The sequence below is a fragment of the Cupressus sempervirens genome, chromosome 7 (assembly GCF_028749045.1).
Source record: "Cupressus sempervirens isolate cs-2001-9-10 chromosome 7, ASM2874904v1, whole genome shotgun sequence".
Classification (NCBI taxonomy): domain Eukaryota; kingdom Viridiplantae; phylum Streptophyta; class Pinopsida; order Cupressales; family Cupressaceae; genus Cupressus; species Cupressus sempervirens.
In genome coordinates this window covers 380,052,585-380,185,603 of record NC_143124.1, presented here as the reverse complement: position 1 = coordinate 380,185,603, position 133,019 = coordinate 380,052,585, and the positions used below count along the sequence as shown (strand labels likewise).

General features: G+C 35.3%; 1 pseudogene; it reads right to left on the bottom strand.

Moving 5' to 3' along the window:
* Window positions 1–43,969: 43,969 nt before the first annotated feature.
* Window positions 43,970–123,873, bottom strand: LOC149547059 (uncharacterized; annotated as a pseudogene).
* Between the last annotated feature and the right edge of the window lie 9,146 nt (window positions 123,874–133,019).

The following is a 133,019-nucleotide window of genomic DNA, read 5'->3' as shown; positions in this document are numbered from 1 at the left end:
GTTATAGATAACATATGTGATTAGAACAATCAAAAATAAAAATTGGCTTTAGACCTATATTTTCTCTTTTATAACGATTCAAATTCCAACTTATTCAAATTAATAGTTTTCATCTCCCACCACATTTTTCAAAATAAATCTATTCCAACCAAAAGAAAAATTATAGATTCTAGAAGAGGACTCTCTCCTCTAGAACGTCATATAAATTTTAATTTTTTTAAATATGATTTAGTATTTTTTTCTTCCTCAAAATTGACATCTTCTCAAGTGTTAAAATGCATACTTGTAGAATTTTTTAATTATAATATAGTATATCTAATTAAAACACTATGAACTCTATATGAGAATATTCTTGAGTTTGAGCTCTATAAAATGGTGTTTATATGTTATTAAAAAAATATCATAACAAATAGTAAGAGTTATTAAAATGCCAATTTTCTGAAATAATTGTATTTCTTTAGTAATTAGATACTAACTAGTATAAAACATGGATTTAATAGACATTTCCAATTGGAAAAGTGTGAGACCATATATATCTTAGCTAGAAATTTTTTATCGAGATCATATGCTTGAATAATATTTTTTTAAGATAGAAAACCTCAAATTCAGTCATTTTGATAAGTCAACCTAAAAGGTGACACAACATTGTACTTTTATTCCATAGTGTATGCCAAGTGAGCTCGGTCAGTATTGCAAGGTGGAGGTCAACACAAAGGATGTTGAGTGAGCTTGGTTAACAAGAGAACCAAGTGAACTCAGTAAGGACTGTAGAGATAAACTTGGTGGACTTAGTAAAGACAACATGTCTTACACAAACCAAGTGATCTTTTAACAAACTTCTTGTCTGAACATTTCCACCATTTAAACATAGAGAGCATAGTTCAATGAAGCTTCCAAGTATGAACTTCTCAAATACAAAATACCATACAATAAGAAATAGAGAGGAGACAACAATGATTTCTATGCCTACTTTCTTGCTTACTTTCTATTCAACTAGGTTAAACTATTACAAAATTTGGGAGCATTTGGCTTCAACCAAAAAACACTAGAAACTTCAAACTGATAAAACTAAACTCAAACTTAAACCTACAACACTAAAGGCTACATACAATGAGCTTGGAGCAATCACTACTTTATAAGACAAAATAATACAAACTCAAAGAGAACAAGGTAGTCAAGATCTGTGCTGTTACAAACACTGTCTTCTTCCTAAACCTTCCTTCTATTCTCTGGCTTTTGACTTGATCTGTTGATCATCTTCCTTCTTGGCTCTATGCTCTACTCTGCATTTTTATTCTGATCTATGGTCTCTCCAACTCATCAAATGAATCAAACTCATTTCTTTTGTCTTCCAACAAAAATTGTTCCCTCTCATTTTCAGATTTGAACTCACCTACTGAGTTGAATGTTGTCAAGCAGGTAGGTGGGTGTTTGTCTCTAGGGGTAACCAACCAACCACATTAACTTTTTGACACTCCCTCTTTGTCTCGCGCCAAATAAAAAGGATCACTCCTGATCCAAATCAACTACACCAAGACTTCTTCTTAGTTGCACAAAAGTTTCAATGCCCAAAGTCTTTGTAAAAATGTCTGCTAGCTACTACTCAGACTTACAAAATTCCATTTTGATATATCCATTCTCTGCCAACTCTCTGATCAAGTGATATCTAATCTCAATGTACTTGCTTCTCTCATGGAAGATTGAATTCTTAGACAATGCAGTTGAGGAGATGTTATCACAGAAGATTATGGTTCCATCCTGTTGCCTTTCATTCAAATCTGTCAAGATCCTTCTTAACCAAATAGCTTGACATGATGTCGCATTCATTGCTATGTATTCAACCTCTGCTATAGATTCAGAAACAACAGGTTACTTTTTGGATGCCCATGAAATTGTACCCAATCCCATATGAAACATGTAGATCTGGAAGTGTTATTCCTATCATCTAAACTTCCAACCCAATAACTATTAGTGTAACCAACCAATTTAAAATCATTATCTATAGTATGTACAAAATCTCAAATCCTTTGGTACCATTCACATACCTTAGGATCCTCTTTCCTGCTTGGCAACTGGAATCCTTTTGGTGTTTCCATAAATCTGGAAATTAGACTTAGTGCGTGCATCATTTTAGGTTGAGTTTTTGTCAAATACATCAAGCTTCCAACCATACTCTTGTTTAATATTGGATTCACCCCTTTGTTGCAATCTTCCTTGCTCAACTTCAAACCTATTTCTATTGGTGTTGGGGTTGCCTTACTGTTTTGCATTTTGAATCTCTCCAAGATCTGCCTTGCATATTTTTCTTGAGAGATGAAGATTTCATCAAGCATTTTTTTTACTTCTATGCCTAGAAAGTACTTCAAGAGACCTAGATATTTCATTTCAAATTCATTCTTCATGGCCTATTTGGACTCACCAATTAAGAAATTGTAATTTTTAGTGAAGATTAAGTCATCAACATACAAGACAATAATCAACACTTTACCATTTGCTGCGTTGATGTAGAGAGTGGGCTCACAATCACTTTTTCTAAATCCATTGCTCATCAAATATGAGTGAATCCTATTGTACCATGTTTGTGGAGCTTGCTTGAGTCCATATAAGGCTCTCTTTAATCTATATAATTTTGTGTTCTTCACTTGAAACTTCATAACTAGGTGGCTGCTCCACATAAACTTCTTCCTTCAATACACCATTCAAGAAGGTAGACTTCACATCCATTTGATATACCTTCCATTTGTGTTGGGTTGCAATTGCTATGACAATACACATAGTTTTCATTCTTGCAACCGAGGCATATGTCTCATCATAATCTCTGCCATACTACTACTTGTACCCCTTGACCACTAAATGTGCCTTATGCCCATCTATTTTTCCTTTATCATTGCACTTGATCTTATAAAACCATTTCACTCCAATTACTTTCTTCTTGGGAGGAAAAGTAGTTAACTCTCATGTCTCATTTCTTTCAATGGCATCTATTTCCTCATCCATGACATTACACCATTTCTCTTCCTTCATAGCTTCTTCAAAGTAAATTAGATCACTATGAGAAAATAATACAAAATTAACACTCTCATCATAATCTTCCTCATACCTTTCTTCTTGGTATATCTCCCTTAGACTTTTAGTCTTTCTTGGCAATAGGGAGGCGAGAGTGGGATCTAAATTCTGAGTATTGTTGTTGCTGTTGTTTTGCATACTAGCTCAAAAATGTGTAGAAGGACTTCCAGCTATCACTCGACATGTAAGGGGTTGCTTGCCTTCTTGCCTTTGTTTGCAATCCATGTTTGTTGCTCCATCTTCTTGATCATCACCAATGTCTTCCTCTTCCTCATCAATACTCAGAATATTTCTTGTTTAATGCTTGAAGATTCATCAACTGAGCCATCCTGCGATCGATTTTCAAGAAACTCTTCATCTCTTTCAAAATGATGATCTTCTCGATGATTGAATCATACAATCTATAAGCCTTTGATTATGAGCTATAGCCTATGAAGATACCCTTCACAACTTTTTCATATAACTTCTACCGTTGTTCCTTATGCACATGTGCATATACTACACATCCAAACACTCTCAAGTATTCAACTGTCCATCTGTTCCTTGACCAAGCCTCAAGAGGAATCTTGTCATGAACTAACTTTTTAGGACACTTATTGATCAAGTACATTAATGTTGCTACAACCTCTCCCCAATATTTAGTTGGGAGCCCTTTTTCTTTCATCATGCTTCTAGCCATTTCAAAAGTGGTCATGTTCTTCCTCTCAGCCACTCCATTTTTCTGTGGAGTGTAATTGGTTGTAAGCTCTTTCTTTATGTCATTTTGCCTAGAAAAATTTATTAAAAAATTGGAGGTATACTCCTCTCCTCTATCTGATCTAAGGACCTTTACATAGTTTCAACATTCCTTTTTAGCCAGGGCTTTAAATTCAGCAAATTTGTCAAACGCCTAAGATTTGTTCTTCAAAAAATACACCCATGTCCTACAACTGAAATCATCTATGAATTTCATGAAATAAGTACTCCCCCCAATAGACGTAGTTTGCATAGGGCCTACTAAATCATAATGCACCAATTCTAATGGTGCTTTAGCCCTTCTAGAATTTCCAAAATTAAAACGAAGCCTATGTTGCTTACCCAAAATGCAAGTCTCACACTTGTCATATGAATCTACTATGCTTGGAAAACCATCTACCATTATTTTCTTGGAAAAAAAATTTAAACCAGCAAGGGCAAGATGTCCATAATTGAGATGCCAAATCTTGGAGGGGTCTTCAATCACTGGGTATGTGCAGGATCATGGTGTACCAAACTATGGCCTTAAGTGGTAGTGAAAAATCAGCAAATCAGGGTTATGTAAACTTGACACATAATTTTAAAGTAGTTATGGACTTTATATCAAAAAGTTGTAAGAAAATAATTTTTAGGAAATTGAATTTAGTTTCTAAATAACTAGGCCTTATCAGGAGAAAAATAATAATTGATTGGTCAAAAGTTTGGATTTTAATGCAGTATTACGAAAATTTCAGGGCAAAAATAAAAAGTAGGTGTATGTCTGACCACCTTAATCAAAATCAAATGATATATATTTTTAATATAATTATAGATATAAAACGTAGACTCATGCCCAGATGTGACACATGTTTTTCGTATTTTTATTCCAAATAAATAATTAAATATGAATTTTCTACCAAAACTTTTTCGAAAAAAAAAAACTTCCAACTGTGACCACCTTAACTAATAGAAAATTTTACCAAATTTATTTCATTTTATTTTTTCTTATACTAGGCGAAGCATGGAATGTGACGCAACTTTTAGAATTAAAAAATGTTATATCGTTTGAAAGTTATAGCTATTTTTCAATCAATATGTCAATCAACACTTTACAATAATCTTCATTGATAATTAACTAATAAATACTTATCGAACTCAAAATTTGATAGCAATTATATCGATGGAATCTCGAGACTGATATTAAAAAACCCTTTTCGTTTCATTCAATTTTGATCAAAATAACATTGTCAGATGGCTACTCGAAGTCTGAGTGTCACTAAAACCCTCCTCAAACATGTTTTTCAAGTTGACCAAGCAAGCTTGGTAAATACCAGGCCTAATCGAATATTTGATCCCAAATCAAATATCCAATTTGAAATTGGATATCCGATCTCAAATCGGCTATCCGATATGGCTCGGTGAGCCTCCATCCGCTTTTGGAGGGAAATTTCAAATCCCAAGACATTTTAGAGGGAAAACCGAGTTTGTGATTTATAGTTTATAACTTATCAATTATTTGAGTTATATTACTATGTAAAAATATATTATAATATATTATATATATATATATATATATATATATATATATATATATATAATAACGTAACGCAAAGATATAACATATAATCTATTAATATATAATAATATATTATATTATTCTTATTATAATCTATAAATATAATATATATTATTATTATTTTATCTATATTTTTATTTAATATAATAAAATTATATATATATATATATATATATATGTCCATGGGGGTCTTAGGAACCCTACCAAAATATTAGAATTATTCTTATGGGTTGAAGGGGGTCATAAAGTGTCCTATGACCCCCTTCGACCCATTACATGATGACATATGTTCCTAGGACCCCTACGAGCATATTAGAATCATTTAGAATCATTCTTATTGATCCAAGGGGGTCATATGGTGACCTATGACCCTCTTCCACCCATTAAATGACGACATATGTCCCTAGGGGTCCTTGACCTATGACTGCCTTCGACCCATTACATGACAACATATGTCCCTAGGGGTCCTAGGACCCCAAGGGACATATTAGAATCATTCTTATGGGTCAAAGGGGGTCATAGGTCACTAAATGATGACATTTATTCCTAGGGGTCCTACGACCCCTAGGGACATATTAGAATCATTCTTATGGGTCGAAGGGGGTCATAGGTTGACCTATCACCCCCTTCGACACATTACATGATGAAATTTGTCCCTAGGGGTCCTAGGACCCCTAGGGAAATATTAGAATGCTTCATATGCGTCAAAGGGGGTAATAGGTTGACCTATGACCCCCTTCAACCCATTAAATGATGACATATGTCCCTAGGGGTCCTAGGACACCTAGGGACATATTAGAATCATTCTAATGGGTCAAACGAGGTGATAGGTTGACCTATGACCTCCTTCGACCCATTACATGACAACATATGTCCTTAGGGGTCCTCGAACACCTAGGGACATATTAGAATCGTTCATATATGTCAAAGGGGGTCATAGGTTGACCTATGACCCCCTTCAAACCATTACATGACGACATATGTCCCTAGGACCCCTAGGGACATATTAGAATTGTTCTTATGGGTCAAAGAAGGTCATAGGTCTTCGACTCATTATATGCTGACATATATCCCTAAGGGTACTAGGACCCCTAGGGACATATTAGAATACTTCATATGGGTCCAAGGGGGTCATAGGTTGACCAATGACTCCCTTCGACCAATTAAATGATGATATATGACCCTAGGGGTCTTAGGACCCCTCGGGAAATATTAGAATGCTTCATATGGGTCAAAGCCTATGACCCCCTTCAACCCATTAATTGGCGACATATGTCCCTAGGGGTCCTAAGACTCCTAGGGACATATTAGAATCGTTCATATGGGTCAAAGGGGGCCATAGGTTGACCAATGACACCCTTCAACCCATTAAATGATGACATGTCCCTAAGGCTCCTAGGAACCCTAGGGACATAATATAATCAATCTTATGGGTCAAAAGAGGTCAAAGGTTGATCTGTGACCCCCTTCGACCCATTACATGATGACATATGTCCGTAGGGGTCCTAGGACACCTAGGGATATATTAAAATCGTTCAAATACATCAAAGGGGATCATAGGTTGACCTATGACCCCCTTCGACCCATTACATGACGACATATGTCCCTAGGCGTTCTAGGATGCTTAGGAACACATTAGAATGCTTCATATGGGTCAAAGGGGGTCATAGGGTGACCTATGACCCCATTCAACCCATTAAATGACGACATATGTCCCTAGGAGTCCTAAGACCCCTAAGGACATATAAGAATGCTTCATATAGGTCAAAGGGGGTCATAGGTTGACCTATGACCCGCTTCGACCCATTAAATGATGACATATGTCCCTAGGGGTCCTAGAACGTTGAGGGACATATTATAATGCTTCATATGGGCCAAAGGGGGTAATAGTTGACCTATGACCCCGTTCAAATCATTAAATGATGGCATATGTCCCTAGGGGTCCTAGGACCCCTAGGGACATATTAGAATCGTTCATATGTGTCAAAGGGGGTCATAGGTTAACCTATGACCACCTTCGACCCATTACATGACGACATATGTCCCTAGGACCCCTAGGGACATATTAGAATCGTTCATATGTGTCAAAGGGGGTCATAGGTTGACCTATGACCACCTTCAACCCATTACATGACGACATATGTCCCTAGGACCCCTAGGGACATATTCCCCTAGGGACATATTAAAATCATTCTTATGGGTCAAAGTGGGTCATAGGGTGACCTATGATCCCCTTTGACCCATTACATGACATATTAGAATGCTTCATATGTATCAAAGTGGGTCATAGGTTGACCTATGACCCCCTTCGACCCATTACATGATAACATATGTTCCTAGGGGTCCTAGGACCCTTAGGGACATATTAGAATCATTCATATGTGTCAAAGGGGGTCATAGGTTCACCTATCACCCCCTTCGACCCATTACCTGATGACATATGTCCCTAGGGGTCCTAGGACCCCTAGGGACATGTTAGAATTGTTCTTATTGGTCTAAGGATGTCACAGGGTGACCTATGACCTCCTTCGACCCATTACATGACGACATATGTCCCTAGGGGTCTTAGGACCCCTCTAGGGACATATTAGAATGATTCATATGGGTCAAAGGAGGTCATAGGTTGACCTATGAACCCCTTCGACCCAATACATGATGACATATGTCCCTAGGGGTCCTAGGACCCCTAAGGACATATTAGAATGCTTCATATGGCTCAAAGGGGGTCATACGTTGACCTATGACCCCATTCGACCCATTACATGACAACATATGTCCCTAGGGGTTCTAGAACCCCTAGGTACATATTAAAATGATTTATATGGGTCAAAGGCGGTCATAGGTTGACCTATGATACCGTTCGACCCATTACATGATGACATATGTCCCTAGAGGTTTTAGGACCGCTAGGGACATATTAGAATGCTTCATATGGGTCAAAGGGGGTCATAGGTTGACCTATGACCTCCTTCCAGCCATTAAATGATGACATTTGTCCCTAGGGGCCCTATGACCCCTAGGGACATATCAGAATTGTTCTTATGGGTCGAAAGGGGTCATAGGTTGACCTATGACCCCCTTCAATCCATTAAATGATGACATATGTCCCTAGGGGTCCTAGGACCCCTAGGCACATATTAAAATCTTTCTTATGGGTCGAAAGGGGTCATAGGTCAACCTATGATCCCCTTCAATGCATTAAATGACAACATATGTCCCTACGGGTCCTAGAACCCCTACGGACATATTAGAATCGTTCTTATGGGTCGAAGGGGGTCATAGGGTGACCTATGACCCCCATCAACAAATTACATGAAGACATATGTCCATAGGGGTCCTAGAACCCCTAGGGAGATATTGGAATCGTTCATATGTGTCAAAGGGGGTTATAGGTTGACCTATGACCCCCTTCAACCGATTACATGATGACATATGTCCCTAGGGGTCCTAGGATCCCTAGTGACATATTAAAATTGTTCTTAAGGGTTAAAGGGGATCATAGGTCACCTTATGACCCCCTTCGACCCATTACATGATGACATATGTCCTTAGGGGTCCTAGGACCCCTAGGGACATATTAGAATCGTTCTTATGGGTAGAAGGGGGTCATAGGTCACCTCGACCCATTACATGACGACATATAGAATGCTTCATATGGGTCAAAAAGGGTCATAGGTTGATGTATGACACCCTTCGACCTATTACATGACGAAAAATATCCTTAGGAGTCCTAAGACCGCTAGGACCCCTAGAGACATATTAGAATGCTTCATAGGGGTCAAAGGGGGTCATAGGATGACCTATAACCCCCTTCGATTGATTAAATGATGACATATGTCCCTAGGGCTCGTAGGACCCCAAGGGACATATTAGAATCGTTCATATGTGTCAAAGGGAGTCATAGGTTGACCTATGACCCCTTTTGACTTATTACATGACGACAAATGTCCCTAGGGTCCTAGGACACCTAGGGACATATTAGAATCATTCTTTAGGGTCAAAGGGGTTCATAGGGTGACCTATGACCTCCTTCGACCAATTACATGATGACATATGTCTCTAGGGGTCCTAGGACCCCTAAGAACATATGTCATGATGTAATAGGTCAAAAGGGGTCATAGGTTGACCTATGACCCCCTTCGACACATTAAATGATGACATATATCCCTATGAGTCCTAGGACCCCTAGGGACATATTAGAATGCTTCATATGGGTCAAAGGGGGTCATAGGTTGAGCTATGACCCCCTTCGACCCATTACATGATGACATATGTCCTTAGGGGTCCAAGCACCCCTACGAAGACATTAGAATCATTCATATGGATCAAAGGGGATCATAGGTTGACCTATGACCCCCTTCGACCCATTAAATGATGATATATATCCCTAGGGGTCCTAGGACCCTTAGGGACATAATAGAATCATTCTTACGGGTCAAACGGGGTCATAGGTTGACCTATGACCCCCTTCAACCCATTACATGATGACATATGTCCCGAGGGGTCCTAGGACCCCTAGAGACATATTAGAATTGTTCAAATGGGTCAAAGGGGATCAAAAGTTGACCTATGACCCCCTTCGACCCATTACATGATGACATATGTCCCTAGGGGTCCTATGACCCCTAGGGACATATTAGAATGCTTCATATGGGTGAAAGGGGGTCATAAGGTGACCTATGACCCCCTTTGCCCCATTGAATAATGACATATGTCCCTAGGGGTCGTAGGACCTCTAGGGATATATTAGAATGCTTCATATGTGTCAAAGGTGGTCATAGGTCACTTCAACCCATTAAATGATGACATATGTCCTAAGTGGTCATAAGACCCCTAGGGACATATTAGAAAGCTTCATATAGGTCAAAGGGGGTCATAGGTTGACCTATGACCCTCTTCAACCCATTACACAATGACATATGTCCGTAGGTGTCCTAGGACGCCTAAGGACATATTAGAATCGTTCATATATGTCAAAGGAGGTCATAGGTTGACCTATGACCCCCTTCGACCCATTACATGACGACATATGTCCCTAGAGGTCCTAGGACCCCTAAGGAAATATTAGAATGCTTTATATGGGTCAAAGGGGGTCATACGGTGACCTATGACCCCCTTCAACCCATTAAATGATGACATATGTCCCTAGGGGTCCTAAGACCCCTAGGGACATTTTAGAATGCTTCATATGGGTCAAAGGGGGTCATAGGTTGACCTATGACCTCCTTCGACCCATTAAATGACGATATAAGTCCCTAGGGGTCCTAGGACCCTTAGGGACATATTCAAATGCTTCATATGTGTCAAAGGGGGTCATAGGTTAACCTATGACCCCCTTCGACCCATTACATGACGACATATGTCCCTAGGGTTCCTAGGACCCCTAGGGACATATTAGAATGCTTCATATGGGTCAAAGGGGGTCATATGTTGACCTATGACACCGTTCAACCCATTACATGATGACATATGTCCCTAGGGATCCTAGGACCCCTAGGGACATATTAGAATGCTTCATATGGGTCAAAGGGGTTCATAGGTTGACTTATGACCCCCTTTGACCCATTAAATCACGACATCTGTCCCTAGCGGTGCTAGGACCCCTAGGGACATATTAGAATGCTTCATATGGATCAAAGGGGGTCATAGGTTGACCTGTGACCCCCTTTGACCCATTAAATAATGACATTCTTATGGGTCAAAGGGGGTCATAGGGTGACTTATGACCCCGTTCGACCCATTAAAAGATGACATATGTCCCTAGGGGTCCTAGGATCCCTAGGGACATATTAGAATCATTCATATGTGTCAAACGACCTATGACCCCCTTCGACCCATTACATGATGACATATATCCTTATGGGTCCTTGGATCCCTAGGGACATATTAGAATCATTCTTAAGGGTCAAAGGGGGTCATACGGTGACTTATGACCCTCTTTGACCCATTACATGAGGAGATATGTCCCTAGGGGTCCTAGGACCCCTAGGGACATATTAGAATGCTTCATATGGGTCAAAGGTGGTCATAGGTTAACCTATGACCCGCTTTGATGCATTAAATGACAAGAACATATTAGAATGATTCATATGGGTGAAAGGGGTTCATATGTTGACATATGACCCCCTCAGACCCATTATATGATGACATATGTCCTTAGGGGTCCTAGGATCCCTAGGGACATATTAGAATCATTTATATAGGTCCAAGGGGGTCATAGGTCAACCTATGACCCTCTTCGACTAATTAAATGATGATGTATGTCCCTAGGGGTCCTAGGAGCCCTAGGGACATAATAGAATCATTCTTATGGGTCAATTGATGGCCTCACTCAACCCATTACATGACGATATATGTCGCTAGGGGTCCTAGGACCCCTAGGGACATATTAGAATTATTCATATGGGTGAATGTGGGACATAGTTTTACCTATGACCCCCTTCTTGAAACCCATTAAATGATGACATATGTTCCTAGGGGTCCTAGGACCCCTAGGGACATAATAGAATCATTCTTATGGTTCAAAGGGTGTCATAGGGTGACCTATGACCCCCTTCGACCCATTACATGATGACATATGTCCCTAGGGGTCTTAGGACCCCTAGGGACATATTAGAATCATTCATATGTGTGAAAAGGGGTCCTAGGTTGACCTATGACCGCCCTTGACCCATTACATGATGACATATGTCCTGAGGGGTCTCTAAGACCCCTAGGGACATATTAGAATCGTTCATAAGGGTCAAAGGGGGTCATAGGGTGACCTATGACCCCCCTCGACCCATTACATGACGACATATGTCCCTAGGGGTCCTAGGACCCCTAGGGACATATTAAAATGTTTCATATGGGTCAAAGGGGGTGATAAGTAAACCTATGACCCCCTGCAACCCATTAAATGATGACATATGTCCTTAGGGGTCCTAAGACCCCTAGGGACATTTTTGAATACTTCATATGGGTCAAAGGGGGTCATAGGTTGACCTATGACCCCCTTCGACCCATTACATGATGACATATGTCCTTAAGGTTCCTAAGATGCCTAGGGACATATTAGAATCATTCATATGGGTCAAAAGGGGTCATAGGTTGACCTATGACCCCCTTCGATCCATTAAATGATGACATATGTCCCTAAGGGTCCTAGGACCCCTAGGGACATAATATAATCGTTCTTATGGGTGAAAGTGGGTCATAGGTCTTTCGACCCATTACATGACGACATAAGTCCCTAGGGGTCCTAGGACCCCTAGGGACATATTAGAATGCTTTATATAGGCCAAAGGGGGTCATAGGTTGACCTATGACTGCCTTCGACCTATTACATGATGACATATGTCGCTAGGGGTCTTAGGACCCCTAGGGACATATTAGAATCATTCATATGTGTCAAAGGGGGTCATAGGTCAACCTATGACCCCCTATGACCCATTACATGATGACATATGTTCCTAGGGGTCCTAGGACCCCTAGGGATATATTAGAATCGTTCTTAAGGTTCAAAGGGGCCTTCGACCCATTACATGATGACATATGTACCTAGGGGTCCTAGGACCCCTAGCGACATATTAGAATGCTTCATATGGGTTAAAGGGGGTGATAGGTTGACCTATGACCCTCTTTGACCCATTAAATGACTACATATGTCCCTAGGGGTCTTAGGATCCTTAGGGACATATATATTAATATATATATATATATTATATTTATAGATTATAATACTAATAAAATAATATATTATTATATATTAGTAACATAGCTCATAATAATATATGTGTGTGTGTGTGTGTGTGTGTGTGTAAAATATATATTACGTTATTATATTTAATAAAAATATATGAAAAATAATAATAATATAAATTATATTTATAGATTATAATAAGAATAACATAATATATTATTATATATTAATAGATTATATGTTATATCTTGACATTAAGTTATTATATATATATATATGAGAATACATCTTTACATAGTAATATAGCTGAAATAATTTATAAATCATAAACTATAACTCCCAAAATCAGTTTTCTCTCCAAAAGTCTTTATGGAGCATATTGGATATCCAACTTGAAATCGAATATCCAATATTACTGGCATCAATTTCCAACATATTCCTTGTCCCTGTAGACCCGACAACATCACTTTTTGAGTTTTTTTTTCATGGGTTTTAGAAAAAGTTGCATTTTGGGGCCCAACCAATCGAAAAAAGTTTGATAATATAACATTAGGTTTTTAATAGTGTCAAGTGAATGGGGAGCAGCAGTCGTCAAAAGGTTAAATACAAAAGGAAGATATCCAATGAAGACATTGTGGCATATAGGGAAAGGGACAAAATGAAACACCCAAGAAAAAGACAAGTTGTGCTAAATATCAGTCAAGTTGACGATGAATTAGTCGAAGGTGAAATCATAGATTCAGATAATGAATATGTCTAGTTGGGCAATGAAAATGTACCTATTGAAAACGATAATGTCGAAATTGAAAATTTAGATAATGAAAATTTTGAAGACGTAATGCTACCAAGTCATAATCCAAATTGCATAATTGACCATGTCAAACATGACAATGCACATCAACCTAATGCATAAGAACCTGACATATCTCCTAATTATAATCGACACAAAGGTTCTAAATCACCAAAATTGATAATTGAAATTGATGAAATGATTATTACTAGTTTGGAAGGGAAAAAATTTGAAGAACCATTTGGTTATGGGCTTTAAGACTATATCAGATGTTTTTCGACAACAAGACAGTGGTAAAGCAATGTCAGCTTTTCATGCACTTATTAAAGATGCAAAAGATGAGACCTATGATTTCCAAATTGAAGATTCATGTCAATAAAAAGTTGGAAAGAAATGCCATTATTGTGAAGAATCTTTTCAGTGCTCTCAATAGCATTGGAAAAAATAGTAGGGAGAAGGATAACAGAGCTTCTCGAAGGGTTATTAAAACCTCTTTGGTAAGTCATCATTTGAGAAAGGGTAGATATATGAGACAAACTTGTATTGATTTGAATCTAAATCACACTACTTTGAGAAGAGCACTTAGTCGATGAGAGAAAATTGATGATCCTCTTCAAAATGAAACATGGGCATTTGGTGGGAGACTTCCACATTTTGATAAGAAGCTATCTGATGATGTGAAGGAAGAAATTACACAATTTTGACACTCTAACTCACGAGTATCACCCAATGCTAAAGACGTGTTAAAGTTGAGAATTGGCATCAGAGACTGCACGCCACATCCTAAACACTATTTGGAGGAAAGTCAAACTATGTTGTTCAAACAATTTAGAGAGAGTCATCCATGTCTTCATATATCACAAAGGGCTTTTGAATCTTTGAAGCCATTTTATTGTGTGCCACTCAAAATTCAAAATACATGTTGTTGCAAATATCATGTTGAGTTTTCTATGCACCATGAACTACTACGCTCCATCCGTTCTACTTTGCATAGTAAAGAAATGTTGGAGGATTGTGAAGATAGTGGCCTTCCAAAATCATCAAGAGACTTGCTAGATCAACTTTTATGTCGTAGAGTTGATGGTTGTTTCTTTTATAGAAATGCTTGCTTAAATGAGAAGTGTTCAGAATGTGGTGGCTTATCCAAGTTTGACACATGTTTCCATGAGGGGTGCGAACAAGATCTTGGAAAGACAATAGTGAAAAAAAAAGTATATGAAAGGGTGAAATACACATTGAAGAGTGGGGGTGAGAGCTCCATATGTGAATTGGTTGGAAAAGATATCAGTGTGGCTAGTTTTATTTTAGATTTCAAGGAAAATCTTTTTTACAAGTATGCAAGACATAGTCACAGGTCTCAGTGGTTGGATCAACAATTTAGAATGTGTAAGGAGACTTTTTCCATTGGCACTATTATATCAGTTGTTGATTTTGCTGATAACTACACATTGCAACTTCAAAATGAGACACAATCTTAGTATTACAACTCCATTTAGATTGCTATTTTTGTTCACATAACATATAGACATGCCCCTGATAGTGTAGAAGATAATCGAAAGATTATTAGAGAGTATCATTTTTATATGAGTGATGATAGATCTCACTCTCACGAGTTTGTGCAACATTGTTTCGAGAATTATTTTGATTTCTTACATGAGCATGCAATTGCTATAGATAGACATATCATTTGGTCAGATAACTATACAGGTCAATTCAAGCATGCTCGCATGTTTTATTGGTTGTGTAGGATGCACGTAGAGAGAAGGGTGCCTCATATTTGAAGTTTTTTTGAGTCCAGTCATGGAAAAGAGGAACATGATGGAGCAGGGGCATGTGTGAAGAGAGCTCTAGTTAAGGAGAAATTGAAGATTTCAGCAATAGAGCTTCTTGATGCTCGTAGCATTATTGATTGGTGTGGTTTAGCATTATCACAGGGGGGGACTCTTGATTCAATGGTATGCAGGTTCTTTTGGTTGGTTGAGGAAGAGTCCATAGCTGATAGATTAGATTGTGCTACAGTGAGAGACTCATAAAAAATGCATTCATTTCAGAGCTCTGATTCTAGTACATGGACCATTTGGACATGACAACTAGCTTGCTTTTGTCCTAGTTGTTTTCAGTGTGATTGGGTCACTGTGAGTCAAGTGAGTGGGTGGACACATGGGCTCCACATTATCTTACTCCATTGTCTATCATACTCTCTATCAGAAATGATGACATGAAAAGTTCACTTGAGCATAACCATCTACCAGATCTACTTCAGCTAGGACATGTCTTTGCATTGGTTGCACCACAGGGGAATGATGAGAAATCTGAATATTGGTTAGCACATTGTGTAAGAGGTAAACAAAAACTTGCACAACCAATCATAGATGATGATGGATTCACATATCCTACTAGTTCAGTGGTTGTTGTTGGAACATGGCTGCAGACATACATGCTTAGAAGGAACAAAATTCTCGCATTCGAAGACTATCAGAAGCACAAAATAATTCTCATATATTCACATCTTATTATAGCAACAAATGTAAAGTTGTTGAAGCATCAAGGAAGACCAAAAGTAAAATAACTTTTTTACTATTGCTAATGTTGATCATGAAGCCCTTTTGGAGACCCTAAAATAGAGAGAGGACTCTATTGGAACACTCAACTAGGTATATTTACTTCTTATGTTATTTTCTTCATAATGATTCAACGAACTGATGATTATCTTGTTTAATACAATAAGTTACTAATTTTTTAATGATATTGGAATGTAGGTACATCATGAAGAGTTGGAGGGGGGTGGTATTGGGGAGAATTCCTAAGATTTATGATGTAAAATGTGAACTTTTTTTGTAATAATGAAAAAGACAGGTTAAATTAGTTGCACATTCTAATTTGTATTTTGGTAGGTTCTTTGTAAGAAATTATAAGAGAAAGATATTGAACAAGTTCTTGCAAATCATATTTGCATGTGATACAAGGCTATAAGGACAATTTTAAGAGCATTTATAACTATATGAAAGATAATTGCTTGTGGATATCTTATTACAAGTTTGGCTTTTTCCTTATTTGACATAAAGCTGACATTATGATTATTAAAACTATTTTTATCAAACTAATCAAATAAGAAAAATCTAGAAAGTACGGATGAACAATTAGAATACTTGATTTCTTCCATTTTGCAACCAATCATGGCATTTGAAAGCATAAAGAGTCATAATATTGTATAATGTCTTGAAAGACTTTTATATTGAAAAGTTGTAAAGGAACATGAGATTTGAATTTTAGTAATGGCTAGGTTTGCATAGGGTAAGTGAGTCATTAGATAGGTCCTAATAAGGTCTCATAATAATCTCAAGTCAATTCATAAGTTGAAAAATTCAATAAGTCACTTAAAATTTAGCTTATTGCTTTAGAAAATTCAAATCTTGAATGTAACAACTACATGAGCATTTTGGAGGGAAAATCCATAGTTTAAATTTTATGAAGGAATAGGAAGTGAAACCGATTGGAGGTAGTTGAGGGAGTTATTAACCATCCCTTGAAACTTATAAATAGTGTTTGTACGGACTGTAAGGGTAGTATGTATGGATTGATTCAGAATTTTGAATAATAAAGCTTGGATTTTAATAGCAATTTGAAGGTTCTTTGGAGTTTCTGAGTTCTTTATGATATTCTAATCCATTGAGGCATCTTCTAAGATCTGTAGGAAGTTTAGGACCAAGTTTTGATTTCATTTTTGAAGGGTTATTCATCTAACTTGCTGATTATTAGCTGTAGCAGTCCTTTTCATAAGCATTTTGACAGTTTTTTCATCTAATCATGGTTATTCCATGAAATGCTTACCTGATTCTTCATGGAATTCCATTGTCCTAACATGTATAATGCCTTCTAACCCGAAATGATCAACTAACCAGAATAATTGGTGGCCACTAAACATAAAATGGTGAAAACAAAGGTTGAAAGTGAGGGGACAGTCCTATAGGAAGAGATTTTTCTTAAAGAGGGAAATGACTGTGAGTCAATTCATGTTTATGGTGATAAAACATAGATGTCTAAATTTTGAATTAGTCCAAGAAGGCTTGGCACCTATGAGATTGGTGATGCCCCAAGAACAAGGGTTTTGAGAAGGTGAATTGGGGCTTTTGGGGTTAGGGAACCCATAGACTAAAATTGAGAGTGGCTTTGTCTAATTGAAGCCATTTAGGAGCCTATGCAAAGTTTGGAGTCTAGATCTTAAGTCCTAGTGGTTGCTTTCTAAATGCATTTTTTCTACATTGTTAAAAAATAGAAGTGTGAGAGTTCATTGATATGTTCCAAAGGAAGGGTATCTAAGTCTTATATATGTTTTGTGAAAGGATAAAGGGTATCCATAACATCCATTTATTCAAGGATTCTTGTGGAAAAAACAAAATTTATCCACCTATTTGTCTTGCTGCTGTCATGAAATTGTAAAGTTGCATAGACAACATTTTGGCATGTTGTGGATTTTGGCTTGAAAAGTATTGAAACTCAAGGGTAAGTGTTGGAACATGGTGAATATGTCAAAAAAAACTCATTAAAGCCTTAAAACCTCCTAGAGTTGACCATTTGTGAGATTTGACCATCAAGACCTAGAAGGGTCACTTGGCACATTGTTACAAATTTGCTCATTTTAGGTTGTTACTTGGGTCCATCACCCTATCCTCTTCATCACTTGTATATTTTCAACATTTGGGATTGAAGCAACATGTTGCATTTGATCCTCTCCATAATCATCTTTATGTTCAAGTGCATCACGGTTCATAGTGTTTCTCCTTTTTGTTGGTTCATCATGGTTACCATGCATTATTACAACCATGCCAACTCTTCCTCCATTGGTTACCATGCTTAGAATCATTGGAAAAATTGCATATACTCTAAATTTTTAGTAGCAAGGTTCTCACAAAATACTTTTACAATACTATAAAAATAATCTTCTAAGCTTTGGTTAACTACCATCTCCAAATGAGCTATTCATTAATATGGTGATTTGACATCATTCTAATATATTGAGCTCTTAGGCCCACCCCTTGAAACAAGAGTAAAATCGATAAGAATTTCTTTGCATGTAGTCTCAAGCCTCCCCAAATGAACTAGTCATTACCAAGGTGGTTCAACATCACCCATTAGTGTTGAACCCTTAGGCCCACCATTCCAACTGAGATGAAAATTGGTTCTTAGTCCAATAACATTAATGAAATACAGGGAATACTAGTGCAAATCACCTAATCATTTTTCTTTTCTTGATGTAATAAGGTCTAGGGATAGATCTAATGATCTCCCTGTGACCATCCACATTTTTAATAGACACAAGACCCCATGGTGCAACTATAAGCCTTGGCCATCAATTGGTCCAATAAAATGGATTTTTGGTAAATTTCATATTTTTTAGGTAAGTCTAGATGTTTAGAACATTATTAGGGTCCCTAGGAGTTTGTAGAGTCCATTTGCAATAAAACTTGTCTTAGCACAAAAATTGCAAAAATTGCAAAAAGTTGCTTAGCAACTTTTGCAATTTTCTTAACTTTTCAAAATCTAACTCCTAATGGCTAGAACTGATCAAATCATTAGTGCCATTAGCTCTGGGTGGATGGGTGAACCCTAGTGACACCCTTGTTTTGGCCACGGAGACCATCCATTGTCTGCGGCCACCCCGTACTGAGGAGTCCCCAAGGTTCTCTAAGTGTGTTTTGAGGTCGATCTTCTGAGGGTCATAACTCAGAGCTCATGAGGGCTATCAATGAACTATCAAATGCTACAAGAAGGTGATGTTGAGGCCTAAAATAATCTATCTCATTGATGTTGAGGCCTAAAATAATCTATCTCATTTTTGAGAGATCACATTCCGTTTGGATTTGGCACAACGATCTCGCTCGATGCCAAAACTCACAATGTACCTTAGTTCATAGGTGCACCACATCGTAACTTTGAAACCGTTGATCTTGGCATCAAATCATTAGTGCCATTAGCTCTGTGTGGGTGGGTGAACCTTAGTCACACCCTTGTTCCAACCACAGAGACCATCCATAATCCGTTGCCACTCCATACTGAGGAGTCTCCAAGGTGCTCTAAGTGCATTTTGAGGTCAATCTTCTGAGGGTCATAACTTGGAGCTCATGAAGACTATCGATGAATTGTTGAATGCTATAGGACGGTGATGTTGAGACCTAAAATGACCTATCTCATTTTTGAGAGATCACATTTTGTTTAGATTTGGCACAATGATCTCGCTCGATGCCAAAACTCGCAGTGTGCCTCAATTCATAGGTGCACCACAACACAACTTTGAAACCGTTGATCTTGGCATCGAATCGTTAGTGCCATTAGCTCTGGGTGGGTGGGTGACCCCTAGGGACACCCTTATTCCGGCCATGAAGACCATCCATCATCCGCAGCCACCCCGTACTGAGGAGTCCCCAAGGTTCTTTAAGTGCGTTTTGAGGTCGATCTTCTGAGGGTCATAACTTGGAGCTCGTGAGGACTATTGATGAATTATAGAATGCTATAGGATGGTGATGTTGAGGCCTAAAATAATCTATCTCATTTTTGAGAGCTCGCATTTCATTTGGATTCGGCACAATGATCTCGCTTGATGCAAAAACTCGCAGTGTGCCTTAGTTCATAGGTGAACCATAGTGCAACTTTGAAACCGCTGATCTTGGCATCGAATCATCAGTGCCATTAACTCCAAGTGGGTGGATGAACCCTAGTAACACCCTTGTTTTGGCCATGGAGACCATCCATCGTCCGCGACCATCCCATACCAAGGAGTCTCCAAGGTTCTCTAAGTGTGTTTTGAGGTTAATCTTTCGAGGGTCATAACTTGGAACTCATGAGGGCTATCAATGAACTATAGAATGCTATAGGATGGTGATGTTGAGGCCTAAAATAACCTATCTCATTTTCAAGAGATCACATTCTATTTGGATTAGGCACAACGATCTTGCTCAATGCCAAAACTCGCAGTGTGCCTCAGTTCATAGGTGCACCATAGCGTAACTTTCAAACTGTTGATCTTGGCATCGAATCGTCAGCGTCATTAGCTTTGAGTGGGTGGGTGAACTCTAGTGAAACCCTTGTTTTAGCCACGAAGACCATCCATTGTCTGCAGCCACCTCGTATTGAGGAGTCCCCAAGGTTCTCTAAGTGCATTTTGAGGTCGATCTTCTAAGGGTCATAACTCAGAGCTTGTGAGGGCTATCGATGAACTATCAAATGCTACAGGATGGTGATGTTGAGGCCTAAAATAAACTATCTCATTTTTGAGAAATCACATTCCATTTGGATTTAGCACAGTGATCTCGCTTGATGCCAAAACTCGCAGTGTGCCTCAATTCATAGGTGCACCACAACGTATCTTTGAAATAGCTGATCTTGGCATCGAAGCGTTAGCGCCATTAGCTCCGAGTGGGTGGGTGAACCCTAGTCACACCCTTGTTCCAGCCATGAAGACCATCCATCATCTACGGCCACCTCGTACCGAGGAGTCCCCAAGGTGCTCTAAGTGCATTTTGAGGTCGATCTTCTGAGGGTCATAACTTGGAGCTCGTGAGGACTATCGATGAACTATCAAATGTTACTGGACAATGATGCTGAGACCTAAAATGACCTATCTCATTTTTGAGAGATCACATTCTGTTTGTATTTGGCACAATGATCTCGCTCGATGACAAAACTTGTAGTGTGCCTCAGTTCATAGGTGCACCATAGCACAACTTTGAAACCGCTGATCTTTGCATCAAATTGTCAGTTCCATTAGCTCCGGGTGGGCGGGTGTACCCTAGTGACACCCTTGTTCCGGCCATGGAGACCATCCATTGTCCGCAGCCACCCAGTACCGAGGAGTTCCCAAGGTTCTCTAAGTGCATTTTGAGGTCAATCTTCTAAGGGTCATAACTCAGAGCTCGTGAGAGCTATTGATGAACTGTTGAATGCTATAGGACGGTGATGCTAAGGCCTAAAATAATCTATCTCATTTTCAAGAGATCACATTTCATTTGGATTCGACACAGCGATCTAGAACACTAAAGGAGGAGGCATACTTAATCGACAAATATGAGCTATCTGCTTTGCCAAACGTAAAGAAATCTTCTCGATGCCATCTAAATATCAATAGTTGATACCATCTATATGAATGTAACTATTAGGAATAAGGGAAACTTCATGATCTCGAACATTTAATATTTACCTCGAAGAGTTAGATGGTTGCCTCATTTTCGTGGCATGTATGGCTGAATCATTTTTATAGTGGAAATCTCCCATCCATTTTTTGATGGACTCGACAGTAACTTCATCATTTTAAGAAAACATCTAGACTAGATTTTCCCTCAACTGATTGGCCAAGAAGCCAAGGAATTCAAATCTTTTGTTGCCTATTGTAATGCCTTCCTTCAAAATTGGCAATATTGTATCATATACATGTGATCTTTGTGGTCTTGCATTAAAACCATATTCAGTTTTTGTAGTCAAAGCAATTGAATGAAGCTTATTAAAGTCCTCCACAAAAGAGACTTTGAGGAAATCATCAACATACTTTGAAAAATGCCTTATCACTCGACTTGAAATATTCAAGTCAAGGCCCAAAAAGTAAACCCTAGTCAGAGTAACTAGGGCCCTATGGAATTTCAATGTGCCATTATGTCTAGAAATTGTCAGAGAATTCAACTGATTTTGACTAGTTTGCAACTTCTTTACTTGATTTTGAAGCCGTGTTTCTGGGTTGAAACATGTCAACTTCAATTTATGCAGTTCTATTAAGGCTAGACATATGTGCAAAGCTGATTTCTTCTCATTATTTAGCAAATTAAAAAAGTGACAATTCAGTGTTGGGCCATTGAGTATCCCATGATGAATAAGAGTGTTGATTTCAAATAGTATCTCATAAGGTAGATTAACACCCTCTAGAACATTAATAGTTGGAAACATATGTTGAAAGGGAGAAAATGAATTGCCATTTTCTCGAATAAGTTGCTCTATCATTACTCTATGCAGAGGCAAACTTTAAATGATTTTAGTAAGCTCGATACCATCAAGAAGTTTGTCAACTATCAAACATGATCTCTGCATTGCAACCTTCTTAAAAATTCTTGGACCAAACTACCACTGTGACAAAAAAAAATAACATCACATGTTAACTTTATTAGCATTCTACTCCAAGTCTGCAAGCACCATAATATTTGTAATAAAAAGACAATTGCGTGTGAAATAGGAGGTGAATTTAAAACCTTGCCTGAGTAGCAAAATTTGATGTCCCTCAGAAATTGTTTACCTTTTTTATAGTTTGTGATAACAATTGCCTTTTCCTCATTTAACAAATGCTTAGTTATCAAAGGTGGGTGTGATAGAAAGTCAGCATGTAAGTATGCTTAGAAAAGGGTTAAGCAACAAACAATAAGTAAGAAGGCTAAGGCGCTTCTTCGAGAATCGAGCATCATCTGTTAGTATTTAATGTTACAAAAATTACTTATATGTCTTCTGTTCTTATTATTATCTATATAAGTCACACATCTTTTTTATGTTATTATAGTTTGCGTTTAAAAGACAAAATATATGTTAAAAGCATTTGGTTAGCTCAACCACTCAGAATAAGACTTTTCTAGTGAGGGATGTTGAGAATAAATATTGAATTCATATGATATTAATTTTTAAATGGGCTAGTGAAATGACTGATTTTGATCTTGAAAATTTTATGGTTAAATAGGTTTTGAGTTAGAGTAGTGCAAGGATGGAGATTTTTAAGAAGTTTTGTCATCTATATCAGCATTGCTAGAATGCAATAAGTGCTAAATAGACCATACATTCTTATAAGTCATAAATCTGTACAAACCACTACTCATATAATATGAATCAACAATAAAAAATTGAATAGTAATATACCATTTATTAATAATGAACAGATCAAAATAGACCAGTGTATCCATAGACAAAGTTCTCAAATGTATATCAAAATACATAGATCCATATACAAAATGTGGCTGATCATGCCATTAGAATGTGTATAATATCAATGTTTCTGTATACAATGTGGCATATGCCATCTCAAAATGTCTCATGAAGCATCCTACAACAACTATATTATCCTAGGGTGCTGGTGGATGATCAAAATGCAGCCTCTTCACTGCACTAGGTGGATCAGATGCATCTACACAAGCAAAAATGGAAAACCCAAAGTTAGACTACTAAATTTATATGATTCTTTGTATCTAACATTGAATTACTCAAATGCATAATGATTTTTTTTGTAATGAAGATTTATACTATCAAAATTTCATAATAAATACCTCTCTTGTCGACCTCCTACACCGGTTAGGAGTCCTCTCATATGCCCTTAGCAATGCTTCTACCTCTCTGATTGTGGGCTATATATGTTCAAATATGTTTGTCAGATGAATCTACAATTTAAAATATAACATTATAATTCATAGCATGCTAAATTTATAACATATTTAATCATGAATTCAAACTACAACTTACTATTGTAGGCTCCTCCTCAAGAAAGAGTGGCTGCATCATCAAATCTACATAACTCTCCCGTCGGACCTCATGTGCACTAGGAGTCTCCTATGAGATACAAAACAGTAGTTGTTAATATCATGGAAATCAGTTTTGAATTTATTTATGAAGATAAGGATAATAAAAAATAAATAATACTTATACATACAATGGGGCTCTCAGTGTGAATGGAAATCCCTTATGGTCTACAACGTGAAATCTGTACATGCTCATCGCCAGTAGCCACGCCATATATAAAATAAAGAATGTAATTAAATGGGATTACCACAAACATGTTACAAGAATGCATCAATGTTTAATCAAATAGAAAGCACCTAATTACCTTTCCTTTGTCAATGTGTGCTGGCTCACCCCCCGCACTTTATCCCCTTGGGATAGGTGGTACTTGCAAGATAAAAGAAAGTTTAGCAACCATATATGCTACAATATCAAATAGAAAAAAAAATGCGAACACAACATAATGTACCATAGATGTCTCAAGGCCAAATGAAATGGCCAAGAGCCTGGCATCATCAATCTGTCTGAGCTCCTCCTTAGTCATCAACTAAACATGAATGAAGATCACATACATATAAAAGTCAATATGGCTTAAAAATTAAAATTACTCTATTATAAAAATTAACTTTAAATCACATATGTCATAACAAAAAAATGTATACACATACCGACACTGAAGGAGTCCATGCCTCTACACTCCCCTCCTCTCTTGCATCAGGGTCTGTAGCCTCTGTGTTTGTGTTTGGTGTATCCTCGTCTAATACAAAATGATACTCAAGAAGATCACCTATGGGACCCAAGAAAATATTCTTGCATGTAATGCAAGTGTGAGGCACACAAACATGTGATGAGCTAGCCGATGATGAACTGGCACCAACATCATCAACACGAGGAGGCAAGATTGACCTAGCCTGAGATATCATTAGGCTACTCAGCCTATGAATGGCTCTGATGGTTTGAGAGCTAGCCTCTGTCATAATATTTGGTTGCTACACTCGAGGAGGAGGGGAGATATCAATGGGGGGGACAAAAGTGCCAGCTTTCTTTTGCTAGGAAGAGGGTCTATCCTAAGGAGCTCCTAGTCCTAAGCCCATGTTGGACTTCATGCTCCAATAGTTCACTTTAAGTTTCAACACAAATTCTACATATAATTTTCTAAGGAAATAAAATGGTATGTCTAAATTGCCATGTGGAGGGATATCAAAGACCATCCACCAATGATCCCAAAAGCTTGCACGTGGCATCATTTGTGCACCATTTAATCGATAGTTTGGATTTTTTTGGGTCGACTGTAAACTCGTTTTTGGGTTCACAAAAAGGCTAGCCAAATCATCTTTGGTTATGTTGAGGGCTGCAACCTCATCATAGTCCAAACCATCATCAAACATCTTGTGCATTTCATCACGCCAATGAAGAGTGACATTTTGTTGGTTTGTAAGGGTTTCAATGTTATCCACTATGGTGTTTAATGTGGATAACATAGGAGCCAATGCGAGTACATTATTATATGTTCTATGCAAACCTCTCAACTCGATGAGATTTTCATTTATCAAATCCTCGATTCGAGGAGGGTTTTGAGGGGGTAGAGGATCATTTGGTGGATGATTTTGTGGGGGTACTGGATCGTTTGGTGGGGGGTTACAAGGAATATTATTCCCTTGCTCAGTGTCATTATTCTGATTAGCCATTCCTATTGAATTGTAAAACGTAATATATATTAAAAAAAAAACTTTAATTTTAACCATTTTTTTCAAAAAAATCCTAGATTCAACTAAAACAAACAAAATCATGCTAAAATCTATTGAATTTGGGTTTAAAATGAGTTAAAAACACAAAAGAAAAAACTTTGATATCCGATATCTGATCGTATATCTGATATCCGATCGCCGTGCAAATACTGGCCCCCAAATATGCGAAATAAGGGCCCGCAGGTCTTCCTTTTTTTAATGTAATGTCACAGATATCAGATATCCGATATTATATCGGATATCAGATATCTAATACGAATGACATATTATATTTTATATAAGATATAAGATATAAGATATATCTTATATTTTATATATAAGATATAACATATATCTTATATTTTATATATAATATATTACATTATATTATATTTTATATTATATTATATTAGTATAATATAATATTATTATTATATTATATTATTATAATTTATAATATATTATACTTTTTCATTATATATTATATTATAATATATTACTTTTTATTATATTATAGTATATTATATATATTTTTATATTATATTATATTATTATATTATTATAATATAATATTATTATAATGTATTATATTATATTATATTATTATAATTTATAATATATTATACTTTTTTATTATATATTATATTATAATATATTACTTTATTATTATTATATTATATTATATTATTATAATATAATACATTATAATATAATATTATTATAATATAATAATATTATAATATAATATTATTATTATAGTATAATATTATATGATTATAATATAATAATAATAATAATATCATATTATAGTATAATAATTATATAATTATAATATTATATTATATAATATTAAATAATATACTATACTATTATAATATAATATTTTTATATTATTATAATTTAATAATAATAATGTTATAAGTCGTTGATTATCGGATATTCGATATGTGATCAAATATCTGATAATATCGGATATCTGATGTCAAATCGGATATTCGATAAGGCTCGGCCTTTCCTTCTAGGGTTGGTACCTAGATAGGTGGAAAAAAGTTAGAGCGGATTTTGAAGCGCTTTTAGATGTCTTCAAGCTCTATTTTTTTTCACATCGCTACTTTTTGGCACACCATGATCCTACACATACCCCACACTCGTAAGAGTTGATTGTTGATGTACTAATGTACATGCATGCTTGGGAGGTGTAACAGTGACTTAAGAAGAGAATCATATCTCTATCCTCAAAGGGAACATCTAGTTTTTTGTCATTTGGACTACTGTAAATAATCTATTACTCCCATCCTTCTCATTAATGACACACTTGTCATTTTCCATCAGCACCTTGTATCCATTTTCAATGAGTTGTCCAATGCTCATCAAATTGTGCTTCATACAGGGGAAAAAATATACATTCAGTATCTCCTTCTTCTCACCTTGCTTGGTGCAGACCATGATAGATATAAGAACTTTTCCCACTATGGGAATGGTTCAATTATTTCCCATCTTAATTTTAGACTTGAAAGTCTTATCAATGAAAGAAAATAAACTTTCATCACCACTCATGTGGTTGCTACAACCGTTGTCTCGATAGCATACATCAAGGCTATATTCTTCACCAATGTTACACATGATGAAGGTTGTGCATTTCTCATGTTCACATCAACCACATTTGCACTGTACTTTGATTGATCACCTTGCTTCTTCTAGCATCCACTAGCATAATGCCCATACTTATGACAATAGTAGCATTCATCATTTGATCCAAATTATAAAGAAGATCTAATCTTTTTAAAAGTATTTTCCATTTTTTTTATAGTTTTATATGTCTTTTTGTTTGGCTTTTTCGGAGGTCTTCTGCTTAAAATTTCAAGCCAAAACTATAATCTATCAGCTGTAGGCTCCTTGTTCTAGGGAATGCACTAGATTTTTAGTTCTTCTTTTCAACAACATAAGGGGTTTCAAATTCTGAGTCAAAAGTTATGACCCCGACAAGTTGGGGTAATTAGAAAATTCCAAGCTACGAGTCAAAAGTTATGACCTCGACAAGTTGGGGTAATTAGATACCTAGTTTTGAATTGTTTAATTTAATTTGTTTTTTATTTTATTTTAGCCACATAAACATTTCAAATTCATTATTATGGTGGTTGTTGATATTCCATCATTGTATATATTCTTTCAATCTCAATGAATAAGGTGGCTTTCAGTTTGCATACAACTCTTTCGAGTTTTGCAAGATTTTTCTAGAACTTGAACATTAGTATTGCAGGTAATTGATTCACAAAATATTGTGTTTACAGCCCACTTCATAATTTCAGATCAATGGTATCAGAGTAGGAACACTCCTAGATGTCAACTAATACAAGAACCTCATATCAAAGTCTAGGATTGGCTACAAGAAATCCGTTGGAATACCTTCCTTTGCAGTGCACAAAACCAAAGATTTCAGATACTTCGGTAGACTATGTGAAGAAGATGGTGGAAGAGGCTTTGGCCAAGCAGCAAGAAGATATGATGAGTAAGTTTTAGAAATTTTGAAGACCCAACAAGTGCTGAATTCAATAGCACCATTTCATGGGAACACCCCTTTTAAAGTACAAGTGAACTTTGATATCCCAAATTTTGAAGGAAAAGTCAATGTTGATGATATTGATAATTGGTTATCCAAGTTACAATGATATTTCTTTATAAATAAATTTTCTAATGCACAAAAAAAACATTTTCCCTGTCGAAAGCTAAAATTCATGTCAAACTAGCATGGGAAACTAGAATATCGAATAAAGAAAGTGAGGTAGGAGAAGAGTTGGAAATATTCTCTGATAACAAACCCACTTGGGGGAATTTTTGGAATACATAAATGAATCATACTTTCCTGAAGATGTATATGAATAGAAATATATAGAATGGCAGTTGCTTCGACAAAAGAGGGACCAATTTGTGCAAGACTACACCAATACGGGTAAAAGCACAAACCTGTGTCACCTTTTATAAAGAAATGTGATATCAGAATGTGACGGTTCAACATTAATGACAAAAAAAATGGTATTTGTGTTTAAAATACAAAGATGATGTAAATTGATGAAATGTGTAGAATTGCACGAATTTTATGCCTATAATTTTTATAATTTTTTTGACTAAGAATTTATTCATTTTATTTTATTTTGAAGTCCCTTTTTTAACTGTAAAAAAATATAGGATGTAGTTCCCATCAAACAAGTATGTGCAAATTATGTTTTTTTGTTTAGATTTGAAAATATTTTATAGATGACATGTATAGCTAGTGAACAAAAAAAGAAATAATTATTTTTAATGTATATTTTCTTTTTTATAAGTACTAAAGTTTGACCTTGTTAGAATCCAACAGTTTTTTCCTCCCGTCAAAACTTCCCTATCAAATCTATACCTTCTTGAAAAAAAAATTACATATTCGTGAAGTGTAATGCCCCGCCAAGGGATCCAAAGAATTTCACTAGAAGTTTGCCAAACAAATTTTTTTTTAAACATGAAAGATAAACCATTCATAACATTCGCGGAAGCAATAGTAACATCCAACTGAAAGTACACATAACATAACATTATAGATTACATTCTTTAAGGATCCCTTAATGTTGAATCACATCTAATCTTAACCATTCATCTAACATCACATCCTTACGAAATAAAAATGATACATCCAACATTCTTAAACCATATACAAGTGTCCTTTTAGTAATTACATTTTAGAATTGCTCAATCATCCACTGTACATGTTACAAGGTATGAAAGAATAAACATTCATGTAAATATAGTACATCATCATCCAATATTAATCCATGATGCAATTAAAGTAAATGAAACCACATATCATACATGATATAGCATCACCATAAAGATATAAACATCCATCTTAAAAGATAACCATGAATTACAAACATAAATAACTAAGTGCACAGTTCCTCCCAATCGTAAATAGCATCATTAGATCATTGTGGATCCTAGCCATCCCTCTATGCGTAACATTCTAAAGCACCGAAGAGATCATCGGTATTATCATAGTAGGAATGTCACTCCTAAAACATCCTACTAACATGCAAAGTAAAGCATAGGAAACCATCATCTAACATATGCAAATCATCAATATAAGAAGCATACAAATAAATACATACATCATAAGGTATATCATCTATCATAATGATCCAAGAACATAATGAAGATAAATACCAACCAAGAATACTCCAGCCACAGTGTCTTGGACAGATCTCAAATGATAAGAATGGAAAAACACTACCACCCAACCGTGTGGAACCTAAGTGGTCCACTCCCACCGTGCCGAGGAGATAATCTCAAGTCCCAAACAAGCTATCCAAAATGCATAGCATAATTAATCTCTAAGTCCAATAATCCTAAAAGTATACTAACTCAAAGGTTCCATTCACACAAAACCGACATCTAATTCCTAGAGGCACACAATGATATGTAGGAAACCTACTCTGCAAGCAGAAAAGTGTCATCACATTTATCACGTACAAGTTACCATGACAGTTAGCTAAACTCCACAGGTCCATACTGATCTCATGCGGCCACTAGTATCCTCTCATACTGACGAGGCATACTATGGAATGCAAAGTCGCAACCATGCATTCTCACTACTCCCATCCTAGTCTGTACAAGCACTCAAGGCATGGGCGAGAACCAAAACAATTATCTTTTTAGGTTCATTTAATCCCCATTTAGTGTGTAAATGTTATCACTTATTAACCAAAATTACAATGAGTTACCCTGGCAGCCACTTAGGGCCCCAACCCCCATTGCAAGCCACTTTTCGACAATACAAGTAGATTACCTACCCTAAGCTCATGGAATCATAAAATCACCCCAGTCCTATACAAGCGACTGGAAAGATAATCCAAAAAGATAATCCATAAAAGAAACATCAAATATCCACAATATAAGCATCAAATATTCATAATAAGAATCATCAAATCTCCAAGATAAGAATCATCAAATCTCCATGAGCATCTGAAAAGCATCCATAGAAAATCATGACCACAACAGTTCTCTATTGGCAACTGAAGGCATCACTGATAATCATAAGTATCCATTGGTTCTCAATATCCAAAATATATCTCAAATAAATCACCATATCCATTGGTTCTCAACAAGCAACCAAGAATATCTCAAATTCATACTGATCGAAGACTCCAATATGGTTGAGTCAAACATGTCACAACATGAAATCATCAAGAATAAATCCACATTTTAGTCCCATCATGGAAACTAGAAAATAATCCAAGGATAACTGATCGATGACTCAAAAATGATCAGCTCAAGTGTCTCATACACATACATCTCAGCTTCACACATGAAGACTGATGAACAATAACAATTAGTAAATACAAACATTTCATAGAGCACACGATCACATAACCATGGTTGGGCTTATAAAGATCGAAACCAAATAAGATCAACATGCCATCATATCTCATAACGCCTGAGCCTCTGGTAACAACCTAAGAGTAGTCAGCACTAGTCAACCCAAAAATTTAAAACAAGAAGCATAGAGAATACACGATGCAAACACATGTTTTGGTTTACTAAATTCACATAGTTGAATAATGTGTAGGGTTTTTCAGTTTTCTGTTTGCAAGTATACTTCAAGTGTATAGGATTTATCATTTGACCTATACGTCAACCCATTTGTTTTCCGATAGCATTATCCTTAAAATAGTATTCTAAGAATAACTTAAGGATAAATATTCACTAAACTGATCATCATTGGCCTTTAATTAAATTGCTCTCTTTATTTAACTATGATCCATATTCTAATTGATTAACTCTTCTTTAATGTTACTACAATTTTTTCACATAATCAAAGGATCATTATAATATAAGAAAGCCAATTATCAATCTTCGAATAAGGAGATTATAACTTTATTAAAGTGATCAATCAAATCAATCAATTAACCTAGATACACATTCCATGACCTTTTAACATTCTGATAGTTCTCAATTAGAAACTTAATTAAGTATTACTACAGTTTGAGTCTTTTAATTTAATCATTATCATCGTTGACAACCATATAATATCTAAAGTCATAATTCAAGTCATAAGACTTATCAACTTCAATATAGATAATCTACAATCTCGTTAATAGAATTATATCGATTAAATCTCTATTACATAACTTAATTATTAATTAAATTTAATTAACTCTCATTAATTGATTTAATTAATAATTGCATAACCATAGCAACATTCCAATTAATATCAGTTGACTAATAACTAACTAGAATTCTATAAGATAAAACTCAACTATAATTCAATACTCAAATGATCATATTAATAATTTAATAATAATAATTTGTTAATATTTAATAACAAACTATATTGAAAATCTTATTAATAAATCTATAATGACCACATTCATCATACTTTCAATGAATACTAATATTCCCTTGATAAAACAATTAAAACTCTATTATCAATTAAATTTAATTAATTTTACGATTAAATTAACTAGTAGCTATGTCAATAACTACATGATTATCAACTGATAATAGTTTCGTTCATTAAGAGTCAACTATGTATCATTCCATCAATGTTCAAATTATTACTTTACTAATAAAAATTATAATAAATATTCAATATTAATATCTCAACTAAATACCTCCTATGTTGGTTGATAAATAGATTAATTATACTTCTTCTACTATTAACTAATCTTAATTAAATTAGATTAGTTAATAAATCATATAAAACTAATGCATAAAAATAAGATTCTACTAAGGGAAGATTGCAATAATATCTTTAATTCATTCCATACTTTGATATATTATTTTTGTGAAGTTTAAGCATAAAGAACTCTTGGTTATGGAAAATGGAGAAATATCTGTCCTTGAATAAAATAATCCTAGTACGAGGGCCATATCTCCCTAATGAACCGTTGGATTGGGCTGAAATTGAAATATGTTGGCGAGGGCCAAGTTGAGCCACTTCTGACTGGAGCGATCGAATAAATTTGATCACGATAAAAAGTAATGAATGACTGAGTTCGGGTCTATCCAAGGGGCAACGACAAGGCAATTTGTGATGAATTAAGAATTTTTCCAAAAAGGTAATTGTTCTCTAAATTTACCCATTCATTCATCTAATAGGTTTGTCTATATGCATCTGAAAATATAATTTGATAGAAAGATTACATCTAACCATTCAAATTTTCAACTTAGAATTTCTATTTTAATTTCAAATCTTGTCTATCTAATTTCACAATATAAATTCGAACCCAAACCCGATTAAGATCTAATTTCTTTCTCATTTGGAACTAGGGTTTTTCTATTATTTTCTTCTCAACCAAATAAAATATCTAGATTCCAATTTCAAATTATAGATTCAATCACAGAGAGTATTCAGACACATATAACAAACACGATGAAGATAGGAAGAGAAATAGTGCAAAGAGAGTATGCGAATATCATGAGTGCACCTAGCCACTGATGCTAAATTTGCCATGCCTCAGAAGTCCATAGAAAATCCCTTCCTTCTCAATCATTTGTAATTCCTCCAAGATCCAAGCCAATTGAATCCTCCAAGTGACTAGAAGTGCTAGAGGAAGCATAGTAGCATGTAGAAACATATGAGCATATGAGCTTCTCCAATGTATGTAAGCTTTGAAGCTTCCATTAAGCTTGTAGCTTGTAGCTTGTCCAAACACACTAGGAGAGCCTCTATTTAAAGGCCTCTAAGATGCATCTAGAGTGTCTCTAGAAACAACTAGAAGATAAGCATGACAACCAAGCATGAGTCTTCCCCAATCTTCTAGATGAGTCTTAAGGTTGTAGACACCATGTGCTCAAATAAAATACTAACTTCTAAGTGTAAACAACTAGTGCATTCTTAGAGTGCAATCTCCTCTGTTGTCTACATGACAACTCCCGACAATTTGCAAACTCTCAAATATTAAAAATAATGCACATTAATTAATATAATATTTACTTTACTCTTTCCAATTAAATTTATTTATTTATTAAATCTCATGCACTAACTTTAATATCTCCACTTTTCAATCTTAATATATTTATATTTTAATCACATGAAATCTAGAATCTTTTAATAATTTTAAATATATTTTCCATTTTTAAATTTCATTTTCAAAACTTAATTGCTAAAATATTTATTAGCTTTAATAATATTATTATTTAGTCATTTATTTAAAAAAATGAACTCCAAATATATTATTATTAAAATAAATATTGTCACATTTCAAATTTAAACTTTTAACTTTTATTTTCAAATTTAATTATTTTATTTAATTAATTTCTCAATTAATTAAATAAAATAAATATTAAAATACCATATTAATTTTCTATTAAATTAAACCATTAATTAAATCTTTTAATTAGGCTTAATTAATAGAAAATATACCAAAGACTCACAAAGGTAAAAATATGAAAACCCATCATTGCCAAAATACATACAAAATCAAACCAAAAGTTTATATCACGAATTACATTATCCAAAGTATTCGGAGGGTACTCAACTCAGATACTTGTCCTAATTTTCAATTAAGACAAATGGCTTAAAGGGTTGGGATTTGGACTTGAGAATTTATCTCCCCTCTCTTATTATTGAGATGATGTGATAGAGTACGCTCATCTTGGCAATTCAGAGAAGTCGATACTCGGTACCTGCAACCTGCATAAAAATCACGAATGTACAAGCACAATATATACTAAACTAAACAAGCAATGGTAGGAAGTGGTGCATCGTGTAGATCCTGACTAGCAGGTGACTACGACTCCCTTCCTTAACCACATCAGACATGCCATACAAAAGCAAACACGCAAAGCAAACATGCACACCATACACATGCAAGTATGGGGTAAGTATCCATAATAAAACACAAATGATAATAAATCATCTTACTAATCATTATTAATAACTGCAAACACTAAAAATAATCATCATGCATACATGAAATGCAAAATCTAAGTAATCTCATCACATAATAAACTGAATCCATAGCACAATATCTGATAATCTCAAAAGAATGTTGCTAACCAACAACATAAAACTAGCTCTAAAAGAGTTGACAATGATAACAAAAATGCGACCTAGGGGCAGGCACTACATGGAGAGGATTCTCTCCTCTAATGATAAATATACTTTTTAAAATTTTTTGATATGATTTACTATTTTTTTTCCTTTTTTGAGGGAGCATCTTCTGAAATGTTAAAATATTAGCTTATAATAGTTTGAGATTATAACATATTATAACTAATCAAAAGACTCAAAAATTTATATAATGATGATATTGAATTTGAGATCTATAAAAGGGTATTTTTAGATCTTGAAAAAAATTGAGTTTTGATAGAGAAATGAGATTTGAAAAAAATAGGTTTTTGTATCACAAACGGTGACATAGATCTATGCTTTTACCCATACATTCAAATCAAAATGGAATTCTTGAATATTGAAACATTGGCAACTGCTTACAAATATGCGACAAAAAATTGAGTTAAAATAGAAAGGAAAAATGGATTACTTTTCAAATAATAAGCCAACAGATGAAGGCCATAATAAATTCAAGGGAAAACTAGTAGGGAAGGACCCTCCCTCAAATCCACCCAAGAATACATGGTGGGCTACCAAAAAGACACAACTAGATACAGGCATGTGGTGTGAGATACATAAGAGTCCAACTCATAACACAAAGGACTATTGAAGAACTAAGAATTTGATGATAGAAATACGAGGAGAGGAAGTTGAGCTTGAATCCACACCAATGGAAACTTCTAAAAATGATTCAGTAATAGAAGTAGACCCGTATGCCATTGTTGCAACAACTAAAGTAGCTCCACAAGAAGATGAGGAGAGATTGTTTCATTCATAGATGGGGGTTGATGGGAAGCCTCTACATTTTATTGTTGATAGTGGGAGCCAAAAGAAATTAATTTCTATGGAGATAGTCAAGAGATTAAGTTTTAAAATGACAAGACACCCACAACCATACTTTATGGGATGGGTTAGTGAAGGAAAATACATTCAGGTAAGTTAGTAGTGTCACCTATCATACTCAATCAAACCATTCAAGGATGAAATAATTTGTGATGTAGCACCTTTATATGTATGTGATGTTTTGCTAGAACAACCATACATGTATCAAAGACATGGGGTGTATGAATCTAGACCATGCAGTGTCACAATCAAGCTTGGTGAAAAGAGATATCAAATACTAGAGGTGTGCCTAATCAAGTTGTTTCTTTAATTACTACTAAATTTCTCAAAAAATTTATTGATGGGCATGCATCAAAGTGTTTATTTTGGTGATCATAGTTTATTAAGGGAGTAGCCCTAGTACTTGCATGTGCAGGTCAGTCTCCCATGTTGATGGGATGTGTGTGTTACTCCTAAGGTAAACGTTATAGTGTACTAACCTCAACAGATTGAAAGCTTAACATTTGAAACTTAGGTGTGCTCACCCATCGTTAGCCCTTGTAAGTGCTTATATCTTCAGCCTCACAATTTTTCCAAAGTGCCAAATCAACTCCTTGGAATTTACCCATTTTTGTGGAATGTGTTAGTTATTTTTGGGCCATACTGGTGTCTCTTCAGCCACTTGATTGTTATTGATCAACAATTTTTTTAGTGTATTGGATTTTTTTTTGGATTAAATGGGCAGATTTCTCATTAAGACCCACCATTTTTTTAGCACATGCAAGCACGTTTTCCAAACCTCTATGGTGGTTTTTAGGCAAATGAGAGGTATTGTTTGGATTTTAGTGGTTTTTGCATAAAATCCTAAGGTTTTTTTTGGGTTGACAATCATTTATGACCACTAGACATTATTTTTAGTATTGGCCTCACATTTATTTTCTAGTGACAATAATTTTTTGGCAAGTTGGATTTTTTTTTTTCTAGCATCAATAAACCTTTTTCAGGCATTTTCTTGCTTCGATAGTCAAATTTGGGCTCTCCACTTGCTAACATCAACACTTCAACATCAAAATGTTTTTCATCCTAGCTATTTTTGGACCTAACTTCACATTTTTGTTTATATCTTGATCATATGATCTTTGTTTTCCATAAAAAATATATTGCTAGAAAGTTGGTTCTGAGTCTATTGTAATGGTATAGGTAGTTTTTAGTTTTGATAGTTTTTTCTACTATCAAAGTTAGCAGTTATTTTTGCACTCTAGGAGATATATCATGAGCATTTGATCTTGGATTTGGAAATTATTTATATCATTGCAAAGGTCTTTTAGAGCTCTTTCTAGTGATCCTAATTATTTTTCCAAATTCTACTTTAGGCACATTCTACTCAGTTTTTGGTATTTTTGTATACTAGCATATTGATTGTTTTAGGTCTAGGGAAGATTTTTTTTGCTTCAAATGATTCATCATGGGTTATAGTATCTATTGTACCAGCCTTATGTCTTTTTTGGTCTTTGTAGACACCTATTGTATGCATTCTTGCATTTCACACTGAGATTAAAGTGTGATATTCCATCTATATTTTTGTTTTAATTTTTTTCCCTTGTTTTCCCTTCTAATTCAAGTAGTATAATCTTAGGACACTCATAAAGATTTATGTATTCTTAGGATTCACCATATTTTGTGTCTTATTGTACATGTACTACTATGATTAAAGTGCTATGGGGGTTGATGTTTTGTCTTTGATTTCCATCATCCTTTGTCTAGTAAGTGTCTCTTCCATGACATTAGCCTCATGATGTGTATGATATTGATCACCTTAGTGTATAAATATGTATTCTTTTGTGTATCTTGATGATGGTTCCTTGACATGCTATTTTATTGGCTCAATTTTCTAGTTGCCTATCACCTCACCTTTTCCTGCATTAGGGGATGTTCTTCTATTGTTTCTTGTTCTTCTTTGGTTTGATGGAGTGAGCTATGTATCTAGTATTTGTTCCTATGTACTTGTTGAACCCACAATAGTGGGTTACACATTTTCTAAGGAAGGATATCCTCCAAAAAATGAAATGCTGAAAATTTTCCTTATGGAGTTTCAATAGAACTCCTTAGAGACTTCAGTTAGAAAGTTCTTTACTTTCTATTGAAAGTACCTTTTTGGGTACTTTCAATTGAAAGTAAAGTACTTTTGATCCAAATTATTTGGTTGAAATCAAATAATTTTTTAAAAATAATTTCGATATAAACTAGCTAGAATAGTTTCAAAAGAAATTACTTTCTATAGAAAGTCCCAATCATATTTTGCAAAGGCTAAATAATTTCCAGAGAATTCTTGGCTTTAGGACTCAATTAGAGGGCACAAATGGAAAATTAATACTTTCTCATTTGCATGGATCGAATACTCAAAACAAGCTTTCTAATAATTATAGATTTGATATATTTTGATTTCATTATGTACATGTGTTTTGGTGTGAATCAAACATTGGTTTATTGCCCAAAATAAAATTTTGTATTGGACACTCATGGAAAAATAGTAAACAAGAGAATAATTTTTTTCAAAAATAACCAAAATCTTTGTATATGAGTCCTCTTTCTATCTACTTTTTTTTTTTCAAAATCAGACAATTACAAAATAAATTACATGTATGAAAAAAAACATATTCAAAATTAGAGTTAGGTCAACTTTAAACATTAATTTAAAATATGTAATACTAAGGATAATGACATCAAACAACCTCCATGAGCTTTGTATGGATGTTAAAAAAATTAAATTTGAAAGAATTACATTAATATCTATTATATATTTGATGAGCTACTTTATACTAGGAGATTTTATGTGTTCATGGTTATTTCTTTCTTATAATGATGCCTTGCATACTTCATATAGTGATTTTAAGTGCTTTCATGATGATAATTATATGGATGATTTATATGTGGTTTTATAGTTACTTACCCCATACTTACATATGTATGGTGTACATGTATGTTTTATTTTAGGTTTGACATATCTGATGTGGTTAAGAGAGGGTGTCATAGGCACCATCTAATCAGGATCTACACAATGTTCCAATCCCCACCATTGCCTTCTTAGTTTAGATATATGTGCATACATGAACATGTTCATTTCTTATGTAGATTGTAGGTATTGGGTATCAACTTTCTTGAATTGCTAGGATGAGTGTGCCCTATCATAATATCTCAATGGTAAAATAGGGGAGATAGTTATCAAGTCCAAATCCTAAACCTGAGCCAATTGTCCTAAGATAAAGGACAAGTATATGACTTATTTACGTTTTTCAATTCATCAAAGTGACATGAATTCAAGATTTTTACCTTTGAGTTTGATTTCTACTTTGCCTTTTTTGTCAAGCTTTATCTTATTGAGTTTGTTGGTTTGTTGTAATTTTCAAGAATAATTAAATCAACCAAAGAGATTATTAAATGATTTAATTAATCAAAAAAGTTATAAAGAAAAATCAATTTTATTATATTTAATTAATTTAAAAATAATAAATCTAGTAATTGTATTTAAGTAATAGACTTTAAATATTATTATTAGTTAAGTTAATAAATATGTTTTCTAAAAATGTCTTATTAAAAAAAATGAAGTGAGAATAATTTAAATAAATTGTATTCTACTTAAAGGCCTAAAGCGTGCACAAGGGAATTAAATAAATTAAATTAATAAAAGTTTATTTAAGGAGAGGCCTTTGCATGTTCATAAACCAAAAACCCTATGTAGCATTAGACTCTTTATTCAGAGATCCGAGCTCATTTCTACACACACATGTTTTGGAGAAGCAAATTTTTAGATTGGAAGATGAGAAATTTATGAAAGATCTGGGAGACATGAATTTTTGCAACCATTGGGCTATTATCAGATTGTAGCATCAGATTGAAGTGGGAATCGTATAGAATTCATTGTTAGAAATCTCTTGAAAAACATGTCTTCTTTGTACCTGTTAAATCAATTTTGTTTATGGAAAACATATCTTGAATTGAACCCTTGTTTGAAAATTGATTATTCTTAAGTGATGAAACATCTATGAAAATGAAATTGAAAACCCTTAATCAAAAGCTCGATTTTAGAAATTGGATTTGTTGGTAGGGTTTTGAATTAAGAAATGATAATTGTTTGTAATAAAAAAAATGATTGGTTGAGCATAATTTTCCTATCAAAATAGTATTTGTAAAGTTTAGAACACACACACACACACACACACACACACACACACACATATATATATTATATATATGTATATACATATATATATATATCTATATACATGTATATATGTATATATATGTATATATATTATATATATGTATATACATATATATATATATATATATCTATATACATGTATATATATATTATCTATATATATATGTATATATATACATGTATATGTACATATATATATGTATATATATATGTACATATACATATATATGTATATATATACATGTATATGTACATATATATACATGTATATATGTATATATAATATATATATATATATATACATATACATGTATATGTATATATATGTATATATACATATATATATATATATATGTATATATACATATATATATATATATATGTATATATACATATATATATGTATTATACATACATACATATATGTATGTATACACACACACACACACACACACACACACACACATATAATCATGGTAATCTTTAAATTCAATCTGTATTGGGAAATTTCATTTCAAATAAAATAATTAAAAGATAATAATAGATTAAATATATATATTTTAATAGTGGGCGGAGGTGACCACCTCTACCTCCCTTGTTATCTCCTGTCCACCCTTTATGGGTTGCACATGATAGGTTTTCTATCATCGCAATAGGTACTATTGATGCAATACTGTACTGCTACGACAATAAGATTGTCACGGCAACACGAACACCAAATGGGGTTTAAAAATAAAATAAAAGTTATATTTTTTAGTTTTTTAAAATTTAAATTAAATTTATTTAATATTTTTTAATTTGATAAAATATATTAAATGTTATTTCATTTATATATGTTATTTTTAATAATATTTGATTTATTTTAGTATTAAATTAAATTTTAATTTGTTAAAAGAAGTTTAGTAAATTTTTATAATATCTTTTTTTAAATATTAATTTTAAAAATGAGATTTCACTTTAACATCACATTTCAATATCATTATTATCATTTTAAAAAAATGAAGTAATGACTATTATTGTGACTAAATAAAAAAGTAGGTTTACTATAGATGGGTTCTTTTCAACTATGAAAATAGGGAATTATATATGGTGATCTAAACTTGGAAGAGGATGCATGTACTGGGAAGACTTTTACAAATGAAACTTGAGCTCTTACTCAAATCAAGTTTTCTGAAATTATATCAAAAACCAAAATGACTAAATAATTATACTTTTTTTAAATGCATGTCGAGATTTCATTTTCTATTTTATGATGGGTTTTGGGGAAACCTAGTCATTATACCATATAGGCATGTTTACTAGAGGCTTGGGAAGTGATTGTTTTTATGATGTTGTCATGTGATATTGTTTAGTCATGATTTTTTCATTCCCAACCATTGTGATGTATTCATGTACTTTTGTGGTGAGAACCAATTTTGTTATGTAAGCTCATGTGTTGTAATTTTCATAATATAACCTTTGAGGTTTGATCAATTATCTATTGGTGCTTTCTAGTTGCCTGTATAGGATTGATGTGATTATTGTGATTTTATGAAATATGCTTTTATGAGTTTAGGGAAGGTTATCTATATGTACATTGGGAAGTGGTTTACAATGGAGGTCAGAGCCCTAAAGAGGCTACTTGGTTAACCCATTGTAAGTTGTATTAATAAGTAACAATATTTTATTAATGCGGTCACTGTGTTACCTAACCCATGCCTTGAGTGCTAGTATAGGCTAGGATAGGAGTAGAGAGGATGTTTGGTTGCAACCTTGCCTTATCTATAAGAAAGGATGTTGATATCACATAAAGTTACTAAGGGCTAGAGTCTAGAGAAATTGCCAGGGTAACCTTAGAGTTGACTCATATGATGACACTTTCTCACATGCATATCTTCTGATTATGTTCTTTGATCATAATTTGGTATTTTGGACGTTGGTTATTTGAGATCCCACTAGAACCCTTGAGAGATTTAACTATTATTGTATTTCTTATGTATGCATGTGAGTTATTACTTCTTCTATGTTATCTTTTGATTGTTTTAAATCTCAATAAAAATGTTTAGCAAACTAAGTAACATTATAGGTTAATTTCTCTTGGGTCCAATAGCAGGGTATTATAGGGTACATTACCATCAAAGCTTAGGAACCTAGAGATGAATTTGACATCACTTTTAGAGAGCTTCTGGAGAAAATCAAAGAGAATAAACATACAGAAAAATAAGTTGAACTTAAGCAATAGCCTACAAAACAATGGTAAATTGTGAGTCTCTTATCTAGGAGGTATTGGGTTTGAGTCTACTTGAGCATAATAAATAATAATAATAAAATACAATAGATAATAATAGTTAATCTTGGCTTCAACCTCTTACTGATCCAAAAAAAAGAACAAGAAAAATAAGTTGAACAGATTCCATATGTAACTACTAGCTCCAAGTCTCAAGAATTTGAAAGGGATCCACCTTCCTCCTCCTCCACAGTTCCTCCATATGTAATCAGTCGGTCTAGGATTAGCACTTCCTTCATTGCTTCTCTTGTAGCCATAAGTAGACTTGGTCACAGTACTTTAGACCTTGTTACCTCAAGTGGAGCTTCCCCTATTACAACCAGTACTCAATTTGATGACCACCTTTTTAGAGAGGACCCAGTGGCATCTATAATCAATGCTCTAGTTTTGGGAAAACCCCCTACCAATAATAAAGGGGTTGTATTTCAGTTTTTGAGTTATCGTGTGTACCTTTCATATTTCTATTTGGTTACTAATAACTCTATTCAATATTATGACCAATTTATGCTCTTAAGTTATAATCAATAGAAAAATAATATAAGTACTTGTTTATCTTTATTGTTATAATTTTCAAAGAATTGTGATAGGTTAGAATTTTCAAAATTTGTAGAAATCAAACATAAAGAAAAGTAAAACATAAAATATTTTGTGTTAGATAAATGAAGAGAAATATAATATCTTGAAGAATTATTAACTTGAATAGTCAAACATATTAAATGGAAAAAAAATAGAAATATGTCATTGTGTAATTAGATTTTTTCACTAACACTTTTTAAATACAAGTGACTTTTACAATTAAATTTACTAAAGTAAAGTTAAAAATATATAGTCTTTTTAATGATGACAATTTCGATATTTTAAAATGATGTGAAATTATTTTTAATAAATTATCATAAATATGTATTTAAGAATATTTATAATAAATTATATATATCTGATTTTCTTTTTTTAAAGAATAATCACTTAAAAATTTATTTTATATAAAAGATATCGATTTCTAATTATTAAAAAATATATGTATTTGTAAAATATAATTCCTACACTAATATAATTATATTAATTTTTATAATAATTTTAACTTTTGAAATATGTTTATTTTATTCTCAGTTTTATAATTTAATTCCATACCCCTAAAAAATTAACTATATACGTTTGACTCAAATAAAACATTTACCTTAAAAATAGATTCCATAAATAAGAAAACACGAGCATTAATCTTCTAAATTGTTGAAAACAATTCCTTAATACGTAGCTATTATAATATTTAATCTTGTCCCAAATCCTTAAGAAGAGTCTCTGAAAAGATCTCTACTGAACAAGAATAGTTCAACGACATACACCAAATACCACACATACTGTGTTTACGTAAATACATATACGCACTGTTTTAGTCTTAAACCAATTCTTACATCACTATCTTCCCTAGATATCAACTGGGCCTTATTTATATGCTACCCACCTATGGTAATGTAGCTATTCCCACTCTACGTATAGAAACCCCCTCCCCTTCAAACCAGATTCCAAAGAACTGAAACTAGGCTACGAACGGTGTGCGCTCTGCCTTGGATGCATTTCGACGTTATGTGACCGTATTCACTCTCCTCTCTCCCTTCCACTTTGCTTTCGAACGTCACATTGTAAATCAATGTTCTTGGCTCCACGCTCACTTTCACGTTTGGACTGCTTTTCACCCACACTTTGTACACCGCATTGTCACTGCCCACGTTGGTCACCGTCCTCTTCACCTGAACATGCTCTCCATAATTCAATATGATAGAGAAAGAAAGGTAGTTAAGATCCGCACCTGATTCCACCGATTTGGGGCAAGGGGGCCATTTGTGAGCAATCGCTCCCATCGTCGATGCATTTTCTTCAAGGGGTCTGAGTGCTTCCTATCCAAACGTTCTTAAGCTGGATCTGGTAGCGCTAGGTGTCAACATCCTGGGTGCGTGGAAGGAAGGCAGGTTCAAGATAGCGTCCGGGACCTCGATGTCGTGTCCTCATGTCAGCGGCATCACAGCAATCGTACAAGCGGCCCATCCGATGTGGAGTCCTGCGGCAATCAGATCGGCTCTCATGACTACGGCCTCCACGCTCGACAACTCAAAGCATCCCATTAAAGATGAGCAAATGTTGCGAGCCGCGGACCCGTTTGCGATGGGAGCAAGTGAGGTAAATCCAACAGCTGCCTTGGAGCCCGGGTTGGTCTATGATTTGCACCCTCGAGACTATGTCAAATATCTGTGCGGTCGAAACGTATACACCAAAAAGCAAATAGCACTACTCACCCACAAATGGGGCAACAACTACCCAGCTAGTTATTTCGACTGGCTGGCTATGTCGTCCGTCTTCCTTCTGTCTCTCCATTTTGACATTCCTACTTCTTGACGTATCACAATGATCAACGCACAAACCTCGTGGCAGAGTACAGTCTGACGCAAATCACTTGAGACTGGCATTCATTGCACTTTGTAACTCTCTCCCTTTAGTATATTATGTCAATCTATTCTTCTTGTTTAAGGTTATTGCAACACCACTTTTTTTTTTCCTCATCATTTCTTGATTCTGTAGATGCAATGTAAAGTTCTAATATAGTTGCGACTCTATATGAATGAGTTTTAAATATAATCTACAAAGCAAAAATATTCATAACTCTTGATCCTTTTCACTGATATATAAGACGATCAAATTATGATTCTAGTGATGGCTTGATTTGATTAGTGTTTCTTTTGATACTTATTTCTCTAGCTTATGCAATGAATATGGTAAATTTGTGATCCTTAATGTAATCACTGACAAAATCAATCACTATAATGATCTTCCCTAAGCACAAATTTTGTAAATTTTTTTTAATTCAAAACCCAATATGAAGTCAAGATTATAGTAAGAATTCACTATTATTATTCCTAATGAAGCTTTTTGTTGGGTGCACATCACGACTTTATCCTTGAAAATGTGTGGGTCCACACCGAGGTCACTGCAGTAATCGTAGACCAGAGGCAGATTTTGAGTCCCGGCTCCTCTGTAAAGCGACGAGCCTTTCAATTGCTGACCGTTGCCAAGTTTAACGATAAAGAGAAACTCTCGGTCCATACTGCTGGCGCCCACTGTGGTCATCCACGGTGCCGTATTTGTAAGAGAAGATGGGAATGGCCCCTCGTTTCCAGCAGAGGCGGAAACGAATACACCCTTCTCTATGGCCCCTAACGCTGCCAGCGCAGTGTGATCCGTGTAAAACGCATACTCCAACACAGTGCCGAGTGACAGAGAAATTATATCGACGCCATCTTGGATGGCTTTTCCATGGCAGCAGCTATGTCGCTCTCATTGCAGGTGACTTCCACCACTCCCCAACAAGCCTTGTATACTGCCACTCTCGCCACAGGGGCCATCCCCACAGCCGTCCCATTACCAAAGCCGTTGTAGCTGGCCCCCTTTACAGCGGAACCCACAGCAATAGTAGCAGTATGTGTGCCGTGGCCATAGCTGTCTCTTGCTGATATGAAACCCTTGCCCAAGTGCGACTTCCAGCCCACAGAAAAATTGAATCTTGCTCCGATGAATTTTCTGTTGCACATGGATGAATCGAATCGGTCTCCGCTTTCACACTCGCCCTTCCATCTGGAGGGAACGGGACCGAGACCCTCGTCGTGGAAGTTCTCACTCTCGGGCCATATTCCCGTGTTGACCACGTCCACTATCACCTCTTCCCCCCGATTCAAATGCTTCGCCCACAGTCCTCTGTCATCGGCAAGGTCAAGAAAGTGAGGTGAGTGCGTGGTATGAGATTTAATCAGAGCCGATGGAATCACAGCGAGACAGCCATTAACACTCTCCAAAGCTGCAGCCTCTGCGCTGGTCAGTTTGGCTGCAAAGCCATGGAGGAGTGTGTCATAGGTGTACAAGAGGACAACTGGCCGGTCTGATTTGGAGGCATTGGAAGTCGCCTGATTAAGGGTTGAATGGTACCAGTGCTCGTGTTCACCCACTCTCTAAGTTATAGAGACAATTAGTGTTTGGAGAGGAAGGTAAGGAGATAGGGAGCTCTTCAACAACTTTCATTGCCATTAGCTTGGGTAAAGGTTGTGCTCATTCTATGATCCTCATTGCACTTGTTCATATTGTGAATGGAAATATGTAATGTATTTGGTGTTGTATTTGTTGTTATGTGTAAATATTGTGATGAATTTCTCTTGCATTTTCTCTTGATTTTGTGGATGAAATGTTTATGGGTGTAAAGGCTTCACTCACCCTAGGGAGGGAAGAGATGCCTTGGGTGAAGGGGTTAGTTGGGCTTGTTGACCATGATGACCTTTTTGAAATATGGCAAAATGCGTAAATAAAAGATGGCCAAATAAATATGTTGTTTGACAAAAAGAATAGGTCATAAGTAAGCCGTAATATATCACATGATATATTTATCACATGGCAATATTTCATCTGCAGTGTTGGCATAGAATAAAGTATCATCGTAGCACTTGCACAATAATTAATGTCTGGATGTACGCAGATATTTACAATGCATGTCACAGTTTTTGTGACATTTGTCAGATTTGTATGGCGGACTTCAAAAATGTTTGCAAAAACCTTAAGGTGGTGGGCAGTTTGAAAATTATAGTAACTTCTCTATTCTTCCGTCAGTTTGTATTTTCACAGACGCAGAGGATGCTTTGTCAAGTTTAAAACAAGGTTTAGTTGACTTGCTTCTGGGTTTTTACTATGTGGTTATACATTCACTAAGGTTTATATTGATACCAGTTTTGTCATTTTTTGACCTCTCTTCTGTTGATCTTTTGATGAATTTTGTCGCTGCGAGCTATGTTGCTGTATACAGAGCTTGGCCATTGTACAGATGCCTGAGAAATAAGCAAAGAACAAGAAGGCATGTTATGAAACAATATGCAAGATTAGGCAAAAACATAAAAGGAATATCACAGGTATTTTCATGAGCATGTCAGGTATGTTGTTTCCCAGACATAATCATTTTCTTGAAGAACAATTGAATTCTTCATTTGAAAAGAATGCACAAAGTTCTTCATTTGAAACTCCAGCAGTAAGGGTTTTTGAAAGAAATTCTTTGACTCAGTTTGATGCACAAATATTTGTCCTAAAACAAATACATAGTCAGTTCAGGTTTAAAATGAAATGGCAATTTTTTTAAGGAACGGTTTTTTTTTTTTTTTTTTTTAAAAGATAGAAAAGTTTCATGAAATATTGAATGAAGTTTTCTCCAAAGTTTGTAACAGCAATGAAGGAATTTGGTCTGAGATAATGGAAACTATTTTTGAGTATCTAAAAAATAAAAATGAAACACTATTGATTAGTTTGGAAGTTTATAATGATTACCAGATTTGAGACAGGAACAAATCCGAAAACTAAAACTGTTTTGTTAGTCTCTCAAACAACATTTTTAAAAGGAAGTTTGTGTAACAACCCAAACTGGTTCATTTGGGCTGATGTAACTGATTACATTCAAATTTTATCTCTATAAATATAGAGATCATTTGTAATTTAAATGGGACGAGTTAAAAAAAAGAAGAAGAAAGAAAGAAGACTTATATTTCAGAACAGTTTGTAAAGACTAAAAGTCTTATTATAGACTTGTATGCATGTATAAATGTCTTACATACACATTTATATGTGTGTATAAGCTTGTAATTACAACACTGATAAAAGGGTTAAATACCCTGAGCAGTAGAACCTGCTGATTGTAAAAGAATTGGAACTCAATAAAGAATACAGGTTCATGGAGTGGTTTTTCTCCCTATGACGAAACTGTGAGGATTTTCGAGGGTTTCTCACTCGGCACAAAATTGGTGTCTCTTCTTTCTGTGAGTTGATATTATTCAGTATGTTTACATTTTAGTACAGTTTGATTTCTCCACTGCTATAAATTATGAATTAAAATTACTAAACTTAGATTTTGGGAGAATTTAATAGTGTTCTGATTCACCCCCCCCCCTCTCAGAACCCTGATACTTCCAACAAGTGGTAATAGAGCATAGGATTCCTTTAGGAATTGTTCTAGGGATATTAATTGGAAGTCATGGCACAATCTGAAGGAGCTTCTCTTAATAGGGCTCCACTGTTTGATGGAAATGATTATGTTTTCTTGAAAGTTATGATGGAAGCCTTCATACATTCCTTAGATGTAAGGATGTGGGATGTTGTAATAACAAAATATACTATCCCAACAACAATCCCTACTGATGTAGATGAAAAACTAAAATTTGAGTTGGATAAGAAGGCAAGATATGCCCTTCTTTGTGGTCTCTCCAAAGATGTTTTTGCTAAATTTGTTTATTGCAAGTCAGCTAATGATATATGGGTCAAACTTGAAACAATATATCAAGGAGATGAAAAAGTAAAAGAGTCTAAACTGATAACTCTTAAAATACAGTTTGACAATCTGAAAATAAATGAAGATGAAACCATTGCTACATACTTCCTAAGAGTTGATGAAGTAGTGAATGCTAGAAAAGGTCTAGGTGAAGAGATAGAAGAATATGATGTAGTTTCAAAAGTTATTAGGTCAGTATTACCTAAATTTGAAACTAAAATATCTACATTAGAAGAAAAGAAAAGCTTCTAAAAAATGACCCTACATCAACTTCAAGGAACACTAACTGCATATGAAATGAGGATTGGCAATCAAGCTAGTTCCTCATCAAAAGAATCAGCCTTTAAGATTGAAAAACATGATGAGAGTGATTCAGATCTAACAGATGCTTTAGAAGCATTACTTGTCAAGAAAATGAGAAAGAAATATAAAGGCAAACCTAAATGCTTCAGCTATGGTCAATTAGGACACTTTGCTACAAAATGCCCAAATGTCAAACTTGAAGATTGTGATGAGAAAATTGAGAAGTTTTCAAAAAAGAAGCCTTGGAATCAGAATAAAAGATTCAAGGATTACAAGAAGAAAAGTCTTCTTTCAAAAGAAGATTCAAATGAAGAATCTAGCGATGTTGATGAAGAAGGGGAAAGACTATTCATGGCTAAAATAGTCCATACCCCTAAACCTAAACTCAGTGAATCTGAATTGTCATTTGATTCAGATGTAGAAGTAGATCTAGAAGAAGAACTTCTAAAATCTTTGCAAGAAGTTAAAAGATTAAATAAGTTGATTTCTAATCAAGAAGTTGAAAATCAAAAACTTCAAGAAGAGTTAAATGGAGCAAATTTGATTATAGAAAATCAAAAACTCTTGCTTGAGGAAAAGGATAAAAAATTAAATGTCTTGCAAAGATCATCTGTAGAATCTACTAGTCAAAAAACAAAGTTCTTTTTCAATGGTTATTGTTTTAATTGCAATATGTTTGGGCACAAGGCTATCTTTTGTGAAAATAACACTAATCAAAGAAAAAGGAAAGTTGTTAGGTGCTTTAAATGCTTTCATTATGGTCATTATGCAAATCAATGTAAATTGAATATGAGACCAAAACAAATCTGGAAGCAAGTAAGGGTAACAGAAAAGTCCTTAATTGTTGAAACAGCTCTATTCACTCAAAAACCTGCAACGTGGGTATTGGATAGCGGTTGTTCACACCATATGACTGGGTGTAAAAGCAAATTTAAAACCCTAAAAAATTTTGATGGAGGTTTTGTTCGATTTGGTGATAACTCAGGAGCCTACATTACTAGAAAAGGTTCAATAATTCTGAATAAAGACACACCAATTCATGATGTGTACTTTATTGAAGGTTTAAAACATAACCTGCTAAGTGTAAGTCAGATATGTGACAGTGGATATTCTATTTTCTTTAATGCAAAAGGATGTTATATTAAAAATGGAAAGGATAGAATCATTGCCAGTGGGTTAAGAACAAGCGGTAATCTTTACAACCTAATAGATTCAACTGTCCTAGAAACTTCATTAGTTAATACTTGTCTAATGAGTCAAGTAGAAGAAAATTGGCTATGGCACAAAAGACTGGGACATTTAAACTTCGATAATCTTGCTAGAATCAGCAAGAATAAAAAGGTTAGAGGACTGCCACTGATTACAAAACCAGCAAATATTTGTGAAGAGTGTGTTAAGGGCAAACAAATGAAAGTTTCTTTCAAAATGAAAGAATATTTGTCAAATAGACCACTTGAATTAGTGCATACTGATTTGTGTGGTCCTACTAAAACTGCTTCACTAAATGGCGAAAAGTATTTCATGTTGTTCATAGATGACTACTCAAGGATGGTTTGGGTAACATTTCTGAAACATAAATCAGAGGCCTTTGAACGCTTCAAATTTTTTAGAAAGATGGTAGAAAGAGAAACTGAATTAAAACTGAAATGTTTAAGATCAGATAGGGGAGAAGAATTCACCTCTCAAGAATTTATTGAGTATTGTGAGAGAGATGGAATAAAAAGACAATACTCTACTGCTAGGACACCACAACAAAATGGTGTTGTAGAAAGAAAGAATAGAACTGTAAAAGAAATGGCTAGAACCATGTTGAATGAAGCAAAACTACATGATAAATTTTGGAAAGAAGTTGTTCATACAGCTGTTTATATTCTTAACAGAGCACAAATCAGAGTTACAACTACTTACACTCCATATGAATTGTGGAATGGAAAAACAACAAATGTCAAGAATTTTAAGGTTTTTGGTTGCAAATGTTTTATAAAAAAGAACGACGATTCTCTAGAAAACTTTAATTCAAGATCTGATGAAGGGATCTTTCTTGGGTACTCCATGCACAGCAAGGCCTATAAATGCTATAATAAAAGGCTGAACAAAGTTGTAGAAGCTATAAATGTCATATTTGATGAAAATTCTGTGTGCTGTAATGATAAAAAAGATCATGAAGATTCATCTTTTCAAAAATCAGAAACTGCACATGATGAGCATCCTAAAAATGATGAAAATGAACTTGCTAATGAAACTGAATCAGAAAACTGCTCAAGCCCCAAAATAACTAGTGCTGGTTCGAAAATAAAAAACTTCTTCTAGAATAATAGCTAAGAGACATTCCGAGTCTCAAGTTATTGGAGATATAGAGAAAGGAATTTTAACTAGAAGAAAAGCCAAAATAGGTGAACAAGCAAACATTGCTGAACATTTTTGCTTAATATCAGATTTTGAACAAAAGAGTGTTGCTGAAGCTTTATCAGATTCCTGTTGGTAAAATGCAATGCAGGAAGAGATAAATCAAATAGAGAAAAATAAGTCTTGGGAACTTGTTCCCAGACCTAGTGACAAAAATGTCATAGGTGGATTCAATATTTCGTAATAAACTGGATGAAGAAGGTAAAGTGGTCAGAAATAAAGCGAGATTTGTTTGTAAAGGCTATGCTCAACAAGAAGGAATTGATTTCGGTGAAACCTTTGTTGCAAGGATGGAATCAATCATAATCTTTCTTGCATATGCTAGCCATAAAAAATTCACTGTTTACCAAATGGATGTTAAAACTGTTTTCTTAAATGGGTTTCTTGAAGAGGAAGTTTATATGGAACAACCAGAAGGTTTTGAATCTTCGGACAAACCTGATTATGTTTATCAACTGAAAAAGGCTTTGTATGGCTTAAAACAAGCTCCTAGGGCTTGGTACTCTAGGTTGGATAAACATTTAACTTCAAATGAATTTTCTCGAGGAAAGGCAGATAGCACCTTGTATATCAAAATGATAAATGATGACATTTTGGCAGTTGAAATTTATGTGGATGATATCATTTTTGGGTCTACTAATGATGATTTAGCAAAACATTTTTCAAAAATCATGGAATCTGAGTTTGAGATGTCAATGTTAGGTGTACTCACATTTTTTTCTTGGTTTGCAAGTCTCACAGCTTGAACATGGATTATTTCTTTCTCAAACTAAATATGCCAAAGAAATGTTGAGAAAATTTAATATGGCTGAATGCAAACCTATTAGCACTCCTATAGAAATTGGCTATAAATTAATAAAGAATGATGATTCATCTTCTGTTAATCAGACTCTTTACAGATCTATGATTGGAAGTTTGCTATATTTAACTACATCTAGACTTGATATAATGCAAGCTGTATGTATGGTGTCAAGATTTCAATCTGATCCAAAGCAATCACATCTTAATGTGGTGCATAGAATACTGAAATACATTCAAGGCACTCTTGATTATGGTTTATGGTATCCTCACAGCACTGATTTTACTCTTACTGATTATATTGATGTAGATTGGGGAGGATCTGACGATAAAAAGAGCACTAGTGGTGTAGCTTTCTTTCATGGTGAGTGTTTGGTTGCTTGGCATAGTAAGAAATAGGATTGTGTAACTTTATCCACTTGTGAATCTAAATATGTTGTAGCTACAACATGATGTACTCAATTAATTTGGATGGATTATCAGATATCTGATTTGGGCATTCGAGTTTCAAAACCTATTTCAATAATGTGTGATAATATGAGTGCAATTCAATTAAGCAAAAACCCAGTTATGCACTCACGTACAAAACACGTAGCCATCAAACTTCATTTCTTGAGAGATAAAGTTCAAAATAATGAATTCAAATTAGTTTATGTGCCTACTCAAGGACAGGTGGCTGATATTTTTACAAAGGCACTACCAAGAGAACTATTTGAACAATTAAGAACACGATTGGGAGTTTTCTCTCAATCACTACTGGCATAACACTCTTTCTAATAACTTTTCTGTGATAGGTTTGTGCTCCTTTCACAGAAAGAATTGATGAAAAGCAGATGGTCAAATTTTTTTGACGCAAAAATTTTGGGGGAGTAATCAGCATTTCACACAAGATTTGTTTCACAGGTTGATTTCACAGATTTAATCAACATTTCACACAAGATTTGGTTCACAGGTTGATTTCACAGATTTAATCAGCATTTCACACAGGATTTGGTTCACAGGTTGATTTCACAGCTTGGTTTATCAAATTTTTTTGATTGATTCAGGTCAGTTGGTTCAGATTTTGTCTAATGTTTTTGGATCAGCATTGCATGGTAAATCAACATTTTTGTTTCTATGAGATGGTGAAAATTTTTGCATCAAAAATGGGGGAGATTGTTGACCATGATGACCTTTTTGAAATATGGCAAAATGCGTAAATAAAAGATGGCCAAATAAATATGTTGTTTGACAAAAAGAATAGGTGATAAGTAAGCCGTAATATATCACATGATATATTTATCACATGGCAATATTTCATCTGCAGTGTTGGCATAGAATAAAGTATCATCGTAGCACTTGCACAGTAATTAAGGTCTGGATGTACGCAGATATTTACGATGCACGTCACAGTTTTTGTGACATTTGTCAGATTTGTATGGTAGACTTCAAAAATGTTTGCAAAAACCTTAAGGTGGTGGGCAGTTTGAAAATTATAGTAACTTCTCTATTCTTCCGTCAGTTTGTATTTTCACAGACGCAAAGGATGCTTTGTCAAGTTTAAAACAAGGTTCAGTTGACTTGCTTCTGGGTTTTTACTATGTGGTTATACATTCACTAAGGTTTATATTGATACCAGTTTTGTCATTTTCTGACCTCTCTTCTATTGATCTTTTGATGAATTTTGTCGCTGCGAGCTATGTTGCTGTATACAGAGCTTGGCCATTGTACAGATGCCTGAGAAATAAGCAAAGAACAAGAAGGCACATTATGAAACAATATGCAAGATCAGGCAAAAACATAAAAGGAATATCACAGGTATTTTCATGAGCATGTCAGGTATGTTGTTTCCCAGACATAATCATTTTCTTGAAGAACAGTTGAATTCTTCATTTGAAAAGAATGCACAAAGTTCTTCATTTGAAACTCCAGCATTAAGGGTTTTTGAAAGAAATTCTTTGACTCAGTTTGATGCACAAATATTTGTCCTAAAACAAATACATAGTCAGTTCAGGTTTAAAATGAAATGGCAATTTTTTTAAGGAACGATTTTTATTTTTTTTTATAAAAAGATAGAAAAGTTTCATGAAATATTGAATGAAGTTTTCTCCAAAGTTTGTAACAACAATGAAGGAATTTGGTCTGAGATAATGGAAACTATTTTCGAGTATCTAAAAAATAAAAATGAAACACTATTGATCAGTTTGGAAGTTTATAATGATTACTAGATTTGAGACAGGAACAAATCCGAAAACTAAAACTGTTTTGTTAGTCTCTCAAACAACATTTTTAAAAGGAAGTTTGTGTAACAACCCAAACTGGTTCAGTTGGGCTGATGTAACTGATTACATTCGAATTTTATCTCTATAAATATAGAGATCATTTGTAATTTAAATGGGACGAGTTAAAAAAAAAAAAAGAAGAAAGAAAGAAGACTTATATTTCAGAACAGTTTGTAAAGACTAAAAGTCTTATTATAGACTTGTATGCATGTATAAATGTCTTACATACACATTTATATGTGTGTATAAGCTTGTAATTACAACACTGATAAAATGGTTAAATACCCTGAGCAGTAGAAGCTGCTGATTGTAAGAGAATTGGAACTCAAGAAAGAATATAGGTTCATGGAGTGGTTTTTCTCCCTATGACGAAACCGTGAGGATTTTTGAGGGTTTCCCACTCGGCACAAAATTGGTGTCTCTTCTTTTTGTGAGTTGATATTATTCAGTATGTTTACATTTCAGTACAGTTTGATTTCTCCACTGCTGTAAATTATGAATTAAAATTTCTGAACTCAGAGTTTGGGAGAATTTAATAGTGTTCTGATTCACCAACCACCCCCCCCCCCCCTTCTCAGAACCCTGATACTTCCAACAGGGCTCAACAATGTAGTTGAGAAAATATTCTCTTGGAGAGAAGATAGTATTTTTTCATGGAGTATGGGCTCCATTGAAGCCATATACCTTGTTTGTTATGTGAGGTATAAGTGTATGTTGATAGCCTTGAAGAGGCATTTGTATTATGGGAGGTATAAGCGTTTTTATGTGATGAGGAGGATGTATTTGATAGCCTTGAAGAAGCATTACACAATTGCAGATGTATATGTGTATATGGATATGGCATTCTCCTCTCTGGAGAGCCCACCTTCACCCATTGTTTCATGATTCCAATGGTGAATCATTGTGTTAAACCTTATAGGGCTTGTAAATGTATTGTAATATTGAGTTTTGTATGCATTGTGAAATGTTTGAGTGAGTGTAACTTGTTTGAGTCTTGTTTCCTTTGCTCGGTGGGTGGCTTCTTAGAAGCTTAGGATGGGAGGTGAGCCTCCATGGTTCTTGGTTTCATGTTGTTTTGCAAGTTTGTGAGAATGGGATCTATGAAAAAGTTAGGGTTTTCCCCTTGGCATTACTGTAGAATCAGGTGTTGTGTGATGTACCATGCAGTTGAAGGAAATTAATCCTTCCCATGTCATTTGTAATGCGTTGAGATGGAAATATCTCCATTGTGATCTTTTGTATTGTGAGAAGGACTTATATCTTGTTGCATATAAATATGAATGTGTAAACTAGGGTTGGATGATATGCATATAGTTGGCATTGTAAGAGAAAGCTTATATCATCTTCATAGTTGTATATGAAGGAAACAAATAATTTCATGTAAAGGAATAACCATTGTTGTGAAGTAGATGTAGAAGTTAAGTAAATGTGATATTTTCCTTCTCATGTAGGTTATGAATCAAACAATAGATATATTTCCTAGATTGCTTGTGTGGGAGAGATTTATTGTAATAGGTAAACCAATTCAAAACTTAAGTGATTGCATTGTAAGGATTACATGTTATGTATTTCGATGTAATGGCAAGAAAATTTATTGTATTGAGATAGTCATATGTTTTTAAGAGAGATATTTCCCCATGTTCAGAATAATGAGCAATTCTATATAGAGTTTATTCATCATTAGTAAACATATATTTGATCTTGTGCAATGAAATCTTTTGTGCTAAACTTTTGTTTCTTGTCATTTTAGTAATCCTATATAATAGATAAATGCAAAGGAATAACATCAAATTTATAATTATAAGAAACAGAGATGTCAATTTAGACCATCATCAAAATCTTAGTCTATTAGAATGAGAAAGGAGAGAAAAGAAAAATAAATCATAGTGAAGAATGCCTGCACATGCACTTTTACCCTGAAATTTGTATGGGAGAAGAAAGTAATTCCCCCTCTCAAACACAGACAAATAAAATATTCAAATAGAACATTCCCTAGATTTCCTACAAAGAGATGTGATAAAATAATATTAAGAAAAAGAAATATCCTAGCTAAAAGGGAGTGTGAAGGGACTTAGGAAAACTGACATGACTTGAACCAAAATCTCATACTAACAAAGAAAATAAAAATATAAACTATTTATATATATCCTAAAGGACCTTCACTCTTAACCATGTAGAAAGGTACGCCTAGGGAAAATCATCAACCTCTAAAGAGGGCAATCTTCACAGTAAAGAAACTACCACTATGGTATATGTCATGCTACCACCTTGTTGGGCACATAACCCCTTGAAAGTGTCAAGTCAACCAGCTGCCCACCATGTACCTTGGATGAAGGATCTAGGGATCGGCTATGTCTGCATAGATGTAATTGGGCACCGTGTGAATTGAGATGGATGAAAGCCACGTACTTGAGAAGAGATGGGTTGACTAGCTCCCACACAATCCAGGAAAAAGGACATTGTAAAGGAATCGCCTTGGGAGAACAGCGACACATGACTCCCACCTTCCCACATGTGTTGCCTCCTAAAGCGTCTCTAAAGGCTGCCAACATATTGGGTAGGTAAGTGGTATTGGGATGGAATAGTAAAGAAAGTTATCTACAATAAAGCTAGTTAGAGAGTACGTAGGAATAGATGGCAAATAGTATTTAGGGGTTAGAAATTCTATATTAAGGGTGTAATACATGTTAGACCTTAACGGGTTAAAATAAATAAAATAACAAAATAGGAGAGATTGTTATTAGTGGTAGTTAAAAGGGTGCTTGGAGATATCTATAGGGATACGGGTTAGAATAAGTAGGTTAGAGAGATTAGAATTTAGTCATATCTTAGTATCAATATGGTTGTAGATAGTAGGAATTATTAAGAGGACTCTAAAAAAATTAAAGTTAACTAGGTATTAGTTAACAAGTTAATATATTTGGTTAGAGTGAATAGTTGACACTATTGTTATAGAAAGGGTAATGTTGGTGGGATAGATAGGGTAATTAATTGGTATTAGGAATATGTATAGTAGAAATATATTAGTAAAATTATTATAAGTATCTTATAATGTATATGTTCTATGATGTTCTATATAGTAAAAGTATATACTAAATGTTAGTTATTCCATAGTTTAAGTAATATAATCAAATGATGTATGTTGTTAATATAAACCACTCCATACCTTGTGATTTATCATTATAAAATGTATAAGAATGTTATTGAGGTATATGTTAAATCTAAATGTATGATAAATGGTATTCTTCTTGAGTTAGATACATGGTCTTTTAGAGGTTGCTAAGAAGGTGATGAAATCTATTAGTTATAGGAATTTACTAAATTGTTTCATAAGTAAACTTTAATTTAACTACATAAATAATTATAGTCAGGAAGTACTCAATATATTCTTAAAGGATTCATCAACCTATTTCAATGCCTATAGCAAAGAATGTGATCTCATTTCAGTAAGAGCTATGCCTCTACCACCATCAGAGAAACATAATGTTATGTTATCAAACTCTTTTGTGTATTTGTCCTATAAGTAAGGATGAGATCTTCACCACACCAATAAGGATTAATTCATTTATAGATTTAAGATTTGTTGCAACTCTAAAATCACAACTAATAGGTATCTTGGACTCTTAGCCTTCTGTAACCAGTATAGAAATGTCCAGATCTCTATGTTATGTCCTAAGCATTACCTTTCAAAGTCAAAAATTTGTAGTTGTGTTTTGCCCTAAATTTAGGGCATGAAAAATTCACTATTTAGGATGAGGTTGGTATGATGAATATTTCCTTGGTTGAAGATTCTTATTAGTACGCTTTGAGAGCAAAGGAAAAGATAAAGAGGAAGAATCTAGGTAGTTCTTAAGGGAAGGAGAAGTAGGTCTACTCAACAAAGGCTAAACCAAGTGCAGAAGATGAACCAAAACCTTTTGATCAAAATAGAAGGACATGTAGAAGTGAGTTTAAGGGTACTTGTTTCAAATGTCATGAAGAAGGACATAGAGCTTATGACTGTCCACAGATGGCTGGTGACATAAGAGTTGTTGTTGTGAATGAGGCTAAAGACCATGAACTTGAGCAAGGAGAGAGTTTCCTAACTCAATGAGTACTGGTTGGTCAGAGAAGTAATTTGTTTAGGACTACTTGTAAGTTTGGTGGTAATGTATGAAATGTGATTATGGATGGTGGTAGTATTGATAACCTTGTTGTTGAGGAGATGGTTCAAAAACTTGGTTTGAGAAGAACGAGACATCCTTATCCTTATAGGATTGGCTGGTTACAAGGTGAGCATGCTTTGGAAGTGAGGGAGTAGTGCCTTGTTGATTTCCTAATTGGGCAGCATAAGGATCAAGTGTTGTGTGATATTGTGGACATGAACAATTGTCATTTGTTTCTTAGTAGACCTTGGTAGTATGATTGGAAGATTGTGCATGATTGTGTCAAGAATGTGTTTACACTTGTGAAAGATGATAGGAAGCATCCCTTAATTCCTTTGCAGAATGAAGAGGTTGATAGAAGGAACCTAATTATTAATAGCCTAGTTGAGTTGGTAGATTCTTGTTGGTAAATAGATTTGTCACAACAAAATTCGCCCAACAGAGTGTATATGACAAACCATTCAAAACAGTTGGATAGGCCCTTGGTAAGCGACCTTCCTTTGCATTCAGAGGGGTAGCTCCCTTGTTTGATATAATTTTTAAGGATTTTCAAATAAAGAATCTAACACTTTAAAAATTGAGAGAAAGCTATTCAAGACGAATGCATCATGCGACCTCACACTTTCTTGAGTAAACAAGAATGATAACAAAGGCGATCAAGAACTATGCTTGAAAATGAATAGTATTACCATACAAATTCATGATTCATAAACATTTTCACAATACTGTGAGAATGTTCACTACAACTGCAATAATTTTGATTTTAGAACAAGAAATAAAAAATGCATCTCATTTCATTTCCTTGCACCAAGAACATAATAGAGATTTTTCAATTTAAGAGATAAAAATTGTACATACTTTCCAAAATTTATCTTTTGATCAAAATTTCAGCATAGTGTTCCCTTATTCTAAAGCAAAAAGTCCCTTAACAAAGCCCAAAGGAGTCTTTATATAGACATAGAGGTTAATAACTACCTCTTCGTGGTTAGTAACCACCTCCAAAATATGTAATTTTGGAGAGGTTAATTAACCTCAATAAAATTAACCTATACACAGACAAATATTAAAAACAAAACTTTAAGCTAGAATTTCTAAGGATGTATACATATCTAATCACTAGTCTTCTAACTCCTAACTCTATCTACTGGATACGATTAACTTATCCCAGAAAGCCCTGTAAGCATCGAGGATGATCATCATTGATTCATAATTTGGGATGAACACATTCTCCATCCTGAGTTTGGCTATGAAGTATCTATCCTAAATTTCTTTTGACTCTTGTTAATAGACTGAAATGTTACAATCTCCCAGAGTGACTACAACTAGGCTGAGCTTCATCATAATTTTAGCATCTAATACACAATTCTCTATTTCTAAATGAATTTGGATACTGAAGGAATCAAGAAGAAATTGACAATCAATATGTTGAAGATGACTTACTGCTACCCCACCTATGATAGTAGAGACTAATTCATCTATGGCTTTTGTTTTTAGTTGCTCCCAAGAAGCTATTAGTTTTTCAAACTTAGTGATCCCTTTGCTGATATTTATCATTTTCCAACGAACACTTTTACTCCAGATACGTGTTTGGTTCTCACTTGGAAAAGCAATAATCTTCTCAAGAAGTAGGATGCTTGTATTTGACTTGGCCATTTCTTTTAATTCATCAACTACTTTTTGCTAGGTGGATTTATGTTCCTTGCTACTTTCCAACTCTTTAGAAATTTCCCATATTTGTTTACTGGCTTTTTCATATATTTCCATCACTTCAGTTATGAGTTTTGAAACATACTCTATCATCCTCTTTATCCAAGCTTCGATCATCATACTATGTGACTTGTGTTTGTTTACTCTTTCAACAACATTATGATCTAAAATGCCATGAGGACTTGCTAAAACTGGTGAAGTAACCATTGCTTTCACGTTAGATGAATCAATGATTGAACTGATATAAGATACCAACATCTAAACTTGCTCCTTGAGTTGCTCTTTGGTTTCTTTCTCTTTCTTTTCTCTTTGTAACATTTGAGTAACAGTCACTTCAAAATTTTGAAAGTCTCTTTCTATAGTAGATGGACCAAGATCAACCTTATCTAGAATTAAATTCGATTCAGTTTTTTTCACTTTAGGAGGCTTCTAACTTACGAAACTAGAGATCACATCAAATGGAGGCAGGATCATTTGAACAACTTTCTTCTTCTTTTGAAGACTGGTCCGGAACCATGATTGTGTAGTATTTGAAACTTGCATGTCACCTGTTATATTTTCAACAATCGTCATTAAATCTTCTAAATTAGATAATTGATTATCCAACTGTGTGATGTCTATTAATGATATCTTAGGAGGAGAGAAACTTGAATGAGGAATTGCTACATCATGAGAGGATATAATGGGAATGTGTGGTTCAACAACTTGAGGAGTTCCTTGATCCTTCATATTAGGCTCATTTCCTTCCTAATTCGATCTAGTAGATTTACATTTCATTTTTGTCCTCCTCTTTTTGACTGTAAACTTAGTTGGCTGATTTAGATCTTCATCTTGATCTAGAACACTTGCATCGAATTGTTGCGTTTTCTCACCAGAAGTTTCCTGTAATGCCATTCAAAATGATTCTCATTGATAGCCTCTTCTCTCCCTACTTTGGAATTTAGCAGTCACTTTTTCTATTTTGATTTTACTGATCCAATCTCTTGTTCTTTTAAGGACATAGGCAGTTCTTTCCTTTAGGCTTTTTAACCCTTGAATTGACCAATCAATAGGAGGAAGATCTAGTAATTTGATTTTCTCATAGTATAATGGATCAACCAAGAAACCTTCATTATAATCTACACCTGTCACATCAATATCCACCTTGAAATCTATTATGTGCCTTACTGTAAGTCGCATCCAATCTCTCTTCCTAACTTTGAAATCATTTTCACAATCCTTCGAAAAGTCCTTCAGAGCCAGAAAGTGACCAAGGTTGGGATTTAGCTTTAACTCATTAACTGCTTAGCCTTTACTATCATAAGGGAAACACATAGTATAAGGATGCAAATTTATTGTGGCAATGGTTCCTTCTATATTCCTCGCATTTGATGTAGTGTCACAGCTATAATATTCGATGCCGATAGGAAAAGGTATTTCATCTATCCTCCTGTTCCTGCAAAGTTTATTGATTTGACTAATCTGCCTGTGCATTTCAATCAGGAGCAATTTATCATCAACAAATCTAGGTAGCATTAAGGGACACCCATCATAGGTAGCTAACCTGACATAAGTGAACTTTGGGAACTGTATGAAGACACTTCCATATTTTTGTACTTTCATTGCTACTTTTGGTGAAATTCTAAGTCCCATGTTTCCTTGGATTTCTCTTACAGTCATCATTGTACATGCATCATTCACTCTTCTAAAATGGTGCAGGCTATTGTCATACTGTATCTAAGGAAGATGATTGTAAATCATAGTCATATCATCATATAAACCTTGTTGGTTAAGCCCTGGCCAACTTTTGGTACTTGCAATAGCGTATAAAAGGTATGAAGTCATGTAGAAGCAATCATTTTCTTGAAGTTCCATGAGTTGTCTATGCAATGAGTCACTGATAATTTCAGCCCAATCAATGTGTTTCTTCCCTTTGCAGACCACGTTAATAAATAGGAACATCCAACCTTCGAACTCATGTGAATCCCGAAGTCCAACTATCCTGCTTAATAGAGTTACCATGTTTGCTATGTCTTCCTTTAGCAATGATCTGTGGATGGATTTGGCCAGTTGAGATTTCCCTTTCCTTTGTTGCAAGAGCCATGACCTGGCAAAAATGTTTAAACACTGAGTTTGATTTGCGATAAAATACTCCTTGGTGGTTCTTAGATTGATGTTGGCATATTGCACTCTGGTAGGGAATTAGAAAGTAATGACAATAGAGATAGGATCTAGATGAATAATTACTTTATTATTTGATGAAATAACCTCTCTAGTATTTGAATGATAAGCTTTCATGCTCTCTAATACTAGGTTTGGGCACTGCACTGAAATGGGATGCCCTCCTGCTTGAGCCAAGCCACTTTCCAATATCTTTCCAGCTAAAGGGGTCCTTTCCTCGCTCTCAAGAGATGACCAAAAATCTTGAAGGTAGACACTTCCTAAAATAGTATCACCAATGTCTAGAAGCATACTTCTTTAAATGGGAGCATAATTGGACCTCTAATATTTATACTTCATGGCTTGATTGTTAATCTTTTTCTCAAATATGCCAAATGTCTTCAACCCTGCACTCAACTCTTTATTTCCTGCTTCAAAGTGATGAACCAACTATTATATCAAAAAGATCCGCCAACATTACATTTGACTAAAGATGACCATGTTTTGTATTAAACATTCACAAGAATTTTTGTTATGCCCAGCCTATCATTTACTCACGGATTTGGATAACATTCATGATGCTCTAGCCTATATGTAGGTTGTTGATTGCAAAAGAAAAAAAGGATGCTAATCCAAATTTGGATGACTTAATTTTTGGAGGTAAACTCAGTAAAGCTCCTTGTGTTATGGGTTAGGAATGACCATTTCATTTTGTCAAGCATCTTGTCAACAATCTACATGCTTTGTCCATGTTCTCCACCTATCTATTTAGGCATTACATCAAACAAGTCAATTGCGACCTCAAGTATTGCTTACATTCTGCATAACATGTCTATGGATTTGAAAATAAACCATTAGAATCCTCTTCCATTCAAGGCTGTCATATTTTTGGACAAAACTACTTCTCTTCTCAATTAGACTCCCATTCACCCATTTGGAATTAGACTGTAGTTTCTTGTGATCTGTATTCGCATTCTATCATTGCCTTCAACTTGTCTGACATGAACTCTCAACGCACTATCTCTCGTGTCGTAGGAAAGCTATCATCTCTTCAATCTGTTGATCTGTCCAACAATGTCATCACTGGTATCGTTCCACCTCATCTCGGCCAACTTCCCAATCTGTAGATACTTTGGCTATACAAAAATGGATTACAAGGGACCATTCCACCCGCTGTCTCTTCTTGTCAAAGTTTACATGATCTGCATCTCTCCTTTAACCACCTTCATGGCACCATTCCCACTGAATTGGGCATGCTTACCCATCTTGTGGATTTTTTCCTTCATAAAAAAAGAGTTATCGGGCACCATTATTTCTGTTTATATTTGTAGGTGTCTCTATTTGTAGTAATGTATCTTATTTGGCAAGGGGATTCTGAGTCAATGGTGCATACTACTAGTGTGAGGCTGGAGTGATGGTGGCATGAGCATACCCACTACTCACGTGAAGAGAATGTGCACTTGGGTTGGCGATAGGGTGAACAAGGTAATGTGGGACTGCTTGCTAATCCACAAGTTTATTTGTTTCTTTAAAGTGTCTTTACCCTGCTGGCATGGAGAGAATAATGCACTCCTTTATGCATGCTGCAGCACTCTGAAAACCCACTGTGAATGCATATAGCCCTAGGTTGAAACCCTAGAAAATGTGAAGTACTGACTTTAATAAGTGCTTCAATATTATCTCATTATACGAGGGATCTTAACTTTACTAATGCCACATATATTACCCTCAATGCCATGTTTTATACACAAGCTGGTATCTAGCATACAATAGTAGAAGAACTTAATTCGAGCCTTTAAGAAACTTCCAAATTATTTATACAATTTGAATTACCTCCCATTGGGCATGGTGGATTATCAAGAAGTTCATCTGATTTGTCTTTATTGATATTGCCAGTTGCTTTTTATTTGCAACATGTATTTTGGCTTTTCTTTGAAGAAGACTAAATTTTTCATTGTTTTTTTTTTTTTAAACAACAGGGAGCATTCAATGATTTAGAAAATTGCCTTTATTTTTTCATTATTCTCCCCACTTTCTGCACACTTGTTTTATTTCCTCAGACATCTGCGTTTTCAAAATTTTAATAACTTTCATCTTCTCATCACACAGATTTTTTCACCTTTTTAAAAAAAAAATCATTCACATATCTAATTTTTAATGGAGAAATTCAAAAGGTTAATAACCATCTCAAAGAGGTTAATGATATGGAAGGAATACGTGATTTTGGAGAGGTTAATTAACCTCCTCCAAATTACGTGATTTGAATGTTATCATTAACCTTTTTGAGAGGTTAATGGTTGGAGAGAGAATACGTGATTTTGGGGAGGTTAATTAAACTCCTCCAAAATATGTGATTTTAAAATTATCATTAACCTTTTTGAGAGGTTAATGGTTAATGATAAATTTGAAAACACACAATTTGGGTCTCTCCATTAACCTGTGATAACTTCAAGCTCAGAAGCCAGATTTTGAAAATTTCAAGTGCTGAGCAGAGCTAGAAACAAGGCAAAGATATGAAGATTCAAAACTTCACAAAAATTCAAAGATAAAATAACCATTTCAACAATTAAAATGAGGCATATTTCACAAATAACCATAGGATTAACAAGGTCAAAATTGAGACATTTTGATAACTGGGTAACAACTGGCTCTATCTGGGGATAAGGACTAACAAGGACAAAGCTCGAATCCAAAACAACTAGAATAGTGCCTTATCCATTAGGCTATAAAATAGAGTCATCTGAAGGACCAATTTACAAAAGAGGGAACAAACACCAAAAATGGGACAAGGGAAAGAAAAACTAAAGCAACACAAACTGACAGGAGCACACTGAAAACAAGACTATTTATATAAAAAAAAGGTGTACTACACCTTCTACTGATGATAATGCTTCAAGTATTGCCCATTATAAGGTAAGGGCAACTGGGTACCACTTAGGTATGACAAAATAAAGGAATTCTTTCCACATACCTCTTTAATCTAGAAAGGGCCTCTCCATAAGGAGTCAAACTTTCCATGTAAGCCCTTTGGTTCTATGTGCTTATCCCAAAGCAAGACAAGATCACCTTCTTGGAACACCCTCTGCTTATCCTTTTTGTCAAATAACTTCTTTACATGGGATTGATGTTCCTAAATTCTGTCTACAACCACATCTCTCTCTTCTTCAAACTTTGTCAAATACAACATTCATTTTTCAAGAGCATCTTTGAATTCATGAGTCTCAATAGCATTCTGTAACTTCAAGGCAGATAATTATAGAGGAAGAGGAAGAGTTAGTTTGGTCCCATACAGGATCTCAAAGGGAGATAATCCTGTTGCTCTCTTTTTAGTAGTATGATTTGCCCAAAGTGTATCATACTTGTGCCGAGACCTTTGATTGACAATTACCAATTTCCTCACAATGGTCATAATATTTTTATTGTTTGATTCTACCTGACCATTTCCTTGTGTGAAATAATATGAGGAGTGAGATAGAATGATTCCATATTGATAGCAGAAGGTTGATATCTCCTAGGAAGAGAAGTTGGTAGCATTATCGGTAACAATCTTGGTAGGAACCCCAAACCTAACCAAAATGTTTTGCTTGATGAAACTACAAACCACCTCTAAAGTTGTTTGTTTGACTGGGATGGCCTCTACCCACTTGGTAAAATAATCAATTGCCATTAAAATGTGAGTATGTTTGGGAGTGGATGAAGGATGGATAGGACCGATGAAGTCCACACCCCATTGTTGAAATGGTTCTTCAATCACTACTGGCTTCAAGGGTAGTGCTGCTAATTGGACTCTTCTTTTGAAATATTGACAAGATTCACACTTCTTGACCCATTCTTCTACATCTTTTAACATCTTGGGTTAGTAAAAATAGTTTCTCAAAATTTTGTAAGTTATTACTGATGCTGAGTAATGACCTCCACATGCTTCATTATGAAACAATTGGAGCAACTCCTTTTTCTGTTCAAAATCTACACACCCCAAGAAGGTACCATCTATTCCCTTCTTGTAGAAAGCTTCACCCCAGATAACATACTTCACAAATTTCAATTTTAAGGTACTCTTCTCTTTGGGTGATAGATGGGCTGGGCATTCTCCATAAGTCAAAAAATAGGTGATATTGGAAAACCAATCATCGATATTACTAATGAATAAGACTAATGGAATTTCTTTTTCCGTCTCTTCTTTAGTTGAGGAAGATCCTTCCACAACAGCTTTACACAAACTTTTTCCTCTGACAAGCTTTGTAGGTTTGATATTGAGATCATGTTCTTGTACTTTAGCTATCTAGGAGGCCCTTTTGTTCACACTGATCTCCTGTTGTGTTAGAATAGTCTTCACTACCAAATCAGGAACAAACACCTTGGAGTGAGAGTTCAGGATGTAAAACCTGAATTGTTTCACTACTTTGACTAGGGCATATGCATTCTTCTCAATCAAAGAGTATTTCAATTCATGTTTCTTAAGAGGGATACTCATGAATTCTATTGGGGCCTAAGTATTGTCTTTCTCAGGTTGGGTAAGTATAGCAGATAAAGTGTTCTCAGATGCATAACAATACAAATGAAAATCTTTAGAAAAATCTGGATAAGAAAGAGTAGGGGCATTAGCAAAGTAGTCTTGATTTGTTCAAAATAAGCCTTACCTTCCTTTGTCCATTTAACATTTATATTCCCTTTCATTATATCTACAATTAACTTTGTGATATCAGAGAAGTTTGGTATGAACCTACTTATGAAGTTTATTTGCTCAAAGAAGGACCTAACCCCTATTTTACTCATGGGAAGTGGTAACTGTTGGATAGATTTCACCCTTTTAGGGTCTACTCAAATACCCTCATTGGAAACTAAGTGTCCAAGAAGTTTTCCTTCTGTCACTCCAAATATAGACTTCTTAGGATTCAACAAGATGCTGTGGGTTCGACATCAATGCAAGACAACTTCTAGATGATGTACATGGTCTCTTCTATGTTTGGAAAACACTGTAAGATCATCAGGGTACATGACGATGATCTTGTTCTTGAGATCTACAAATGAGTGATCCATTGCCCGTTGGAAGGTGGCTCCGGCATCTATCAAAACCAAAAGGCATATGATTGTAGGAAAACTTACCCCATGGAGTGGTAAAAGTTGTTTTATGTTGACCTTCTGGTGCCACACTGATCTGATTATAACTAGAGAAACCATCTAACATTGACATGAGCTCTGAACCAGATACCAACTAAAAAATATGATCCATGACAGGGAGGCCATAATTATCTTTAAATGATGCTTGATTCAAATTTTGGAAGTCAACACATATTCTCATCTCACCATTCTTCTTCCTGACTGGGACGATATTGGCTACCTATGTTGAATGGTGTATAGGATAGATAATCCTCACTTTAAGCATTTTATCAACTTCATTGAATATAGCATCAGCTACCTTGGGATTGAATTGCCTCTATTTTTTCCAGAAGGGAATTGAACTAGGTTTCAGTGGAATTTGATGTTTAAATTTTCTATTCATGAATTCCTTCAAATCTTCATAACCCCATGCAAAAACATCTTGGTAAGTCTTTAGCAAATTCATGAATTGTTCTTTCTCTTTTGATGTCAAATTTCTCCCTATTAGGACCATCTTGGGATTTTCTTTAGAACCAATGTTCATCTTATCATAACCCAAAGAATTAGAAGATTTAGTATCTTCAACTCTCTTTCCTTTTATCTTCTTTATCAAAAATACTTTCAAGGGTGACTAATCCTCTAGGAATCACATTACTTTGTAGTTGAATAATCTCAAGATTATCCCCTAGTGTTTGATCACAATTTTGTGATCCTTCAAAATTCAAATCTGAAAATGGAGGCCTTCCCTCAAGAAATGCAATGATTTACACATCATCATCAAAAAATTGCCAGTGTTGATCATCTCTACTGTGTAAACATCTTTGTTGAACTCGGGATGAGGAATCATGAGAGAGGCAGAGACTACGAGACAATTAGCTTTGGAATTCTATTCACGAGGGATAGAAGATAAAAAAAAGCGGGTAAAAGCACAAATCTGTGTCACCGTTTATGATACCAAAACTTGTTTTGGTCAAATCTTATTTCTCTATCAAAACTCAATTTAAAAAAAAACTAAAAAAACCCTTTTATAGATCTTAGATTTAGTATCATCATTATATAAATTTTTGAGTGTTTTAATTAGTTATAATATTTTATAATCTCAAAATATTATAAGTCAATATTTCAGCATTTCAGAAGATGCTCCCTTAAAAAAGGAAAAAAAATAGTAAATCATATCAAAATTTTTTAAAAATTATATTATCTCTAGAGGAGAGAATCCTCTTCACGAATATATAATTTTTTTTCAAGAAGGTATAGATTTGATAGAGAAGTTTTGATGGGAGAAAAAAACTGTTGGGTTCTGATAAGGTCAAACTTGAGTACTTATAACAAAGAAAATATACACCAAAAATAATTATTTCTTTTTTTGTTCACTAGCTATACATGTCATCTATAAGATATTTCCAAATCAGAACAAAAAAAATGATTTGCATATACTTGTTTGACAGGAACTACACCCTATATTTTTTATAGTTAAAAAAGGGACTTATAAATAAAATAAAATGAATAAATTCTTACTCAAAAAAATTATAAAAATTATAGGCATAAAATTACACATTTCATCAGTTTACATCATCTTCATATTTTAAACACAAATACCATTTTTTTTGTCATTGATATTGAACTGACACATTCTGATATCTCGTTTCTTTATAAAAGGTGACACAGGTTTTTGCTTTTACCCAAGCATCAAAATGTTCAATCTCATCCCACACTCTATTTCTATATGCCTTCAATTTGGCATTCTTTGTTTGATATTGTCTTCGTACTTGATTGACAACTAAATTTGCATCTCCTGATACCTTGAGTTGTTTGATTCCTTTTTCTCTTGCATACTCGAGACCAAGTAGAAGAGCTTCATATTTTGCGATATTATTAGTAGTTTCAAAAGCCAACTTATAAGATTTTAGGAATTTCTCTCCTTTTAGTGATATTAACACTATCCTAGCACCAAAAGAAGAAGAACTTCCATCAAACTCCATTGACCATAATTCATTACTTATATCAGGCATAAGAAGCTCAACTACATCTTTTTCATTGGATGTCATTATATATGTTCCATGTCCAATATCAACATACAATATTTCAGCCCTTGGATCATTTGATTTTAGGACTGTATATTTAGCTTTAGGTTTAAGATTGAGTTGAACCTTTTTATCTCCAATCGGGATAAGGGAATGAGACATGTCCATCTTAATTTCACCACCAAGATCTTTACAAAACCTTCTACTCAATAGTATCCCATAACTAGTTGGGATATCAGTGACCAAGATATTCAATTTTAAGTTCTTCTTGGGATGTGTTGCAAGTGCTACTTGGGCATCTTTTAACTGGCCAACTAGCAGAACTTGTTTCACCTCCATAGAATATACCTTTCCTAATGGTTTGTTTAATGAGAGACCTAGGGCATGGGCCACATTCGAAGGCATGACATTATTAGATGCACCTGAATCAATGATACAATTTCTTAACTTGCATTCAACTATATAGAGGCAAACATAGAAGGGATTGGGTTTATTTGATAAAGAAGCTACAAAAAATGATTCTTTCTCAGTCATGAACCCTTGCAAATTATCTTCCTCTTTCGGAGAAACTCTTGACTCATGGTTGATAGTGATCTTAGGTGAACCTTTGCCTTTACCAACACATTGAATAAATCTTTCTAATTGATGCAGTTGGCTTTTAGGTAGTCCAACTGAGAAATTTGTACTTTGGTCTTCCTACAATGATCAATAAAATCAAAAGAGTCTTCCACAATGGGAGAAGTTTTACCTTTATCTATCTCCTTGGCTTGTAAAGGCTCTTCAGAAGTATGCTTACGAGATAGAATTCTCTTAGCAGTCTCATCAAAAGATTTCTCCTTCACTTCTTTACTCCACTTCCCTTCTAATCTCTATCTCCAATTTGGTGTAGCTACATTGCAAGCATGATTATTAACATCTTCAGCTTTCTCATCATCAGATTCATACTCTAGAAAGTTTATGGAGGAGGTACCAACAGTAGGTTCTGTTACATCTTCAGGAGCCACATATTCTTCTATTTTCTTTGCCGTCAAATGCATTTGCATGAATCTAACCATCTCGAGATAGTTTGCACCATCATGATTTGTCGTTAGCTGAAAATCACACATAGCAGTCTATTTATTGGATGATGCAGGACGTTCAATGGCTAATCTTGGTGTTGATTGGGGTAGCCATTTAGTTAGTCTATTTTTTTGATACGGCATATAATTCCTCCTTGGGATATCTTGATACAGAGGCAGAGGATTGTGGGGCAACTGCTTCTTAATTTGTAACACATCATCAACCAACTTTTGATATAAAGGACTAGTGGTAGTGATAGGAGCTTGTTGACCTTTCCCTTTTTGTAGGTCATGACTCCATTTTCCTGAACTAAGCAAGTCATCTTCCACCTCGATAGCAAAAGTTTGTGCAGTTGCTAGATTAGGAGGTCTTGCCCTTTGTATTTGAAAGCTTACATAAGAAGGTTGAGCACTGATGAAGAAAGTCATTTGATTTTCTTCAGTGGGTCTTTTGTTGACAAGAATTTGATTTACTATCTAATTAAAATGAGCAATGAATTCTTGCATTGGCTCATGAATTTCCTTCTTCATTTGAGTCAACTAGGAAAGGAGAAAATGTTCATCTTCGATAGTTTTAAATCTCCTCTTGAAATCTTGAATCAAGGTTACCCATGAAGTAATTGATCCAGCTGGTAGCTGACCAAACCATTTAGCCATGGCTTTTGTGAGTGTTTCAACAAAAAGATGAACATAAACATCATGTTGAATTGCAAGAACCTCGCTTGTTATAAAAAATGCACTAATGTGTTGCTTAGTGGTAACTTTTCTGTCCCCGAAAAACTTAGGAAGAATATTTTGAGAGCCAATGGGCATGTCATGTAATTGGTTCCCTAAAGCTAAAGGACTAATAGTAGCTCCCCATGGGACTAGTGGCTGCGGTTCTTGATGTGCCATAGTTGGAAGAATGATGTTCAAAGGTTGCAAATTTATAGCTAGAGGTACAACATTACCTTGCAAAATCAAAGCTTGAAAGGCAATAGGAGAAACAATAGCCTTAGGTGGTGAAGATGACCTACTAACAGACTTAACCTTCTTCTTCTTCTTAGGAGTAATTGGCTTGAAATCTAACTTCCGAAGGGCTTCAAAATCTTTGTCTACCAAACCATTTTGTTTGTCTACTAGGGTGTATGGTTTGTCAGCCAGCTTAGTGGTTATTATTTATTTGCCCTTGAATGTGACCAAGATTTTTCTTGTTTCTCCTTGGGATAACTACTATTCTTTCAATGACTACTACATCCTGACCAATAGGAGCTCTTTACAAGATTTCCCCGAAGTCTTCTTCTTCTTCAAGAACTTGATTTACTTGGTGGTATTACTGTGTACTTCATCTACACCTCTAGGCTAGGGTGTTCAAGTTTGAAATAATATCCTCTTGGGTGTCTTGGAAACCAAGATTTGGTTGGAGAATAGGAAAAATGTTCTCATTTTGTAGCACCATTATGCTTCATTACAGGTGATTGTCAATCTTTCCTTGTTTAGTCTTCCCAGCATAGTCGCCAAAAATCTATTGGTAAATAGATTTGTCACAGTAAAATTTGACCAACAAAGTGTATGTGGAAAACCGTTCATAACAGTTGGATAGGCCCTTGGTAAGTGACATTCCTCTGTGTTTAGAGGGGCAGCTCCCTTGTTTGATATAATTTTAAAGGATTTTCACATAAAGAATCTAACACTTTAAAAATTGAGAGAAAGCCATTCAGAATGAATGCACCATGTGATCTCACAACTTTCTTGAGTAAAAAGGAATGATAACAAAGGGGATCAAGAACTATGCTTGAAAATGACTAGTATTACCATACAAATTCATGATTCATAAATATTCGCACAATACCATGAGAATGCTCACTACAACTGTAATAATTTTGATTTTAGAACAAGAAATTAAAAGTGCATCTGATTTCATTTCCTTGCACCAAGAACATAATAGATATTTTTGATTTCAGAGATAAAAACTGTACATACTTTCCAAAATTTATCTCTTGATCAAAATTTTGGCATAGTGTTCCCTTATTCTAAAGCTAAAAAGTCCCTTTACAAAGCCCAAAGGAGTCCTTATATAGACATAGAGGTTAATAAGTAATTCTTTGTGGTCAATAACCACCTCCAAAATACGTAATTTTGGAGAGGTTAATTAACCTTAATAAAATTAACCTATACAAGGAAAAATATTATAAACAAAACTTTTAGCTAGAATTTCTAAGGATGTATACATATCCAATCACTGGTCCTCTTGCTCCTAATTCTATCTACTGGATATGATTGACTTGTCCTGGAAAGCCCTATAAGCATCGAGGATGATTATCATTGATTCATAATTCAGGATGAACACATTCTCCATCCTGAGTTTTGCTATGAAGTATCTATCCTAAATTTCTTTCGACTCTTGTTGATAGGTTGAAATGTTACAATCTCCCAGAGTGACTGCAACCAGGCTGAGTTTCATCATAGTTTCAGTGTTTGATACATGATTCTCTATTTTTGAATGAATTTGGATATTTAAGGAATCAAGAAGAAACTGGCAATCAATATGCTGAAGATCATTTACTGCCGCGCCACCTATGATAGTAGAGACTAATTCATCTGTCGCTTATTTTTTTAGTTGCTCCCAAGAAGCTATTAGTTTTTCAAACTTAGTGATCCCTTTGCTGATATTTATCATTTTCCAACCAACAATTTTACTCCAGATACGTGTTTGGTTCTCACTTGGATCAGCAATATTCTTCTCAAGAAGTAGGATGCTTGTATCTAACTTGGTCATTTCTTTTAATTTATCAGCTACTTTTTTCCAGGTGGATTTCTATTCCTTGTAGCTTTCTAGATCTTTAGAAATTTCTTGTATCTATTCAATGGCTTTTCCATATATTTCCTTCACTCCAGTTATGAGTTTTGAAGCATCTTCTATCATCTTGTTTATCCAAGCTTCGATCATCATACTATGTGACTTGTGTTTGTTTACTCTTTCAACAATAGTATGATCTAAAATGCCATCAGGACCTACTAAAACTAGTGAAGTAACCACTACTTTTGCATTAGAGGAATCACTAATTGAACTTATATAAGATGCTAGCATCTAAACTTGCTCCTTTAGTTGCTCTTTGGTTCTTTTCTCCTTCTTTTCTCTTTGTAACATTTGAGTAGCAGTCACCTCAAAATTTTGAATGTCTCTTTCTATAGTAGATGGACCAAGATGAACCTTATTTAGAATGAAATCTAATCCGGATGCTTCATCAACATTCTTTTCAATTATGGGCTTGGCTATTTCTACACATAGATTGCCTGAAGTTTTGTCAACAGCTAACCTAGACATCACTTTAGTCTTTTTCACTTTAGGAGGCTTCTGAAGGAAACTAGAGATCACATCAAATGGAGGTAGGATCATTTAAACAACTTTCTTCTTCTTCTGAAGACTAGTCTAGAACCATGATTGTGTAGTATTTGAAACTTGCATGTCATGTGTTATATTTTCAACAATCATCATTAAATCTTCTGAATTAGATAATTGATTATCTAACTTTGTGATGTCTATCAATGATATCTTAGGAGGAGAGAGACTTGAATGCAGGATTACTACATCATGAGAGGATGTAACAAGAATGTGTGGTTCAACAGCTTGAGGAGTTCCATGATCCTTCATATTAGGCTTATTTCCTTCCTGATTTGATCTAGTAGATTTACGTTTCATTTTTGTCCTCCTCTTTTTGACTGTAAACTTAGCCGGCTGATTTAGATCTTCATCTTGATCTAGAACACTTGCATCCAATTGCTATGTTTTCTCACCAAAAGTTTCTTTTAATGCCATTCAAGATAATTCTCCTTGATCACCTCTTCTCTCCCTACTTTGGAATTCAATAGCCGCTTTTTCTATTTTGATTTTACTAACCCAATCTCTTGTTCTTTTAAGGACATAGATAGTTCTTTCCTTTAGGTTTTTTAGCTCTTGAATTGACCAATCAATAGGAGGAAGATCTAGTAATTCAATTTTCTCATAGTAGAATGGATCGACCAAGGAACCTTCATCATCATCTACACCTATCACATCAATATCCACCTTGAAGTCTATTACCTACCTTACTGTAAGTGACATCCAATCTCTCTTCTTGACTTTGAAATCATTTTCACAATCCTCCCAAAAGTCCTCTAGAGCCAGAAAGTGACCAAGGATAGAATTTAGCTTTAACTCATTAACTACATAGCCTTTACTATCATAAGGGAAACACATAGTATAAGGACGGAAATTTATTGTGGCAATAGATCTTTTTATAATCCTCGCATCTAATGCAGTGTCATAGCTATAATATCTGATGCTGATAGGAAAAGGTATTTTATCTATCCTCTTGTTCCTGCAAAGTTTATTGATTTGACTAATCTTCCTACACATTTCAATCAGGAGCAATTTATCATCAACAAATCTAGGTAGCATTAAGGGACACCCATCATAGGCAGCTTACCTAATATAAGTTAACTTCGAGAACTGTATGAAGACACTTCCATATTTTTGTACTTTCATTGCTACTTCTGGTGAAATTCTAAGTCCCATGTTTCCTTGGATTTCTCTTACAATCAGCATTGTAAATGCATCATTCACTCTTCTAAAATGGTGCAGGCTATTTTCATACTTTATCTAAGGAAGATGATTATAAATCATAGTCATATCATCATATGTACCTTTCTAGTTAAGCCCTTGCCAACTTTTGCTACTTGCAATAGTGTAAAAAAGGTTTGAAGTCATGTAGAAGCAACCATTTTCCTGAAGTTCAATGAGTTGTCTATGCAATGAGTCATTGATAATTTAAGCCAAATCAATGTGTTTCTTACCTTCACAAACCATGTTAATAAACAAGAACATCCAACCTTTAAACTCATGTGAATCCTGAAGTCCAACTATCCTTCTTAATAGAGTTACCATGTTTGCTATGCCTTCCTTTAGCAATGATCTGTGGATGCATTTGGCCAGTTGAGATTTCCCTTTCCTTGGTTGCAAGAGCCATGACTTGGCAATAGTGTTTAAACATTGAGTTTGGTTTGCGATAAAATACTCCTTGGCAGTTCTTAGATTGATGTTGGCATATTGCACTCTGGTAGGCAATTGGAAAGCAATGGCAATAGAGATAGGATCTAGACAAACAATTACTTTATTATTTGATGAAATAACCTCTCTAGTATTTGGATGATAAGCTTTCATGCACTCTAATACTAGGTCTGGGCACTGGGCTAAAATGGGATGCCCTCCTGCTTTAGCCAAGCCACTTTCCAATATCTTTCAGGCTAAAGGAGCCCTTTCCTTGCTCTCAAGAGATAACCAAAAATCTTGAAGGTAGACACTTCCTAAAATGGTATCACCAATGTCTGGAAGCATACTTCTTAAAATAGGAGCATAATCAGGCATTTGATATTTATACTTCATGGCTTGATTATTAATCTTTTTCTCAAATATGTTGAATGTCTTCAACCCCACACTATACTCTTTATTTCATACTTCAAAGTGATGAACCAACTATTCTATCAAAAAGATTTGTCAACATTACATTTGACTGAGGATGACCATGTTTTGTATTAAACATTCACAAGAATTTTTGTTATCCCCAGCCTATCATTTACTCACAGATCTAGATAACATTCATGATGCTCCAACCTATATGTAGGTTGTTGATTTCCAAAGAAAACATGGATGCTAATTTGAATTTGGATGACTTAATGTTTGGAGGTAAACTCAGTGAAGCTCCTCGAGTTATGGGTCAGGAATGAGCATTTCATTTTGTCGAGCATTTTGTTAACATTCTACATGCTTTGTCCATGTTCTCCACCTTTCTATTTAGGAATTACATCAAACAAGTCAAGTGCAACCTCAAATATTGCTTACATTTTGCATAACATGTCTATAGATTTGAAAATGAACCATTAGAATCCTCTTCTATTCAAGGCTGCCGTATTTTTGGACAAAACTACTTCTCTTTTCGATTAGACTCCTACTCACCCACTCTGCAATTGGAGAGTAGTTTCTTGTGAATCATATTTGCATTCTATCATTGCCTTCAACTTGTCTAACATGAACTCTCAAGGTACTATCTCTCCTATCGTAGGAAAGCTATCATCTCTTCAATCAATTGATCTCTCCAACAATGCCATCACTAGTATCATTCCACCTCAACTCGGCCAACTTCCCAATCTGCAGATACTTTGGCTATAGAAAAATTAGATTACAAGGGACCATTTCACCTGCTCTCTCTTCTTGTCAAAGTTTGCATGATCTGCATCTCTCCTTTAACCACCTTCATGGCACCATTCCCAGTATACTGGGCATGCTTTCCCACCTTGAGGATCTTTTCCTTGATTAAAAAAATAGTTATCAGGCACTGTTATTTTTATTGATATTTGTAGGTGTCTCTATTTTTAGCAATGTATCTTATTTGGTAAGGGGATTCCAAGTCAATGGTGCATACTACTGGCGTGAGGCTAGAGCGATGGTGGAATGAGCATACCCATTGCACATGTGAAGAGAATGTGCACTTGGTTTGGTGATAGGGTGAACAAGGTGACATGGGACTACTTGCTAATCCACAAGTTTATTTGTTTCTTTAAAGTGTCTTTACCCTGCTGGCATGGAGAGAATAATGCACTCCTTTATGCATGCTGCAGCACTCTGAAAACCCACTGTGAATGCATACAACCCTAGGTTGAAACCCCAACAAATGTGAAGTAATGACTTTAATAAGTGCTTCAATATTATCTCATTATATGAGGGATCTTAACTTTACTAATACCACATATATTACCCTCAATGCCATGTTTTATACACAAGCTAGTATCTAATGTACAATAGTATAAGAACTTAATTCAAGCCTTTAAGAAACTTCCAAATTGTTTATACAATTTGAATTACCTCCCATTGCGCATGGTGAATTATCAGGAAGTTCATCTAATTTGTCTTTATTGATATTGCCAGTTGCTTTTTATTTGCAACATGTATTTCGGCTTTTTTTTAAGAAGACTAAATTTTTCTTTGTTTTTTTTTAAACAATAGGGAGCATTCAATGATTTAGAAACTTGCCTTTATTTTCTCATTATTCTCCCCACTTTCTATACACTTGTTTTATTTCCTGAGACATCCACTTTTCCAAAATTTTAATAACTTTCATCTTCTCATCACGTAGATCTTTTAACCTTTTTTAATTTTAAAAACCATCCACATATATGATTTTTCATGGAGAAATTCAAAATGTTAATAACGGTCTCAAAGAGGTTAATGATGATGGAAGGAATACATGATTTTGGAGAGGTTAATTAACCTCCTCCAAAATACATGATTTGAATGTTATCATTAACCCTTTTAAGAGGTTAATGGTGGGAGAGAGAATACGTGATTTTTGGGAGGTTAATTAACCTCCTCCAAAATACATAATTTGAAAGTTATCATTAACCTTTTTGAGAGGTTAATGGTTAATGATACACTTGAAAACACATAATTTGGGTCTCTCTATTAACTTGCGATAACTTGGGGGCTCAGAAGCCAGATTTAAAAAATTCCAAGTGCTGAGTAGAGCTGGGAATGAGCTGTAGATATGAAGATTCAAAACTTTACAAAAATTCATAGATAAAATAACCATTTCAATTATTAAAATGAGGTGTATTTCACAAATAACCATAGGATTAACAAGGTCAAAATTGAGACATTTTGGTAACTAGGTAACAATTTTGAAAGGGTTAGAGATCACTATGGATAGCAATCTTGCGAAACACCAAGGATAGATGTGAAGAAGCAGAAGTGAAATAGGGGAAATAATGCACAAGTTGAGGACTTGGAGGACACGTATGTGAAGAACCAGTTTGGGATTTATGTGTTGAATCTTGAAAGATATTCTTCCAGCTATTGAGAACATCTTTTCACACTTAGGGAGTCTGATGTAGGAGTATCCTAGGGTAGTTGGCCATTCTGCATCTTGAAGGAATTTTGGTGGATTTGTATGGACCTATTTGGGTCTTGGTTAATTTTTTTTGATGTATGTAATAGGTATTGTAAGTCTTTTAGGGCATTGGTAATTGATTTATGTTGGAGGTCGACTTGTGGCTCTACATGTATTTACTGTAAGAGTTTTTTAGTTTGTAGCTTACTAGGCTGACTTGTGGCTTAGTTGGGTATAAGTAGGGGGTATTGTGGAGTTTTTATTCATTAATCATCCATCTTGGAGAAAAGGATATGGTAGAGGAGCAAATTTTGAGAAGAGCTAGTATTTATGGCTTGGAAAAATAAGGAGATTACTTGGTGGGATTGCAAGGACAAGCTTAGATCTCCTTTGGAGGTTTCTGCCAGAGTGTGGATCTAGACTAGCTAGGGTTTGGATTGGATCTCGAGGGATCTTGTAGAACTATTACTTACTTTCAATTTGGTTGTAACTAGAAATGCCTTACAGTACAACACATTGCATGTAATCAGTTATTTTATGAATAAAGAGTTGTGATTTGGTATCAGATCTTGCATTCTTGTTTTGTTTCTATTGTGTGGTTATTTGATGTGGGCTAGGATATCTCCTTTGCAGATTCTCCTACCTTGCACTGCATCACTTCTCTAGTAGGGAAATTGATTTTGTAAATTATCTATCACTGAGACTATGAGGCTAATGCATTGAGAAGTTTATGATCATGATTCAATTCTTTCAAAGTTAGGTTGAAGATGGGTATTCGATGCATCCATCTTGCTCTTCCCTATCAATGATGATGTATTCACTAGATTGTGGATTTGGTCACTAGATACAGTGGAAACATTGCAAAAAATTACATTTCCTTGGGGGGACTCCTTTATCTCCATGAGAGTTGGCTTATTGTCATTTGGAGCCATGATCCATATTGCCATTGTTTTGCTTTATATATTAAATCTAGAGCCTTATAGCTCACTAGTGATGTTAGTCTCTTCAAAAGAGACTGATCTTTCTTGCTTTCTGATATGATTCAACATGAAAGAGGAACTAAGTTCCCAAACGGGAAAAATCAACATTCCACTTCTCATTACTAATGCTCTTGCTTCCTCAACTATGAGATTCTCACTATTTGGATCATACTCCTACAACCTTTGCACTAATTTTGCAATTTTCTCAAGTGAATCTCCATGTTGCAACTACAAGGCAAGTTCATTCTATTTCACCTTATAAAGAAATGACTTAAATTCTTTAGATTTTACAAATTGGTTGTCCTTTGTGAATTCCTCTACCTAAATTATTCTCTAATCCAATATTTGAATCTGCAATTTAGTTATGTTAGGGATCTTTTGATGCTCTTTTGCTTGTTTGATAAAAAAATTGTGTCTAATGGTATCAAAGAATTTTGATCCCTAAGGCATTTTTTGCAATGCCTTTCCTCTGACCTTTTTAGGGATCTAAATCATCTTTTGTTTCTTCTTTCCCTTAGCCCATGAAGAGCTATCTGCTTGATCATCCTCAACCTCTATAGTTATAACATCCTGTTGTTGAGGAGATTGGGGTTCTATTCTATCTCTAAACTCTGCAGGAACTTATGTCATTAATTCCTCAAATTGTCTAGGCACCTATTGTACTTATCAAGAAATGGTGCATCATGGTGGAAGCCCTTGAATGATGGGTCTGCAACCCTCATGGCTTCTTCTACCTTCATTACCTTACTCCATTTCTGAGTCCTTTCCCTACACACCTCTATTTTCAAACAATTCATGATGCAATCTTCTTCCCAAATTGGTTTTCTGCTAAGAAGAGTATAGTTCGTCATTTTTTTAAGAGCATTCCTCATCAAATCATTTGGATCATAGGTTATAGCTGGGATAGAAGGAAGTTTAAATTCAGCTAAACACTAATCTATTTCTTCTATGGTATCTTTCCTTACTAGAAAATCACTTATCTTTGTATTGCTAGCTACAAAGGAGCCTTTGCCAATATCAAGGCCTAAATACTCTTTGTTCATCATTAGTAATTGCTAGAAAAATTCTAACTAGCCTAATCTCTCAGGGACATGTCTAGGAAATACATGGGGAGGCTAAGGACATCCAAATACTCTTGTAATTGAAAAATTATCAAATTAAAATAAACTAGCCTAGTCATGGCTAAGCACCCTATCCTCATTTGGGCAAGTAGATGGTCTAATTAAAATCCTTACTCCCCTAGGTATTCTCTCATTTATATCCATTAACATCTTCATGATTAAAAAAAAAAAAAAATTATAGAAAGCAATAGTACTAGCATAGGGATAAAACCTTTTCTAGAAGTGAGTCCACAATTGCACAGGTAGGATTTCTCCAATCTCCTTAGTGGCCTCGATAAAGTCTAGACTGGTGCCCTATATTCTTGAAAAGGATAATGTGCATCAACAACGAATAATGGATAAACTTGAAGTTTTTCATGTCTCCCTTATGAGCCGCCTCAATTTCTTTATGCATCCTATCAATCATGTATTCCACAAAGTCATAAGAGACATTATGATTTGGATCCTAGATATCAAATGCCATGATATATTCATAGCATAGGGTATTCATGGTGTCATTAACTCCTAGCACCTTTCCAATACTATAGATAGTATATCTGAAATATTTGTAGAACTCTAGTGGCATTAGTTCTCTCACCTTCTTAGGCAACGTACCCTTTTCGTTCTTTGATTTAGGAATGTGCCTCCTCATGACAGTCCCAGTTCATTTTTTCCTTCTCAATTTTCTTTGTGAGAGGTCCTCCTAGGTTAAAGACTTTGAAAAAAATCTCCCTATCCAATCTGCACAGAATACTCATATCCTTTTTGTGGAAGGCCTTGGTTGTTGAATTGTAAGATTTGATTAATGCCTTCATCAGATCAACACCAACTATAACCTTTGGCATTATCAACTTTTCCATGTTTCTAATCCAAGGGTTATAGATTGGTGATTTTTCATACCTGGTCTGATAAAAATACTAGAATAATTCATTCTTGTTGGTCTTAGGTACAATGACATCCCTGCAGAAGGAGTACACATCTTTGAAGACATAAGCATTCAAAGTTTGAATGTGAGAAGACCATAGGAGAAAATACACCCACTCTTCTGCATATGAAGTTGCCAATTTTGGTTTTTCCTGCTCTATGACCTGTGAAGATTCTTCCACATCAATTTAAGCTATCATCTTTCCCTCTTCATATGCCATGATCTCTAGAACTAAAATTTTTGAAACAAACTCTATCAGTATTGGCTCTGAAGATTCTAAAAAAGTTTACAAATTCTTGCCGCTCAAATTCTTATATCTGAACTTATGTAAAATACTATAACTTAGGAATTCGCTATATCAACTTATTAATGGAGAGAGTACAACAGATGGGCATTTATGTCTCTTAATGTCAACATGTGTAGGAAATCTCAAAATTTGTAAAAGTTCAAAGAAATGACATGTACAACCATCCTTTTAATTCTTTTATGCACTTTTTGTAAGGACATGACCTTTAAAGTCATAATGAGACCTCTAACAATCATTTCTCACTTAACACCTCATCCTCACAACTGGATAACCACAATATTTCCTCCTTCATTGTTGGCGACTAACTGTGTGACCCAATGCTCACAGGTTCTAACCCTATACTTAACTTCAATCGTGTGGTTTCCACCTCATGTTAACATTAACACTTAACATTAGTGACCCCATGATCACCCTTACTTCATGAAGTCTCAGCCTCACACACTATTATTCATTTTAAACCTTTAATCTTGCAACCTTGTGATCACCATATTTTCCCTTGAGTTTAACTACATCACATGGTCATCGTCAAATTACCTTTTATTATCACTAACTGCACGACCAAGTGACCAAGTATCTTTTACTCCTATCGCCAGATCACAACATGGTCTAAGAATCTTTGTCCTAACATTGTGACTAAGTAATCACACTAACTTTTCTTTATGTAAACAAAAATCACTAAGTCACAACTTCTTTCTCTAACAGCCTAGTTAGCATCATGACTACATGATTTAACATTGCTTTACCCCTTTCTCTTGGTCACGGTCAAAGAACCAAATACTTTAGCCATACTATGTGACCATGCGAACAAATAATCCCTCTAAAAGTGGGCCATCACCATGTGTCACATTGTTTTTATACTGTTATAAGTAGAACCTTGCAACTCTAGATAGTGACATAATGAAATTCATTAATTTGAATCTTGATCGAGGGTGGAGAATTTTTCTTTGATACTTTACCTCAACTGGGTCTACATGATAGGTGTCACCCTGTCACTATCTTGTTAAGATTAAAACACCTCCAGATTTTCATAATGACAAAAAGACAATTGCTGAATTTGAAAAGATTAGAAGGCTCTAACAAAATACCTTTTATCCATTATGCCACATGGCGGCATGTCGCACCTCTACAATCTTAACTGTGGTTTCCATTTAACTTTAGTGATCTTGTAGCCCATAGCATTTTGCCTTTTAAAAATTCAAACCCAAGGTTAGTTTTAACTTCATGTGAACCTATGATTGAAGGCTATCTATGAGGCCTTAAGCCTTTTTGCCAAGTTGCGGTCAACCATAGACCTTTGTTATCGAAGTGCTTGATCATGCGACCAAAGAAATCACCCAATTACTACCAAAACTTGACAAAAAAGTCTTACTTAGACAATTGTGAGATGAAAGCCATCTCAACTGCTTCACTCAATCATGGTCAGAGAAGAACTTAACTACTTATCCACCGTGACTCCACAATCATAGGGGAAAACATTGCTTCACTAGGCGTGCCATTTGATGCTATGGTTTGGTAGAGAGCCTCGACCTTGAAACTAACTAGATTCACTTGGTCACACACTTAAAATCCCATGAGCTCTCATCAAAAATAAAAGATTTAACATAAAGCACCAACCTTAGAGGTATTTTGAAAATTTAAAAGTGGCAGCTTAGAAACCAGGGTTTGCTAGGGTAAAGAATTTTCATTAAAATCTTAGGGAAAGCATAGGTACCTAACATGGGTAAAAATTTATCCTTTGAAGGCTTCACCAAATGATGAATAATATGCTACAATTTATCCTAACTACTTAACAAAAAAACTTTTACAATAAAAATCTTGGACATTAATCCTAGTGAAAGTTAGGGCTAACAAGTTTACCACTAGTAAGAAGTATAAGTCATTGTATGGAATTGATTCTTGGAGCAAGTTTATGGAATAAATCACCATATAGATTGACACCTATAGAGAATGAAGAACTTAATAGATAAGAGCATGAGTTGTTGTAGAAAGGCTTGACCATAGAAAGTTTGAGTCCATGTGTTGTACCTGTTGTATTAGCACATAAGAAGAATGGAGAATGGAGAATGTGTACTAATTCTAGAGCTATTAACAAGATCACAGTGACATATAGGTTTCTTATGCCAATGATGGATGACATAATGGATTGTTAGAGTGGAGCAAAACATTTTGCAAAGATTAATTTGAAGAGTTGTTATTATCAGATCATAATCAGAGAAGGTGATGAGTATAGGACTACTTTCACCACCAAAAATGCTTTGTATGAATGGTTGGTTATGCCTTCTTGTTTGACTAATGCACCTAGTACTTTCATGGGTTTGATGAATGGAGTTCTAAAGAGATTTTTGGGTAAGTTTGTGATTTTTTACTTGGATGCTATTCTAATATTAAGTAAGTTCAAGGAAGAACATCTTGAGCATGTTAGACAAGTATTGTAGGTATTGAAAGAGGAGAAGTTGATGATTAACTTGAATAAATGTTCTTTTATGCAAGAGGAGATTGTGTATTTGGGATTTGTGATTTTAGTTAATGATTTGAGAATGGATCCTGAGAAGGTTAGAGCAATTTTGGAATGGTCTACACTAGACAATGTGAGCAAGGTAAGATCATTTCATGGTTTGGCTAGTTTCTATAGAAAGTTTATAAATAATTTCAGTTCTATTTGTAATGCTATGAATGAGATAATTAGAGGAGATACAAATGATTCTAAGTTGACACATGGAGCTGATAAGAGTTTTAAGACTTTGAAACAAAAGGTTACTGAGTTACCTATATTCGCTTTGCGTAATTTCAATAAGATATTTCAAGTTGAATGTGATGCAAGTGGTAGGGCAATAGGAGTTGTGTTGAGTCAAGAAGGTAAACTTGTTGCTTTATTTAGTGAGAAGTTAAATGATACTATAAGGAAGTATTTTGTGTATGATCAAGAGTTTTATGCTATTTTCCAAGCCTTGAATAAGTGGAGACATTATTTGATTCCTAAGGAGTTTTTCTTATATACTGATCATAAAGCTTTATAGTATTTGGAAAGTCAACATAAGTTAAATAAGAGACATATGAAGTGGGTTGAGTACTTGCAGAGTTTCACATTTATGATCAAGCATACAAGTGGAGTTACTAATCGAGTTGCTGATGCATTGAGAAGAAGAAATCCTTTGTTGACTGAGATGAAGGTTGAAGTTCTTGGTTATGATGAAATGAAAGAGTTGTATGATACTGATCCTAAATTTTTGAGGCATGGAGAGAGTGCAGAGCACCAAATCTATTAGATCACATGAGTAAGTATGATGAGTATTTCATTTAAGAAGGTATGTTGTTCTAACGAATTCAACTGTGTATACCACAAAGTGCTATGAAAGCTAATTTGATTAAGGAAAAGCATTGTGGTGGTTTGGCTAGACATTTTGGAATTGATAAGACATTGAGTTTACTTAAGGATAAGTATTATTGGCCACAGATGTATAAGGATGTTAAGAAGTTTGTAAGGAGTTCTGGAGTTTGTTAAGTTGCAAAAGGAGTAAGTTAGAATACTAGATTGTATACACCTATTATCGTTCCTAAGAAATTATAGAATGACATCAGTATGGATTTTTTTCTTGGATTACCTAAGACAACAAGAGGGTATGATCCTTTATTTGTTGTTGTGGATAGATTTTCTAAAACGACACATTTCATACCATGTAAGAAGACATTAGATGTTGTGGATGTTGTTGAGATTTTATTCAAAGAGATTGTTAGATTGCATGGATTACCAAATAGTATTATTTTTGACAGAGACAGTAAGTTTGTTGGTTATTTTTGCAGGACATTATGGAAGAAGATGGAAACTAAGTTAAGATTTAGTTCTACATTCCATCCATAAATAGATTTTTTGAATAGAAGCTTGGGTAATTTGTTAAGATTTTTAGTTGGAGATAAGCTAAGTAATTGAGATATGGTATTGGAGCAAGTTGAGTTTACATATAATAATATTGTGGGCAAGAGTATAAGAGAACACCTTTTGAGATTGTTACTGGAATGTAGCCTAGAGGAATATCATATTTGAGGGATGTTGTTGGTGAAGAAAAGAAAAGTATTGAAGGGGAAAAATTTGTTGGTTTTATGAAGTCTTTGCATGAGGAAGTGAAGTTGAGTTGCCTAATAACATGGTATATATTTCCTATATTCAATGTTGCTGATTTGTATAAGTATCATGAGTGAGATGATGAAGTTTTTGTATCAGATGATTATCCTAAAAAGAAGATTGAAGAGGTTGAACATGTATTGGATTAGAGAATTAGAAAAAGAATAAGAGGAATAGATTACTATGAGTATTTGGTGAAGTGGAAGAATAGACCAGTTGAAGATGCTACATGGATTTCTCAATCTGATTTGGATTTAGCTCAGGTTGTGACACTTACATGTTTCAAAAGAAACATTTGTTTCAATCGTGGTTGTTTGATGTAGGAGTTTCCTGGTTTGCCTTGTAATTCTACTCTTTTGTTCATTTTGGTAGTTTTCACCAAGTTTGTAATGTTAGCCGACTACGTAATCAAGTACTCACAGTGTTAATTGAGTACACACGGTGTTAACTGAGTACACATAGTGTTAACTAACTACATATAGTGTTAACCAAGTTCAACCTATGTTAGTAATAACCAAAAAAATTAACTGAGTTCCAATGTTAACTGAGTTGTCTAGTATTGACCAAGTGCTCCTTCATGTGTCAAGTGAACCTATTATTTGTTGATGCTCGGGTCCTTCTTTGATCGAGATAATTTGTGTTGATTCTTATTTTGAGTTGAATCATGTATTCAATTTGGATCATGAATTTAATGATAGGATCTTGTCTTGGGATGAGTACACACCATTTTGGGGTTGGCCTTTCTATTATGTAATGTTCTAGAATCTTCTGTAAGTTATTTTTGGCAAGTATAAGTAGAGGTATTTGGTTTAGTTTAGAGGTAGAACTAAGAGAGTCAAAGAAGATGTTTTTGGAATTATGAATTTGAAGCTAGATTTTAGATCTTGAAGTTGTATTTTGTATCTAGTCATAACCTAGAAGGCTTTAGAGCTAGACATGTATGTTGATAACTTGATGAATCAATAAAAGTGATTTTCTCTCTCTGTCTCTGTCTCTGTCTCTGTCTCTGTCTCTCTCTCTCTCTCTCTCTCTCTCTCTCTCTCTCTCTCTCTCTCTCTCTCTCTCTCCTTGGAGTTGTTCTCTGTGTGTATTTTCTTTTATTGTGTTTACTCAGCAAGGCGGTTGGATAATTAGGTGTGACTTTGGCGCTAGCTATTCAATCCCTCCTTGCACTGACTTCTCTCTTTCTATGACATGTGTTTCATCCATGTGATTCTTGGGAGCTTTGGTGTTGATCTTTCATCAACTTCAAAATGTTATCAAAGCCTAGATCTTCATGACCCTATTCTATTTATGAGAGGTTTGTCTTGACTTTAAGATATGTATTTTTTCTTTCAAAGTGTTTCATTTTTTAGAGCTTTTTGTATTAAATATGGGGGCAACTAATTTTTGGTGCACTTTGAGAAAGAATGAACCTAACTATTGAACTCATAGTGCCCCAAAACTGCTATTTCCATTTAAGGCACATCCAATTTGATCATAGTTGGAATTTGGGGCAAACAAAACCTGCTCCCAAATTGGGCACATTTCCTAAGATGTCGATCTATGCATTCTGGCTAGAAGTCAAGACTTTTCTAGCACAAAAATTGAGGTTTTTTTACAACAAAATTGAGATTTTTTTACAACAAAATTGAGGTGATTTGTGCATGTTGGCACATAAATCGAGGCATGTGTGCACACAAATTGAGATTTTTTGATAGGGAAATCAAGCTGATCTATGCACATTAACATAGAAATTGAGGCACATTTTCACAAACATTGAGATTTTTGACATAGTAATTGAGGTGATCAGTGCATGTTTGTACAGAAATCGAGGCACATTTTCATACAAACTAAGATTTTTGACATAGAAATTGAGGTGATCTATGCATGTTGGCCCAAAAATTGAGGCACTTTGGCATGGAAACTGAGGCATGTTGGCATAGAAACTAAGGCATTTCGCCTCTGCTTGCCATTCTAACTCTGTTTGGCTGGTAGATTTTTCTTTCAACACCAACCATTTGATCTTGCATAGTATTTTCGGTGATTGGATTTTCTTTTTTCTGGTAGGGGTCATTTTTCTAGCGTTTTTTGCCTATTCGACCATTTGACCATCAAATTTATGCTTGTCACATATTGACATCAGCACTACATCAACATGTCATGTCACCATTTTTGGCTCTGTTTGGACCTACCTTCACATTTTTGCTTATATCTCGAGCATATGTAGTCCATTTTCTACAAATGAGGTATCATTAGAAAGTTAGTTTTGAGTCTGTCATAGTGGTATAAGTATTTTTTAGTTTGGATACTTTTTTTTATGGTTTTTTCTACTATCAAAGTCAAGGGTTCTATTTTGCACTCTAGGAGACATATCTTGAGTATATGCTCTCCAATTTGGGAATTCTTTATATCCTTGGAAAGGTCTTTTCTAGAGCTCTTTCTAGTTATGCTAATTATTTTTTTAGATTCTTCTCTAGGTAGATTTTTTTTTTTTTTTTTGCATGTTTGCATTTTAATGGATATCTTGGTTGTTTTAGGTCCGAAGATTGATTTCATTGCTTCAGATGATTTTTTATGGGTTGCACTATCTATTTTATCATCCTTATGTATCTACTAGTCCTTTTAGACATCATTTGAATGCATTTTGCAAACACACTGAGATAAAATGCCATATTTCAGCTATATTTTCATTTCAGTTAGTTTTCTTTCTAATTCAAGCAATGTCATTTGAGGACACTCATATAGATTATTGTATTCTTGGAATTCATTACATCTTGTGCCTTATTATACATACACTACTCTAATTAAAGTGCCATGAGGGGCATATGTTTTTCCTTTGTTTGCCATCTTTCTTTGTCCAATGAGTTTCCCTTATTTCAAATTAGCCACATGACGTGTCTGAGATTGATCACCTTAGTACACACATATGTATTCTTTTACACATCTTGATTGTGGCTCCTTGACATGTTGTTCTTTTGGCCCACTTTTCAAATTGCCTGTCACCTCGCCCTTGTCTGCATAGGGGTTTCTTCTATTGTTTCTTATGCTTCGTTGATTCGATGGAGTGAGCTATATATGTATTTAGTTTTTGTTCCTATGTACTAGGTGGATGTAGTGGCTGGGTATCTATGCTTTTTGGTGAGATGCATCACTTACCATATAGATACTTCTCATTTTGTTCCTACTTTGGTTATAGTCTTCTATGTTGAATTAATCATATCTTTAGGCTTTGGTGTTTCATGCCATATGTATCTTCAAGTTTAGTTGTTTTCCTTTGTGTGCCTCCTAATTCAATGCAGATTATAGTCTTTTCTACCTGGTCAGATTCTGTTTTAGTGGAGGCTCTTTAGATTAGCAATTACTTTTGATAGAGCTTTGCAGCTTCTACATGTTCCTATCTTCTAGGTCATTCCCTTGTTTGGAGGCTTCTTCAATCTTTCATTAGTTATTTTCAACATTATTTCCATCTCTTTTTTGTGTAGGGTTGTTCCCATGTGGTTTTCTCTATTTCTCCTCTTTGCAGAGATTTGGTTGTGCTTGGGTATGTCATCAGGCCTTGTTGCCAAGACCCAATTCTATTTTCAATAGTAGTTTCTAGGATTTTAGCTACTTCCTAAGTTTATCTTAAGGGAGGGTGTTAGAGTAATTAGATATTTCCTAATTAACTCTATTTCACTTAATCTAAAATTTACGCATACAATAATTAATTATTATCATTCAACCTAGGTTAGTTACTTGGTAGCATTTTGATCTCCTTTATAAGGATGATCTTTCTTTATAATTATAATATTAATTCACTTTTGATTGTATAAATTTTTCTTTTTTCTCATCAAGAATCTCTCATCTGTGGATCCAGGAATTCTAGCCTCCATAGCTTTTCTTTCTCTCTTTCTGTGACAAGTGTTTGCATGAAGGTGATTCAAGAGCTACAGGGTTGATCTGTCATCAACTTCAATAGGATCCACCTTCCTCCTCCTCCTCCTCCTCCTCCTCCTCCATAGTTCCTATTTTTCCAGTCAGTTGGGCTAGGTCGATCATTTCCTCTAGAATTCCTCTTGTAGTTGTTAGTAGATCCTGCCATAATACTATAGACCTTGGTACCTAAAGTGGCAAGTCCACTCTCACTAATAAGGGATGGTATTTCATTTTCTAAGTAATTTCTCACTATAATATGATGATGTAATCCATGATATAATGTATATTTTGGTGTGTACCTTTCATGTTTATATTTTGTTTTTGATCATTAAAAACAATGAGAGGGTGCACGCCCATAAAAAAAACTAGCATATTAATAGCACATTAATTACACTAGTGACTTTCATTACTAACAAGTCTATTCAATACTTTGACGAATGTGTGTTCCTAAATTATAATCAATAAAAAAACTTGTGTGGAAAATAATATAAATTCATGTTTAACTTTATTGTTAGAATTTTCAAAGAAATGTGATAGGCTTGAAATATCAACTTTGGAAATCAAACATAAAGGTAAAATATAAAATATTTGGTGTTAGATAAATGAAGAAAAATAAATTATGTTGAAGAATTATTCTCTTGAAGGAAAAAAACATATGTCCACATGTAATTAAAGTTTTTGAGTTACACTTTTTGAACACATGAAACTTTTACAATTAATTTTTTTAATTTAAGTTTTAAAAAATTATACTCTTTTTTATAAAGACAATTTATATATTTTAAACTAATGTGATTTTTTAAAATAAATTATGATATATATACTCCAAAAAATCATAAATATGTATTTAAGAATATTTATAATAAGTTATATATATATATATATATATATATATATATATATTTTCAAAATTTATTATATATAAATGATATATTTTTGTAATTATTCAAAAAATTTGTAAAAAATAGTAAATAGTGAAAAATAGATATTTTAATTGAAGACATATCTTTAAATAATATAACTATAATAATTTCTACAATTCACTGAAGTAATAATTTATTGTACTTGTTGTAGGCAAATACTATTGCATTCACTTCAACTCATTAGTCATTTACTTTTCACCAATCATATCAATTTTTTTTTTTGTTTGCAAAATAGCCTTATGTTTTATAAAGTTTACAGGGGCCCTTTTTCGGACATCCTCCATATTCCATGTTTTCAGCCTTTTTTCATGTGAATGCTATTAATAAAAGTTTAGGGAAATTTTTTCAATTAGGAAAAAGAAGTACATAGTTTTGGGTATGAAATTATCAAAATGAAGATTAATATAAGTAGGGATTAATAAAAGGGTAGAATTAGTGACAATTTAATTTATATCCATGTCTCTAATAAGTATTTTAATTTTAATAACTAGTTACTAATAGCATTACAATAGAAATCTTAAATTTTAATTTTAAACATCATATCTAAAATTTAAATACTTTTATTTATATACACATGCAAAATAAGTGATTCAATTAATAACTCTATCATAATTACTAAGGTAACTATTGTAACACCCCAAAATTGGCTCATTGCCATGATACCAATTCTGGTCTATTTCTGACCAATCCTAAAGTCATATTCCATTAGGCAAATTCTTATTTGGCTACTTGCCACTTGACTTAATTATCAGATGCAGAAAACCCTAATTCGCATTCATCATGCTTATTATTTAATTCCTATAGTATTTACTCATATTAGTCACATTAAACCTATTGATTAATATTTAATTTAATTACTAAGTATTTATTCTTTAATCAAATTAAATTATATCCTAAGGCTAATGTACTATTGAATTAAATTTATTTAATTTAATAAATGTGCCTATTTTAATTAATTAAACAAAATTATTTAATTAAATGGAAAACTTACTTCTAATTAATTAAGCAAAGTTATTTAATTAAATGGGAAGCCATTCCTAATTAATTAAATGAAGTTATTTAATTAAATAAGAAAAATGTCTCTAATTAATTAAATAGAATTATTTAATTAAATAGAAAAGGTAATTATGAGAGTATATCTCATTTTATTAAATTAAATATCTCACCAAGATCTCTCTTCAGTTCAAAAAAGGAAATTCCTAGTTCACGGTTCATCAAAAAGGAATTAAATCAGTTAACTCCTTATTCTACTCAAAAGAAATCAGTTAACTTCCTCTAATTTGGGAATCTTCCTTTATGACTAAACTTCATCTTCAATCCTAATCGTTGATTGAAATCAATCTCAACCATCAAAGGTTTTCAAGAAAATCTATATAAGAGAACCTCCTCTCTTCATTTCAAGAGGAGGTTGAATAAGAATTTGCATTGAATTGCTGCTGGATTGTGCATTCATTTGAGCTCATTATTTTCTAGTTTAATCTCATTTAGCATAATATGCATACATTTTAGCATAGTTTTCTTTTACATGTTCTTAGATTAAATGTGCATACTTCATTCTAGATTAATCTGCAATCTCATATAGATTAGTCGCATTTTCTTTTAAATCCTTCGTTCTTAGAGGGTTTGGTTGCTTAACACCTCAAATATGAGGATATCTAACAAGCAGTTCCCTTTAGCTAGAAGGCAACAGGTCGCCTTTTTAGCTGATTTTTGGATGAACAATCCAATGTTCATTTCGAGATGAATCCGCAAATAAGGACCATGTTGAAGTGTATGTGTTAGCATAGGCCACATATTCAAGCATACATTTCTGGCGCCCACCGTGGGGCTCAAAAAAATCATTTTTTTTGGCTTCTTTCTGCATTTTTTAAATCATTTTTTTGTTCTTTGTCTGTACTATTCCATATGGATTTGTGAATCTTCGCATGAGACTATTCATTTTTGTGCGAGGATCTAGAATCTTCGCGTGAATATTCTTTTCGTATCGCACGAGAAAGTGCCTGAGGGGGTGAAACTTCATGTAGCACCTATTTCTTAGCGCGAACCGTATTAGAATTTTTTGTGGGTCAAAAAACTTCTTCGCACAGACTGTCAAGAATTTCGCGCGAGACTCTACTGACAGAGGCTATTTTTTTGCATTGATTTTCGTGTTTTTTGGTTTTTCTACTAACTGCTCACTGTTTCTAGTTTTTTTGTGTTTTTTGATTTTTTGGAATAGCATAATAGCGATTTGCGGGACAATTTGAAAAGCGTGATAAAGTTGCTAAAAATAGGTAAAACATCTACTAAGCACGTTGCGAGGATTACCAAGTAATTCTCTTTGACTGATAGCACTTCATTTGGACCTAAAACAAACATCTCTCATGTCAAGCTTGTGTGTATTTCCTTCCACGTTCTCATTTTACAACACATGCATAATTTGATACTAGGTTGTGATCTCTATTAATTTCATCTAGCAGGCTTAGTTACTAGTGATAGATCTAATTAGCTATCTTGGGTTATTGGACTCGCTAATCCGTCGGTCCCTCATTTCACCCTGTGGTTGCAAGATCAACACCACGTTAAAGGGGAGGGGTCTACAGGAAAGAAGCGTTAAATGCTCCACAAGGCAATTCTTTTGTGCTTTCTAGAACTCACTAGTTTCTGAGTTGTGGACTCATGTTGGCTTGTGTGAGGGGTTAAATGTTCCACATCTTTGGACTCACCTCGGATTAGTTAAAGCGTTAAGTGTACCACCTTGTGCTCTTTGATTTTTTTTGGATAGATTTGCTTTCGAGAATTAACATCTGTACACACATAGTAATTAGGCCCCATGAACACTATTCGTGGATCTTGAGAGAGTGGGTTCCTAGTGAAACTCCTCTCTATGACGGATTCCTTGTAGGTGGGGAGGATACTTTGAGCATCTCGCAGATAGATGAGTCTTCAACTTCTTGATTAAGGCATCCTTTCTCTAGAGAGGTTGATAGATCACTGGGAGTTGATATCATAGATCTTTAAGAGATACTCTTAGTTTAGCATGTTGAATTAATTTGTTTGCTTTGATTGGGCTAAAAGTGAAAAAGGTGTCAAAACCTTGAATCTGGAAGCTAAGTCCCCTTGTGGTACACTATTGTGAGTCGGTCACCTTTAGAGAGGGTTAACAATAGCAGAGAATCCCTCTACAAGGAAAACTGCGTAGACAAAACCTCAAGCGGTAATAGCCATTTTTGACATGGTAGTGACAACCGCTATATAAATGTTCTTGTGGAAGAAATCTCCATGGGTGTGATTCATTGTGGGTTGTCAGATCTGCCCAACATCTCTTGAAGATTAAGTTCTTGGACTGTGTTGAAACCTCGATGCACTAGGATTGGAGGTCACCCTTGTGAGTCATAAAAGTTGCAAAGTCAAAACATTACTAAAAACCTTAGAGAGGCCAACTTTTATTTTCTAAGGATGTATGCGTGATTGCAAAACCTTTCAAAAACATACACAAATAGCTCTCCTAGGGATTAGCACAAACTAAGTCACTTGATTGTTCATGCGCAAGGTTGCTTTTTTCCTTGCTCATTGTTTTCAAACATGCTTGAAATCACCTGCTTGTTGTTCTATGTGCCTGTTTAGTCTACCTAGTTATTGAAATGATCAAAAGTTGTCAAAATCAGTTGCTGTTGTAAAATTGGTTTGCCTTCTCACGCGAAATCATTTAGATCTCGTGCAAAATCATCTGGTCCTCGAGTGAAATCATTTTGTTCTCACAAAAAATCAAACCTCTGTTGTCAATCTTCGTGCGACCTTGTGAACTTTTTTGTGCGAAATTAAAACATTAGCATTGATCTTCGCATGATTCAGGAAACTTATTCGCGCAGCCTATAAAACTTCTTTGTGCAGCCTGTAAAAGTTTCTCGTGCGAGACTTTGTGTCAGCATTACCAATTTGGGTCTGTTTTAGCTGTCTACAGCTTGCATGCTTTCTTTTTTTGTGTCTATTTATCGCTCTTTGTCTGTAAACAGTCTTGAAACAACGACACTTCGCTTAGCTGAAGACTTGTGTCTTGCACCTTGACTAGTCTTGTCTCATAAGTATTTTTTTTGGTCCTTGTCTTAATGCTTGTCATACTTTGTGTCGCATTGGTCATAATATCTAGCTATTCTAGCCTTTAAATGAGACCATTTGTGCCTTAGTGAACAACATTATTACTATTATCTTGTGCTTTCTAAGACTTAGTCTTAGTGTAGTCCTTGTCTAGGTTGTAGCTTGTTGTCCTTGTCTATGACTGTCACAACTAGAAGCGGCAATGTGTTTTATTCCTATAACCCTAGACGTGGTCGTGCTAGGGGTCGTAACCACAGTAGAGGTCACTTACCTTTCGTTACACAATCTATATCCAATTCGGCTAGTGAGGCATCTTCACGATCTACCTCACCTACCAGGTCATCTCGAGTTCAACAAACATTTTCCAAAATTTTGCAACAAATTAGGAATCCTTTTTACCAAGAGGATACTGAGACAGGTAGAGGTCCTGCATTCCCAAACATGATGTATGATCCTTTCTCCAGAGACCCTTTTGAAACACAACATACGAAAACTGAACACATTCCTATAATGACTAATCATGAACCTGAACATGGTAGTCATAGTCGATATCAAGAACCACCTAGGAATGACAAAGAGAAAGAGAAAGACTATGACATTGATGAGGAACAGGAAGAGGTGGAAATACTCCCTGAACACATAGAAAAATTTTGAAGAGACAAAAACTTCTAAAAGGTCATGGGAATCCTAATCAATGAAGAAAAAGAAAAATACTTTCTCAAACTTGCCCAAGAGGGAGAAAAGTTACCTTCTCATTTCAATGTAGAAACCATTGTCAAAACTGAAGAAGAAACTGAGACTTCCAAACTCCAAAAACAATTGAAAATTATGCAAGACCAATTGGCTCAGATGATGCATGAGAAAGAGAAACCCATAAAGACATACACATTGGATGCTCTTTGTTCATTTCCATTTGACAAAAGCATAAACATGCTGCCTTTCCCACGAGGCGTAGAACTACCCAAATATGACAAGTACTTTGGTACCCAAGATCACTTGTGGAAATTTGGTGCTTTGTCTATGGAGTTTATACACAATAAAACATACCTCATGTGTTTATTCCCTAGAAGCCTCGGTGGTCAGGCTTTGGACTGGTTCTCACATTTACCTCCTAGTATCAAGACGTTTGATGAAATTGCCAATTCATTTGTTTAGCAATATTCTCATAACATACAACACCCTGTCAATATTTGAGATCTATGCAACCTTAAACAGAATGTTGGTGAATCTTTCCTCACTTTCCTCCAAAGGTGGAGACAACTATACACTAAGTATTCTCGTAAAATTCTAGAAATGGAGAAGCTTGACATTTTCACTAATAACCTCCTACCTGATTTCGGATATAGAGTCCAACTTCAAGGTCCACGTACCTTAGAAGACATGATTACATAGGCTATCCGTATCGAGGAATTTATGGTTAAGAAAGGTGAACTCACTCTTCAAAGAGACACAAAACAAGGTTCCACTTCCAACAAGGATAAAACCAAACATGTCAACAAGAATTGAGAAATTGTACATGATGGAGTTGTTGACAATGTCACACCCAAACCAACTAAAGCAGCATTTAATGTCACAACCAAACTAGCTAAAGTGGCGTTTAATCTCACATACTACCTCAAAGCATCCAAAAATGCTGAGAAATCTCCCCTTGACAATAAGACGTCTGGGAAAAAACTGAGAAACTCATGGACAACATGCCCTAAGCGAGAGTATACACCTTTGGGGGAACCTTTGGATGTGGTTAACAAAACATTGCTACAACATAAGCTTATTTCACCAATGGATAACCCTCATCCCTATGATCCACAACCATGTCCACCATGGTGGAATGAGACCTCATTTTGTGAGTATCACCAAAGCAAGGGACACAAAACTAGCAACTGTATAAACTTGCGTCATAAAGTCCAGGACATGATTGATGCTAGTGATCTTGTGGTGGATGGACATAACAAAAAATTGGACCACAAGGCATTCAAAGAACCTTTCCCAACTTATCAAAAAGGAGAGACTTCAAAACCAGAACCCTACAATAAGGTCAACTATACATATTCCAATAATGACAATGTCATTCACATGGTTGAACCTATAGATTCTGAATATTGTGACGTTATTACTATAAAGGGCAAGCAAGATAACGACAAACCCAAGACACCATTTGTCTTGAGGGACCCTACTTCCAATGAGATGGATAATGTGCCTTTGCAACACTGCACTAATGTTGTCACTCGTTCTCATGCCAAGCTGGTGCTCAAAGGCCCTGTGCCTCCTACATCAAATCTTCAACAACACAAAGACAAAGTCCTTGCTGGTCCATCTGGTAAAGGTGCAAAACCCACAACAAACTTGACTCCAACCAGTTATAGTATTCTTGATCAGCTAAAATGAACTAATGCTTAGATTTCCATCCTTGAGCTACTTAAAATCTCACCTGCTCACAGGAAAATTCTAGACAAAGTCCTCACTAAGGAAAATGTTCCTCAAGATCTTGATCTTGAGTGATTTCAATCCATGGTAGGTCACCTGACCTCACCTTATATTATGACCTTCTCCGAGAAGGATGATAACTCACTGAATCACCCATAAAATTAGCCTCTACACATTGAGGTTATGATCCGCCAGACACGTGTTCGTTGGGTACTCATTGACAACAGTGCTGGCCTAAATATTGTCTCTGCTGCTCTTCTTAGACAATTGGATTATTCTGCAGACTCTGTTGATCCTTGATGAAAGATCACTATTAAAGCATACGATGAAGTGGAATGAAAGTCACTAGGTCTTGTGGTTTTACCAATTCGCGTCAGTCATGTCGAAAGGGATGTCACCTGTCAGGTGCTTGACATTCCCTTGGCCTACAACATTCTGTTGGGACGGCCATGGATACATGAGATGTACGTTGTGACATCCACATACCACCAATGTATCAAATTCCCATTTCATGGCTCCGAAGTTACTATTCCTACCACTACTAGCTACACCTACAATATGCTCAAAGTTGATGAAACTTTTGTCCCTGCTAACTGTGAGTCTACTGATTGTCACAAAAATAAGCTGAAACAAATTGAGCAGTCATTCAAATTAAAAGAAACTAGTATGGGAGAGTACCACATTGAACTAGTGCTATCATTAACGTCTCTCCCAGAGTCCCCTTGACATTTTGGGAGACCCTCAAAGGCAAAGAATCCGTTCGTGCTGACACCTCAGACCAAGTATAATGGCACTTTCGTCAAGGCTATAGCTCCCTTAGAAGATGAAAGTGAAACTAGAGCCATTACTGCATGGCTTTACAAAGAAGAGGGTCTAGTGGACCTAACAGAACAAGCTCGAGAAATCACTCCTAAGAAGTATGGACCTGGTCTTAGGCTTATGAAGCATTTTGGTTACAAGGGAACTGGCCCTATTGGGTGCAATAACAATGGCCTAATTGATCCTATCAAAGCAAGAGCTCGAAGCAACCATGATACAACTGGCCTAGGGTTTAAGAAGGTCCCTTTCCATTTGGGATCAAATCAATTCATCCCAAAACTTGAGAGTTCATCTGAAAATGAGTCACAAGCTGAGTCAGATACTCAAGAGGAAGAATCTGATGATGAGGATTCCTACCCTCATCCTATTCCTTGTGATATCACTAAATTCTTTGCTGAGCCAGATGACTTTGTGCTACGTGTTAGCATTGTGGATGATACTAGTGATTCTTCAGAGGACAATACTGAGCAACTCAAATATCATTCAGAAAAGGGAGAATCTAGTTAGTCATGTTGTATTGAGTATTTGTGTAAGAATCTAGAGGCTGAAGGAGAGTATGTCCCTATCACTGTTGGGGAGTTCTATAGTCTCTCACCATGTAGAACCAATTCTCATGAATATGAGTTTGACAATCTTTCAGAAGCTACTACTGATAAAGACATTGACCAAGTGCATGTCTATGAAAATTGAATCAAAGTGGGTAAAATGTCTACGGTTAGGTCATGGAGGTCTGATCCAACTAGTGCCCTAGAGCCGTCAATTCCTGACGTTAGTATTCTAAGGCATTTAAACACACTTGTGGATGAGGTCGTCATAGGTCTTGAATTGCTGGTCCACGCACTTAATGACTATACTTTGAACGCAATTGAACTAGCCACTACTCTCTCACTCACACATCCTGAGCTTATAGACTGGAACCCCACTGCATCTAATGAAGTCCCCACGTTCTAGAATGAATATGCTCTCGCCTGTTACCTAAACACTATCGAACCTGCAATGTCTTCCAACAATGAGCAGAGTATCAACATGACTAAGGTCGACATCAAATATCTCAGTCACACAATTAAAAGGAAAAAATGCAAGAGGTCCGATGGTGAAAACCACATTGTGGTAGTGTCAGATCCCAAAAAAGTAAAAAAAAAAGACGTATCCAAGGGTGAAAACCTCTCTGATGTGCCCATGAATGAGATATTTGATGTCCTTCCCAGTCACTTTCAGGAGAGATCATCAATGTTAATAGAACTGACGCAGCCAATTAACCTGGGCACAGAAGAACATCCTCATATGATACATCTGGCGCAGTCACTGTCACTTGAAGAGAAGGAACAATTCATTGCCTTTTTCAAGGAAAATAAAATAAATTTTTCCTGGACATACTCTGACATGCCAGGATTGGATCCCGATCTTATCATGCATCATTTGTCCATAGCACCAAGCATCAAACTAGTTAAATAGAAGCTTCAGAAAATGCACCCTCACATTGCTTTGCTCATCAAAGTAGAATTGGAGAAACTTCTAAAAGTTGGTTTCATTCATGCAATTGATTATGCTGAATGGATATCCAATATTGTTCCAGTTTCCAAGCATGATAAATCTATCAGGGTTTGTATAGACTTCCATGATCTTAACCTAGCTTGTCCTAAAGACGACTTTTCCTCCCTAATATTGATATGATCGTGGACATGATGGCTGGCTATGAGATGTACTCACTTATGGATGGTTTTTCTAGATACAATCAGATAAAAATTGCGCCAGAAGATCAGAAGAAAATGGCTTTCACATGTGCATGGGGAACCTTTTGTTGGAATGTGATGCCATTTGGTTTGAAGAATGTTGGTGCTACATATCAGTGAGCTGTTACTACAATTTTCCATGATATGATGCATAGAACCATGGAGGACTATGTCGATGACACCCTGGTCAAAAGCGCTAAATGCAATACTCAACTACAAAATTTGGGACCCATCCTAGATCGTATGGAAAACTTAGGTCTTTAGCTCAATCCTAAGAAATGCACATTTGGTGTCACATTAGGGAAATTGTTGGGATATATTGTTTCTACAAAAGGAATTGAAGTAGATCTAGAAAAAGTACAAGCAATAATGGACATGCCACCACCTCAGAACATCAGTCAGATGAGAGGACTACATGAAAGGCTTCAATCTATTCATAAGTTTATTTCACAATTGGCAGATAGATCACAACCCTTCACAAAGACCTTACATAAGGGTCTGAAATTCAATTGGAGCTAGGATTGTGAGCAAAGCTTAACACAGATCAAACAATATCTTGTCAATCCATCAATCTTGATGCCTCCTATGCATGGGAAGCCTTTTCTTTTATACATTTCAGCCACTGAAACATCTTTGAGAATCCTCTTGGCTCAGGAAGACAATGAAAACAAAGAAAGAGCTATTTATTACTTGACTCGAACATTGGTCTCTTATGAGAAGAACTACAACATTATTGAGAAATCTTGCTTGGCAGTTGTCTTTGCTTCCCAGAAGTTGAGACACTACATGCTTGCCCACACTACACAGCTTGTGGCTAAAATAGATCCATTAAAGTACTTGCTCAATAAGGCAGCTCTCACAGGAAGATTGGCTAAATGGGTCATGATACTCAGTGAGTTTGACATCCAATATGTTGAACGCAAGGCTATAAAGGGACAGGCAATTGCAAACCAGCTAGTCGAGGCACCCATACAGAGTCTTTTGCTAATAAATATTGATTTCCCAAATGAGTCAATTTTGACACTCACTCACCATACATAGGTTATGTTCTTCGATGGGTCCTTCATGCAATAGGGATCAGGTGCTGGATTACTCTTTATTACACCACAAAGGTACTCATTTCCCAAAGCATACAAGATTCTATTTCCTTGTACAAATAACATTGCTGAATATGAGGCTTTGATCAATGGCATGAAAATTGCAGCTGAATGGAGAGTGGATCAGTTAGACATCTTTGGTGACTCTCAGCTTGTTGTCAACCAGGCAAACGATGTGTATCAAACAAAGGATGAGAAACTAATTCCTTACAAGCACATGGTTGATGACTTGAAGAAGTATTTTACACACATCACCTTCTAGCAAGTTCCACGAGCAGATAATAAAGTGGCTGATGCCATGGCCACTCTGGCCTCCCTGCTACAAATGCCAGAAAATGATCTCCGACATGAGTTCTTGGTGGAAGCGTTACACTACCCAGCCTATGACACACCTGATTTTGGGATGATTTGTTCTATTATAGGACAAGAATCATCTTGCTACCATCACATCTATTCCTACCTTTGTAATCAAACCATTCTGGAAGGTCTGACCCAGAATGAGAAATGTTACCTAATCCATAATGCTTCACATTATGTCATTATTGCTAATGATTTGTATAGGAGAGGTCTTGACAGAACACTCCTTAGGTGTTTAGAACCTAACGAGTCCAAACATGCACTAATTGACATTCACAAAGGCATTTGCAGATCCCATTCCAATGGCCTGACACTAGCTCGCAAAATCCTTTGTGCTGGTTACTACTGGCCCAAAATGGAGCAAGAAGCTATCAAGTATGCTAGGTCCTGCAAGTAGTGTCAGCTACACGAGAATCTCATTCATGCTTCAGCTAGAGAGCTGATTCCTTGTACTACAACATGGCCATTTCAACAATGGGCCTTCGAATTGGTGGGGCAGATTCACCCAACCTCTTCTAATGGACATAAGTTTGTCATCACAACTATAGATTATTTCACAAAATGGGTAGAGGCAGTCCCTCTCACAGTTGCTGATGGAAAAACTGTAGCGCTTTTCATCACAAACTACATCATCTATAGATATGGTGTACTATCCTCAATCATTACTAACAATGGAGGACAATTCAAGAATAAAGACCTCAAGGAACTGTGCAAGAAATTCAAGATCACACAACATTGGTCTTCCATTTATTACCCCCAGGGTAATGGCCAAGCTGAGGCATCCAATAAGGCGATCCTCAAAATTCTTCATCATACATTCAGTAAATTAGGGAGAGATTGGCATCTCCATATCAATCCAGCTCTGTGGGCATATAGGACAGGCATCCGAACTCCAATGGGCATGACTCCCTTTGCGTTGGTGTATGGGGCAGATGTTGTGCTTCCAATGGAGGTCGAGATTCCTACCTTGAGAATCTCTATAAAAGGCCTTATCACTGATGATCACTACAGGATAGCTCAGCTTCAAGAGCTTGTGTTACTGAATGAATGATGACAAGTGGCATGTGATCATCTGAAAGCATATCAACAAAGAATGACGAGAAGTTACAATCAGAGGGTCAGGCCATGTGACTTCTAGCTGGGTGACCTCGTCCTGAGAGAGAACCCTAAGAATCAACAACATCGAATGCAAAAGGGAAAGTTTGAACCAAACTGGCTAGGTCCTTAAAACATTACTGTAGTATATGGATCTGGCGCCTATCAGCTTTCCACAACTGAAGGAGAAGTGCTTAAAGAGCTTGTCAACACTCTCCACCTAAAGCGGTTTTATAGTTGATTTAATCTCAGCAAGCTTTCTGTACATATCTATATGTCCTGAAAAAAATCATAAAAATCAGAAAAAGTCCTAAAAAAATTGTTACCCTGGTGAAAACCTAGCAATAGACACCTTGGTAACACCAAAAAAAGTGACAAATCTCAAAAATACAAAAAAAATTGAAAAACAAGAAAAGTGCCATTGGTGAAAACTTGGAAACAGGCATCATGGTAGCAAAAAAAAAATGAGAATCTTGCCAAGAAGGTGAAAACCTAGTAAATAGGTGCCTCTTGTTCTCAATGCTCCATCTTGCAGTGCATCTTCTGGCTATTCTGTACAGTCACTTTCATACTTTCACTTTCCTTCTTTGCCTTCTTTTTGCTCATGTATCCATGGATTGAGTCTTGTCATACCTCGGGGGCATTCCCCCTTAGTGTCACTCTTTTGAAGATTCTCCTCATAGAATCTCCTTCATGACAGTCACCAGTGGTCCTCACTATGTCTTCCTACTATCGCTAGTGTCACTCGTTTCGAGATTCTCTTCATAGAATCTCCTTCGTGATAGTCACTAGTGGTCCTCACTGCGTCTGCCTACTGTCGCTAGTGTCACTTTTTTAAAGATTCTCCTCATAGAATCTCCTTCACGATAGTCACTAGTGGTTCTCACTGTGTCTACCTATTGTCGTCAATGACACTCTCTTCAAGATTCTCCTCATAGAATCTCTTCCACAACAGTCACCAGTTGTTTCAGCTATGTCTGCCTACTATTGCTAAAGTCATGTCTCCAGATTCTTTTATGGAAGATCTCTCTTGTGTCAGTCACCAGTCGCCCTGGTTGTATCTGTCTACTATTGTTCAATCCTTCTTAGGTTCTTCATCATGGAGATTCCCCTTTGACCTCAGTCACCAGTCATTCAGGCTGTGTCTACCTACTGTCATTACCCTACTAAAGAGATTTCTTTCAAACATGTTCTGGACACTGACACTTGACATCAATCCCAAAACATTAAACTCAAAAATGATATACTTGTTTGGATATGCTGAGCATTTTCTTTGTTTGCTTTGTTTTTCTTTATCATATCCCCTCGAGCAATTCGATGATGTCATCTTCGACTAGAGAAGTAATGACTGGGGGCATGATCTTTTATTTGCTTTCTGTTTGCGATTTAGTTCCAATAAGTTGATTTATCCCTATAAGAGGGGTGTCCACTATAAGAGCCTCCATCTCGTATTGGATGGTTGTGTGTACCTCAACTCCTTTTATATGAATACTCCAATAACGTTGGTTCTTCTCCTTGTTTGTTGGAGTAAACTCTTCATGCTACAGTAAATATTGATACTCGTCCTGCTAAGTGACGTATGGGTCACTGCGAGTATATCTAGTGCACTTCTATCTCAGGTTACGAACGCAAGGGTCGTTGCAAACAGAATGAATACTAAATACTTAGCATAAGAGGGATCTCCCGTGTGTTTAGTGTGCTTGTCATGCAAGAAACATTAAGGTCATCCTAGCGTTTATGCTCTGATGCTTATGTTAACTTGCTACATTAAAAGGGACAAATGTTCTGGTCATTCTAGCTTCTTGTGCCTTGAATGCTTACATTTAATCTTGACAAACCAATAATGTATGTTATATTCATACTTCCATGATTGCAATGTCAGTGGGAATTGTATGACCTACGTGCATTGTTTTATATCTGGTGATGATTAAATATCAAGGCTTGGTAACCAGACCTAGGGTTGCATTTAATATAGTCTTGCATTACATACTTCATTTGCATAAGCACACATATTCAATTCATTATTTTCCTATCCTTTGTAATGAAGGTTTGGGGAGCATCTCCACATGTATCAGATTCCTCCATAGCTACACAAGCATTTGGTTTGTCGATTCACGCTCCTTAATGGAATACTTGTCATTGTCAAGCAAAAACACGCAACACTACATGAGATGTCAGTCCATACATATACATTCTATCTAAGTACAACATACATCTCATGTACATCAAAGTAAAGCAAAATAGACAATGACATGTACACAGGACTACTCGGCTCAAGATCTCGCATATATATATATATATATCAAAAGAATGGGTTTGTACAAAAATGGGCACTACTCGAGTGCAATCAATTAAAAATGATACATGTGGTGCTGGCACACCGGTCGATACATAGCCAGAGATCAAAATCAGAGGTTAGCCATAGAGCATCTAACTCTGTCTCGTACCCTCGCCTCCAAGAGGAGTAGGGGCAGCAGGTGGCAGAAGCAGTGGTGGCATATCTGGCCTGACAGGAGGTCGTGCGCCCCCAGGCTCTTGTGCATATGGAGAAAAGCGCTGCACTTGGAGTGTCTCATTTGGTATTGTGTTGGTATATGCAGCATAGTAATATGCTTCCTGAGCTGACTGAAATTGGATCTCATCCTGTGCCTGCTCCAATCTCCATTCTTTAGTCTTGGTGCGCTCTCTCCAAAGATCTGTATCTTGCTGTCACTCCACCAGCTACGCATCCCGAACTGCCACTGCAATCTGCAGGTCCCCCAACTGTTGGGTGGCCTGACGAACCCACTCTCGATACTGCCATACCGCATCCTGTACCCCACCTATCGGCTGATCTGGCATATCCTCATCTAACATCTCTGGTGCCTGCTGCTGTGGTGGCGCCTCCTGCCATGGTGGCACGTGTTGCTGTGGAGCCTCTTGCTGAGGGGCCTCCTCCTCTGTCCTTTGCTTGCAACGTCGATTGTGCCTCGTCCCACTGCCCCTAGCACCTGGGTCTGATCCCATCTGACGTGGGGGAATTTGCATCTGCTAAACCTAGTGTCGGACCCGTGACTGCTGCTGTGGCTGAATTGGCAGTTGTGGCTATGCTTGCTGCTATTGGGGTACCTGTCTCTCTACCTTCCCTGCCATCCCCACTAGATCTATAAAATGTGGGAACAGATGGCTAATAAAAAATGCCTAATATGCAGGCGTCATCCCGACATCTACTACCTCTGGCAGGTAGTCCCACTGAACTGCAGCTAAGCTGCGAATGTCTTTCATGGATCGCCCTGGATCCATCCGTGCTGGCCAACCCCACTCAACATCCTTTTGCAATTTGGCATAGGCGCAGTACTCAGTAGAAATGTCCTATGGTCGGCCATACTACCGCCACACTCGTGATATCACAAATCTCTCAATGACAGATGTTGTCTTGCCTGCCAAAGGTCTAGAACTAAACATCCATGGTAACTCTCTAGGGGCATCATCCCAGTCCTCTGTCTCTCACCAGGGTCGAGGTACAATAGACACCAGGTCATCAAGACGTATCCTCCACTACTCTATCTTACTTAGGTGGGCATGGGTAATATGCCCTTGATATCTGCAAATATAGGGCTCCATGGGCTCTCGACCATCCTCAAAAATTAGCCTACATATGGGAAGATGCTCCTAGGCCCAGATCTGTAACACATATACTCTGGCTACCATGGTCTTCTTCTTGTGAAAGACGACCTCGTGCATCTCATGAAATAGGTGAGCCAACATGCACTGACCCCACACAAAGATCTCTGGTGTCTCTAGCATCTTGCGAAGTATGGTACCCCACCCACACTCCAAACCATGCTGTCCTCTATTGGGACATAAGAAGCAGCTCAAAAATATAACTAGCATCAATGCTAGCTTGTGCGTGGGTTCTTAAGTGTGCATCAACTCATCCTAGGTGATAGCCTTGCCTCTTGGTAGCTCCCTCTAGAAAATAATGGATAGTGCCTTTGTCCCTACTCAGGGCACTGTATCATAGATGACCTAGGCACCGTGAAAGGGAATCCATAAGATCCTCCATATGTCCTTTGGTGTGATGGTCATCTCACCCATCGGCAAGTGGAATGTGTTCATCTCCGAATGGAAACACTCTACCAATGCAGTAAGAAGGTCGTGATTGTTAGGATAAACCACGGACAGAAATAAAAACTACATGCAAATATAACCAATAACAAAAATAATAGAACACACAGAAATGAACACAAGGCACCAAGATTTAACGTGGTTCACCCAATCCCTGGGCTACGTCCACCAAACAGCAAGTCCGATCTTATTACAATCCAGTGATTACAACTTGATTACAATCCGTAATCCCTTACAGCTCAATACCGCCGCAAGAACCAATTTCGTATCACCACATCTCAAAAATACCCAACCCTAAGCCCTTTTAATACAAGTATTAAACCGTTTTAGGGTTATAACATGTCGGCCATATGTCGGCCATAATATGTCGGCTACCATGTCGATGTCGGCTACTTCCAAAAAAAAAATTTTCGGGGCGATGCCCCGAACCCCACTATTTATGAAGTATGTACAGTACTTTCCTGATCAGTCACCACAATCTAACAATCTCCCACTTGGGGACTGATCAGGCTCCACACTAAACAACAATCTCCCACTTGGAGACTGATCCTGTAGCAATACAACTACCGCATGGGGCTCCCACTGGATCAAACCACCCTGGACTCTGTTGTTCTTTTATTCACATTTAGTCTAAAAGACCAACTGAAGCTGAAGAGGAGTTCAACTTCTTCCCTTGTGACAACCTTTGTCAACATATCTGCTGGATTTTCATTGGTATGTATCTTCTCCAGCTTTAACTGTCCATCCTCCAAAACTGACCGAATGAAATGGTACCACAACTGTATGTGTTTGGTCTTAGAATGCAGAGCTGAATTCTTAGCAAGATGAATGGCACTCTGACTATCTGTGAACAAAAAATTATCCTTCTGAGGATGTCCCAATTCTTCCAAGAAGAACTGAAGCCATATCATCTCTTTGGCGGCCTCTGTAGCAGCAACATACTCTGCCTCTGTAGTGGAGAGAGCATTAATCTTCTGTAGCCTAGAAACCCAGCTCACGGCTGCCCCACCAACAGTAAAGACATAACCTGTAGTACTCCGCCTGGTATCAATATCCCCAGCCAAATCTGAGTCAACAAAGCCCTGTAAATCAGTAGTAGAGCCCCCAAAGTGTAAACACTTATTGGATGTTCCTCTCAAATATCTGAGAATCCACTTGACAGCATTCCAATGCTCAAAACCTGGATGACTCATATACCTGCTAACAACTCCCACTGCATGTGCAATATCTGGCCTAGTGCATACCATAGCATACATCAAACTTCCTACAGCTGAAGCATAGGGTACCTTGGACATCTTATCCTCCTCTTCCTGTGTCTTGGGACACATCTCCTTAGTCAATTTCAAATGACCAGGTAAAGGTGTGCTGACAGCTTTAGCATTCTCCATAGAGAAACGTTGCAACACCTTCTCAACATAATCAGCTTGAGATAGCGTCAATGTTCGATTCTTCCTATCTCTGCAAATCTTCATACCAAGGATTTGTTTTGCTGCCCCCAAATCCTTCATAGCAAATGCATGTGCTAATTGATGTTTCAGCCCCTTAATATGATCCATGTTAGACCCAGCTATAAGCATATCATCAACATATAAACATAAAATAATGTAACTATCATCATCCAACCTCTTAAAATAAACACAGTAATCTGAATGACACCTATTATATCCATGCTCATGCATAAAACTGTCAAATTTCAGATACCATTGCCGAGGTGCTTGCTTCAGGCCATATAAACTTTTCTTCAATTTGCACACTAAGTTCTCCTTACCTTTGACCTCAAAACCCTGTGGCTGAGCCATATATATTTCTTCATCCAAATCACCATGAAGAAAGGCTGTTTTAACATCCATCTGCTCTAAATGCAAATCTTCAGTAGCCACAAGACTTAAAACAGTACGAATAGAAGTCATTTTAACAACAGGAGAAAATATTTCATCAAAATCAATTCCTTTTTTCTGTGCAAATCCTTTTACAACTAACCTGGCCTTAAATCTTTTCTTACCTTCTTCCTCTTCTTTCAACCTATAAACCCATTTATTCTGTAAAACCTTTTTACCTGCAGGCAACTTGCACAAATCCCATGTCTTATTTTTCAGCAAAGAGTCCATTTCATCTTTCATTGCAGACTCCCACTGAATCTTAGCATCCACCTGCACAGCTTCATCATAACTTTCAGGTTCACCAGCATCAGTAAGTAAAATAGAATACAAAGAGGGAGAAAACCTTTGTGGAGGTCTAATTGGCCTTGTTGACCGTCTAACATTCACTGGTGTATGTGGTATTTGTTGTTGCGGTTGTTGCACATCATGAGGAATGGCTGGAACATCAGCTTTTGGAGTATCATCCAGCACTACATAATCATCTTCTTTCTTCTCATGTTGCTGCAACAGATCTTTGTACAACACTTTTTCATTGAATATGACATCCCGACTTCTTATAATTTTATGATTTTGAAAATCCCAAAGCCTATAACCAAATTCATTAATGCCATATCCAACAAAGACACATTTCTTTGATTTAGCTTCTAGCTTGGTTCTATTTTCAGAGTCTATATGAGCAAAAGCTTCACAACCGAAGGTCTTGAGAAAAGAATAACTCACCTTCTTACCAGTCCATGCTTCCTCTGGAATACCACAGCCCAAAGGAGTAGAGGGACCTCTATTAATCAAATATACTGCAGTATTGACAGCCTCCGCCCACATGTGTAAGGGCAACCCAGCATGCAACCTCATGCTCCTTGCGCGCTCCATTATAGTCCTGTTCATGCGTTCAACCACTCCATTTTCCTGTGGAGTCCTTGGAACAGTTTTTTTGTCTACGAATACCATTAGTGGAGCAATAATCTTCAAATTCATGACTGCAATACTCACCACCATTATCAGATCTGAGACATTTTAATTTCTTACCAGTCTCATTTTCAACCAAGCATTTCCATTTCTTAAAAGTTTGAAATACATCAGATTTCTGTTTAAGGAAATAAACCCATACTTTTCTAGTTGCGTCATCAATAAATGTAACATAATAATGAGAGCCACCAAGGGAAGATACCTGAGCTGGTCCCCATACATCTGTATGCACAAGTTCTAATTTCTCCTTTTTGTTTTCCTTCCCTGTCTTTACAAAACTCACTCTCTTTTGTTTTCCATACACACAACTTTCACAGAAATCCATATTCACACATTTTAGACCTGGTAAAACTTTCCTTGAATGAAGTACTTTCATACCTTTCTCACTCATGTGCCCAAGTCTATTGTGCCACAGCGCTGTATCAGAATCCACAGCAGCTATTTGTTCTCCCTGCTCATCTGCAGTAATTGTTCCTGAATATTCATTTTTCTCTGAAACAATCAAAGTAGAAGGAACAATATGACCTGTACAAAGATATAAGGTGCCTACTTTCACACCTTTTGCTACTACAAGGGAACCTTTTGAAACCTTCCAATTTTTATCATTAAAAGTAACTACACAACCCTCATCACCGAGTTGCCCTACTGAAATTAAATTTCTACTTAGTTTTGGAACATGTCTTACCTCATGTAGTAGCCAATGATTCCCATTCTGCAATTTAATCTTAATTTTTCCCTTTCCAACAATCTGACAGGGTTCATTATCCCCCAAATAAACAAGCCCAAAATCCCCTTGGACATAATCAATGAAATAACCTCTATGAGGTGTAGCATGAAAAGAAGCACCAGAATCTAAAACCCATGAATCATCAACACTCTCTAAAGACAGAAGCAAAGCATCCTCTTCGGATTTGTTACTTACCACATTTGCCTCTTTGTCTCCATCTGATTTATCTCCTTCATTTTTCTTTCGAGTCTAGCAATCTTTCTTTTTGTGCCTTGGTTTCCCACAGTACCAGCAATCATTTGGTCCCCTCGATTGAGACCTCCTCCCTTTTGACTTTCCTCTTGATTTCCCACGATTTCCAGAGTTACTTCCTCTTTCAGTCGTTCTGCCCCTGCTTTGTGCATTTAAAGCACTTCCTGATGTAGATCCACCTGAGGATTTTCTACGAGTTTCCTCACTTAAAATAACACCGATCACATCATCATATTTTAGGGTACTAGATCCAGGAACAGAATTACTCACCGCCATTACCAAGCCATTCCAGCTTTCAGGCAAAGAACACAAAATCAAGAGAGCCCTAATTTCTTCATCAAAATTGATACCCACAGAAGATAATTGACTAGTAATAGTATTAAAGTCATTTAAATGATCTGCAACAGATCCACCTTCTGCCATTTTCATATTAAATAAACGCTTCATGAGAAATACCTTATTTGAAGCGGAGGGCTTTTCATACAGTGTCGCTAGGGTTTTCATCAAATCTTCTGTCGTCTTTGCTTTTGTAATATTAAATGCCACCGATGGTGCCAAGCATAACCGAATGCTTCCAAGTGCCTTTCTGTCCAAAAGATCCCATTCAGCCTCTGACATAGTTCCCTGATTCTTGGCTTTTCCTTCCAACGGCTTCCACAAATCCTTCTGATATAAATAGTCTTCCATTTGCATCTTCCATAACTGGAAGTTCTGCCCATTAAACCTATCAACCCTCAGCTTACCATCATCTGCCATTGCTCCCACTCAACCGTGAGACTCCCACTTAACTGTGAGACTTTCCTGCAGAGGATAACTGAGAAACAACTAGGCTCTGATACCACTTGTTAGGATAAACCACGGACAGAAATAAAAACTACATGCAAATATAACCAATAACAAAAATAATAGAACACACAGAAATGAACACAAGGCACCAAGATTTAACGTGGTTCACCCAATCCCTGGGCTACGTCCACCAAACAGCAAGTCCGATCTTATTACAATCCAGTGATTACAACCTGATTACAATCCGTAATCCCTTACAGCTCAATACCGCCGCAAGAACCAATTTCGTATCACCACATCTCAAAAATACCCAACCCTAAGCCCTTTTTATACAAGTATTAAACCGTTTTAGGGTTATAACATGTCGGCCATATGTCGGCCATAATATGTCGGCTACCATGTCGATGTCGGCTACTTCCAAAAAAAAAATTTTCGGGGCGATGCCCCGAACCCCACTATTTATGAAGTATGTACAGTACTTTCCTGATCAGTCACCACAATCTAACAGTGATTCACCATCACAGCTGGAATTCGGAACAAAGAAGAAAAACCTAATCAAGCAATGTGTGCCTGATCTGCATCATCAAGACTCCGTAATAACTCCCCATATGGTGGGTAATGTGATCTGAATGCAATGTCATCAAAGACCTCCTACACGCACAACAAGAAACAACAAAAGTGCCAATTAGTATCAAGTCAAAATGATGCATCAAAACAAAATAAAATGCAATTTTTTGATCACAAAATTGAAACTTTTAAGCTTGATTGTCATGGAATTTCACGCGAAGTTCTCAAAGCCTCGCATGAAGAAATCCAATCTCGTGCAAAGAATTACATCATCGTGCAAGAATTACATCATTGTGCAAAGAATTACATAGTCACGTGGAAAAAGAACTACCTTCATGCGAAAAAACTCATCTTTCGCATGAAATCTAATGCTTCTTGTATGAAGATTCTCCCTGCCGCGTGTGAAGAAACAATGCACCTTGTTTCTTTGCGCGAAAGCCGATAGGTCTCGCGCGAAGAGAGATTAGACCCCCTAAAAACATGCTAAAAAGTGCAATAAATGACCTCAAAATACAAGAAAGTGAAAGTGCAAAGGAGGGGAATCGATGACTCACCGGTGGTCCGTAGTTTGCTAGGCGACTATGACGTCTGGAGTGCTCAAATTGATGATGTCTCAAGCTAACTGCCATGTCTCTCTCAGAGCTCAAATCAATAGAAGACAAAAAGCACAAATGAATTGAAAATGTCCCCTTGGGCCCTTATATAGCTGTTGACCAAATTTTTCAAAGTGCTCAGATTTGCACAAAAATCATACCCTTGGCTAATTGGACCATTTTGGATCCATTTTCAGGATTGAATTCGAAATCTAACACACCTAAGAGCCTCAGAAATGCATTTTAAAATTTTGGGGACTAACGTGATTGAACACTTGTGCAGCCCAAATCTTTCTGATACTTTGTGATTCTTGGCATCCTTTCATCTCTACATTCTTCATATTTTCTAAATAGTCAACTCAAGTCAACCATGACTAAATCTAATCAACTTTTGGTCAAACTCGGTCTTTGTGACTTCGCAATAATTTCAAATCAACTCTTCTCTTTTCTTCAGATCATTCTGATCTCTTCTACATTCTGCTACAACTCGGATTTCTTCCGTATGTATTGCTATATTACTTCACATCTATTTCTAGTGTGTCATCTTTCAATTTCACTGCCGAGGGGGTAGGATGATTACATCATTGAATACTTATTGCTTGGACCATCTCGTTCCCATCTTATGTCCTCATCACTTGGGGCATCTCATCACTCAGGGCATCTTGTTCCCTTCTATCTGGCATCTTTGCCATCTATCTTATCTTTTCATCAATTGATCAACCTTATAAAAAATCTTCTCAAAGTTCGATGGACAGGTATTGGGACAGTCTAAACCCCTTCTCCTGAGGATCAAGCCTCGTTTTGGGGATGATTCTACGACTCATGATTGGACCTTGTTATCTTTTATCAATCTCGGGTATCTAGGTGTTCTATCTGGATCCTTGAAGGTTAAGCTCCGTTCTGGAGATAATCTTCTAAATGCTATCAATTTTAGGTATCTAGATGTTCTATTTGGATCCTTAAAGATTACACTCCATTCTGGAGATAATCTTTTAAATGCTACCAATCTTAGGTATCTAGGTGCTTTACTTGGATTCCTTGGGATTAAGCTCTGTTCTAGAGATAGTCCTTAAAAGCTTATCAATTGGTCTCCGTGTCATCAACTTCGAAACCAATCTCATCTTCACATCATACTTTCTGATTTTCTTTGAATTGAATGTGCTGCTCGCACATTCATTCAAAGAGGGGCAAAATGTAATACCCCAAAATTGGCTCATTGTCATGATAGCAATTCTGGTCTATTTCTGACCAATCCTAAAGTCCTATTCCATTAGACAAATTCTTATTCAGCTACTCGCTACTTGACTTAATTATCAGATGCAAATAACCCTAATCTACATTCATCATGCTTATTATTTAACTCCTATAGTATTTACTCATATTAGTCACATTAAACCTATTGATTAATATTTAATTTAATTACTAAGTATTTATACTTTAATTAAATTAAATTATATCCTAAGGCTAATGTACTATGAAATTAAACTTATTTAATTTAATAAATGTGCTTATTTTAATTATTTAATTAAATGGAAAACTTACTTCTAATTAATTAAGAAAAGTTATTTAATTAAATGGGAAGCCATTCCTAATTAATTAAATGAAGTTATTTAGTTAAATAAGAAAAGTGTCTCTAATTAATTAAATAGAATTATTTAATTAAATAGAAAAGGTAATTATGAGACTATATCTCATTTTATTAAATTAAATATCTCACCAAGATCTCTCTTCAATTCAAAAAAGGAAATTCCCAGTTCACTGTTGATCAAAAAGGAATTAAATCAATTAACTCCTTATTCTACTCAAAAGAAATCAGTTAACTTCCTCTAATTTGGGAATCTTCCTTTATGACTGAACTTCATCTTCAATCCTGACCGTTGATTGAAATCAATCTCAATCGTCGGAGGTTTTCAGGAAAATCTATATAAGAGACCCTCCTCTCTTCATTTCAAGAGGAGGTTGAATGAGAATTTGCATTGAATTACTGCTGGATTGTGCATTCGTTTGAGCTCATTATTTTCATAAGATATTCATTTTTTAGTTTAATCTCATTTAGCATAATATGCATACATTTTAGCATAGTTTTCTTTTACATGTTCTTAGATTAAACGTGCATACTTCATTCTAGATTAATCTGCATTCTCATATAGATTAGTTGCATTTTATTTTAAATCCTTCATTCTTAGAGGGTCTGGTTGCTTAACAGCTCAAATCTGAGGATATCTAACAAGCAATTCCCTTTAGATAGAAGGCAACAGGTCACCTTGCTAGCTGATTTTCAAATGAACAATCCAATGTTCATTCTAGGATGAATCTGCAAATAAGGACCATGTTGAAGTGTGTGTGTTAGCATAGGCCACATATTCACACATACATTTCTGGCACCCACCGTGGGGCTCGAAAAAATCAATTTTTTTGGCTTCTTTCTACATTTTTTAAATCATTTTTTTTTCTCTATCTGTACTATTTCGTACAGATTTGGGAATCTTCGCGTGAGACTGTTCATTTTCGTGCGAGGATCTAGAATCTTCACACGAATATTCTTTTTGTATCGTGTGAGAAAGTGCCTAAGTGCACGAAACTTCGTGCGACACCTGTTTCTTCACGCGGGCCGTATTAGAATTTTTGCGCGGGTAAAAAAAATTCTTCGCATGGACTGTCAAGAATTTCGTGCAAGACTCTCCTGACAAAGGCTATTTATCTTCATTGATTTTTGTGTTTTCTAGTTTTTCTGCTAACTGCTCACTGTTTTTGATTTTTTTGTGTTTTCTAATTTTTTGGAACAACATAACAGTGGTTTGCAAGACAATTGGAAAAGCGTGATAAAGTTACTAAAAATAGGTAAAACATCTACTAAGCGCATTGTGAGGATTACCAGGTAATTCTCTTTGACTGATAACACTTCATTTGGACCTAAAATGAACATCTCTCATGTCAAGCTTGTTTGTATTTCCTTCCATGTTCTCATTTTACAAAACATGCATAATTCGATACTAGGTTGTGATCTCTATTAGTTTCATCTAGCAGGCTTAGTTACTAGTGATACATCTAATTAGCTATCTTGGGTTATTGGACTCGCTAATTTGCCGGCCCCTCGTTTCACCCTGTGGTTATAAGATTAGCACCATGTTAAAGGGGAGGGGTCTATAGGAAAGAAGAGTTATATGCTCCACAAGGCAACCCTTTTGTGCTTTCTAGAACTCACTAGTTTCTGAGTTGTGGACTCGTGTTGGCTTGTGTGAGGGGTTAAATGTTCCACATCTTTGGACTCACCTCACATTAGTTAAAGCATTAAGTGTACCGCCTATTGCTCTTTGATTGCTTTTGGATAGATTTACTTTTGGGAATTAACATCTGTACACAAATACATAGTCTGAAGGTGTGCTGATTAAAGAAGTCACTATATGGATTGAAACAATCTCTAAGGGCATGGTTTGGAAGATTCACAAAGTCAATGAAAGCCTTTGGTTACTGTCAAAGAAATTCAAACCACATTTTATTCTTAAAGAATCAACAGGGTAAGATTACTACACTTATTGTGTATGTGGATGACATGATAGTTACAACAAATAATCTTGAAGAAAGGAGGGCTCTACATGATTACTTGTTTAGAAAATTCAAAATGAAAGACCTCCATCCCTTGAAATATTTCCTTAGGATCAAAGTGTCTCGATCTGATAAAGGGATCTTTTTGTCTCAAAGAAAGTATGCCTTAGACTTGTTATGGGAAACTGATATGTTAGCATTTCAACTTGATGGTACACTAGTTCAAGAAGGACTGAAGTTATGTATTGAGTATAATTGAGTACTAGTTGATAAAGGAAGATACCATAGATTCATAGGAAGATTGATGTACTTAGCACACACAAGGCCAAACCTTGCCTATGCATTAAGTATTGTTAGCTAGTTTATGCATAATCCTAGAGAGAAACATATGAATGCAGTTATGCGCATTTTTAGGTATGTGAAGCCTACTCCCGGAAAAGGAATTTTATTCACTAAAAATTAGGATTATCAAAGTGAGGATGCAAATATTGATGTTGACTAGGTTGGAGTAGTAGATGATAGGTATTCTACTTCAAGTTATTTCAGCTTTCTAGGAAGTAATCTCGTTACATCAAGAAGAAAAAAATAGAATGTTGTTGCACAATCAAGTGCAGAGGTAGAATTTAGAGGTATGACACTTGGAGTTTGTAAAGCCCTATGGCTAAAACTTCTCTTGAGAGACTTGGGCTGTCCACCTAGGCGACCAATTCAACTATATTGTGACAATAAAGCAACATGTGTTAGTGCTCATAATTTGGTTCAACATGATCATACAAAGCATGTGGAGGTAGACATATTCTTTATTAATGAGAAGTTGGATGAGAAGATTGTGGAGTGCCTAAGATTCAATCTTAGGATCAGTTGGCCGATATTCTTACTAAAGCAATTTCAAGTCAAGTATTCTCAAAGTTTTTAGGCAACTTGGGCATGTGGGATATCTACGCACCAACTTGAGGGGGTGTGTTGCAATATTGGATTGTTTCTAATATTGGATTGATTCTTTCCTAAATTGAGTCTTTCCTTTCCTGTAGTTGTATGCATATGGCACATAGCTATATATGTACCTATATAGTTTTATGTGAATACAAAAATGAAAAATATTCTTCTTGATTTTTGATTTTGAAGTTAATTAATTTAGTCTCAAGGCTCCATATCATAGACCAACCCAGGCTCTAGGGCCACCCTCAAATTTAATTGACATACACCCATTGCAAATGGGTCTGCGGCTCACAAGGTGAGCACATCTTTGATGGGCTACTTTGTGTTGTCCATCATGGAGGCCATCGTCAACAGAGCCGATTTGATTGCTGTGGGACTCCATGTCAAATGCATGACTCATATGATCATTACAATGCCACTAACATGGGGGCGCAACGATGAGCTCCCAGATGCTATGATCAATCTACCCTCCTTCCATGCAGCCAAGATATTGACACCTAGCACAACTAGATCTAGCTTAAGAATGTCTGGATATAATGCACTTATACCTCATAAAGAAAACACGTCGATGATGGTAGCAATTACTTTTCCCATCACCATCAATCCCATGGGATTGATTCTAGCCATAGACACCACCATGGTGTTCACATAGGACTTTAGCTTTTCCCCTACTGAAAAGCTCACACTGGTGGTGGGCAATAATTGTTGATTGAAAGGCACATCTGCAATACCTATTGGTGGGATTAATTTATGGCAACCACCCACCATCCAGAGTAATTGCTCACCTCCCACCATAGTAGATAGTGCACCATCCCAGCTGTTCCAACTACTTTACATAGCCTCCCATATTTAATTATATGCAATATTATAATATATTATAACATGTGTAATAAGTTTGGTTTGTATTGTAGAGAGTTCTCAGACCTCTATACATAGAGGCTTAATGTAATGTATTTCAGCAAGGTGGAAAGGCAATGAAATAAGATTTATTTCTGTGCATTTGTTTATCTTTGCCTTCAAATTGGTATCAAAGCTAAAGAGTTGGGCTTAGGAAGAAAAGTAATATATGTTGATATGTATAACTGTTGTGGCAGTGAATGGAGCTTCTAATGTTTTCTTTATTACAAATCATAAGCTTCTAAAGTTGAAGATTAGTGGTTGTGAAGATCTAGAGAAGAAAAGATGTTGGTTTAATGTTTGAGAGAAGGAAATGAGCTGATTTCATAGAGTGAAGTCTAATGAGAAAAAAGATTGTTAAAAGGGGAAAATAAGTATTATATTGTTGTTTGTTTGAGCTTTATGTCGTTGGCTTAGATTTGTTTGCTGGATTTTCTTTGTAAAGCAAAGTTAAAAATTTTCAAGTGCAATTGTAACTATGTGTATTAATATGGCTTTAGGAAGTAGTATAGCTCAACCACAAATTTCAATATTTTCTAGTAAAAATTATGAATGTTGAGCTATAAAAATGAAAACATTATTTTGTTCTCAAAGCATATGGGATCTTACTGAAAAGGGTTTTAATGAACCACAAGATGAGTCTATATTATCACAAGATGAAAAAGATAAATTACAAGATAACATGAAAAAGGATGCTAAAGCATTGTTTCTAATTCAACAATCTTTAGATGAATCAATTTTCCCTAAGGTTTTTGTAGCTAAAAAGTCTAAAATTGCATGGGATATTTTAGAAATAGCATATCAAGGGACATCAAAAGTTAAGATTGCTAAATTGCAAAATTTAAGGCATGATTTTGAAAATTTGTGTATGAAGCATTCAGACTCAATTGATCAATTTCTAAATCAAGTAATGAATGTGGTTAATCAAGTTAGATCATATGGTGATGATTTGACAAATCAAAAAGTTGTTGAAAAGATACTTTCTTGTTTGCCTAGAAAATTTGATGCCATTGTTGTTGCCATTGAAGAATCTAAAGATTTGACAATACTCTCTATTGATGAGTTAATGGGTTCACTTTTATCTCATGAATCAAGAGAGAACATAAATAATAACTCTCTTTCAGATAATGCTTTTAGATCATAGGTATCTTTTGGCAGAGGAAGAGGAAGATCAGACTACAGAGGAAGAGGAAGAGGTAGAAGCATAGATGGATGTGGAAGTCCAAATCAAGAAGACAAAACAAATCAATCCATTCAAAGTTCAAATAGAGGATGTGGCAGAAGTTCATTCCAACAACCATCATTAAGGTTTGATAAATCTTGAATTCAGTGTCATTATTGTAATAGATTTGGGCATATTGCAAGTGAATGTAGAAAGAAACAAGAGGAGAGTGAAAAGAATGGTGCTAATTACTTAGATGTATCTGATAACAATTTAGAAAGTTTATTTATAACTTGTAATGTTGCTCAAGAAAGTTCTAGCGATATATGGTTCCTAGATACTAGATGTAGTAACCATATGACTAGAAATAAAGATTTGTTTGCTAGCTTGGATGATTCTATAAAATCTGAAGTAAAGCTAGGAAATGATAGTAAATTTTTTGTAATGGGAAAAGGTGTGATAAATTTCTTGACAAAAAATGGAGGAAAAATATATATTCGTGATGTGTATTTTGTGCCTAGATTAAAACACAATCTCATGAGTGTTGGTCAACTAGTACAAAAGGGTTACAAAGTTTCTTTTGATAATGATGTTTGCACAATCTTGGATAGAAATCCTAGTGGTAGGTTAATTGCAAGGGTCAACATGACACAAAATTGAATGTTCCCTCTCCAGATTCATTGCATTCAAGGAGGAAAAGAAGTTAGTTTCAAAACAATATACTTAGATTAGTCATGGCTGTGGCATTTGAGCTATGGTCATCTTCATTTTGATGCTTTAAGCTTGTTATAAAAGAAACATATGGTCAAAGGATTGCCTCAAATAGTGCAACTACCAAGTTCATGTGAAAGTTGTATATTGGCAAAACAACATAGAGAAAGCATCCCTGTAGGAGGTTCATATAGATCAAGAGCACCATTGGAATTAGTTCACACTAATATATATGGACTTATGCAAACTCCATCTTTAGGAGGAAGTATATATTTCCTAACATTTATTGATAATTTTAGTAGGAAGACTTGGATATAATTTCTCAAACAAAAGAGTGAAGCTTTTGAAAAGTTCAAGGAGTTTAAAACTTTGGTTGAAAAACAAAGTGGTCTCTACATCAAGGTATTACGATCTGATAGAGGTGGTGAATTCAGTTCTAACAAGTTTCTAGAATTTTGTAGATTTCAGGGAATTAAGAAGCAGTTTACCACAAGGTACACACCACAACAAAATGGTGTTGCAAAGAGGAAGAACATAACCATAATGGAAATGGCAAGGAGTATGTTGAAGGCCAAAAATTTATCCAATGAGTTTTGGGCAGAAGTAGTAGCATGTGTTGTATACATCTTGAATAGGAGTCCTACAAAGAGTGTTAAGAACACAATTCCACAAGATGCATGGAATGGTAAGAAACATAATGTATCCCATTTTAGAGTTTTTGGATGTGTTACTTATTCATTAGTGCCATTTGAATTGAGAAGGAAATTGGATAATAAAAGTGAAAAATGTATCTTTATTGGTTATAGTGAAGAATCAAAAGCTTATAGATTGTATAACCCTATTTCAAAGAAATTGATCATTAGTAGGGATGCTAAATTTGAAGAAGAAGATTCATGACATGAAAATGATAAAAAAAAAGTCACAAGAGGAGCGCCAATATTACAAAGTGATGATGAATTGAAGGAACACGGGACTCAATCACCATCCAGTACTCCACCAAGGAACTTTGTGCAAGGAGCCTCACTTCCAAGTTCAAATGTAAGTGATGAATAGATTCTAAATTCTCAAGACCAAGTTACAAAGGTAAGAAGACAAGAATCTTAAAAGAGATATATGATCAAGAAGAAAAGAATGAGACATTTACTCAAAGTTTGCTTTATTTTCTTGTGATCAATTGTATTTTGATGAAACAATTAAAGAAGATGAATGGATCAAGGCAATGGATGAAGAAATTGACTCTATTGCAAGAAATAAAATATGGGAATTAATGGATTTACCTATAGGAAAAGAATGTATAGGAGTCAAATGGGTCTACAAAGCTAAATTTTATGCAAAAGGTGAAATTGTTAAGCATAAGGAAAGACTAGTTGCTAAAGGTTGTTCACAACAATATGGAGTTGACTATAATGAAACATTTTCTCCAATTGCTAGACTTGACAAAGTTCAAACTATTTTAGCAATAGCTGCAAAAAATGATTGGAAAGTGTATCAAATGGATGTAAAATCAACTTTTTTGAATTGTCTTCTTGATAAAGAGGTATATGTTAAACAACCACCTAGTTATGAGGTTTGTGAGCATGAAAACAAGATATATAAACTAAACAAGGCACTTTATGGTTTGAAACAAGCTCCTAGGGCTTGGTATAAGTGGATTGATTCATACATGATAAGTAATCAATTCAATAGAAGTAACAATGAGCCCACATTGTATATCAAGACTAATAAGGAAGGTTAGGTTTTGATTGTATGTTTGTATGTTGATGAATTTATATTCACTAGAAATCTATCAATAGACATGTTCAAGTCATAAATGATGAAAGAATTTGAAATGATAGATTTGGGGTTGATGAGATATTTCTTAGGTATTGAAGTTATTCAATGTGACAAATGTATCTTCATTTGTCAATCCAAGTATATAAAGGATGTTTTGAAGAGGTTTAAAATGATGAATTATAATCCAACATCAACTCTAGTTGCAACAGGAACAAAGCTTAGCAAGGAAGAGAAGGGCTCAAATGTTGATCCAACTATGTTTAAAAGACTTGTTGGAAGTTTAATGTATATGATAGTTATAAGGCCAGACATCATGTATGGTGTCAGTTTGATCTCAAGGTTCATGGAGTCACCACAAAATTCTCATTGGCAAGTTGGAAAAAGGATATTGAGACATATTGTAGGAACAATGGGATATGGAATCCTATATTCCAAATCTAACAATTTTGGTTTGATTGGTTATACTGACAGTGATTTTGCAGGTAGCATTGATGACAGGGAGAGCACTTCCAGATATATCTTTCACCTTGGATCAGGAGTCGTGTCATGGGCATCAAAGAAGCAACCTTTAGTAACGGTCTCATCAGCTGAAGCAAAATATGTAGCTGCCACTTCCATAGCATGTCAAGCAGTATGGATGCATCAAATTTTGTTCAATCCTCACCATCATTAGGATGAACCAATACCAATTCTTTGTGATAACAAATCAGAAATAACATTATCTAAGAATCATGTATTTTATAAGAGGAGCAAACATATTGATAGAAGGTACCACTTCATTAGAGAATTGGTCAACAATGGAGAAATCTACCTAATGTTCTGCAAATCTGAAGATCAATTGGCAAATATTTTCACTAAGGCATTACCAAAGAGTAACTATGAATATTTGTGAGAGAAATTGGGTATTACTGATGCAAAATTTGTTAATGAAAACAAATAAGGGGGAGTGTTGGTGGTAATAATTTTTGGCAACCACCCACTGTCCAGAGTAATTGCTCACTTCTCACCATAGTAGACAGTGTGCCGTACCAATCGTTCCAACCACTTTACATAGCTGCTCATATTTAATTATATGCAATATTATAATATATTATAACATGTGTAATAAGTTTGGTTTGTATTTTAGAAAGTTCTCAAACCTCTATAAATAGATGCTTAATGTAATGTATTTCAATAAGATAGAAAGGCAATGAAATAAGTTTTATTTCTGTGTACTTGTTGATCTTTGCCTTCGAATAATTTGGAGTTCACATATATCATTCCCGCCATTCCAACGTCCTTGAGAAGCCTGGTCATTTTCGTGGAATTCTCATTGGAAATGCACATGACAACTTTATCCTTGAAAATGTGCGTATCGACACCAAGGTCGGTGCAATAATTGTAGATGAGAGGCAGATTTTGAGTCCCGTCTCATCTATAAAGCAAGGATCCTTTCAATAGCTGACCATTCCCGAGTTTCACGAGAGAGAGAAACTCTCTGTCTATACTGCTAGAGCCCACGGTGGTTATCCACAGTGCCGCATTTGTAAGAGAAGCTGAGAAAGGCCTAGAGTTTCCAGCAGAGGCGAAAACAAAGACACCCTTCTCCGCGTAAAATGATTTCTCCAATAGGAAGCCAATCGAAATAGAAATAATGTCAACACCATCTTGGATGGCCTTTTCCATGGTAGCAGCTATGTCGCTCTCATCGCAGCTGACTTCCACTCCCCAATAAGCCTTGTACACTGCCACTCTCGCTGCTGGTGCCATCCCCATGGCTGTTCTGTTGCCAAACCCATTTTTATAGTTCGCTCCTCTTATGTTAGAACCCACACCAATAGAAGCAGTATATGTGTCGTGGCCATCGCTTTCTCTTGCTGATATGAAATCCTTACCAACGTGCGACTTCCAGCCCACCAAAAAAATTGAATCTTGCTCTGATGAGTTTTCTAATGCACATGGATGAATCGAATCGGTCTCCACTTTCACACTCGCAATTCCATCTGGAGGGAACGACGCTGAGACCCTCGTCATGGAAGCTCTGACTCTCAGGTCATATTCCCGTGTCCACCACGCCCACTATCACATCCTCTCCCCGAATCAAGTCCTTCGACCATAAGCCTCTATTATCGGCAAGGCTGAGAAAGTGAGGCGAGCATGTGGTATGAGGTTGATTCAGAGCTGATGGAATCACTGTGAGATAGCCATTAACACTCTCCAAAGCTGCAACCATCGCACTGGTGAGTTTGGCTACAAAGCCATGGAGGAGTGTGTCATGGGTGTATAAGAGGAGACCTGGATCTGATTTGGAGGCATTGGAAGTGACCTGGGTGAGGATTGAATGGTACCAGTGCTCGTGCAAAATAAAGTGCGGGGGTTTCATGGATTTCAACATATGGACAATGTGTGATTTTCTTTCATTGCCACTTGCTGTAGTGGATAGGAAGAAGAGGAGCAATGTTGCGAGCATGGCGATGGGAATGGTGATGCTCATTGTGATGAGTAACCCAAAAGGAGGGGATGAATAAAGACGCAGGGATTGTATCTACTAGAAAGGGAGGATTCCTTTAAATTAGCTATAGAAGAGACTTCGATTTCAATGAAAAGTCTTGGTCACGTAGATAATATGAAGGGAAAATTACATGGGTAGACATTGATCACAAGAGAGAACATATTGGGATATGTTCACGTGGAAACATCTACTTTGTAAGCATTTTCAAACCAATTTTTTTCGAAGCAACTGGTAAAATATGGTAGAGAAATGATTTTTTTAAAAGTCTATATAGATTTAAAATTTAAGGTCAGAAATTTAAGAAAATTGTTAGTTTGATAGATATAACAAATTTTTTTTTTTTTTTTAAATTTCGTACATAATAAATAAATAGATCTTCTATTTATAAAGAAGATTCTAAATATTCTAGAAATAATAAAAAATAAAAAATTATTCATAGAAAACATAACTTTCAGGCTATTTCTATTTCTATTTCTATTCTATTCCATTCTATTTTAAATTTTTTTTTTATAAAACTACTAAAACATCCTCTCCTATTACAAATCCTACATTCCTCATGGTTCCATAATATTACTAGGTAAAATGTGTCAATTTAAAAAAAATAAAATTCAATATTAAGAATAATAAGTTTTTACTGTCAAAGTCATAAAATGTCTATATTTTGTTTTTTTGGTTACAAATTGTATACACCTTTATTTCACAATTAGATAAAAAATATTCTATATGAAATATATTTACAAACCTCCTCTTAATGAATTGCAAAAGACCAAACGTTGATAATTTTTCATATTTAAAATGCAATGTAAACAATCAAATAATAAATATAAAAGTTCTAATAAATATACATTTGAACAATCAATATTATTGCAATATGAACAATCAAAATCTAAATACAAAAAACTATAAACATACAATTAAATAATCAATATTGTTCCTAAAAATGCTATATATATATATGTATGTATGTATGTATATACATACATACATATATGCATATACATGTACATATATACATATACATATAGATACACACACACACACACACACACATTTGTGTGTGTGTATACTCACAATAATTATTAATAAGTAATGAATAATCATTAGTAAGTATGTCAAATTATTTAAAAAAATGATTTGTACAGTCACCATTTACTGAGGAATTCTAATTTTTATTAGAATATTAATTACAAGTTTCACATTAATAATAAAAGGAAAAAAATCTTCAGCAAAATCAATTTTTAGAGAAATTTCATAATCACTATAATATGCATTATGAATATCACTTCATTGAAGCCTTGGATAGTTTCATAATTAACAATCAATGAATGAAAATTTTCTAGACATTGCATGTTTCACAAATAAATGAATTTGGCCCTACAACAAGACAATTTCCTCTGCTCTCAACCAACCCTTTGACGACATCATTGTTATCATATTCTCTATTCATTGTAGAAAGCATGGGCCATCAATGTGCTTTGACAAACTTAACATGCTTTGTAGCATAGAGAATGACTTAAAAACATTAAGTATATATATTTTTTAAAATATAAAATTTGATTTTTATTTAATGCATGTCTTTTGATTTCATTAGGAAAACTTTAATTATACTGAATCAAATTCTAAAACTCATTACTGGATATCAAAGTAAGAAAAGGAAAACATATTATATCGTATAATAAACACTATAGAGTAATTTAATTTCATTATTATCTATATTTTAATAAGATTTTAAGAAAGAATACAAATGTTATGAGAAAAAATAGAAAATATTTTAAAATGTTCTCAATATGAGAAATATTGTAAATGAATTAAAAAAAAAAACTTGTTTTCAACTTAGTCTAAGCTAATCCAATAAAATGTATTTATACAAATAGAATTAATTTAGACTACTTACCTATTATTTTTTTATCAGGTAAATGTGTTTTGAAGGGACAATGAAACCCTTTTACAAACAAAGATAGCTCGTAAGAAAAGAAACTAAACAACAACAAGGACAAAAAAGAAGTAGCTTAATTGAAGAAAGATAAAATAGGGTACATGACCCATATTGAAACAAGGAAAAAAAGGTCGTAGAGCCACTAAATTACAAAAAATAATACTTAAGAACCCTGGTAGACTCAAAAATTTTCAATAAAAAATCATATTTAAATTCTAGAATTTCATGAATAATGTTAGATTACTTCCTTTTAGCCTTGGCCTATGATTTAGTACCCAAGTACCTAACTACAATAATACATTCTATAGAAGGGAAACATAATGAAAAATATAAAAGCAACAAACATATTCTAAAACTTGAATATATTTCAATAACTAACCTCCTTCTACATTGTTTTGTTGTTTCTTAAATAACTAAAAACTCTCTAAATTTGAAAAAAAAGAAAATTACCCTTTATTGTAATAAATCTTCAATTTTTCCATTTTAGGTAACCTTTGAAATTAACTCCTAAAAACCTGAAAATAAAACTAGATTTTCCTTAAGCTATGAAAACTTGACTTGCCAACTAATCTTTGAATTTGGAATTGTACATTCAAAGTTATTACAAAAAATAAACTCTAAGAAATAGACATAAATAAGGAAAACTGAGTTTTGGGCATCTAAATGGATTTTGTAGGACCTAAAAAACAAATTCTTCTAGACAAAATGGAGTGGACCCAATTTTTAAGGTCATCAAAACCCCCTTTCGAAATTGCTATAAAAACTTGAGAGAAAACCTAGGTCTAAGTCAAAAGTTATGACTCTTGGAAGTTGATGCATCATTCTCCCCTTCTTGAAAGAAACACTGTAACTCCTACAAGTGGTTGTCTGTGAATTGCTGCAATTTTGTCACATCTAACTACATTACTGCCCACTCAGATAACCATGTACTCTTTGCTTCAGGCAACCCATCACATTGTATCAGGTATCTCTTATGTTGGCCATGCCTTATGGAGGTAGTCTGCTTGTCAAGAATTTGGGCAATCTTTTCCATCTTAATGGGAGGGAAGGTGATGTTGCCAATCTACTCCCTATATGTCATCTGTATTTGGAATATCTCCATGGAATGTGTATAAATCAACAACATTAAAAATAGGGGAGATGTCAAGATTTGTTGGGAAGCTAACCTTATCAACATTATCATTGATTTTTTTGATGATTTTGCAAGGCCCAATCTTTTTATACTTCAATTTATGATATGTGCCTATAGTAAACTATTCATGCCTCAAGTAAACCATCACCAAGTCACCTACAACAAATATTTTTTCTCTCTAAGTAGCATTTGCAACAATCTTGTAAGTTCCATTACTATCATGTAACTTTTTTTTGACATCTTGTTGGAGTTAGTGAAGGTGTTTAGCAAAGCCAACTCCATAATTACTAATTTTGTCTCCCAATGGAAGTGACACAAGATCTAGAATATGTTGAGGGTTTTGACCATAGACAATATAAAATAGATATTTTTTGGTGGATATGTTAATAGAACTATTATAGGAAAATTCTTCCTGGGGCAATGTTGAGTCCCACTATTTAGGCTTCTCACCCACAATGCAACATAACGGATGTCCCAAACTCTGATTGACTAGCTCTATTTATCTATCAACTTGAGGATGATAGGCACTACTAAACTATAACTTTGTTCCCAATTTCCTCTAGAGAGTCCTTCAAAAAGGACTCAAGAGCTTAGTATCTCTATTAGCTCAGGTAATGGTCTTTGGAAGATCATGTAAATGGACAACTTATGAGAAGAATAGCTCCATTATTCTAGTTGCATCATTAGTCCTTTTACAAGCAATAAAGTGGACTATTTTTGAAAATTGATCAACAACCACAAAATTAGAATCATTACCTCACTAAATGTATGGGAGACCTAATACAAAATCCATACTGAATTCAATCCATGGTTTAGTGGGTGCCAGTAAAGGCATGTATAATCATGTATTTTGTGAATGAACTTTAGCCACTTTATAGATTCTACACCTTGCCGCATATTTTGTTATGTCCCTCTTTATCTTGGGCCAATAATACTTATCTTCAAACAAGTTTATTATTTTGTCCTTTCCAGAGTGTCTAGCTAGTCCACCATTGTGAAATTCCTTGCTAATGTTTTCTTGCATAGACCCGCCTTGTATACATGGTTGTTTCCCTCTACAGAGGTAACCATCTTGCATAAAATAGTCACCTTTCACATGATCCAACTTACTAGAAGATGAATCCTTTAGTTGTTCTACAATTTCTCAAAAATTATCATCAGTTTCATACAAGGCCTTAATAGCATCAAAACTAGTGATGTCTTTTGCCATTGTGGTTAATAGTGTAGTATGCCTACTCAAGGCATCAATAGCCTAATTTTTTTTTCCAGACTTATGTTTTAGAACAATGCTATATCCTTGTAAGAAAGATACCCACTTGGCATGTTGACTATTCAAATTTTTTTGTGTGTTGAGATATTTTCGAGAAATATGATTAGTAAATAACACAAACTAACATGGGACTAGATAGTGCCTTCAATGTCTTAATCCTTGAATGATTACATAAAAATCCATATCATAGGTAGAATAATTCTTCCTTACTACATTCAATTTCTCACTAAAGAAGGCTACATACTTACCTACTTGGTTAAGAGCAATGCATATCGCAACATGTGTAGCATCACACTCCACTTCAAAAAATCTATCAAAATTTGGAAGTGTCAATATAGGAGCTTCAGTTACCTTTTGTGTAAAGAATTTAAAACTCTCTTCAACACCAATTGTCCATGTGAACTCCCTTCCTTTGCTACAGTTTGTTATGGGTGCTATAATACTGCTAAAACTTTGGATAAAATTTTGGTAGAAAGTTTCCAACCCATGAAAACTTTGTACTCTTATACTACAAGGATTGGCCCATTCTAGGATTTCTTTTAACTTTTTTGGATCCATTAGAACACCAACTTGAGAAATGACAAAGCCTAGAAAGGTCAAACTAATTTGCATGAGTTTTCACTTCTTCAAGTTTGCAAAGAGCTTCTCCTTCCTTAATACACTCAAGATGATCCTCAAGTGTTGTAAGTGTTCTTCCTTGCTTCTACTATAGATAAGAATATCATCACAATAAACTACCACAAACTTACCAACGTAAGGTTGCAACAGTATATTCATCAACAACATAAATGTGCTAGGTGTGTTCAAACTCCCAAAAGACATAACCATTCTTTTAGACAAACCATCTCTTGTCTTAAATGTTTTCTTCCATTCATCTCCCTCTCAAATTTGAATCTGGTGGTAGCCACTTTAGAGATCAATCTTGTTGAAGTACTTAGCCCCCACTAATTCATCCATCATGTCCTCTATCTAAGGAATAGAAAAATGATATTTAATGGTAATCTTATTAATTTCTCTCCTATCAGTGCACATCCTCCATGTGCCATCCTTCTTTGGAATCAATAATATGGGTGTTGCAGATGGACTCATGCTTTCTCTGACTAGACCCTATTGCATCAGTTCTGTCACTTGTTTATTCAACTTTGCATGCTGTGTTGGATTCAACTGATAGGCTTCTTGATTAGGTAGAGTTTCTCCAGGAATAAGATCAATATGATGTTGAATAACTCTTTTTGGTGGGAGACCATCATGTAGTTCATTAGGAGCAACATCAACAAGCTCCTCCAACAGCTTCATTGCCTTGGGTGGCATCAAGTTTTCTTGTTCTTCACCTCTTTTTAGCACTAATAAATAACAAAATCCTATTACTTTCATTTCTTTGATAACTTCTTTTTGCAGACAACATGGTTTCATTCTTCTTTTTATCCTTAAGTAGCAATAGAACCATTTTAGAGCCATCCTTCCAAAATGTGTAAGTATTTTCCCCCTTATCATGTATGGCCTTCCTATCATATTTCCATGGCCTTCCCAAAAACATATGGAAAGCATCCAGAGGGATAACATCACACCATATTTCATCCTTATAAAATTTCACTATGGTAAATTTGACTAAACATCTTTTATACACTATTACTTCATTTCCTTTCTTAAACCATGCAATATGGTAAGAAAAAGGATGCTTTTCACACTGTAAATTTCATTTATTAACCATTTCGCTAGATACCATATCCTCACAATGATCCCCATCAATAATAACTTGACATATCTTTCCACCAAAAGTGCATCTAGTTCTGAAGATGTTGGTTTAGAGCCACAAATCATTAGAGTTCTTTGCAAGAACTTCATCTCTTTCTGGAATGATCATTGATCTTCTCATCATGAGAGTTTCTCCCACATTTGGTGAAACTTCTTGCTCCTCCTCTTTTGTTTGAACTAGGTTCACTCTAGGTTGTCTTCCTTGATTTATTTTTGGTGTGTTATAATTTGAACATTCAAAGGCTCTATGTCCTTCTTTTACACATCTAAAATAGGTAAAGGGCCTCCATTGGTTTTCCCAGCCTCTTCCTCTACCATATCCTTATCCTCTCTGAAATCCCCTTCCTCTTTCTTGTTTTGCAATATCTTGTCTAGAATCCTTATTTCTTTCAAATCCTTATGAGGATCCTCCTCAATTGTAATTAGAATCTCCTCGAAACACTATTGAGGTACCCCTTCTTCATCCTCTATTCTTCTTATTGTACTATTGATTGTATTTTTCTTTGGCCTTCAGGGCTAGTTGGTAGGCTTCTTCCATAATACTAATACGATGCATGGTTAGCTCATCTTGAATAGAAATTTTTAGGCCATTTATGTGCCTAGAGGCCATCTTCTCATCATCTTCTTGATGCTCTTGATGCAGGAGCATCTTGCAAGAGAAAATTTAAAAAAATATAAAACAAGAAAAAAAAAATTCTCCTCTAATTTTCGTCACTTTCTCTCTCCTCCACAATTAAAAAAAAAAAAAGGTATCAGAGCAGGAGTTCTTGAGTGTACAAGTAGATCACTGAAGTGTGAGGCAGTTTGTACAAGGACCTTGGTTGGGTGAAGTTTATTAGAGTGGGAGTTCTTGAGCATGTAAACAGATCGCCGAAGTTGAGGCAGTTTGAACCAGGACCTTGGGAGGACATGCAGATTGATCGATGGATGCAGAGATGGAAGACTAAACTTGTTAAGGCGTGATCGTAGAGAGCTTGTGGATTGCAGATCCGTTGTCTTGGACTTGTGATGTGGTTCCTGATTGTTCGTGTGAGGTGGCAGGTTGCGATCTGACTTGCAAACAATTCAAGGTTGTCACAAGGAGCATGGGAAGGATTTGTTGCAGAGGGTTTATGAAGATCTTGGAAGATGGATCCGAGAGGATTGGACCCTAAGATGATTGTGAAAATCCATGTTATAGTGGAGAGGACTTTTTCTAAGATGTTTTCTTGATTGGATGCTAGATTGGCTGATCAAGCTAAGAAGGTCAAGGTGGAAGAGGATGGTTTTGCTGATCAGTTTGTGGAGCCTAATGCAGAACCTATAGAGAAAATAGAGGTTGTTGCTAAGGATGTTCCTAACCTTGTTGATGTTGGGATGGAGATTGGTTTTCATGATCAATTGGTTGAGTCTGACATGGAGATTGCAGAGCATTTGGTTGTGGATGATCTAGTTGATGTTGGTGGTGACTTGTATGTTGCAGAGGACTTGGTCATGGATGATCTAGTTATTGTTGGAGGGTTTATTGCTACTGGTATGGATTCACTAGTTGCTAGTGTGGATGAGGGTTTGCTAATAAAGTGTTATGTTCAGTTTGTTCATGGGAATGAGCATGTTGATTGGATGGTTGAGATTCTAGTGTTTGATAAAGTAATGCAGATGTGGAGGATTTGCATGGTGGTTTTCTTGTCCTTTTTGAGGTGGAAGCCTTTGGTGAAAATGAAGATGGTTGTAGATTTTTTATTTTTGGTGTCAAAGTGTGGGACACACTTTTCTATCTACTGGGTGAGTTTGATACAGGAACTCCTGTCACCGTCTCACGAAGCAATCTAAGTGCTCCATGATGAATATGGCCCATCCTCCTATGCCATAGCTCTCCAAGATCTTTAAATTTTCTTAAAGATTATCTACAAATTAAAGGACAATAAAACACATTTGAAAATTAGAGGATATTTTTTTTTCTTTTTTAAAGATTTTTTTTAAAATTTTCTCTTGCAAGATGCTCCTGCATCAGCTCTATTCTCATGGATAACTTATAGAAATCATTTGTGTACTCTTGTATAGATGACATTTTTCTTCTTCAAATTTTGGAACTTACGAAAAGGGTTTGTGAGTAATCCAAGGGTAAGAATGTTTCTTGCAATTTTTTCTCCATCTTGCTCCATGTTCTGATATTTTTCTTTTGTTTTCTGGTTCTTTTTTTTGGAGGTGATCCCACCATAACATTGCATGCCCTTTTAATTTAGCACATGCAAACTTCATATTCTTTTCCTCTACCATAGGCTTCTATTCAAAAAATTTCCCCATCTCATTTAGCCAGTTTATCAATTCTTCTGGCTTAAGACTACTAGCATAGTCTAAAACTTTGATCTTGATCCCTTCAATTTTACCTTCTAAAGCTCAAGGCACTCTATCTTCATAGCTCATCTCTTCCAATTTTTCTTCTTCATTTTCTTCATTTTGATTAGCACCCCTTTGGTTTCCCTCTTCATTGGATTCATTCTCTCCCTATACTATTGGTATTCCTTGATTATCCATTTGCTCATTCAGTAGTTCAAATTGACTCTGCATATCCAACATCAATCTTTGCATTAGAGTAACACCTCCTCTTCCTCTTTCTCTCTCAACCATCTTACCACTCTAATACCAAATGATGTAGTACCCAAGTAGCTAACTACAATAAGGCATTCTAGAGAAGGGAAAAATACATAAAAATACAGAAGCAACAAACATATTTTGAAACTCGAATATCTTTCAATAACCAACCTCCTTTTACATCGCTTTGCTACTTCTTAAATAATTAAAAACTCTCCAAATTCAAAAATATATAAAATTAACCTTTTTGATAGATTTTAACAAACCTTTAATTTTGTCATTTTAGGTAACCTTTGAAATTAACTCTTAAAAAGCTAAAAATAAAATTGGACTTTCCTTAAGCTACAACAACTTGACCTTCCAACTAATCTTTGAATTTGGAAATGTCCATTTGAAGTTATTACAAAAAACAAGCTCTAACAAATAGAGAAAAATTACAAAAACTAAGTTTTGGGAGTCTA